General features: G+C 41.8%; 1 protein-coding gene across 1 annotated transcript; it reads left to right on the top strand.

Annotated features, from left to right (window-relative positions):
- The first annotated feature begins 76,639 nt into the window (after positions 1–76,639).
- Positions 76,640–137,498, top strand: LOC109879123 (TOX high mobility group box family member 3). Its single transcript, XM_031831223.1, has 7 exons — positions 76,640–77,190; positions 113,883–113,936; positions 125,324–125,566; positions 133,391–133,651; positions 133,901–134,131; positions 134,776–134,856; positions 135,300–137,498. Exons 1-7 carry the CDS (start codon positions 77,089–77,091, stop codon positions 136,161–136,163), a joined length of 1,836 nt encoding a protein of 611 aa, XP_031687083.1. The 5' UTR covers positions 76,640–77,088; the 3' UTR covers positions 136,164–137,498.
- The last annotated feature ends 6,681 nt before the right edge of the window (positions 137,499–144,179 follow it).

Here is a 144,179-nt window from a genome sequence, read left to right as displayed (position 1 = left end):
GAGGAATCTGAGGCATGTAGAGTTCCACTGTAAACTAAATCAATGATAACTATCCTAAACAACAGTATACAAGGCATATTGACATTTGAGAGAGACATAAAGCAATCACATGTGTTGATTGGGAGAGCTAGCTAAGATAGCAACGGGTAAGACAACAACAGCTAATCAGCTAAGACAACAACAACAGGTAAAATGGCGATGAATGCGCAGAGGGTCAGTTAACTACACACAGGGCCTGAGTTCGGGGCTTGGGCCGACAGATAAACAAAAAAAATAAACAAAATGGAGTACCATGATAAATTAACAGTCCAGCAGGCATCAGCTATGTAGCCAAGTGATCATAGGGTCAGTGAACAGCAATAGATGGAGCAGGGAAGCCGAGGCATAGTCGTTACAACGCTGGCACGCGGGAGACATGGCGTTTAAAGTTAGCAGGCTGGGGTAAGTCTGCTCCGACGTCCGGCAAAGGCCGATTGAGGGCACAACAGATGGAATTATGTCTGTGGACCAGTCGTGGTGGTACGGCGGGGCAGCGGGGCGCCGTGTCGACGAAGGGACCGGGCCAGATGGCGATAGAGGTATTGTAGTTGTAGTAATTTAGTTTACTATCCGGGAGATGCGCCTGGCTCAGGGCTAGCATTGGGGCTGGGTCACTTGGTGCAGCTAGTGAGCTGTGATGAACGGGAGTAATGGTCCAGGGTTTACGGCAGGAATCCGGTGTTGTAGTGGAGAAAAATAGTTGGCTGGCAGGTATTATCCAGGCTAAAAAACGTCTGGTGCCTGTGCAGAGGGTAAAGGCCGCTAACAGTGACTAAATAGCTAATAACTAATTAGCTGGTTAGCTTTGATGGCTGGCTTCTGATGAAAGTTTTGGCTATAAAGTCTAAAAAAAATTATACATTGCTTTGATTGACAGAATGATGGAGGAATCAGGGATTAAGGTCTCTGGTGGCTCGGTGTACACCAACAACGCACAAACACTAACCTGAATTAAAATGCAAGACATGACATTTTTAAGCGACTGCCTTCCCATTGCTAATTGAAATTACCTCTTCTTATTCTTAAACAAAGCTTCTTATGGTGAATGTTTGTGGCCAGTGGAGCATAAAGAAAAATTATTTTGTTGGATGAATACATATTTAACCATTGAGATATGAACATCATATCAAGTCACTGTGAATTCCCTTGTCCCTACATTGCTTTTAAATGCACAGCCATTAAGTTTCTATGCCCAACTCACTTCAAGTTGTTTTGCAGAATAAGTGTCACTAACAGAACCATTAAAAAAACAGTAAGGCACTTTGATTGCTTCCATTGACATATGCACTGAGTATACAAAACATTATGAATACCTGCTCTTTCCATGACATAGATTGCCCAGGTGATCCCTTATTGATGTCACTTCCATCATTCCACTTCAATCAGTGCAGATCAAGGGGAGGAGACAGGTTAAAGAAGGATTTTTAAGCCTTGAGACAATTGAGACATGGATTGTGTATGTGTGGCATTCAGAAGAAGATTCCAGTGCTTTTGAACAGGGTATGGTAGTAGGTACAAGGCACACCGGTTTGAGCATGTCAAGAACCGCAACACTGCTGGGTTTTTCATGCTCAACAGTTTCCCTTGTGTATCAAGAATGGTTCACCTCCCAACAGACATCCAGCCAACTTGACACAACTATGGGAAGCATTGGAGTCAACATGGGCCAGCATCTCTGTGGAATGCTTTCGACACCTTGTAGAGTCCATGCCCCGAAGAATTGTGGCTTTTCTGAGGGTATAAGGGGGATGGGAAAATGAAAAGAAATGTAAAAAGAAATGTGAAGAAAATGTGAAAATGAGCCGCAGAAATGGAGTGCAACTAGCAATTTACAGGATAGATTGAAGAAACCATAAATTGTGTCTTTCATGAAGGTAATTTGGCAGGTAAATCACAGGTGAACATGTCCTTTGGGGTCTCCGTCCATTTTGTAGCCCTTGCTCTAAACCAGGGATGGGCAACTGATGGGGGTGGGGGCAACAACAAATCTGAACTCATCATGAGGGACAGCAGTGGCTCGTAGGTCCAAGCCTTTTGGGGGCCCTAAGCCAAATGTGGTTGCGGGCAAAACATTTTATTTGCCCCCTCTTAACAGCGGTGAGACAGTTTTTTCATTTTAGAGTTAATTTCCAGCAATTATACACATTTTGCCATGGGGCAGAGAGAAGATTTAGAAATGTTCTAACTCATTTCATTCAATTGTAGTAATTTTGGGATTGGGCAAAGAAAAATGTGCAGTTTTTAATCTGATATTTGAGTGTGTGACTAATAAAATCCTTAGGGCCCCCTCAGTCGGTAATTTGACCATGATTGCTACAAGTTTAGATAGCTGGCCGCTAGACTAATTTAGCAATCTAAAAACTGTTAGCTGACATGGGATAACTGAGTGACTGTCAGTGACTGACATAACAAGAGAAGAACTGCTGATACACAACCAAATTTCTAAATGGCTCCCTGTGTATTCTACCATTCTAATTCTCAACAGTAAGTTGAGACTCCGACTGAGTGGGGGGGATTGATCCAAGGGTCTACAAAAGGGGAGCCGCAGGCAGGCCGCCAGTTGCCCATCCCCACTCTAAAGTAAATAATCTTGTAGTCTACAGAGAAAAACAAGGCTAAGGACAGTGGCAAATTGATTCCATTACATAGTTGTAAAACAAAAGTCTTATTGGTGCAATTAGATCTAATTGGGATACAACTACTCATGAAGTGGATTTCCGATGGTAGACTAACATAACATAACAGTCAGCAGACGACGCCAGCATGTTTCTGCATCTTGAAACATAACCACATACTTATACTCTGATACCACTGGCTTAGCATGAAACAAACTCTATGTTCTGGGAAGCTGAAACTGCTGGACATTTTACAATTTCCTCATTCAAAATGTTTTTGTTGTTGTTGAACAAACCACATAGGCAACCATAACTTTTCTGCTTTACAGTACAGTATTTAGCTCATAAAACTAATTTGAAAAGGTTCCTTTGTCACTGTTCATATAACAATTGGCATGGTTATGTCAAAATGTTCTCCTCTTTGTTGGACAAATTGAGTGCTTAGGCAGTGTTTCAGGGCATAATGGCGGTAGGTGCTCATTTTGAAAAATACTACACTGCGTGGCTGAGTCTAATGCACTGGGGTGATTGCACTGAAAACCTCTCTTCTTCTCCTCAGTCTCCTAACTACTGGCACCAATTAAGATAGATGTACTGTATATGAAGTGTTCACTCACTGTCTGTTGCTAGGCAAATTAAATCCCACCTGAAGTTACATACAGAACTCAGCCACACCTTGTTTACTACTTCAGGCCTACCTCTTTATTTGCCTAGTTAACCATTGTGCTCGAACAATCAGGAATAACTTATTTGCACACTGTAGAATACAGGAGGGCTGTAATTGTGAATTTGGCTTGTTTTTCTCTGTAGTCCTATGCTGTTATGGTTTCCTACATGTTGATTCCTTGTTGGTATAAATATACATGTAGACAGATCTCATAGCAAAACATGAGAGTATCACATTAAACAATTCCCCTCAATGTCCAACATTTTCAATTTCAACTTCAATAACTCACCAACTGGGAATGATAGATACATTCTCCGCTTAAAAGCATTTCCAGGTTGTTTTCCGATTTTAAGTTAAGTCTGTTTGGCTTATGGAATACTCCTTAGGCTACATGGGATAGATGTATTAGTAACAAACTTCCTTCACCATTACCTTTCTCATAATGTTATTCCACATTTCATGAGATTGTTGACTTGACTGAGACCCAGTGGAAATGTGGAAGCCTCTAGGGTGAGATCGACTTGCATAAGCACTTTTCCATTAGTACAGCATCGAAGGGCAAGTGGAATTTGTGCAGGTCCACTCCTATATACAGTGCCTTGCGAAAGTATTCGGCCCCTTGGACTTTGCGACCTTTTGCCACATTTCAGGCTTCAAACATAAAGATATAAAACTGTATTTTTTTGTGAAGAATCAACAACAAGTGGGACACAATCATGAAGTGGAACGACATTTATTGGATATTTCAATTTCTTTTAACAAATCAAAAACTGAAAAATTGGGCGTGCAAAATTATTCAGCCACCTTAAGTTAATACTTTGTAGCGCCACCTTTTGCTGCGATTACAGCTGTAAGTCGCTTGGGGTATGTCTCTATCAGTTTTGCACATCGAGAGACTGAAATTTTTTCCCATTCCTCCTTGCAAAACAGCTCGAGCTCAGTGAGGTTGGATGGAGAGCATTTGTGAACAGCAGTTTTCAGTTCTTTCCACAGATTCTCGATTGGATTCAGGTCTGGACTTTGACTTGGCCATTCTAACACCTGGATATGTTTATTTTTGAACCATTCCATTGTAGATTTTGCTTTATGTTTTGGATCATTGTCTTGTTGGAAGACAAATCTCTGTCCCAGTCTCAGGTCTTTTGCAGACTCCATCAGGTTTTCTTCCAGAATGGTCCTGTATTTGGCTCCATCCATCTTCCCATCAATTTTAACCATCTTCCCTGTCCCTGGTGAAGAAAAGCAGGCCCAAACCATGATGCTGCCACCACCATGTTTGACAGTGGGGATGGTGTGTTCAGGGTGATGAGCTGTGTTGCTTTTACACCAAACATAACGTTTTGCATTGTTGCCAAAAAGTTACATTTTGGTTTCATCTGACCAGAGCACCTTCTTCCACATGTTTGGTGTGTCTCCCAGGTGGCTTGTGGCAAACTTTAAACCACACGTTTTATGGATATCTTTAAGAAATGGCTTTCTTCTTGCCACTCTTCCATAAAGGCCAGATTTGTGCAATATACGACTGATTGTTGTCCTATGGACAGAGTCTCCCACCTCAGCTGTAGATCTCTGCAGTTCATCCAGAGTGATCATGGGCCTCTTGGCTGCATCTCTGATCAGTCTTCTCCTTGTATGAGCTGAAAGTTTAGAGGACGGCCAGGTCTTGGTAGATTTGCAGTGGTCTGATACTCCTTCCATTTCAATATTATCGCTTGCACAGTGCTCCTTGGGATGTTTAAAGCTTGGGAAATCTTTTTGTATCCAAATCCGGCTTTAAACTTCTTCACAACAGTATCTCGGACCTGCCTGGTGTGTTCCTTGTTCTTCATGATGCTCTCTGCGCTTTTAACGGACCTCTGAGACTATCACAGTGCAGGTGCATTTATACGGAGACTTGATTACACACAGGTGGATTGTATTTATCATCATTAGTCATTTAGGTCAACATTGGATCATTCAGAGATCCTCACTGAACTTCTGGAGAGAGTTTGCTGCACTGAAAGTAAAGGGGCTGAATAATTTTGCACGCCCAATTTTTCAGTTTTTGATATGTTAAAAAAGTTTGAAATATCCAATAAATGTCGTTCCACTTCATGATTGTGTCTCACTTGTTGTTGATTCTTCACAAAAAAATATAGTTTTATATCTTTATGTTTGAAGCCTGAAATGTGGCAAAAGGTCGCAAAATTCAAGGGGGCCGAATACTTTCGCAAGGCACTGTACATTTATGAGAGTAAAAAGGATCTGTAATTTTCCAGTGGTAAAGTACTAAACCAACCAGGTACTGTATAATGTACAACATGTTAGTTGGGAGATTGATAATTACATGAAAGTTATTTGTGTGTTGGCTGTCTGTGGAATGAACAGATGAAGATGTTTTTCTCCCTCCCTTCCATTCCCTAATGCTTAATTGAACAGAATAGGTTTGCACGCAATTAATTATGATGTGCAGAGATGATGTATGAGCCTGACAGGGCACTGTGGGTCATGATAAGAGAGATATATTTACAGGCGCTGTATAAGCTAGGCTTCCTTTCAGCCCTGCTAATTTAATAACATTTTTAGATTCAAATTATGGAAGAAAATAGGGAGGAAATTATGTCAGACGGTAGCACACACACACACACACACACACACACACACACATACACACACACACATACACACGCAGGGAGGGAGGGAATCGATGTTGTTCTTGTAGAGAAATTGAAAACTTAAAATGGTAGAAATGAATCATGCTAATGGAAAGACTGACACCTTGGTTCAATATTATGATTTGAAAACCAAGAAAGATTGATTACGTAACCTGCTCTTTATTTACTCTCCCTGGTAGAAAACAGAAAATAACTTTACCCTGCAGTGCTCTTGTGGAAGAACAGACAGTAAAAAATATAGAGGAAAGAAACATTTGGCACAGTGTTGATGAACAGATAAAGAGACACACGCACACACACACACGCACGCACACACACGCACGCACGCACGCACGCATGCACGCTCAAACACACACACACACACACACACACACACACACACACACACACACACACACACACACACACGCGCGCGCACACACACACACACACACACACACATACTTCCTCCTTCTAGAACATTCCCACTGGGCACAGACGTCAATTCAACGTCTATTCCACGTTGGTTCAACGTAATTTCACTAAAATCATGTTGAAACAACGTTGATTCAACCAGTGTGTGCCCACGGGTTGTCATGACTAACACAAGCTTTGTTCAATAGCAGCAGAACAGGTGTGATGTACAGTATTTGCGCAGATCAACTCCAGTGCCTCTCCTCAATGTCAGGATATGATGTATCATTTCTATGAAGAGTGTCTGATTGATGTCTGTGTGGTGCACAGACAGACTATTCACTATGATCACTGAGCACCTGGACATTTGAATTGCTGCAGATGTTGTGGAGGTACTGACTGTTGAAACAAGCCTGGAAAGATTAAACATTAAGACATTATTATTCTGCTCTTGGCTTTTGCATGTGTAGGAGTATGTTCAATGGGCGGTGGGGTGGAGGTGTGGGTTGGGGGTGGTCTGTAGGCGCCATAAATCACATATTTAGGTCTGTATAAAATCTATAAAAATACAATGTATTACATATGGAGTGATGGTGTGTCTGTGATTTCATCATGACGTGGATGTCCATTTAAGGCAGCCCCCAACACCTCTCTGATTCAGAGGGGTTGGGTTAAATGTGGAAAACACATTTCAGTTGAAGGCATTCAGTTGTACAACTGACTAGGTATCCCCCCATGGCCCTTTCCCCTTTCTACACACTCTAATATAATACTGTGTTTTAAACTACATCAAATATTTCTCGGTGTAACATCTGACAGAGGGTAGAGCTGTTTAGTAAAAGCTGTGAGGATTTGAGAAAGTGTTGATTACCCTTCTATTCTGATATTTCTTCTAACACTTTTTACATTCAGTCTCAGGCGTCACTCAAACCCACCCTCTCACGCTCCCTACCCCCTCTCTCTCTTTCACTTATCACTCTCTGTTAAAAGCACCTTACTTCTTGGCGTGCTCCTTCCATTTAACACAGTAGCAACCCTCAGGAGCTCTGCCAGTTTCTCTCATTGTTACATAAATGAAACAAATCCCCTCTGTGTAAGAAGAAGTGATGTGAACATGGAAAGGATGATATTACTTCTCCACCAGTAGCCCGTCCAAGTAGCCCGTCCAAGTAAAATAACTGGGAGCTTATTGTGAACATACAGAATGCAGACTTTTTTCCAAGAGGAGGTGAGGAGAAAGGAGGAAATTAAATCTAGATGTCGCTGGAGTCCAATAACAACTTCTTCAAAAAATTTCTCACAATGGAAACTAAACAGTGAGAGGATTATATAATTCTAACGTAACAGTAAACACCATTTTATGAGAACAGTTAACTGAAGTTTTCTGTGGGTATTTTCTACAATCCAAACACTAGCCATGAGTAAACAGATGGTTGAAATTGAAACTGCTTGGCTGCCTGACATACCACTATTCAACTACACTCCGATGATTGAGGTCACCTCTAATATACTGAATAAGAGTGTGTACATATTTCAAGGGTATTACCTCGCACACTAATATATAATTTGATTTAAATCAGATTAACACTGAACTGTAGGGTAAGCATGCATGATAATAATTTGTTCTGTGTTTGTACAAGACCAAGAAGAGAAGTTGTGTGTTTGACTCCATCTGTTCTCAATGCATAAACCATTAGTGTTGCTTTCAACTGTAACGTTTGCTATGAGGTAAGCATTGTGGAAAGTAAAAGCTGAGACGAAGCTCTTGGTCCATGTCTATACGTTAGCTAGTTTTAACATCACCCCATCAGCTACATCCTTCCTGCTTTACAATTACCACAGACGGTCCATGAAGTCAGTAGTCAAATATGCAGAAGTGTTTTCTATCACATACGTATTTCTCTGTATCATGCCTAATTTATATCAAGTGCAGGGTGAAGTGAAGTGTACAGAGAGCTGGCAGTAAAAATAGTACACAACCATCTGTGTCATAAGCCATTTTCAAATAATTATTTGTCAGCGATGTTTATCAGCTGACAGATTTTTTATTTTTTACCTTTATTTAACTAGGCAAGTCAGTTAAAAGTCTTATTTACAATGACAGCCTACCGAGGAACAGTGAGCAAACTGCCTTGTTCAGTGGAAGAACGACAGGATTCGATCCAGCTCGGATTCGATTCAGGATTCAATCCAGCAACCTTTCGGTTACTGGCCCAAAGCTCTAACCACTAGGCTACCTGCCGCCCTAAAGGAAGGTCAATAAATGTTTAAAATACCCAGTTTTACCCGGAACAGACACAGCCCTGTTGCCATAAACGTGTGTATAGGTGGCAGGGAAGTCAGGAGTAGGAGAATCGATCTTGGTAAAACGGAGTAGTTTAATCATTTAAACATAGCTCCAAAACCATAGCAATAATCAAAACAAAATGGGTACGAGGACACGACTCGCACCAATACAAACACGAATAAATGAAAAACAATCTCTGACAAGGACATGAGGGGAAACAGAGGGTTAACTACACAACAGGTAATGAATGGGATTGGAACCAGGTGTGTAGTAAGACAAGACAAAACCAATGGAAAATGAAAAATGGATCAATGATGGCTGGAGACCGGTGACGTCGACCACCGAGCACCACCCGAACAAAGAGAGGCATCGACAGAAGTCGTGACAGTACCCCCCCTCGACACCCGACTCGGGGACGACCTGGAGGACGAGGCGCAGGGCGATCCGGATGGTGACAGTGGAATTCTCGCTGCAGGGAAGGATCTAACACGTCCTCCACCGGAACCCAGCATCTCTCCTCCGGACCGTACCCCTCCCAGTCCACGAAGTACTGAAGGCCCCTCGCCTGACGTCTCGAATCCAGGATGGATCGGACAGAGTACGCCGGGGCCCCCTCGATGTCCAGAGGGGGTGGAGGAACCTCCCGCACCTCAGCCTCCTGGAGCAGGCCAGCCACCACCAGCCTGAGGAGAGACACATGGAATGAGGGGTTAATGCGGTAATTGGGGGGAAGCTGTAACCTATAACATACCTCGTTCACTCTCCTCAGGACTTTAAACGGCCCCACAAACCGCGGACCCAGCTTCCGGCAGGGCAGGTTTCGGGTTGAGAGCCAGACCCTGTCCCCTGGTGCGAACACCGGGGCCTCACTGCGGTGACGGTCTGCGTCAACTTTCTGGTGCAGTACGGCGCGCTGAAGGTGGACGTGAGCGGCCTTCCCGGTTTCTTACGCGCGCCGGAACCAATTGTCCACCGCAGGAGCCTCGGTCTGACTGATGCCAAGGAGCCAGAATCGGCTGATACCCTAATACACATTGAAAGGGAGAAAGGTTAGTCGAGGAGTGGCGGAGCGAGTTCTGGGCCCTCTCTGGCCAGTGCACGAACGCCGCCCACTCCCCCGCCTGGTCCTGGCAGTAAGACCTCAGAAACCTACCCACATCCTGGTTAACTCTCCACCTGCCCATTACTCTCGGGGCGAAAACCTGAGGTAAGGCTGACCGAGACCCCCAGACGTTCCATGAACGCCTTCCAGACCCTTGACGTGAACTGGGGACCCCATCAGACACTATATCCTCAGGCACCCCATAGTGCCGGAAGACGTGTGTATCAGAGACTCCACAGTTTGTATGGTCGTAGGGAGACCGGGCAAAGGGAGGAAACAATCCACAATGACCAGGATCGTGGTGTTATCCTGTGAAGGTGGAAGATCGTTTAGGAAATCCACCAACAGGTGTGACCACTGCCGTTGTGGAACGGGTAAGGGTTGTAACTTACCTCTGCGCAGGTGTCTAGGAGCCTTGCACTGGGCGCACACTGAGCAGGAGGAAAAATAAACCCTCACGTCCTTAGCTAAAGTGGGCCACCAGTACCTCCCATCAAGACAGCGCACCGTCCTACCGATCCCAGGAAGACCAGAGGAGGGTGACGTGTGAGCCTAATAGATCAGTCGGTCCCGGACAGAAGACGGAACGTACAGACATCCAGCTGGACACTGAGGGGAAGCGGGCTCTGCACGTGACGCCCGCTCAATGTCCGCGTCCAGCTCGCCCACTACCGGCACCACCAAACAAGAGGCTGGGAGTATGGGAGTGAGATCCATGGGCCGCTCCTCTGTGTCATACAGCCGGGACAGTGCTTATGCCTTCAAATTCTGGGAGCCTGGTCTGTAAGAGAGGCTAAACACAAAACAGGTGAAAAACATGGCCCACCTTGCTTGGCGAGGATTCAGTCTCCTCGCCTCCCGGATGTACTCCAGATTGCAATGGTCAGTCCAGATGAGAAAAGGGTGTTTAACCCCCTCAAGCCAATGTCTCCACGCCTTCAAAGCCTTGACAACAGCCAACAGCTCTCGGTCCCTCACATCATAGTTCCTCTCCGCCGGGCGGAGCTTCAGTGGCATACCCGAGCGCTGAGAGACAGGTCATATCCCAGCCTCGGATGTGTCCACCTCCACTATGAACCGGATGAGCCAACACAGGAATCGAAGTAAACAGAGCCTTCAGGTGCCTAAAAGCCCTGTTCGCCTCAGCTGACCTCTGCAAGCACACTAGGCCCCCCTTTAGCAGTGAGGTAATGGGAGCAGCAACCTGACCAATACCCCCGGATAAACCTCCGGTAGAAGTTGGCAAACCCTAAGAATCGCTGCACCTCCTTCACAGTGGTGGGAGTCGGCCAATTACGCACAGCTGCAATGCGGTCACTCTCCATCTCCACTCCTGACGTGGAAATACGATGCCCTAGGAAGGAGATGGACTGTTGGAAGAACAGGCATTTCTCAGCCTTGACGTACATGTCATGCTCCAACAGGCGACCAAGCACTTTGTGCACCATGGACACATGTTCTGCGCGTGTAGCGGAGTATATCAGAATGTCATCGATATACACCACTACATCCTGCCCGTGCAGGTCTCTGAAAATCTTGTCTACAAAGGATTGGAAGACTGATGGAGCATTCATCAACCCATACGGCATGACAAGGTACTCATAGTGCCCTGAGGTGGTACTAAATGCCGTCTTCCACTCATCTCTCTTCCGGATACGCACCAGGTTGTACGCACTCCTGAGAGTGAAGTGAAGAAGCGAGCCCCATGCATTGACTTAATCTCCGTAGCAATAAGAGGTAGCGGGTAACTGTAACTGATAATCAATGCACAGTCGCAAACCTCCATCCTTCATAAAAAAGAAACTCGAGACGGGTGAAGTTGAGGACCGAATGTACCTCTGACGCAGGGATTCGGAGACATACTGTATGTCTCCATAGCCACTGTCTCCGCTTGCGACAGGGGATACACGTGACTCCTGGGATATGCAGCATCTACCAGGAGATTTATCTCACAATCCCCCCGTCGATGGGGTGGTAATTGAGTCGCCTTGTTTTTACAGAAAGCGAGAGCCAAATCGGCATATTCTGGGGGAATGCGCACGGTGGAGACCTGGTCTGGACTTTTCACCGTAGTAGCACCAACGGAAACCCCTAAACACCTACCTGAGCACTCTCGCGACCACCCGTGAGAGCCCTCTGTGGCCAAGAAACAGTGTGGGTTATGACAAGGCTGCCCCCTCAATCATCTCTCAACCCATCCATCCACACTGAAACTTCATAACAAAGTACAGGCATATAAAAGGAAACCAAAACACAACCGTCCGTCAAGCAATTGATGTGCTCCTTGGCCGCTATAGGTCAGACTTTCAATTTCCCTCTGACCATTGGATTAATTGTGAATCAAGCCAAATGATAAACTTTTTTATACCAAACCCATTAAAACAAGGTTCTGAGGTATATTAATTAACATGCAGGATATCCTGAATGGAGGAGGCTTAATGAGATTCACTTGTATTATTAGCCAAATACATATCATCAGTTGGTTTATATGTATTGATGATTAAAAATGTTATTCTAATGAAATGGGCCCAGCTCATTATTAATGAAACACAAATGAAATACTTCTACACTGTTATGTTTTGAATGAATCTGTATTATTTAAAAGCGGTACGATGCTGTTAATATTCTTTCCATACAATTTAGTTATCCAATTTTTTTTGCTCATTCCAATTATCTTAGATTTTTCTTTAATCTAAAAAGTATGGATGACTATTTAATTTTAATGACACATAGCCTGACTGTCATTATATGTCTTCTGATCAACAAGATCAAAAATAGGGGATGTCTGGGAATGATTATTCTCAGTCATAAGAAACACGGAAAGATCAAAGGAAGACACTTTGACAGTATTGTCACAATGCTTGATTTAACAACATTATCTACATTGTGTGGAATAATGCACTAAATAACATGGGGCTAAGACCCATGGGGCCAACTCAGACTTAGGAAATGTATGCCTTTCCCACACATGACTTTCCCACACAATTCTCATTGGTTGGTATTCAGACTTCCAATGCAGGTGATTAATGCACTCTAGAGGTGTGGCTACCTTGAGCTAACTGAATAAATGTAATTCAAATGCTAAAAACCCTCTTACTTGTTAGCCTACCAATTTTCTGGTGCAGTTTTCAATCAATATGGTTTTCAGTACATCTATCTTAAGCCATCCCTTTACCTCTTCGAGATTGAGCTAATGTGCGCTAATGTGATTAGCATGACATTGTAAGCAACAGCAAACTTTTCAGGACATAGACATGTCTTATATGGGCAGAAAGCTTAAATTCTTGTTAATCTAACTACACTTTCCAATTTACAGTAGCTATTACAGTGAAAAAAAATGCCATGCTATTGTTTGAGGAGAGTGCACAACAACAAAACTTTTACCACGGAAACTGGTTTGATACATTCACCTCTGAAGGTAAATAATGTACTTACATTCAGTAATCTTGCTCTGATTTGTCCTCCTGAGGGTCCCAGAGATAAAAAGTAGCATAGTTTTGTTTGATAAAATACATTTTTATATTAATATTTAGGAACTGGGATCTACAGTTTCAACCCCTGCTGTCTCTGGCTCTACACCCACCCCACCCGACCATCTAGATGTGTGAAAGTTAATGTATAAGCTATTGATCCATCATGTATGACATTCCTGTGAGTGTGTAAACTAAGTGTGCGTTCTCTAATTCTCTCCTTCTCTCTTTCTTTCTCTCTCTCGGAGGACCTGAGCCCTAGGACCATGCCCCAGGATTACCTGACATGATGACTCCTTGCTGTCCCCAGTCCACCTGGCCGTGCTGCTGCTCCAGTTTCAACTGTTCTGCCTTATTATTATACGACCATGCTGGTCATTTATGAACATTTGAACATCTTGGCCATGTTCTGTTATAATCTCCACCCGGCACAGCCAGAAGAGGACTGGCCACCCCACATAGCCTGGTTCCTCTCTAGGTTTCTTCCTAGGTTTTGGCCTTTCTAGGGAGTTTTTCCTGGCCACCGTGCTTCTACACCTGCATTGCATGCTGTTTGGGGTTTTAGGCTGGGTTTCTGTACAGCACTTTGAGATATCAGCTGATGTACGAAGGGCTATATAAATAAATTTGATTAGATTTTTGATTTGATTAGGGTAGCTGAAGTATTTGACCATTTTTAGAGCCTCTCTCTGACACCGGCTGGTATAAAGGTCCTGGAAGGCAGGAAGCTTGGCCCCAGTGATATACTGGGCAGTACGCACTACCCTCTGTAGTGCGTTGCGGTCGGAGGCCGAGCAGTTTTCCATACCAGGCAGTGATGCAACCAGTGGTGCTCTCGATGGTGCAGCTATATACCTTTTTGAGGATCTGAGGACCCATGCCAAATCTTTTCAGTCTCCTGAGGGGTGTCGTGGTAATTTCCTGTATTACTAAACGTTGAGAGAGCAAACCACACACAAGTCAGAGTATATTGTAAAGTCCGTATTTAATTATATGAGCTTCACCATAGCCCTGTGACTCTCAGATCAATTCAGTGTCTATAAATGAATTCTCTGAGTGTGCTTACAAAACAGTTCTTAGTATCATTCATAGCCAAGACACACCCATCTCAACTCACATGACAAATAACAGATCTTAGGAACATTACAAAGGAAGACTTTACTTGAGAGAGAGGAGTATCCCATAGCCAGACAGCATTAGCTATAAATTAGCGTTCAGTTTGCTCTCTTAGAGAAGGTTCTAATCTCGTTCTTGGTTCCACTTAGGACCAAAACATTACCTCATCCAATGGCATATATCAATTGGCAAATCTAGATACTCCCATCTCAAATACACCCCCTCCTGGACAAGATCAGAAAAGACAGTGAGCCTTTTAGGTCATATACTAAATCAAGATAAGGGCAACCTAGTTACAGACATATTCCCATAAGAAGACAAGCCTGACCTCTCCCCTCTCTGGGCCCCTAGTGACTAAGCCCTAGCAGAGAAGTGATAACTGCAAACTGCCAACAGTATCATCCAAAAGAAGACATCCTAATGACAAATATCTCACATAAGCATTATTACATAAATAAAACATCTTATTTATGAATGTTACCTAACTAATTCTGATTCAGCCACGACAGGGGGAATAGGTTTGTCGTGCCCTCTTCATGACTGTCTTGGTGTGCTTAGACCATGTTAGTTTGTTGGTGATGTGGACACCAAGGAAATTGAAGCTCTCAACCTGCTCTACTACAGCCCCGTCGATGAGAATGGGGGCGTGATCGGTCCTCCTTTTCCTGTAGTCCACAATCATCTCCTTTGTCTTGGTCACATTGAGGGAGAGGTGGTGGTCCTGGTACCACACGGCCAGGTCTCTGACCTCCTCCCTTTAGGTTGTCTCATCATTGTTGTTGATCTGGCCTACCACTGTTGTGTCATTGGCAAACTTAATGATGGTGTTGGAGTCGTGCCTGGCCATGTAGTCATGAGTGAACAGGGAATACAGGAGGGGACTGAGCACGCACCTCTGAGGGGCCCCCGGTTGTGGATCAGCGTGGCGGTTGTGTTGTTACCTACCCTTACCTCCTGGTGGTGGCCCGTCAGGAAGTTCAGGATCCATTGCAGAGGGAGGTGTTTAGTCCCAGGGTCCTTAGCTTAGTGATGAGCTTTGAGGGCAATATGGTGTTGAACGCTGAGCTGTAGTCAATGAATAGCATTCTCACATAGGTGTTGCTTTTTTCCGGGTGGGAAAGGGCATTGTGGAGTGCAATAGAGATTGCTTCATCTTTAGATCTATTCGGTGCGGTATGCAAATTGGAGAGGGTCTATGGTTTCTGGGATAATGGTGTTAATGTGAGCCATGACCAGCCTTTCAAAGCATTTCATGGCTACAGACATGAGTGCTACGAGTCGGTAGTCATTTAGGCAGATTACCTTAGTGTTCTTGGGCACAGGGACTATGGTGGTCTGCTTGAAACATGTCGGTATTACAGACTCAGACAAGGATGAAAATGTCAATGAAGACACTTGTCAGTGCATGCTCGGACTACACGTCCTGGTAATTCGTCTGGCCGTGCAGACTTGTGAATGTTGACCTGTTTAAAGGTCCAGAACAGCTGATGCTCTCATGCATGTTTCAGTGTTAGTTGCTTTAAAGCGAGCATAGAAGTAATTTAGCTCATATGGTAGGCTCGTTTCACTGGGCAGCTTGTGGCTGTGCTTCCCTTTGTAGTCTGTAATAGTTTGCAAGCCCTGCCATATCCGACGAGTGTTGGAGAAGGTGTAGTATGATTCGATCTTAGTCCTGTATTGACACTTTGTTTGATGGTTCGTCAGAGGGCATACCAGGATTTCTTATAAGCTTCAGGGTTAGAGTCCCGCTCCCTGAAAGCGGCAGCTCTACCCGGCACTGGTGGTACCGGGCTGGAGACACGCACCTCAGGGCGAGTGCAAGGAGCAGGGAGTACTGGACCCTGGAGGCGCACTGGTGGCCTGGTGTGGTGCCGGCACTGGTGGTACCGGGCTGGAGACACGCACCTCAGGGCACGTGCGGGGAGGAGGAACAGGGCATACAGGGCTCTGGAGTCGCACAGGAAGCCTGGTGTGTGGTGTTGGCACTGGTGGTACTGGGCTGGGGACAGGAACCTCAGGGCGAGTGCAGGGTGCAGGCACAGGACGTACTGGGCTGTGGAGGCGTACTGGAGGTCTGGAGTGTAGAGTTGACACAACCCGTCCTGGCTGGATGGTTATACTTGCTCTGCAAATGCAGGGCGCTGGCACAGGACGCACAGGGCTGTGCAGACTCACAGTACGCAGAGCCGGCGCAGGATATCCTGTTCCATGGAGGTATACTGGGGACCAGGAGTGCTGAGCCGGCACCCTCCTTCCTGGCTGGATGCTCATTCTAGCCCGGCCAATGCGATGACCTGGAATATAGCGCACCGGGCTAGAAATGCGCACTGGAGACACCTTGTGCATCTCTGCATAACACTGTGCCTGACCAGTTACACGCTCCCCACGGTAAGCACGGGGAGTTGGCTCAGGTCTCCTACCTGACTTAGCCAATCTCCTTGTGTGCCCCCCAAAATGTTTTTCTTGGGGCTACCTCTCGGGCTTCCGTGCTAGCCGTGTACCCTTATATCATCGCCGTTCCTCCATTCTCCTGTATCCCTCCTCGCACTGTTCCATCGAATCCCAGGTGGGCACTGGCACTCTCTCTGGATCGATCCACCACCTCTCTATCTCCTCCCAGGTTGTTACCCACTCATCCTTCTCCCGGGTCCATTCTTCCCCAAAGCGCTGTTCCTCCTTATCACGCTGCTTGTTCCTTTTATGGTGGGTTATTCTGTCATGTTCGTTGTATGGAGGAGACCAAGGCGCAGCGTGAGATGAAAACATCTTCTTTAATAAGACGAAGAACACTTAAACAAACTTACAAAATAACAAAACGAACGTGAAGCTATATATGATAAGTGGAGACACAGGCAACTAACACATAGACAATAACCCACGAAATACCCAAAGAAGATGGCTGCCTAAATATGGTTCCCATTCAGAGACAACGATAAACAGCTGCCTCTAATTGAGAACCAATCTAGGCAACCATAGGCATACATAAACACCTAGATGGTAAACAACCACATAAACATACAAAACCCCTAGACAGTACAAAAACACATACATCACCCATGTCACACCCTGACCTAACCAAAATAATAAAGAAAACAAAGAATACTAAGGTCAGGGCGTGACAGTAGTGTTCCATTTATTAAAGAGGCCAGTGATTTCATGTCTATGTATTTAGGCAGCAGCCTCTAATGTGCTAGTGATGGCTATTTAACAGTCTGATGGCCTTAAGAAAGAATCTGATTTTCAGTATCTTTGTCCCAGCTTTGATTCACCTTTATTTACCTCACCTTCTGGATGATAGTGGCATGAACAGGCAATGGTGTGTGGTTGTTGTGTGGTTGTTGTCCTTGAGGATCTTTTTGGCCTCCCTGTGACATCGGGTGCTGTAAGTGTCCTGGAGGGCAGGTAGTTTGCCCCCGATGATGTGTTTGGCAGACCGCAACACCCTCTGGAGAGCCCTGCGGTTGGGGGGGCAATTGCCGTACCAGTCGGTGATACAGCCCGACAGGATGCTCTCATTTTTGCATCTGTTAAAGTTTGTGAGGGTCTTAGGTGCCTAGCCACATTTTTATCAGCCTCCTGAGGTTGAAGAGGCTCTGTTGCGCCTTCACCACACTGTCTGTGTCGGTGGACCATTTCAATTTGTCAGTGATATGTATGCCAAGGAACTTTCTACCTTCTCCACTGCGGTCCTGTTGATGTGGATATGGGGGTGCTCCCTCTGCTGTTTCCTGAAGTCCCGATCATCTCCTTTGTTTTGTTGAGGTTGTGTGAGAGGTTATTTTCTTGGCACCACACTCCCAGAGCCCTCACCTCATCTCTGTAGGCTGTCTCATCATGGTTGGTAATCAAGCCTACTACTGTTGTGTCATCTGAAAACTTGATGATTGAGTCCAGGACCCAGTTGCACAGGGCGTGGTTCATACCCAGGGCCTCGAGCTTAATTATGAAATTGGAGGGTACTATGGTGTTAAATGCTGAGCGATAGCCAATGAACATCATTCTTACGTAGGTATTCCTCTTGTCCAGATGGGATAGGGCAGTGTGCAGTGCGATGGTGATTGCATCGTCTGTGGATCTATTGGGGCAGTAAGCAAATTGAAGTGGGTCTAGGGTGACAGGTAAGGTAGAGGTTTATGATCCTGGACTAGTCTTTCAATGCACTTCATGGTGACAGAAGTGAGTGCTACAGGGAAATAGTAATTTAGTTCAGTTACCTTTGCTTTCTTGGGTACAGGAACAATGGTTGCCATCTTGAAGCTTGTGGGGACAGCAGACTGGGATAGGGTGAGATTGAATATGTCCGAATATGTGTGAGTATTGGAGTGTGCCCCTGGCTATTCGTACATTTTAAAAACAAGAAAATTATGCCTTCTGGCTTGCTTGATATAGGAAATGTTAAATTATTTATACTTTTACATTTGATAATTAAGTATATTTTAGCAATTACATTTATTTGATACTTAAGTATATTTCAAACCAAATAGTCTTAGACTTTTACTCAAGTTGTATTTTACTGGGTGACTTTCACTTATACTTGAATCATTAAGGTATCTTTAGTTTTTCTCAAGTACGATATTGGGTACTTTTTCCACAACTCATGCTGAATCCGATTGTAGGCAATATTTGCCTGTTTGTTTGTTTACCTTTCAAGTGGTAAAGTCACTACTGGTCATATCAACAGCGATGGTAGGCTATAGCGATATACACTGAGTGTACAAAACATTATGAACACAGATGAAGGGTAGTGGACAGGTTAAAGAAACTTTTTTAAGCTTTGAGACAATTGAGACATGGGTTATGTATGTGTGTCATTCAGAGGGTGAATGGGCAAGACACAATATTTAAGTGCCTTTGAATGGAGTATGCTAGTAGGTGTCAGGAGCAATGCTTTGTGTCAAGAACTGCAACGCTGCTGGGTTTTTCATGCTCAACAGTTTCCTGTGTGTATAAAGAATGGTCCACCACCCAAAGGACATCCAGCCTACTTTACACAACTGTGGGAAGCATTGGTAGTCAACCTGAGCCAGCATCCCTGTGGAACGCTTTCGTCAACTTGTAGAGTGCCCCCACGAATTTAGGCTGTTCATTATATTGGATCATTTTCCAGCTCCTGTGAAAAGTTTGGATGTGCGTAACACCCTTCATAGTCTACGTTGTCTTAGCTGTAATATTATGGTGCATGTAACTGTATTAAGACATAGCCTAAGTTGTCGTTTTGTTTTATTAGAATCTGATTCGAATTCACTGTGTTTTTAGGTCTTATCAATAATGAATTTAATCCTGATGAGTGACAATGTTTGGCATGTCCATGGCTCAGACATCATGCATTTTACAGTAGGCCTAGCCCTAGGCCTATATCAGTGTAAATGCTACGTTAACAATATATTTCCATATATTGAAGTCATGCAGTTACTGTTCAAAAACAAATCAAATACAATTGCACTTGTCACAAACACATATTTAGCAGATGTTATTGATAGTGGAGCAAAATTGTCACGTTCTGACCTTTATTTCCTTTGTTTTGTATTTATTTAGTATGGTCAGGGCGTGAGTTGGGTGGGCAGTCTATGTTTGTTTTTCTATAATTTGGGTATTTCTATGTTTCGGCCTAGTATGGTTCTCAATCAGAGGCAGGTGTCATTAGTTGTCTCTGATTGAGAATCATACTTAGGTAGCCTGGGTTTCACTGTATATTTGTGGGTGATTGTTCCTGTCTTTGTATTTGCACCAGATGGGACTGTTTTAGGTTTGCTCACATTTGTTGTTTTTGTTAGTTATCTCATGTGTAGTTTCTTTATCAATTAAAGAATATGAATAACCACCACGCTGCGCTTTGGTCCGCCTCTCCTTCAGACGAAGAGAACCATTACAGAATCACCCACCCTTAGACAACCTGGTGGTACCGGGCTCCCCCAGGAACACCATATCGATACCGAACTTAGCGTGGACACCCGTTCAGCTCACTTGATCCACCAACCTCAGCCTCCCAGTGACTTGGATTACAGGCACATGCCACCGCACCCGGCTGTCTCTCCGGCCCATCCTTACAGGGGCTCCCTCCTCTCCAGCGCTGCCGGAGCCTCCCGCCTGTCCGGCACCGCTGCCGGAGCCTCCCGCCTGTCCGGAGCCTCCCGCCTGTCCGGCGCTGCTGCCGGAGCCTCCCGCCTGTCCGGCGCCGCTGCCGGAGCTTCCCGCCTGTCCGGAGCCTCCCGCATGTCCGGCGCCGCTGCCGGAGCCTCCCGCCTGTCCGGAGCCTCCCGCCTGTCCGGTGCCGCTGCCGGAGCCTCCCGCCTGTCCGGCGCCTCTGCCGGAGCCTCCCGCCTGTCCGCCGCCGCTGCTGGAGCCTCCCGCCTGTCCGGCGCCGCTGCCGGAGTCTCCCGCCTGTCCGGCGCTGCTGCCGGAGTCTGAGGCGCCAGAGCCCCTCAGCCCAGAGGCGCCAGAGCTTCCGCCCCTCTGTCCAGAGCTTCCGCCCCTCTGTCCAGAGCTTCCGCCCCTCTGTCCAGAGCTTCCGCCCCTCTGTCCCGAGCTGCCCCTCTGTCCAGTGGGGTCATTGAGAGGGGTGGCCATGGTTAGAAAGCCACGGAGGCGGACAATGAGGCGGACTAAGACAATGGTTAAGTGGGGTCCGCGTCCCGCGCCAGAGCCGCCACCGCGGACAGACGCCCACCCAGACCCTCCCCTATAGGTCAAGGTTTTGCGGCCGGAGTCCGCTCCTTTGGGGGGGGGTACTGTCACGTTCTGACCTTTATTTCCTTTGTTTTGTATTTATTTAGTATGGTCAGGGCGTGAGTTGGGTGGGCAGTCTATGTTTGTTTTTCTATCATTTGGGTATTTCTATGTTTCGGCCTAGTATGGTTCTCAATCAGAGGCAGGTGTCATTAGTTGTCTCTGATTGAGAATCATACTTAGGTAGCCTGGGTTTCACTGTGTGTTTGTGGGTGATTGTTCCTGTCTTTGTGTTTGCACCAGATGGGACTGTTTTAGGTTTGCTCACATTTGTTGTTTTTGTTAGTTATCTCATGTGTAGTTTCTTTATCAATTAAAGAATATGAATAACCACCACGCTGCGCTTTGGTCCGCCTCTCCTTCAGATGAAGAGAACCATTACAAAAATGTCCCTAGCTCCAACAGTGCAGTAGAATCTAACAAATCACAACAATACACACATATCTAAAGTAATAGAACGGAATTAAGAAATATATAAATATTAGGACTAGGAATGTCGGAGTAGAATACAATATATATGTACATTTGAAATAAGTAAAACGGAATGTAAAGATGATTAAAGTGACCAGTGATTCCATGTCTATGCACATAGGGCAGCTGCCTCAAAGATGTATCTGTACTGACCTCACCTTCTGGATGATAGCAGGGTGAACAGGTTGTGGCTCGGATGGTTGATGTCCTTGATGATCTTTTTGGCCTTCCTGTGACCTCTGTGGTGCGGTCTGCATTGGGCAGACCACACCACCCTCTGGATGCTCTCAGTGGTGCATCTGTAAAGATTTGGGAGGGTCTTAGGGGCCAAGTCGTATTTCTTCAGCCTCCTGAGGTTGAAGAGGCGCTGTTGTGCCTTCTTAACCACACTGTGTGGGTGGACCATATCAGATTGTCAGTGATGTGTACACTGAGGAACTTGAATATTTTTACCTTCTCCACTGCGGTCCCAATGATGTGGATGAGGGTGTGCACCCTCTGCTGTCTCCTGAAGTCAAAGATCAGATTCTTCATTTTGTTGACGTTGAGAGAGGTTATTTTCTTGGCACCAATCCGCCAGGGCCCTCACCTCCTCCCTGTAGGCCGTCTCGTCATTGTTGGTAATCAAGCCTACTACTGTTGTGTCGTCTGCGAACTTGATGATTGAGTTGGAGGCATGCTTGGCCACTCAGTCATGGGTGAACAGGGAGTACAGGAGGGGACTGAGCACGCACCCCCGAGGGGCCCCCGTGTTGTGGATCAGCGTGGTGGTTGTGTTGTTACCTACCCTTACCACCTGGGGGTGGCCCGTCAGGAAGTCCAGGACCCAGTTGCACAGGGCATGGTTCAGATCCAGGGCCTCAAGCTTAATGATGAGCTTTGAGGGTACTATGGTCTTGAAGGCTGAACTGTAGTCAATAAACATCATTCTTACATTGGTATTCCTTTTGTCCAGATGGGATAGGGCAGTGTGCAGTGCGATGGCGATTGCATCATCTGTGGATCTATTGGGGCGGTATGCCATTTGAAGTGGGTCAAGGGTGAAGGTGACATGATGCTTAACTAGCCTTTCAAAGCACTTCATGATAGCAGAAGTGAGGGCTACAGGCATTAGTCATTTAGTTTAGTTACCTCTTGAAGCATGTGGGGACAGCAGACTGGGATAGGGAGAGTTTGAATATGTCCATAAGCACTTCAGCCAGCTCTGCGCATGCTCTGAGGACACGGTGAGGGATGCTGTCTGGGCCGGCAGCCTTGCAAGGGTTAGTACGCTTAAATGTCTTACTCACGTTGGCCACGCAAAACGAGAGCCCACAGTCCATGGGAGCGGGCCGTGTCGGTGGCACTGTGTTACCCTCAAATCAGGTGAAGAAGGTGTTTAGCTTGTCCGGGAGGAAGACGTCAGTGTCTGCGATGTGGCTGGTTTTCCCATTGTAATCCGTGATTGTCTGGAGTCCCTCCACATACGTCTCGTGTCTGAGCAGTTGAGTCCACTTTGTCGCTGTGCTGATGTTTTGCCTGTTTGATTGCCTTACGGAGAGCAGAACTGGACTGTTTGTATTCAACCATTTTCCCAGTCACCTTGCCATAGTTAAATGTGATGGTTCGTGCTTTCAGGTTTGAGCGGATGCTGCCATCTAACCACAGTTTTTGGTTTGGGCAGGTTTTAATAGTCACAGTAGGAACAACATCCCCTTTACACTTCCTGATGAACTCAGTCATCCTATATGTCAATGTTATTCTCTTATTCAACATATTTAATAAATATGGGATAGGCCTACAATTAGGCTAATCCCATTTCTGCATTTTGCATACCGCCCAAACAGCTCCACAGATGATGCAATCTCTACTGCACTCCACACTGCCCTTTCCCACCTGGACAAAAGGAACACCTATGTGAGAATGATGTTCATTGACTACAGCTCAGCGTTCAACACCATAGTACCCTCAAAGCTCATCACTAAGCTAAGAAACCTGGGACTAAACACCTCCCTCTGGAACTGGATAGCAGAATTCAATCTGCTTCCTGACGGGCCGCCCCCAGGTGGTGAGGGTTGGTAGGAAAACATCTGCCATGCTGATCCTCAACACCGGAGTTCCCAATGGGTGCGTGCTCAGTTCCCTCCTGTACTCCCTGTTCACCCCCGACTGCATGGCTAGGCACTACTCCAACACCGTCATTAAGTTTGCAGATGACACACAGTGGTAGGCCTGATCACCGACAACGACCAGACAGCCTATAGGGAGGAGGTCAGAGACCTGGCTGGGTGGTGCCAGAATAACAACCTATCCCTCAACATAACCAAGACTAAGGAGATGTGGACTACAGGAAAAGGAGCACCGAGCACGCCCACATTCTCACCGACAGGGCTGTAGTGGAGCAGGCTGAGAGCTTCAAATTCCTTGGTGTCCACATCAACAACAAACTAGAATGGTCCAAACACACCAAGACATTCATGAAGAGGGCACGACAAAGCCTATTCCCCCTCAGGAAACTAAAAATATTTGGCATGGGTCCTGAGATCCTCAAAAGGTTCTACAGCTGCAACATCGAGAGCATCCTGGTACAGAGAGAGAGAGGATAAGGGTTTTCATTTACGTGTTTTAAAAGGGCAATGTAGAAATATGAGTTTTTTTCTGGAGAGTTTAATTTCTGCTGGGACCTAGAGCACACACTGTGACACAATGCATTATGGGGGATAGTGTGTGTGTGTGTCTTAGGCCATGGGGGGTAGTGGGTGGCTGAGCGGTTTAGGATCAGACTGTTGAAGTGGGGGGATGGAGGAGTGTGTGTGTCAGGGGAGTTGAGATACATGCTCAGTGATTTATTCATTAAGATCACTAACCAGCAGCAGAGCTCTTGTTTGTTGGTTGACCCTTAGTGGTAAGTGTGTGAGACATATATATCTCATTTTACATTTGAGTCATTTAACAGACACTCTTATCCAGAGCAACTTATAGGAGTAATTAGGTTAAGTGCCTGACACATCAACAGATTCTTCACCTAGTAGGCTCAGAGGTTCAAACCAGCAAGCTTTTGGTTACTGGCCCATTGCTCTTAACTGCTAGGCTACCTGCCGCCCATCTCCTCTGATCAATCGATAAATGTCCTTCTTCCATTTTCTTTCACTGAGATTGCTTTTGGTCGAGCCAGATTGATTTCAATTAGTTTCAACAACAAGAAGACAATATATTTCATCTGATGAGCTACTATGCAAATCCTATTATCCTCCTCCTCTACTCCAACTCTGCTACTCCGGAAAGATTACTTTAAAAACTCTGGAACATTTTTGCTGCAGAAAAATGGCTATGCCCAAGAGGTGTGTGTTGCTGAAATAAGATGATGATGTAAAAGGCCAGCTGCTAATCTTTATTCCCTAAGTAAAGCCTTCATTCATTATGTAACAGATTGAATTTGTATTCAGGCCACAGACTCTGCCAGGGTGCAGAAACAGCCAGAGATCCACTTATAAATACATCAATTTATTTTTATTTCTACAGCTAGTTCTCTCTCTCTCTCTCTCTCTCTCTCTCTCTCTCATTTCACCCAGTAGATATGGGAGTTGATCAAAATCGGGATTGTTATCAAATTCTTTGTGGATCTGTGTAATCTGAGGGAAATATGTGTCTCTAATATGTTCATACATTGGGCAGGAGGTTAGGAAGTGCAGCTCAGTTTCCACCTCATTTTGTGGGCAGTGTGCACATTGCCTGTCTTCTCTTGAGAGCCAGGTCTGCCTAAGGCGGGCTTTCTCAATAGCAAGGCTATGCTCACTGAGTCTGTACATATTCAAAGCTTTCCTTAAGTTTGTGTCAGTCACAGTGGTTAGGTATTCTGCCACTGTGTACTCTCTGTTTAGGGCCAAATAGCATTCTCGTTTGCTCTGTTTTTTTGTTAATTCTTTCCAATGTGTCAAGTAATTATCTTTTTGTTTTCTCATGATTTGGTTGGGTCTAATTGTGTTGCTGTCCTGAGGCTCTGTGGGGTGTGTTTGTGTTTGTGAACAGAGCCCCAGGACCAGCTTGCTTAGGGGACTCTTCTCCAGGTTCATCTCTCTATAGGTGATGGATTTGGTATGGAAGGTGTGGGAATCGCTTCCTTTTAGGTGGTTGTAGAGTTTAAAGGCTCTTTTCTGGATTTTGATAATTAGCAGGTATTGGCCTAATTCTGCTCTGCATGCATTATTCGGTGTTCTACGTTGTACATGGAGGATATTTTTGCTAAATTCTGCATGCAGAGTCTCAATTTGGTGTTTGTCCCATTTTGTGAATTCTTGATTGGTGAGCGGACCCCAGACCTCACAACCATAAAGGGCAATGGGTTCTATAACTGATTCAAGCATTTTTAGCCAGATCCTAATTCGTATGTCGAATTTTATGTTCCTTTTAATGCCCTTCTTGCCTCAGATCGTTCACAGATTTGTTGAAGTTACAGTGGGGCAAAAAAGTATTTAGTCAGCCACCAATTGTGCAAGGTCTCCCACTTAAAAATATGAGAGAGGCCTGTAATTTTCATCGTAGGTACATTTCAACTATGACAGACAAAATGAGAAAAAAAATCCAGAAAATCACATTGTAGGATTCTTTATGAATTTATTTGCAAATGATGGTGTGATTGATGTGTAGAAGGTAAATGTGCAAGTAGAGATACTGGGGTGCAAAGGAGCAAGATAAATAAATAAATACAGTATGGGGATGAGGTAGTTGGATGGGCTATTTACAGATGGGCTATGAACAGGTGCAGTGATCTGTGAGCTGCTCTGACAGCTGGTGCTTAAAGCTAGTGAGGGAGCTATGAGTCTCTAGCTTCAGTGATTTTTGTAGTTTGTTCCAGTCAATGGCAGCAGAGAACTGGAAGGAAAGGCAGACAAAGTAAGAATTGGCTTTGGGGGTGTCCAGTGAGATATACCTGCTGGAGCGCGTGCTTTGGGTGAGTGCTGCTATGGTGACCAGTGAGCTGAGATAAGGCGGGGCTTTACCTAGCAGAGACTTGTAGATGACCTGGAGCCAGTGGGTTTGGCGATGAGTATGAAGCGAGGGCCAGCCAACTAGAGCGTACAGGTTGCAGTGGTGGGTAGTATATGGGGCTTTGGTGACAAAACAGATGGCACAGTGATATACTGCATCCAATTTGTTGAGTAGAGTGTTGGAGGCTATATTGTAAATGACATCGCCGAAGTCGAGGATCAGTAGGATGGTCAGTTTTACGAGGGTATGTTTGACGGCATGAGTGAAGGATGCTTTGTTGCGAAATAGCCGATTCTAGATTTCATTTTGGATTGGAGATGCTTAACGTGAGTCTGGAAGGAGACTTTACAGTCTAGCCAGACACCTAGGTATTTGTAGTTGTCCACATATTCTAAGTCAGAACCATCCAGAGTAGTGATGTTGGACGGACGGGCAGATGCGAGCAGTTGTCGGTTGAAGAGCATGCATTTAGTTCTACTTGCATTTAAGAGCAGTTGGAGGCCACGGACGGAGAGTTGTTTGGCATTGAAGCTCATCTGGAGGTTAGTTAACACAGTGTCCAAAGAAGGGCCAGAGGTATACAGAATGGTGTCCTCTGCGTAGAGGTGGATCAGAGAATCACCAACAGCAAGAGCAACATCATTGATGTATACAGAGAAGAGAGTCGGCCCAAGAATTGAACACTTTGGCACCACCATAGAGACTGCCAGAGGTCCGGACAACAGGCCCTCTGATTTGACACAAAGAACTCTATCAGAGAAGTAGTTGGTGATCCAGGCAAGGCAGTCATTTGAGAAACCCAGGCTGTTGAGTCTGCAGATAAGAATGTGGTGATTGACAGAGTCGAAAGCCTTGTCCAGGTCAATGAATACAGCTGCACAGTAATGTCTCTTAGCGGTTGTGATATCGTTTAGGACCTTGAGCGTGGCTGAGGTGCACCCATGACCAGCTCTGAAACCAGATTGCATAGCGGAGAAGTCTATATGGGATTCTAAATGGTCGGTAATCTGTTTGTTAACTTCACTTTCGAAGACCTTAGAAAGGCAGGGTAGGATAGATATACGTAGGTCTGTAGCAGTTTGGGTCTAGAGTGTCTCCCCCTTTGAAGAGGGGGATGATTGTGGCAGCTTTCCAATCTTTGGGAATCTCAGATGATACGAAAGAGAGGTTGAACAGGCTAGTAATAGGGGTTGCAACAATTTCGGCAGATAATTTTAGAAAGAGAGGGTCCAGATTGTCTAGCCCGGATGATTTGTAGTGGTCCAGATTTTGCAGCTCTTTCAGAACATCATCTATCTGGATTTGGGTGAAGGAGAATTGGGGGAGGCTTGGGTGAGTTGCTGTAAGGGGTGCAGGGCAGTTGACCGGGGTAGGGGTAGCCAGGTGGAAATCGTGGCTAGCCGTAGAAAAATGCTTATTGAAATTCTCAATTATAGTGGATTTATCAGTGGTGACAGTGCTTCCTAGCCTCAGTGCAGTGGGAAGCTGGGAGGAGGTGCTCTTATTCTCCATGGCCTTTACAGTGTCCCAGAACTTTTTTGAGTTTGTGCTACAGGATGCACATTTTTGTTTGAAAAAGCTAGCCTTAGCTTTCCTAACTGACAGTGTATATTGGTTCCAAGAGATGACCTATAGGTGTACCTACCATAGGAGTCCCCTTGAAGCCCCCCACTGACTATGTCCATACCCAGTGTGCGACAGAGCTGCAGGAGTTGTGACCCGTTTTTGTTGGTTATGTTGTCATAGGCACAACTAAGGGGGCATATGGGGGAGGGAATGCTTTCACCTTCAGGCAGGTGTTTGTCCCCCTGTGTGCTGAAGGTGTCAGGTTCTTGTCCGGTACTGGCATTTAGGTTGCCACAGACTAGAACATGTCCTCCAGGATGGAGAAGATGTCTTCCTTAAAGTATGGAGATTCTAGTGGGGGGACATAGGTAGCACACAGGAGGACATTTTTCTCTGTTAAGGTAATTTCCTTTTGAATTTCTAGCAAAATGTAAAATGTTCCTGTTTTGATTAATTTAGTTAGGTCTGCTCTATTCCAAATTAGCATACCCCCTGAGTCTCTTTCCTGTTTCACACCTGGTAGTTTGGTGGATGGGACAACCAGCTCTCTGTAACCTAGAGGACAACCAGTGGGTCCGTCTCCTCTATACCAGGTTTCTTGTAGGATGACAATGTCTGTATTTCTGATTTCTTTGATGAAGTCCAGGTTCCTGCTCTTTAGGCCAAAGGCAGATGACCTCAGGCCTTGGATATTCCAGGATGAGATAGTGAAGGCTTTGTGTTCCATAAAGTGTCCAATGTTGTTGGTCATGTGGTTTGGCCTCAGGCCAGTAAGTGTGAGCAGAGCCTTCGGAGCATCTGGTACATGCCATTGGCTTAGGCTAGTTTAAGAGTGAGGGTTGGCCCTGTTTGTCCGCTCACGGCCTGGGCGTACGTGTAACTTCCATGTTGAGACCCTAAGGGTGGGGTGCATGGCGTGGGCAGGAGGGGTATAGGTCTGATCTAAGGGGGCCTAAATGGGGTGTGGGCATGGTTGACTTGGGGGGGGGGGGGGGGTGTTGATTGGTTGGGGTGGGGGTGTGTTTGTGGCTGGTGGTGTTGTGGTCTGGATGTAGGTCCTCTCGGCGTGGGTCCTCTATGTGAGGGTCCAAGGGGGGGCTCCCGCAGGTCTGGGAGAGTGTCTCGCTGGTCTGGGCGGGGTGTCTATTGATCTGTTGCTCCTGTGTGAAGTGTTGGTGCTGCGTTTGAGAGCGATGTCCTTTAGAGTCCGGGCAAAGGTGGGCACTACTGCCTTATAAAGTTGGACCTGGTCATAAAGGCTGTTCAAGTCCAGGGTGGAGTGGTGGGCCAGGAAAACATTTGGTTTTGTGGAACAGTCACAGGAAATACTTGTGTTTACCCGCTGTATGGTAGCAGGGTGGAAGTCTTTCGTGGTAGCAGGATGGAGATAATCACTTGTACATTGGGGAAAGTAGAAGAAGCCTTTTCAATCACTCCCTTCAGTGCTGCGGCCACCCTTTCCTGCTGTGTTCTTGGGTCGTTTGTGCCTGTGCGTATTATTATGTGGCTAGGTGACCCTAGTTGGTCCTCAGACAGAAGTTCTAGGGTGTGCTGGGTGTTTGGACACCAGAGTGTAGATGCACTGTGTTTTGGAAAACATTTTTTCTTGTTTATATTTCCAATTTGAGTCCATAAGGAGTACAGTCTTTGTCTTATGTACGTCCTCAGTGGGTGTGTGTGTAGGCGGGGGGGGGGGGTGTCAGGAGGGCTATCAGGGTGGCTGACAGGGGGGGTGCTCAGAGGGGATGAGATCCCTTGGGCTTGGGGTTCTTCATTTGTCTGTTCTGCTGTGATGTTGATGCTATGGTCAGGGTCTGGTGTGGACTGTTCTGCTGTGGTGTTGAGACTTTTGTCAGGGGCTGAGGTGGGCTGTTCTGCTGGCTTCTCTGCGGAGGTGGCCACCTCTCTAGTGTGTTGTTCTCTGGCACACGCCACCCCCCTCACCCTCTCCTCCAGCAGTCTGATCCTCTCTTCTAGTGCTCTGTTCTTCTCCTGCTCTTGCTTTTTATATTGTTAAAGTTGTCTCACCACAGTCCAGAGTGCAGATATGTCTCTCTCCACCTCCAGCTCTCTGGGTCTGGTTAAGGGGCTGTTGTTGTGCTGGACTGTTGTCTGGGTCTGTGCTGACTGGAGTGTAATCACCTGCTGTTCCAGCTCCACCAGCCGTACCTCCAGCTGGGTAAATTGTTCCTTCATTTCAATGAGGGGGTAGTACTCTGTGCTGGGAGGTTGACTTTCCGCTTGGGGTTGCTTGTCTGTGGGGTTATATAATGAAGAGGTCAGGTCTGACCCGCTCAGGGTGAGGGTATTTTTCTCAAGGGAGAGCTTCTCCTGCTGGGCTAATTCTTTGATTAGGTGAACGTGCAGCTGAAACTGTTTGGGGTTGTCCTGTATCAATACTGTTCCAGACTTGTAGAGATTTATATTAGCTGACTCAGAGTCCTCGTTGTCTAGTATCCTGAGTTTCCACCCCTTGTTAACACCCCCCTCACTTAACTTCTTGCGTCGAGCAATCCCGTATCCGGGAGCGTAATCATAGCCTCAAGCTCATTACCATAACGCAACGTTAACTATTCATGAAAATCGCAAATGAAATGAAATAAATATATTCACTCACAAGCTTAGCCTTTTGTTAACAACACTGTCATCTCAGATTTTCAAAATATGCTTTTCAACCATAGCTACACAAGCATTTGTGTAAGAGTATTGATAGCTAGCATAGCATTAAGCCTAGCATTCAGCAGGCAACATTTTCACAAAAACAAGAAAAGCATTCAAATAAAATCATTTACCTTCGGATGTTTTCAATGAGGAGACTCTCAGTTAGATAGCAAATGTTCAGTTTTTCCCAAAATATTATTTGTGTAGGAGAAATCGCTCCGTTTTGTTCATCACGTTTGGCTAAGAAAAATACCCGAAAATTCTGTCATTACAATGCCAAACCTTTTTCCAAATTAACTCCATAATATCGACAGAAACATGGCACATGGATATGTTTTTCACATATCTATTCGATGATAAATCATTCGTGGTAGTTGGGTTTCTCCTCGGAAGCAAATGGAAAAATACACGCAGCTGGAGATTACGCAATAATTTCGACGGAGGACACCAAGCGAGCACCTGGTAAATGTAGTCTCTTATGGTCAATCTTCCAATGATATGCCTACAAATACGTCACAATGCTGCAGACACCTTGGGGAAACGACAGAATGTGTAAGCTCATTCCTGGCGCATTCACAGCCATATAAGGAGACATTGGAACACAGCGCCTTCAAAATCTGGGGCATTTCCTGTTTGAAATGTAATCTTGGTTTCGCCTGTAGCATCAGTTCTGTGGCACTCACAGATAATATCTTTGCTGTTTTGGAAACGTCAGAGTGTCAATTATATGCATAGTCGAGCATCTTTTCGTGACAAAATATCTTGTTTAAAACGGGAACATTTTTTCATCCCAAAATTAAAAGAGTGCCCCCTATATCGAAGAAGTTAACAGTGGGGTAGTGTGCTAATATAGCACTGTGCCATGCCAGGGGATGGTTTGTGTGGAAGATGAGGTTGCTGATGTTCCAATCTCTTGATTTTCCATAAGGAGCTTCATTTTGTGATCTTTTCTTGCATTATCACTTGTTAAATACACAGGGTACTGTATTTTAATTACCTCTGAACAGCGGGAGGCAGTTTCTAAGGTCTCTCCATTTGGTTGGAGTAGACTGTGCGACTCTCCTGCCATTGTTGGGCTAAAGGGCTTCGACGCCTTTCACTTGACACATCAGTGCTAATTGAAGTTGTATCAAGCTTGGCAGTCTTAATTTAGCATTCAGTCCTAATAAAATAATGTAATGTAATGTAATTCTTCTTGGCTTTTGGAAATGAAGTATAGCTTCAGACTAAACATTAATCACTCAGTTCCAGGTTGGATGGTGTTTTCAGGTTTCTGTTGTTGTCCAGAGCATTTGCTGTATAGCGTTGGAATAATAATCTTTCGTAGTTTTAAGCCTTCTAGGTGTTTCTGTAATTCCGTCCAAAATCAGGTTGTTGGTTTTGAGTTTTGATTTGGAGTGAAGGTTATGTTGTACAGGGTAGCATTCTGGGTAGCATCCTGGATATGTTCCTGACCAAAAAAAATCCAAGTTTATCTAACTCTAAATCTATCTTTTTTTTAAGAACATGCTGAAAAATGCAGGCGCTCATCTGATCATGACCTCTCTCTCTCTTTCTCTCTCTCACTCTTGCTCTCTCTCTCTTTCTTGCACTCTCTCACACTCACTCATTCTTCCTCACTCTCTCTTTCTCTCACTCTCTCTCTTTCTCTCTCACTCTCTCTCTCGCTCTCTCTCTCTCTCTAAACCTAATGGAAAGATTGTAATGGAAAACCCAGAGACAATCATTTGTTATTGCATGTCCCTTTACAAATAAATATGGAAATAAAAATGATCATCAAAAATGTATTAAATTATAATGAAATCCCATATTTGTTTTGATAATGAATGTGATCCTTTACGTGGTGCAGTGTGGAGGCCCTACTTTAATGTTGAAAGGAATTTCATTTTGAAGTCCAATCTGGGGTGTAATAGTCGGGGAATGAAGGCCCTTAAAATACTTCCGTTTTCTTTTAAAGTGCTTTTCCAGTCCTTTGGTATAGGATACCAACCTAAAACAATTGCTGCAGCTTTTTTGATGTTCTTCTTTTCTGACCAGTGCAAAACATGTAGTAAAAATATAGCTGGCATGGAACTGTATTTAACTATCAATTTGAGCTATATTACTTTCAAATACTAATCTTAGCCTAGTCATTTTAGAATCACACGTTTAGTAGCCTATGCTGTTGCATGCATTTTCTGTCCATGGGCATGGTTGTTCATGTAGTGGTTACACTGTTTGGCTGACCCTGTAAAACAACACACCTCACAAGTCCTCAACTGGCAGCTTCATTAAATAGTACCCGCAAAACACCAGACTCAACGTCAACAGTGAAGAGGCGTCTCCGGGATGCTGGCCTTCTTGGCAGAGTTCCTCTGTCCAGTGACTATGTTCTTTTGCCCATCTTAATCTTTTATTTTTATTGGCCAGTCTGAGACATGGATTTTTCTTACCAACTCTGCCTAGAAGGCCAGCATCCCAGAGTCACCTCTTCACTGTTGAGGTTGAGACTGGTGTTTTGCGGGTACTATTTAATGAAGCTGCCAGTTGATGACTTGTGAGGTGTCTGTTTCTCAAACTAGACACTCTAATGTACTTGTCCTCTTACTCAGTTGTGCACCGGGGCCTCACATTCATCTTTCTATTCTGGTTAAAGCCACTTTGTGCTGTTCTGTGAATGGAGTAGTACACAGCGTTGTACGAGATCTTCAGTTTCTTGGAAATTTCTCACATGGAAAAGTCTTAGTTTCTCAGAACAAGAATAGACTGACAAGTTTCAGAAGAAAGTTCTTTGTTTCTGGCCATTTTGAGCCGTTAATCGAACCCACGAATGCTGATGCACCAGATACTCAACTAGTCTAAAGAAGGCCAGTTTTATTGCTTCTTTAATTAGGACAACAGTTTTCAGCTGTGCTAACATAATTGTAAAACGGTTTCCTAATGATTAATTAGCCTTTTGAAATGATAAACTTGGATTAGCTAACACAGTGTGCCTTTGGAACACAGGAGTGAGGGTTGCTGATAATGGGCCTCTGTGCGCCTATGTAGATATTCCATAAAAAATCCAGCTACAATAGTAATATACAACATTAACAATGTCTACACTCTATTTCTGATCAATTTGATGTTATTTTAATGGACAAAAAATGTGCTTTTCTTTCAAAAACAAGGACATTTCTAAGTGACCCCAAACTTTTGAACGGTAGCGTATATGTAAATATTTAGCATTTATGTATGTGATAAATACATTTACCCAATGTATTTACATTAGTAGAGGCTGCTGAGGGGAGAACGGCTCATAATAATTTTATTTAAATATATTCCAATATATGATTTTTCCAAATGGGAGCTGCTGTTAGATTCAGCAGAAACAGCAGAAACAGACAAGCCTAATACTCCTTCCAGCTGATTGTGGTGTCATGAACCAGTGGATGTAGCTGCAGTTAACCATCTCTTCTCTTCACTGATATAAAGGAACAAATCACATCAGTGCCTGAAGAGAGAGAGGACTCCAGGCCTATTTCCAGCCTGGCCAGTTTGATAAAGGTGGTTGTCATCATCTAAACAGCCAAGCCCATTTGTAACCAGGTTACCAGCTATCTATCATCTGTAATTGAGAGCATGCAGCTTGAGTCGGAAGTGTATCAACAATATAAAATGTTAGCCTTCCATCAAGCAGGGTCTGACGGGAATTAATAGCTATCATCTCAGAGGAAAAGAGCCCTGAGACAGACCAGAATGGGCTTTTAGTGACAGTGAAAGATGTACCCCTCTGAGCTATTATTATTACTCTGTGTGTGTGTGTGTGTGTGTGTGTGTGTGTGTGTGTGTGTGTGTGTGTGTGTGTGTGTGTGTGTGTGTGTGTGTGTGTGTGTGTGTGTGTGTGTGTGTGTGTGTGTGTGTGTGTGTGTGTGTGTGTGTGTGTGTCTGTACAGTAAGTGCGTGTCTGTATGTATGCTTGTTTGTAAGTACATGTATTTGCACACAAAATAATGAAATCTACTCCTTGAACAGTAATAAACCCCAATCAGAAACACACACAGGGACACATGAATGCTCAGCAAGCTCAGCTCAGCTCAGTACACAACCTAGGATATCTTCTATTTCTTGTTTTTCTTTTTTCCACACCACAACATCTTCTCAAATTCAGCTTGACAATGCAGCTTGACACAACATCCCAGAGCTGACTTTGGAGAGCCATAGCTAGACGTGTACTTGGGATGTAGAGGGGATGCATTGCAGATACATGAATGACAGACACAGATCCAGGCTTGTCAAGCCCCAACCCCCTCTCTCTGTGATGTTGAAATGGCTGTTGTGGTTGCAGTGGAGGAGAGCAGAGGAGAGAACCTGACTCTGTCACACATCTGATCCTGACATAAGACCATCTGATTAAAACAGAACTGTCAATGTTCCCCTCTCTGCCTTACAGATCTTCTGCTGCTACTGCTAAACTGATTCAGTGATTACAGAGGGAAGATGGATACACTCTAGGTTATGGTTGGTTTATAACTTTATGACACAACATCGGAAGTCCCTGAGTTGGACTCCCTGAGTTGGTCATTTTTCTGGTGGTTGGTGACGGAAAATAACCATCCCACTATATAGCCGTCTTCACCCCCAAAAATGTTTCCTGTCAACCAAGCATATGTATAATCTCTAGGAACTCTGCTTATCAGACATAAAGTGAAATGTGTCCCTCGCTATCAAATAAACATCTGAATACAACTTTTGTTCAAACTGCACCATATTCCTGCTGTGTAGGAATTCTCGTGTGAAGCTTGTCGTCTAATGGCAGCCCGCTGTCTAACTTGGTAGGAACATTGGCGACCCGTCATTCAGGGCTGTTGGGGCTGAGCCCCACCTGTTTTGAGCCCCACTTGTTTAGTGCCTGTTTTGCATGTTATTTTGGCATTAAAATCTGTCACATATCAGTTTACAAACATTGTAAAATAATCTATATTATTGAGTTAATAAAGCTGCATACAAACATGGCCTCTTTTTTGTTTTCTTTTGTAAGACAGCTCCAAAATGCAGGGGTTTCAGTCTAGCTCAGTGCTTTTTGTGGTGGTGGTGGGGCAGCCAGCGGAAAATACGGACCGTAGGGGTTGGTAATGTTCTCTAGTTGCGTTGTGATTGGCTCAGTATTCTGTCAATAATGGGGACAATACGTCACCCCAAAATATGCAGAAGTAGCTTGAAAATTCAAGCCCCTTGGGTGCTGCCATAGAGTTACATTTGAAGTGCCCACCCAAGAAGGCTCAAGGTCATTGGCCACAGATAGAATTATGTCAAATCATGTTAAATCTACAGTAGCTTTGATTTGACATCATACTTTCAAAATCTTAGCTAGCAAGCTCATCAGCCATCATCATGAATCAAGTCGTCAATCTACTGGCAAATCCTTTTCAATCCTTGTCGTATGAAGAGAAATTATGAAGAGAAATTATAGATAAAATGTAGTGGTGCTCATTGGCCATTGGACATTACACAACAAGTTGGAAATTTCAAATTCAACAATGAGTGGTTTGGAAGGAATCAGTGGCTAACTGCAAGCATTGCAAAGCAATCAGTAGCCTGCTATTCAGTGGAGAGGCTGTGTGGTCCAAGTCTGGGTATAAAGGTCTCTTTTCCAAGCTTAAAAGGATAAACATTCAACATTGGCCATGCTGTCAATCTAGCATGACTTCTGCAGCTTTCAAAACAACTGGAAACTAGGAACTGGGAAATCTCAGACTTCGGTAAGTTAAAAAAATAACTGGGAACTCTGACTGGGAAAATATGTTTTGAACGGTCATCCAACTGGGAATTCCAAGTCGGGAACTCGGGCCTCTTTCTAGAGCTCTACCCTGAAGATCACTAATGTCATGATTCAACCATGTTTTTTCCCAGTTGTCTTGAAAGCACCATAAATCTAAAGAATGCCAGACTTTGATGACAAAATTAGCCCACGAAGGACCGCCGCGCCACCATCCTGTTCAAGTGAGCAGCACAACAAGATGAGTCCAAAAAAAGCATTGTTTGCTGCTGCATTAATGATGTAATATGCCAGGGAGATATGTGTACTGTGGCTAAGAAAGCAAAACTAAGTGTATGTTGTGTAGTAAGCCGTTAGTAGTCCATGTGCCTCACCCTAATAATTTGGTCCCTTTTCCCCTCATAATTTAGCCTACAGTTCTGACTTGGTGCTGCACATGTAACCTATACCCTATGTCATCGTCGAATATTGTAAGCTATTGTCTGCTTATATGCCCCATTTATTTATCCTACGGTTCTGACTTGATGTACTGGTAGAATACTGTAAGAACGGTCCATGTTCTGAATTCTGTCGCTGTACATTTCAAAAGAGCTGAACAAATAGTTATATTGACTATGTCCGTCCTAGCTCGCTCATTAGTATATTATTCTAAATGACTGAATGTGTCTTATCTGCTCGTCGTCCCCTTATGCCATAGTTTGTACCCCTCAATTGTCAGTAGAAACCACATTTGTTTAAGTAAGTCAGCCATATCAGCTATGTTTTTTTAAAGGCAGTAAATGAGGCTGAATGAACTGTTTCACTGCCAGACAAGGCTCCGCTGATAGCCAGGTGTAACAGTGGTAAGGTGTTTGGACTGCTGTTGGGACTCTGCTGTTGCGACAGCTTTATGTAGGCTCAGTTTGTGGGCACAGTTTGTCACCGTTATAGTCCAAATAATGTATTGTCTAGTGTTGTGTTGTGGCTTTGCTGGCATGTATCAAACATTTTTCGGCGGGGCTGCCCTACTTGCTAAAATATGCAGTTTGGACAAAAAAGTGGTGACCCGTCATCCACCGGCCCTGAATGACAGGTTGCCACTGTTCCTACCAAGTCAGACAGCGGGCTGTCGTTAGACCACGCACTTCACACGAGACTTCCCACACAGCAGGAATATAGTGCAGTTTGAACAAAAGTTGGATTCAGATGTTTATTTGACACTTTATGTCTGGTAAGTGGAGTTCCTAGAGATACAGTTGAAGTTATCATACACCTTAGCCAAATACATTTAAACTCAGTTTTTCACAATTCCTGACATTTAATCCTATAAAAAAAAATCCTGTCTTAGGTCAGTTAGGATCACCACTTCATTTTAAGAATGTGAAATGTCAGGATAATAGTAGAGAGATGATTTATTTCATCACATTCCCAGTGGGTCAGAAGTTTACATACACTCAATTAGAATTTGGTAGCATTGCCTTCAAATTGTTTAACTTGGGACAAACGTTTCAGTAGCAGTAGCCTTTCAGTAACAGTAGCCTTCCACCAGCTTCCCACAATAAGTTGAATGAATTTTGGCCCATTCCTCCTGACAGCGCTGGTGTAACTGATTCAGGTTTGTAGGCCTCCTTGCTCGTACACGCTTTTTCAGTTCTGACCACAAATTTTCTATAGGATTGAGGTCAGGACTTGATGGCCAATCCAATACTTTGACTATATTGTCCTTAAGCTATTTTGCCACAACTTTGGAAGTGTGTTTGGGGTCATTGTCCATTTGGAAGACCCATTTGCAACCAAGCTATAACTTCCTAACTGATGTCTTGAGATGTTGCTTCAATATATCCAAAATGTTCCTACCTCATGGTGCCATCTATTTTGTGAAGTGCACCAGTCCCTCCTGCAGAAAAGCACCCACACAACATGATATAGACTCAGTGAGCATAGCCTTGCTATTGAGAAAGGAAGCCGTAGGCAGACCTGGCTCTCAAGAGAAGACAGGCTATGTGCACACTGCCCACAAAATGAGGGGGAACCTGAGCTGTACTTCCTAACCTCCTGCCCAATGTATGAACCTATTAGAGACACATATTTCCCTCGGATTACACAGATCCACAAAGAATTTGAAAACAAATCCAATTTTGATCAACTCCCATATCTACTGGGTGAAATACCACAGTGTGCCATCACAGCAGCAAGATGTGTGACCTGTGGCTCAAGGGTGGCAGGTAGCCTAGTGATTAGAGTTTTGGTCCAGTAACCGAAAGGTTGCAAGTTTGAATCCCTGAGCTGACAAGGTTCAAATCTGTCCTTCTGCCCCTGAACAAGGCAGTTAACCAACTGTTCCCCAGTAGGCCGTTATTGTAAATAAGAATTTGTTCTTAACTGATTTTTAAAAAAAGGTTAAATTAAACTGACTTAAAAAAAGGTTAAATTAAACTGACTTTAAAAAAAGGTTAAATTCAAAAAAGAAAAAGAAAAGGGCAACCAGTGAAGAAAAAACACCATTGTAAATACAACCCATGTTAATTTTTTTCCCTTTTGTACTTTAACTATTTGCACATAATTACAACACTGTGTATAGACATAATATGACATTTGAAATGTCTTTAATCTTTTGGAAATTCTGCTAGTGTAATGTTTACTGTTAATTTATGTTTATTTCACTTTTGTGTGCCTGAGGCGTCAGGCAGTTTGATAAAATGAGAATTTCAGTCGTGTCTTGTTTGTCTGGGAGCTGAGCAGCAACTCTTCCAGAGCTCTGCCTGTGTGTGCTCTAATTACAGTCGAGATTAGAGCGGAGCAGGCACATTAAACTGCTACCAGCCACTGTTTGTAATTGCTACAAGCAAATGTTTGTAATTATTAACAGATTGCTTTACTGTTGATAATTAAGACCACAACAGAACTTACTTAATGACTGTCTGGAGATGGCACTCTCAAATTGACGAAGTAAGCCACAGAATAGGTTTTCTCTTTATATATTCTCCATTTCTATTTCATGTTTTTTCTTGTTCTCGCTATTCTCTCTCTTCTTTCTACCCAGTTTTCTTGTTCCTGATTTCCCTTGCTTCCTCGTTGAAGATCAAGCGCTCTTCCTCCAATCAAAAACAAAGGAAGCAAAGACTGATGGACATAGTACTTCAGTGTTGATAGGAAGACTAGTGACTGAATAATCTAAATGAATAACAATATGTACAAACAATGCATTGTTTGCTACGACAGCTTTTAATTTAGCTTCTTCAGTCAGTAGTCTTCCTATCAACACTTGAGTACTTTGTCCACTATGTCCACTATGTCCCCCTTAGCAATGTTTGGCCATTGTCCATGAGGAAAACGATACATTGAGTCCTTGGTATTATTAGCTGCAGAGTCATGTTGGTAATCCAGCCACCTGTTGTTGGGTATTTAGAATGAGTCCTATGATATACAGTTAGAGTATATAAAGTACACTCTGGTACAGTAGTCTATAAGCAGGAGGTGGGATCTGTTGGACCATTCCCTTCAGGCTAGAGCATCAGTCTCAGACGCCAGACAGGGATTTATTGTAAATAAATAAACACGTCTCCATCACAGTCAGTTGAGAATGGCTGTATCACCATCATGGCCTGAGGTGGGTCTGGATGGAAACAACTCACTATGGGCTAGGGCGAAGAAAACACTAAGAACAAAACCTAATTTTGGTATTAAAGTCAGTATATTGTGTGAGAATACCACATTTCTTGAGAGTTAGAGTTAGAGTTTTATTTGAGATTCTACACTTTCACCACTCAATCTCCTCAAATAAAATCCCTTCCACAAAATCCATCAATAGCCAAATAAACTGGATCAATATACATTTCCAAACGGTATCGCTGACAGTGACAGCATGACAGTGAACATTGCGGTGCACAGTGGAAAGGCGGTGTGTGATATTATGTCTGAACTGGGAAGGAGCCATGGTCTCACACTGTTCAAGCCTATCCTCTGATCACATTCCATTACCTCTCGTATTCATTATCCTTGTTGTCATCACAGTGTCTGTTGGATTTTATGTTCTAATAAGGCAGTCTTGATGTGATAACAGATGGTGTTTCATTTCACCAGGCCCCCACAGCACAAACGCCATGAGTTGTGTGTGTTTGATTTGATTAGAGATTTGATTTAACACATACATGCTACATTACTGCAACAGCACCCCCATTTCTCATCTGTAGGAGAAAATGAAACTGTGATGAAATGTAATATAGTCCACCTCAGGCGAAACTGGAGGGACTGGGAATTGCAGCACAATAAATTGAATGGATATTACTGCACTCAGCCAGCCCTCTGTGTGTGTGTGTGTGTGTGTGTTACATATGCTACACAAACATGAGCGCATGAGTGTGTGGACGTGCACACAAACACACACTCGGTACTCTGGTGAACACACAGAGAGATATTCATGCATGCACACATGCACACCATTGTTTGTCTGTCAGGGACAAATGTACATGTGGTTGAAGAACCTTCCCATGTTTCCATGAAATTCACTTATATTCACCATCAGATCCATTTGACATCCTCCTAATGGATTTCAATAACCAGCTCTGAACTTCAAAGCTAATGAAGTAGATGCTCTCTCTGCCAATGAACACATTCTAAATGCATGACCATTTTAGAACAGAGGATAACATATATTGTTCACTATCAAGGCCATGTAAAATAAATGTATTTTCTCCAGTAAAGGTTGACAGAGAGATAATGTAGAAGGAGGACATTGTGGAGAAGAACAGACAGTATTATACCATAACGGCAGTTCTAACTAGCTTTAGGAGGGAGCAGGTTTTGACAGAATGTAATAAGCATGGCAACAGTGATGCCTGGACGGGGATGGGGAAGGACAGCTTCTTTCCGTCAGAGTGAGAGAAAGGAAGAAGACAGGGATAAGGTCTTTCCTACAGATCTGACAGATCTGAAGGTTGGTTAGGTTACTGTAGTAGCTGGAAAAGAAAGATATTTCGGTCCTGATTAAACTTTGGAAACAAATTATGAATTCGATTTTTTTTATTTTTATATAAAAAATGTTGTCTTCTTTAACTACTGTGGTTACAAAACTATCCTTTGAAGATATGATGTAAGAGATTAATAATTGTATGAAAACAACCAATGGGTGAAATGTGTTTGGTCCTTCAGGGATATTTCCCCCTGTTGAGAGTCAAAGGTCATGGCAGTAGCTCTTGTAATTGCTTATGTTCTCATCTCATGAATATGAATATATCAAAAGATAGAGTCTGTTATGTGTGTTCTGAATATGAACATCTCAGAAGATAGAGTTCCCTCTCTGTTGAGTTGTCTGAACAGATGTCAGAACGCCTATGCTGCATCAGTCTATTGCTCTTTTGTGCTCTCAAATATTCATAGCACCACAATGCCAGGTCGCAATTGTAAATGAGAACTTGTTCTCAACTTACCTACCTGGTTAAATAAAGGTGAAAAAAAAATGCTTGCACAATCCCTGCTGCTTTCTACAGAGAAAACATGTCCCTTACCATCCAGCTAATTGTTAACTTCCACCAAGCCCCAAATTTTTTAAACCAAGAAATGCTTCTGGCCATGCTTCTACCTTACAGTTTAGGAAAGAAAGGCAGAGCAGGAATCTAATGATTCAGAATGTAACAATAAAGGGATAAGATATCAACTAGCTACAGTTGGTTGGTTGGTTGTTTTATATATTGGTCAGTGGACTGGTCAGAGTGAATCACCCTTCATTTTCTGACCCATGTTTTCCAGGGTGGCAGGGTAGCCTAGTGGTTAGAGCATTGGACTAGTAACCGGAAGGTTGTGAGTTCAAACCCCCGAGCTGACAAGGTACAAATCTGTCGTTCTGCCCCTGAACAGGCAGTTAACCCACTGTTCCCAGGCCGTCTTTGAAAATAAGAATGTGTTCTTAACTGACTTGCCTGGTTAAAACATTTAATTTTTTAAATTCAGTTAAGTCCAGTGATGATCTAACCACTGCTATTTTGTGCCTGGGAGCTACAGAGTTCTTGTCATCCCTTCACCTTTGCCCTTGTCAAGATGCTTGTGCACAATCCACCATGGGAAGTGGAATTACCAGGCGCACCAAACACCTGGTGATTAGACAGACACAGGCCTTAATGTATTTGCCAAATTGAGTTTGCCTCAAGTGCTTCTATTGTGTAAGATTGGAGGAAGATGGTAGAAGGAGAAAAAGACACTGAGACCCAACTGATGTAAATGGATACATCTCAATTACTGTGTTCTTCATGAAAGTGGAAGTGAGTCGTAGAGGGATTATTAAAGTGGATAGGAGGATCAATGTCTGTCTGTCCTCTGTTGGACGCACTCAGAACAGAACAGAAAACCCAAACGCACCATGAGCATTGTACAGTAGCTGTGTATGCTGCTATCATTATAAGCCTCTATGAGCTAAAGCTGAGCGCAATTAATGACATTAGTAATTATTACAAACACAGCTGCAGCTCTCTTAATGGACAAATATCATAAAGATTTTGCAATTTACTGTCTTTCTGCACCGCACAAAAGCATCAGCACTGCCTTGTTTAGCTGCCGCTCGTCGCCATGACAACACCGTTTGACAGAACCTTGTCAAACAAGTGTTCAATACCTCTCTGTTGAAGAGTCTCAAGCTTTGATCAATTCAACACAAGGTCAATAGATGTTCAAATGAGAACAAGAGACAATGTTGAGACTATAAAAATCTCAGACAAATCTATGGCCATAAACAAGTGTCTGACCAGAGGTTGTAGCTACTCTTTCCTCTTCCTCCACCTCTTTCCCTTGCGTTAGGTCTTCATTAGATCTCTGATAATGAGCTTGCTGGAGATGCTTTTAACTGTGCTCATTTGCATTTAACAAGAGATCAAGTCTAAACAGCTGAAACCCGTGTGTCTAATATCCTTGATGCAGAGCCACAATTGGATCTTCCAATGTATACTTTGTCACATGAAGAACATCTAAACATATCCCTATGATGACTATAGGCATTTCATCCTAGAACCCATATGTTATTAAATATCATAATCAGTGAAATCATTTGTTTTATGAATAATCTGTTTTATGAATGTGCATTAGAGGAGAATTCAATTAACCTGCTGCCCAATCAATCACCTTTCCAGCAGTTAACTTTAAAGGAATTTTCAATCACAGGCTAATGCAGTTCGGTGGCTTGATGAGACAATGTCTGAGAGACAGTGTAGATCAATACGGCACAACCAGATCTAACCCCAGTATGATGTGTCAGTGAGGTAACCATCCCCCAGACACACAGACACACTCATGCATGCACACGCACACACACACAAACTAACAAGCGTACAATGCTGCACGCAGCTTGATTCTGTGAGTGTCCTTATGTTTCTAATTTACACCATATTTTCACATCAACAATTGGTTGAGAGTGATTTAGATTCTCTCAACCAATGAATCCCATCTGTGTGGTTATAGAACCACGTGTGAGTCCTAAATGTCACCCTATTCTTTACATAGTGTACTACCTTTGACCAGAGTCTTATGGGACCTGATCAAAAGTAGTGCACTATATAGGGAATATGGTGCCATTTGTGACTCAACCATGCTCTTCTCTGCTCTGCTCCAGACCTGCCAATTCCACTGACAGCTACAGTTCTAATTAGCCCAAAAGTCTTCTCTTCATTACTAGTTAACCTATCACAGAGCATGGAGAGGGGATGATGACGCCATCGCCATCAAATTAGTTTTATATAAACAAATGTGTTGTTTCAATGTCATCCTATACAAATTAAATCTCATTAGCTCACACTTGTTCTTGTTCCCCCATCTGTATTCAGTGGACACAACTCCCGTGTAGAGTTAGCTAGGAAACTATGATGAAGTGACAGGCAATTTTCCATCTAGGATATAAAATTAATATCCCCAAGGTCGTATTAGTGTGGAGCTGTGTGTCATAGCCTCCAGCGCTGGGCTACTGGGTTATGAGACTACATGGCTGGGCCAGGAAAGGACAGGAGAAGATCTGGGTTCAAACACTATTTTAAATATTTCAAATATTATAAGCCTAATGCTCTTTCTTGCCTGTAGTGCCAGGTGGGTCGGGTAAACTCAATCAAGCACAGCTAAAGTATTTGAAATGAATTTAAATAGTATTTGAACCCAGGTCTGGACAGAGGGTGAGGAGGGGAGTTTGAGGGTGTTGTCACCATAAATATGCCTAAGTAGGGCCTGGGAAAAGAAAAACCTAAATCTGAGGAGAGGGTGGACACACCTCTGAAAACTTTTCTCTGTGTTTATAGTAAGTAAAATGGAAAATATGAAAACATCTGTCACTACTCTTCTCAATAAAAAAACGTGTTTTATCAAGGCTCTAAATGTTCCGTCTAAACACTCAGGTGGTTTTGTATTTGATAAACTCTCAATGTAGTCAGTTAGCATTGTTATGTGCTTCCATATTCTTTCATTTCACCCTGCAGCATGCAGACAATAGAGACAAATTGATGGGTTTTGATAGCTGTGTGTAGCTCAAGAGGTCAGCCAAACACTGATATAGCTGCAGAAATATCAAAAGCGTTTTCAGTTTGAATACAAAACTAACAAAAAGCCAATCAGCCTTTCATAGAGGGCTCTGTGATTGTGGGGTAGAGTTGGACACCTGAAATACATTTGGATGGAGAGGCTGGCCAAATGGTTGATTTTTGAACAGTCACATGGACAGGGAAAAGTAGCTACTGACATCCAGGTGTCATCCATATCACTATTGAATGGAGGATTGATGATAGAAAACATCTCTTAACTGATTGAAACTGGACTTAGTTTGGAGCAGAGCCACTAAATACAATGTTTTGTGGAACAAATACCAAGAAGTCTTTGAAACTACAGTAGAAACAATACATTACTGCCTGTTACAGGAGCATCTGGATGGATCATACTGAGTACGTGTGACCAACCACAAAAAAATTTGCTTGTCTCTAGTGAGCATGCTCACAAAACTGGTTCCAGAACTCACAGAGGTTTGACGTGACGGGCGCATTACAATAATAAAAAAAAGTCTAATCTACAAACAAAGCCCTTTCATATGTTTTCCATAGAATTTTGGTGAATATTCTGTCAGTGTGCTTTTGAAGGTCGCGCTGACGGTGCAGTTCAGAGAAAACGGTCATTTACACCACAGAGTCTTTGTTGTTGTCTTCATTGTGTGTTGCTGACCCCAGGCTTCTCTAAAGAAAAACATCCCACACCTCCGATTACTGGCTCATTAGGTCTGATACTAGCTGTGAGCAGGGGAGGTGCAGGGGTGGGCGGGGAGGCTGTCGTATGTCTCTTTAGCCTTCACTCCCACGCCACACTTTAACCATTGAGACATTGTTTAGCAGTCTAAACCTGGGCACTGTTTAACCCCTCGTTTCTCACACTCTCACACTTCATATCAGGTCAGAGGGCAGCTTCAGGAGTTTGTTTAGACGTTATCCCTCTAGCTTTATATACTGTATGATAATTTGACTTACTCTTTACGTCTTTTAACTATATTTACCATAATAACGCTAAGTAAAATAAGCTGCTGACTATCAAGATTATGATTGTTTCTGTTGTTGTTTAAGATAGCTTTGGGGGTGAAACAGCATTATGATTCAGGACATTGCAGAATACATAACTTACAATAGGAAGACTATAGAAACCTTTTGGGGTTGTGAAACTGCGTTGTATTTTATATTGTATCTATATTCACTGAATGTACTTCAAGGCTATTGCATTTTAAGAGGTGATAGTGAATACTGGTAGATGTTCCTATGCAGCTACTGTATAGAGAGAAGAACATAATTCACTGTGCTTGTTAAACAACAATAGTATGCACGGTATTAATTACTACATGTTGTATAACAGATGTTGAATATAAAAGAGCATTTTGATAGTTTCTCTCCCCCAGGCATTCAGCTGAGATGGAAATAAAACAAGAGAACAGTGGAAATGCAGCAGGCACATCAATGACCTTCCATTTCCATGGCTACGTGCCTTTGGTATATTATTATACAACTACTGTGCCGCTCTGTTTAATTTTGAATACACTCAAAATAAAGTTCTCATTCATTCAGCTCTACAGCTCCTGTGCTGAGTTCATCATTTCACTGTTGTTGTTTGAATAACTCTAAGGGTGAGCCACAGTGGAGGAGAGTAAAAGACTACTCTCTCTATTTCTATTGCTCTCTCTCTCTTTCTAATTCTCTTTCTCTCTCCCCTTCTCTCTCTTTCTCTTTCTCTCTCCCAGTTTCTCTCTCTCTCTCTCGCACGCCACTTTCCCTCTCTCTCACACTCTCTCTTTCTTTCTCACTCCTTCCATTTGATCCATCAGAATTCTTATTTGGAAGACATTATACGTTACTACAGTGCAATTCTCTGCAATGTTAGACAGACTGCATGAAAGTTGTTCCTGTATCTGCTGAAATAGACTGTACTGGCATCTGGAGTTGGGAACATTCTGGGTGAGCTGTAATAGATTTGCGATGGGTTTTTGTATCAGGAAGGGAAGGACAACATGGGAATAACAGCAAGCATTATAACGATTTGTAGATTAGATTGTGTAACAATAACAAACAGGAATCTTATAAAAGCATGGAGTTGTATTAATGTAGTATATGCACGATTACAAATCACTGTTCTATCCTACAGTCTTTTATTTTAGACTCAGATAGATAATCAGTGTATTGTTGGATGTGCATGCTCATTTAATTAAGAGCTGCTGGAGGGTTAATCAAATGGAAATAAAAAAACACAGATTTCAACACTGTTCGATATCATATATTATGCACACTGATGTCTATTGATCTGGTTGTTGTCAGATGATTGGGTGGGGGTAGTATGGCTGTGCTCCTCAGTGAAGGTCTGGTCTGAGGGATTGTTGTTTGATTGTTGTTTGAGTATGATCCTCTGATGATTGGGTGGGGGTAGTATGGCTGTGCTCCTCAGTGAAGGTCTGGTCTGAGGGATTGTTGTTTGAGTATGATCCTCTGTTGTCATCAGCTTCAATTCCACACATGCACATGCACACACACACGCACGTGCACACTCACACACAGACATTGAGAGATTGCTGTTTGAGTATGATCCTCGGTCGTCTTCAGCTTCAGCTTTACTCAGTAGAACAATCTGTACTTCACAGGCACAGGGAGAATTATTTTTTTCAGACAGTTTCTAATGAATAATGTTGTTTTTTGCATAGCACTGAAATGTTGTCAGACCTATACCCTGTATGCTGTATATTAGTTTTTTGAGCATTGTCCCTCACTATCATAGCTATCAACTACCTTGAACAAAAACACTGTAAACGTCAATCAGTTGACCATGCTACAATAGCAGTACAATAATTTCTGCACAAGCTTAACTATGAGTTCTTTAATATTACAATATTGACATCAATGCATGGAGGAAATACTGGAGCATTGCCAGTCATCCAGCGGTAACACTAGACCATGTTAGCAGACATTACAGAAGTCAAATGGCCTTTTCGTCCATTGTGATTGTTAACTGATCTTGACAGCCAGTCGTGAGCACTGCCTTCACCGTACCGCCCACTAAATCTATCAAATAAAGCAGAAATATTTGAGGTGTTGATCTGAACGAGCAGGCCCCCTGAATTTAATCTAATCCTCGCTTTCTATTTAAAAAGAAGCAAAATAGCCCTGCCTCTGCGCTCTCTCTCTCGCTCTCTAACTCTCTACTTCTCTTTTTCCATGGTGGTTATTTGTTGTGTGATTATCGGTAAAGAAAAACTAGCCCAATGTGAATTGAAGAGAGAAATAACACTGTGGTGAATGACCTGGATGTCGGTCAGAGGGGTGTGGGGGGGTGGGGGGTCTGAATGTGTCTCAGTCCAAACCGTGCTGCAACAGAGGGGGACTCGTCAAGGCAGCAGCAGGCCCTCGGACAATGGAGCCCATCGCACGCTGATGCAGTTTGACATGTGAATGACATGCTGAATGGTTGCCATGGGAACAAATGTGTTTGGATTTATGCATTAATATTCTGTGGTGAATTTTTTCTCCCATTTTTTTTCGTTCTTTATGGCTGGGGAGAATTGACTAATAATGTGGTGATTCTAAGCATTGTCCCTGAACAGAGAGCTGCATAGCAGGGAGGCTCTTCCTTTCTCTCTACTAGATCTACTAGACATTATATTATAGCCCCAGCTTAATGCTAATGCGTCAGAGAGTATTAGAGCACAGTCAGTCAGCGCCATGGTCCATAGATTAAATGCAGAGCATGTGAACAGAGAAACAGTGCATTAGGTTCTGCAGGAGGGGGCCTTCCACTGCTAATGATTCAATGACACAGTCTAGTCCACAACTTTGTCAGGCCTCATACCCCCATAGACCACCACATACTGGTATTAAGTGTTCAGCCACCACTGAGGAGACAGGCAAATATGTGTGTTTTGTTTGCATTCACAAGCATTACTGTGTATGAGTGTAGCATAGCATATACCAGTGGTTCCCAACCTTTTTATTTTTTTATTGAACCTTTATTTAACTAGGCAAGTCAGTTAAATTCTTAGTAGAAAGAGGAGGAAGGGAAGTGCTACTAAGGTACACAATAGTAAACTTTGGTAGATAGAAGGTGCTCTTTGGTAAAAGGGGTAAATTGGTCATCAAAAAGAAAGGAGGACCAAGGCACTCTTCATATAATTAATTAAAATGCCTTTATTAGTATGGCATGTTCAATAGAAACAAAGTTTTTTTTAAACCGACGCGTTTCGGCTGCATGGCCTTCGTCAGGGAGTACAAAAAAAGAGGAATACAAGGTCCTCTTTTAAACAGCTTATCAATTAGCCCTAATTGGAAGAGGGAGTGGTTACACAATTGATTGGACACACCTAGTAAGCAATACTATACACATTAAAATACTGTAGCTATGTTATCATAAAAATACAACTCCAAACTAGAAGTATCAGAACACTAAAAGGTAGTTCTAACCTTAAATATGACTGGGGGAAGTGTCAAGAATAAGAAAGCTCAATATACCATAGTACACTAGAACACAGCAAAACATGAACAACAACAGTCTAACCATAGCTGAGGGCAATAGAGCAAAATGTCCACTAGATGACAGCAAATGGACCCATCACGACCTTTTCTAATAGAGGCCGGAATATGATCAATACCCATAGCTTGTAGGGAGGCAGGGTTGCCATGGTGTAGGGACTTGTAGTGCCTTGCCATGGGGTAGTCTTCATTGCCTACCTGTATGGCGTACTTGTGTTCCGCTAAGCGGTCTTAAAGGCGTCTCTTTCTCCTTCCAATGTAGAACACCTTGCACTGTGGACATTCCAATCTATAGATGACATGAGTGGTTTTGCAGTTAATGAAATGCTTGACATAATACTCCATTTTGGAAGTTGTGTCAACAAAATACTTCTTCTGTACAATATTACTGCAATGGTTGCAATGGTTACATTTAAAAGAGCCCCTGGGTTTGTGGTCAAGCCAAGTTGTTTGTGAGTCACCCGGAAGATAACTGTGGACTAATTTGTCATTTAGGGTAGGACATCTCTTAAAGCTTATGACTGGTGGGTCAGGAAAGACTTGGCGTAGTAGCGTATCACTTTGGATGACTCCCCAATTGTTTATAATGATTATTTTAATGCTCTCTGATTCAGTGCTGTATCTTTTAACAAAATACACTCTCTCCGATGTATCACGAGGCTCTCCCCTTCGCAACAAGTTCTCTCTGTCAAGTAATCCAGCCCTTATACCGGCATCTTTCAGGACCTGAACGCTGTAGCCCTGATTCAAGAAGCGATTCTCCAATTCAACAGATTTGACACTGTAGTCTGTTTCCTGATCGCAAATTCTGCGGACTCTTTGGAATTGGCCATATGGAATGTTTTCTTTTAGCCTTTTGGGGTGAAAGCTGTCTGCCCTCAGAATGGTATTCCCATCTGTAGGCTTCCTAAAGATTGATGTGTGCAAACAACCTTTGTCATTTTTACTAATGTCGAGGTCCAAAAGATGAATGTTATCCTTGCTGTACTCCATAGTTAGTTTGATGTTAGGGTTAATGTTGTTAAGGTATTGGTGGAAGGAAATAAGTTCATCTTCTGAACCGGACCAAAACAGGCAAACATCATCAATATAGTGTCCCCACCATATAATCCGGTCAAAGAAATGGTTATTAGAAGGATCCAAAATGAAGTCATTTTCCCATTTACCCAAGTACAAACCAGCGTAGGAAGGGCTGTAGCTCCCATGGCACACCCTTTGACCTGTTTAATACGGTCCCGAAAGATAAAGATGTTATGATTAAGAGTCCATTCAGTCAGTGAGACAATGAATTCTGTAGGAGGCATCTCAGTTTCAGGTCGGGTACTCAAGAAATGGTGCATAGCTGCCAAACCTTGTTCATGCTCAATGGTGGTGTATAGAGATTCCACATCCATGGTGACTAAAGAAGCTGTACCTATATTGTTCAATTCCTTAATTTTGTTCAACACATCTGTGGTATCTTGAAGATAGGCTGGGAGTGACGTCAGAAAAGGCTTAATAAAGTAATCAATGTACTTAGAGATGGGTTCTGTCAGACTTTCATTACCACTAGGGTTGAAGGTAAGAGATTGGTAGAATTCATCATTGTCTAATTGACGGTAGGCTTCTGTTACATATTTGTCTTTACTCCACATTACTGTAGCACCACCTTTGTCTGCTTTTTAACCACAATCTGTTCATTTATGGACAAGTACGCCATCCTAGTAGGTAATCAAGACTACACCATGGCAAGGCTCTACAAGTCCTTACACCATGGCAACCCTGCCTCCCTATTCTTGACACTTCTCCCAGTCATATTTAAGGTTAGAACTACCTTTTAGTGTTCTGATACTTCTAATTTGGAGTTGTATTTTTATGATAACATAGCTACAGTATTTTAATGTGTATAGTATTGCTTACTAGGTGTGTCCAATCAATTGTGTAACCACTCCCTCTTCCAATTAGGGCTAATTGATAAGCTGTTTAAAAGAGGACCTTGTATTCCTCTTTTTTTGTACTCCCTGACGAAGGCCATGCAGCCGAAACGCGTCGGTTTAAAAAAAACTTTGTTTCTATTGAACATGCCATACTAATAAAGGCATTTTAATCAATTATATGAAGAGTGCCTTGGTCCTCCTTTCTTTTTGATGATCAGTTAAATTCTTATTTACAATGATGGCCTGATTCTGATTTTAATAGTTAGCATTTCGATGGCAAAAACGAATATATATGGTGACAGCAGACACCCTTGTTTAACTCCTCTTACAATTCAAAACTCTCTGAGAAGTAGCCGCTATTTACTATTTTACACCTGGGGTTGCTATACATTACTTTTACCTATTTTACAAGAGAATCACCAAAATTTAAAAAATCCACTAGAAATACCAGGCATGGCTTCTTAGATCTTTCATGTTGTTATATTATTTTAGTAGTTGTCGTACATTATCTCCAATGTAAAAAACCTGTCAAATCAATATCTGGTAAAAACCTTTTTAATTCTGAGTGCTATGCATTTCGCTAGTATTTTTGCATTACAACATTGAGGGCCTCCAGTTTTTTAGATAGACTGGATATTTATATTTGCCATCTGGGTCTTGTTTTAATAATAGTGAAATCAGACCATCTTACTGAGTACCTTACAGACTACCATTTCTATAGAAGTAGTTAAAACAAGCGAAAATTGGAGCTTTGAGTATAGCTTGATATACCTCTATTCAGTGTCTTTATCATTGGGTCAGTACCACTTTTGTTTGTTTTCAGACAATAATTTCCTCCTCCAGGTTAGATGGACGTCATATTGTATTTGTGTCTCCCCTTTTTGTAGGCAGATTATGTGGATCAGACAAAATAGTTTTTATTGGTCTATTTGTCAGTGTCAGCAGAGTCGGCTACCCTGTACTTTTTGTAGTAGGCCTATTTTTAAAAAAAGTGTGTGCATGTACTTAGGTGTCCCTTACCGGTAAGAAATGTAATCTACTTTCACCCCTGGTTAAGCTGTAATCATGATAAGCTCCAGTATAACCTGTTATCAGAGGATAGATAGGGATATATAGGATAGATAGTTTGTCTTTTTAGCCTTTGAATCCTGATAATTTCTTGTTTCTGGTTGAAAGTACAGTACATACAGTATAGTTACCACATTGAGAGCTGATCTTCACACCATTTTGAATGTATTAAAATAGAGTTATTTGGTATTCAGAGAGGCAGTGGTAGGCTACGCTGACTGTGAGTGTGCGTTACTATTAACCCGTCCTCGGGGCAGATTAGATGCTGGGTCGTCCTCCACCAAACCCTGCTGATGAGACGGGAGAATCAGCACTATTTGCACTGTCACACTCACTGATACATAATGAAATTGTGTGTGAGTGTGTGGCAAAATACCCCTGTAATGGATGTGATGGTGACATCTTAGACATTTATCATCATTTATCAGTCTTTGATAATAGAAGGTGATCTTACAACCCATGATTAAACCACCCAGAAGATCATTATGTCATGTAAGGTATAGAGACATCGTGTGTGTGGACAGGACTGATAAATGAAATGTCAATCTTGTGGAGAGCACACCCTTACACGGAACCCAAACCGGTTGTGCGCGTGCGCCATTGTGCGCTATCGTGCATACATTTATTTTGTCCCCCTACACCAAAAGCGATCACGACACGCAGGTTAAAATAGAAAAACAAACTCTGAACCAATCACATTAATTTGGGGACAGGTCAAAAAGCATTAAACATGTATGGCAATTTAGCTAGTTAGCGTGCACTTGCTAGCTAATTTTTCCTATTTAGCTAGCTTGCTGTTGCTAGCTAATTTGTCCTGGGATATAAACATTGAGTTGTTATTTTACCTGAAATGCACAAGCTCCTCTACTCCGCCAATTAATGCACACATAAAACATCCAACCGAATCGTTTCTAGTCATCTCTCCTCCTTCCAGCTTTTTCATCTTTGAACTTATATGGTGATTGGCATCTAAACTTTCATAGTATTACCACGACTACAGGCAAAACAGTTCGTCTTTCAATCACCCACGTGGGTATAACCAATGAGGAGATGGCATGTGGGTACCTGCTTCTATAAACCAATGAGGAGATGGGAGAAGCAGGACTTTCAGCCCGATCTGCGTCAGAAATAGAAAGGAGTTCTATTTTAGCCCTTGGCATCGCAGACGCTCGTTGGTGTGCACGAGCAGTGTGGGTGCAATAATTGAATAACATGGATTTCTAAATATATTTTGCGATACTGGTAAAGGATACATGACAATATATCCCATATCTCTCCAGTGAGGGGAATGCCCTGGGAATATTTTATTTCACTGACCGAAGATCTACATTTAAATTAAACCAGAGAAGCAAAAAATCTCTACCAGTATGATGACAGATATAAGATACTGTATACACATAGCTCACTGTACACATGACCAGCACAATAACCATCAGTGGAGATTTATAGGCTACTGTGTATTTTCAAATTGTACATGGTAATACAATTTTAGATACAGTAGGTCCAGAATTTTCCCTTTACTTTATTGGCTAATTAACCTTAGAGACAGGGCAGCTCTGTTTGAAAAATGAATCAATGGATCGTTACAACGCGTGGCGATGAAATCCGAGCAAATTACATTTTCATAGGTCAATTAGGTCCTTTGGTTCTTGTTGTACAAATGTAGCTTCTTTACTGGAAACCTGGCTGCCACTCTTAGAGTAATATCAATATCAGTGGTCATAGATCATTTATAACATGTTGGGTTTACACATATAGACTCACAAACAGAGAGAAAGAGAGAGAGAGATAGAGAGAGAGAGAGAGAGAGAGAGATGGGGGAAGAGGAGAGAGTGAGAGAGAGATGGGGGAAGGGGAGAGAGTGAGAGAGACATGGGGGAAGGGGAGAGAGAGAGAGAGAGAGAGAGAGAGAGAGAGAGAGAGAGAGAGAGATGGGGGAAGGGGAGGGAAGGGGAGGGAATACACCATTGAATGTCCCAAGCCATTAGAACAAGGGATATTTCTGGTTGACTGAGCAATTCATTCTCGACATGTCACATTGAATTTCTTCCATTATAAAACACTGCTGCCTTCTCTACTCTAAAGGCAGATTGCCTGCTCCTGTTTCACCCAGTAAAATATTGCCTCTCCCTCAAACAATCTTTTTTATCCTAGTTATGAGAGAATTCAGAACATTCATAATGTTCATAATGTAGACTGATTATTAGAAAAAGTCTCACATTATTTTATTAGATGGATAAATATGTTATTATGTCATCCTTATGAAATACATGTATCCTTATACCATGTATACCATCCAAAATTATAAATTATAAGCCTTACATTTCTTCACATTTTAAAAGAAATAAGCAATCCAAATCCATTGACAGTAAAGCCAGTTTGTGTACTGTCATTTTATGACATGGTTTCTGGTGTTGTACATCACACACCTTTCCATTTTCTCTGTTATTGATGTGGTATTGGACATCAAAAAGAGAATCCATCTGTAACTGTCACCATGTATGGGGCTTTAGTGCTAAAGTCTGTTTTTCACTGAACCTGCCCCATGACACATGGAGTAAAGAGTAGGATTGAGTCTCTTCTATCTGTCGACCAGCGGTATCATATCCTCTCATCCTCAGCAACATCTTGTGGTTAGCTGTTAGCTCCACCACTTCACAGCATCTCTCTTTTAGGAGCCAGGCTTTATTCTGTGACTCTGTGACAGTTCTGACAGCCCTGCAATACAGATTGATGTTGCCCAGATAGAACCGGGAAGGAAAGAATGCCAATTATGTCTGCCTCAGAGAAACACATGTCTGTGTGTGACGATACAAAGGCCTCCTCACTACATTGTTATCATTCTCAATAACCCAAACAGTGTTTGGGAGTAAATTGACTGTCTGCAGACATCTATCCCTCTATCGTCTTCTCCTCCTTTCTATGTCTTCCACCTCTATTCTAGAATGAATCTTTCTTTCTGTTGCTTTGGGTAACATGGAGTGTTTCTCTCTACAAGAAATGTAATCACAGATTTTTTTAAATCATAGTTGTTGGACACGAGTTTGAATACTATTGATACACACGCAAGACATAGTTGTACAAGAATTGGGTTTATATACAGTAAACAAACATGTATGCTTAAATCTGACCACAAAATGCTTGAATGGTCGTCTTTATCTACAATAAGCCAATACATAAACTAAGACAAACAAGAGAAGTTGTTAGTTCTGGATAAGTACAAGCCCTTTACCTGTGGGCAGCTGACAGCATACTGTAGGGGGATTTATCATACATTATGTTCTAAACAGAGAATGATCTAAAAGCTATTATTATTCCAAAACCCTCATTTCATCACTTAAGAGCACATTTTGGATAGTGTCCAAGTTGTAGTCTGAATATGCTCTCATCTCTGCTAGTCGTCATTAGAACAACAATGGTCACATGACATAGATCTCCATGATATGGACACTATTCAAATGACTAGTCAGAAGCCTATAGCTGATTAATGAAAATATAATAAACCCTAAACATCAAATCCTGTACTTGTCCAAATAACACACTAACACACAATGGGAGGGGTGACTGAATGTATCTGACTGAGCCTCTGATCTCTCTGTGCTAATGTAAATGACAGTTGAGAGAGACAGAGACAGTAGCAGTAGGATCCTGGCTAAGATCCAGATCCATCTATTACCTCTGTTTCTCCACTGTCTAAACATGGCTGTCCTCCCTCTCTTCTGACTGAGCCAGTTCTCACAGAGCTTAATATGACACTCCTTTGGTGTCATGGCAACCCTAACGCTAAATCAAATATCTGTATTGGGAATCAGATTAGATTGGTTGTCATAGAAAAACAATACCAATTTGTTCTGACTTGTTAGTTATATTACCATACAAGTTGCAACCTAATATGTTTGTGCCATCAACAGTGTAGCTACTATTTACCTCAGTAGGTTGCTTGTGTTTAGAAATTGAAATAGAATTACAAATGTAGGATCTTAATTTGATCACCCTGTTGCAGAACAACTTTCCTGCCATTTCAAACTTGATGATCCCTTACGAGGAATGTATCAACCCCTACAAAAATGTCCATTAATTATAATCCAAATAATAAATAACATTTCCTGTTGCTACAGGATTATTTTGCTGCTGTAGCAACCTGGCTCGAATTAGGATCCTACATCTGTACATAATTTGAATAGAATGACATTAGTCAAATAGAATGACATTAGTCAAATAGAATGACATGAGTCAAATAGAATGACATTAGTCAAATAGAATGACATGAGTCCAGAGGACAGGATTCTATTCCATCAGTAGGAATGACAGGAAGTTGAGTTAAATGATAGCATACCCGATTAGGATTGAAATGAACTACTTGCTACAAATCAAATACGTGTCACTCAAACAGGGACACATCTGGACTAATTTATGACCATAGAGATGAGGCTTACTTCTCTGGCAGACTCAATGTCAGAAAATGACACAGTTATATTCAACGGAATATGAAGTCACATTTAGTTTTACACTCTTGTTGACATTTCATTCGAAAGACTACGGGCCAAGAGGCCAACTCCATTCTCAGGCTACTGTTTAATGTGTTTGAATGGCTATCGTAAAGACAAGCCATGATATCATTGAGATAATGGCCAGAAAAGTGAATCCAGAATGTGTTTGTAGTTTAATGTATTATGTTGTAAAAAATGTAGTTCAAAGCCAATAGGAAAACAAATCATGATACAACCAAGTAGGAAATGCTATTCTATTGCTCTTCTATCTATTGAAACAGCCAAATTTAAGGGTCCCTTTCCAAGACCAGTGTCCATACCATATCACATATAATTTCCATGTGATCAGATTGTATTTCATCAATGCTTAGGGACCAACACTACAGTAATAGTCAAGGCCACGGTAGAAGCACAAAATAAATACACCATTCAACAGCTATCTCTACTGGACACCTATGGGTAAGATAAAGTCTTCATGTCTTGTTTTAAATGAGCTTCAGATTAAGCCAGCCTACAGCCGCTAGACTCCTGTGAACTTTTCTATCCAACGGGCTATATGTAATATTCAACGCTCAAGGCAGAACAGCTAACGGCAAACAGCCCTCAAGCTGTGCAATAGTGAGGAGTAAGCAGTGCTTAACTGCGGTGTTGCATAAATATTGATGAGATTCCTAGCTACAAACCTATGATATAAACATCAGAATAAGACCAGTGACAGCCATTAGAGAGTGGTCACACTGAATCTTATAGAATAACTTGTCTTTGATGCCAGTTGTCAGCATTATCACTGCCATTAGTGGACACATAAGAGCAGAAAATGATTTTCTAAATAGACTCGGACTCTGGAACTCTGTCCTTAGATTCATTATTTTGCAGCACCTTTCATGTGTGCTATGGAGATGAGAGGGTTTAGCAGCCTGTGACCCTGGCAACTCTACACTCTTATAAAAAAAGGGTTATTAGGCTGTCCCCATAGGGTAACCCTTTTTGATTCAAGGTAGAACTCTTTTGGGTTACATGTGCCCTGCACAATACAACACAAATATACACATTACACACCAAATATACATATACAGTACCGTTCAAAATCATACAAGGGGTTTTCTTTATTTTAACAATTTTCTACATTGTAGAATGACAGTGAAGATATCAACATTATGAAATAACACATATGGAATCATGTAGTAACCAAAAAAGTGTTAAACATAACAAAATATATTTTATATTTGAGATTATTGAAAGTAGCCACTGTTGGCATTCTCACAACCAGCTTCATGAGTTAGTCACCTGGAATGCATTTCAATTAACAGGTGTGCCTTGTTAAAAATGAACCTGTTGCGACTCTAGGGGCAGTATTTTCATTTTTGGAAAAAAAACTTTCCAGTTTTAAACGGGATATTTTGTCAGTACAAGATGCTAGAATATGCATATAATTGACAGCTTTGGATAGAAAACACGCTAACGTTTCCAAAACTGTAAAGATATTGTCTGCGAGTATAACAGAACTGATGTTGCAGGCGAAAGCCTGAGAAAAATCCAATCCGGAAGTGCCCCATATTTTGAAAGCGCTGCGTTCCAATAAGTCCCTATTGAGCTGTGAATGTGCTATCAACCAGCTTACGCTTTCTACGTATTCCCCAAGGTGTCTACAGCATTGTGACATAGTTTTATGCATTTATATTGAAGAATGTCACGCCTTGGTCTTAGTATTTTGTGTTTTCTTTAATTATTTGTTCAGGCCAGGGTGTGACATGGGCTTATTGTGTTGTCGTATTGGGGTTTTTGTAGGCATTGGGATTGTGGCTGATTACGGGTGTGTCTAGCATAGGCTTGGCTGCCTGAGGCGGTTCTCAATCAGAGTCAGGTGATTCTCGTTGTCTCTGATTGGGAACCATATATAGGTAGCCGGGGTTTCACTGTGTATTTTGTGGGTGATTGTTCCTGTCTTAGTGTTTGCACCAGATAGGGCTGTTTTGGATTTCACTTTTCATTATTTTTGTAGTTTCCGCTTGTATTGTTTTTTCCTTCATTAAAATTATATCATGAATCATCATCACGCTGCATTTTGGTCCGATCCTTGTTCTACCTCTTCAACAGAGGAGGAGATAGAAGAACGGCGTAACAAAGAATAGCCGTAGGTGGCTACATTGCGTAAGTGGTCACCTGATGGCTCCCAGGGTGACTCTCGCGTAAAATACAGAGGTAGCCATTACTTCAATCGGTCCTACTGAAAAACGAATTGTCCCGACGGATATATTATCGAATAGATATTTGAAAAACACCTTGAGGATTGATTATAAACAACATTTGCCATGTTTCTGTCGATATTATGGAGCTCATTTGGAATATTTTTCGCAGTTTTCTGACTGCAATTTCCGGGCGATTTCTCAGCCAAACGTGAAGAACAAACGGACTTATTTCGCCTACAAAAAATAATATTTTGGGAAAAAATGAACTTTGGCTATCTACCTGGGAGTCTCGTGAGTGAAAACATCCGAAGTTCATCAAAGGTAAATGATTTAATTTGATTGCTTTTCTGATTTTCGTGACAAGGTTGCCTGCTGCTAGCAAGGCATAATGCTATGCTAGTCTATGATAAACTTATACAAATGCTTGTCTAGCTTTGGCTGTAAAGCATATTTTGAAAATCTGAGATGACAGGGTGATTAACAAAAGTCTAAGCTGTGTTCCAATATATTTCACTTGTGATTTTCATGAATAGGAAGATTTTCTAGGAAGATTTATGTCCGTTGCGTTATGCTAATTAGTGTCAGGCGATGATTACGCTCCCAGACCCGGGATGGGGAGTCACATTTGTGGAATTTCTTTTCTTCTTAAAAATGTGCTTGAGCTTGAGTTGTGTTGTGACAACGTAGGGGTGGTATACAGAAGATATCCCTATTTGGGAAAAGACCAAGTCCATATTATGTCAAGAACAGCTCAAATAAGCAAAGAGAAACGACAGTCCATCCTTACTGAAAGACATGAAGGTCAGTCAATAAGGAAAATGTCAAGTGCAGTTACAAAAACCATCAAGTACTATGATTAAACTGGCTCTCATGAAGACCCAGAGTTACCTCTGCTGCACAGGATAAGTTCATTAGAGTTACCAGCCTTAGAAATTGCAGACCAAATAAATGTTTCCCAGAGGTCAAGTAACAGACACATCTTAACATCAACTGTTCAGATGAGACTGCGTGAATCAAGCCTTCATGGTCGATTGCTGCAAAGAAACCACTACTTAAGGACACCAATAAGAAGAAGAGACTTGCTTGGGCCAAGAAACACGAGCAATGGACATTAGATGGGTGGAAATCTGTCCTTTGGTCTGATGAGTCTAAATGAGTCAAAAAAAAAGGTTTGGTTCCAACTGCCAAGTAGGTGAATGGATGATCTCTGCATGTGTGGTTCCCCCTATGAAGCATGGAGGAGGAGGTGTGATGGTGTGGGGGTGCTTTGCTGCTGACACTGTTAGTCATTTATTTAGAATTCAAGACACACTTAACCATCATGGCTACCACAGCATTCTGTAGCAATACGCCATCCCATCTGGTTTGCATTTGTTTTTCAATAGGACAATGCCCCAACACACCTCCAGGCTGTGTAAGGGCTATTTGACCAAGAAGGAGCGTGATGGAGTGCTGCCTCAGATGACCTGGACTCCACAATCACCTGACCTCAACCCAATTGAGATGGTTTGGGATGAGTTGGACAGCAGAGTGAAGGAAAAGCAACCAACAAGTGCTCAGCATATGTGGGAACTCCTTCAAAACTGTTGGAAAAACATTCCAGGTGAAACTGGTTGAGAGATTGCCAAGAATGTGCAAAGCTGTCATCAAGGCAAAGGGCGGCTACTTTGAAGAATCTAAAATATATTTTGATTTGTTTAACACTTTTTTGGTTACTACATGATTACTACATGATTCTGGAGCAACGAACCGCCCTTGCTGTCTCTGCCTGGCCGGTTTCCCTCTTTCCACTGGGATTCTCTGCCTCTAACCCTATTACATGGGCTGAGTCACTGGCTTACTAGGGCTCTTTCATACTTGAGTGGGTTGAGTCCCTGATGTGATAATCCTGTCTGGGTTGGTGCCCCCTCTTGGGTTGTGCCGTGGCGGAGATCTTTGTGGGCTATACTCGGCCTTGTCTCAGGATGGTAAGTTGGTGGTTGAAGATATCCCTCTAGTGGTGTTCGGGCTGTACTTTGGCAAAGTGGGTGGGGTTATATCCTTCCTGTTTGGCCATGTCCGGGGGTGTCATCGGATGGGGCCACAGTGTCTCCTGACCCCTCCTGTCTCAGCCTCCAGTATTTATGCTGCAGTAGTTTATGTATCGGGGGCCTAGGGTCAGTTTGTTATATCTGAAGTACTTCTCCTGTCCTATCCGGTGTCCTGTGTGATTTTAAGTATGCTCTCTCTAATTCTCTCTTTCTCTCTTTCTTTCTCTCTCTTGGAGGACCTGAGCCCTAGGACCATGCCTCAGGATTACCTGACATGATGACTCCTTGCTGTCCCCAGTCCACCTGGCCATGCTGCTGCTCCAATTTCAACTGTTCTGCCTGTGATTATTATTATTTGACCATGCTGGTCATTTATGAACATTTGAACATCTTGGCCATATTCTGTTATAATCTCCACCCGGCACAGCCAGAAGAGGACTGGCCACCCCACATAGCCTGGTTCCTCTCTAGGTTTCTTCCTAGGTTTTGGCCTTTCTAGGAAATCTTTCCTAGCCACCGTGCTTCTACACCTGCATTGCTTGCTATTTGGGGTTTTAGGCTGGGTTTCTGTACAGCACTTTGAGATATCAGCTGATGTACGAAGGGCTATATAAATTGATTTGATTTGATTCCATTTGTGGTATTTCATAGTTTTGATGTCTTCACTGTTAGAAAATAGTAAAAATAAAGAAACTCTTGAATGAGTAGTTGTGTCCAAACGGTTGACTGGTACTGTATATACAGTGGGGCAAAAAAGTATTTAGTCAGCCACCAATTGTGCAAGTTCTCCCACTTAAAAAGATGAGAGAAGCCTGTCATTTTCACCATAGGTACACTTCAACTATGACAGACAAAATGAGAAGAAAAAAAATCCAGAAAATCACATTGTAGGATTTTTAATGAATTTATTTGCAAATTATGGTGGAAAATAAGTATTTGGTCACCTACAAACAAGCAAGATTTCTGGCTCTCACAGACCTGTAACTTCTTCTTTAAGAGGCTCCTCTGTCCTCCACTTGTTACCTGTATTAATGGCACCTGTTTGAACTTGTTATCAGTATAAAAGACACCTGTGACTGTTTGAGGTTGTGGACAGGTGTCTTTTATACTGATAACAAGTCCTAGATTTTCTGTATCGTAGATTTCTTTTCTCATTTTGTCTGTCATAGTTGAAGTGTACGTACCTATGATGAAAATTACAGGCCTCTCTCATCCTTTTAAGTGGGAGAACTTGCACAATTGGTGGCTGACTAAAAACTTTTTTGCCCCACTGTATAAATATATGTACACATTAAAATGCAAAAACACAGTAATGGGAAGTAAAACGTCACAAATCACAGAGAAAATCAGTTTTCCTCCACAAATAAGTCACCAATCAATACTCTAAACAGCCCGAACTGCGCCAGAACATTAAGAATAAATGTATTTTTGAATTTTGTTCCAGCAATACGGTGCATTAAAACTAAAAGCAGATTTACCTAGCTCGGTGGAGACCCTAAGAACATCAAGAGTTAAGCAATCCTGTGAACGGGTTAGGCAACTCAGGTGTCTATACTTCAACAGGAAAGTTATATAAGATGGACATTTATGAAGTAGGGCCTAGGGCTGTGGTGTTCATGAGCCGGTGATTGTCAAGCAAATAACTGCCGGTCTCACCGTAATTTACCATATTTAACATAAACACATATAACATCTTTGCCATTTCACGCATAGCCTACAAGCCACTGATACATATACATAGGAACATATCCATTCAAAAAAGTCTAATAAATTAATTTAATATAGTCTACACCATCACAATAAATCCATAATTTATTTTAGAAAGGTCTAAAGAAACATGATATGAAGAAAATGTAGTCTATTTCAGAAGAACAGAATAGAATACTTTGAGTTGTCCTTATGTCAGGCCCTGATCTGGCTATGCCATGTGGCTGTCGGCTTCACTAGTTCATTTAGCAGACAAGATTTGCTTAGAATTCCGTGGAACAATTTAATATTTTTTACAGTATGAAGAATATAATTGAACATAGCTGAATAAAAAAGAAAGTTTATTTTCTCCAAACTATTTGAGGGAGTGCACACAAGAAACTGGTCCTCCTACTCTATATGCTTAATTTAGAGTTATTTATGCAACTTTAGTTTTGATACAAACGTTTGGCTACATGTTTCAATTTTTAATAGATTCCAAGGCTGCATGATGAGGCTCTAATGATGATTCGAAAAAAGTTGTGTGAAAGACATGAGCTCTGCTTGTTTTTTTGCGCAGGCCGCACACACTTCATCAGTCCCTCATTCACAATTTGACAAGCACTTGATAATGCCTCGAATTTCACAGTGGCATCCCCATTGTGTGGCCGTAATGGCCCCCTAAAAAAATCCATGCCTGTTGTGGCCCGTGGCCATTTTGCCCTTGGGCTGAATGTAATAATGATTAAAATTCCCTTCTCCTGGCTGCGTGCTTCGAAGCACCTCCCACTCACAAGGCTCTCTCAGATATCTAAATTCTTATTAGCCAATGCCCGTCACGTGGGTCCTTCTCACAGTCTACAAGTGAAGACAGACACATCAGGGACACAACTGCGTATATTGAAGATGTTGGACAAACTGTCCACATTTACTTTTTGTCAGCCAAGATGAGTAGGCCTAATGAACAGAAAAAGCACTAGCCTATGTCAATCTACTACCCTATGGTAAAAAAGTTGACCTATTCTATTGGTTATTATTTTCGTCAAACTTGAAACTCACGCACTGCCAAAGTATGCCAGTTAGGCTCCGAACCAGTTGCAAAGTGAATTATTTGGCCACTTCTGTTGCAATACAAACCTTATCAAATAGGCTTATGGGCTAGGCTACATGAGATGTGTGATGTGTGACTATGATTTGAAAAAGTCAGGGGAAAAAGGCATGCGCTGTTTGCACACAAGCTGGGTAAACAGCGCATTATATCACCCATCAGACTATTCTTGATTTAATCTTGTCTTTACGTATACTAAATAATATATGTGTGAAATTTGTTTTGATTTAGAATGGACCATTATCATGCACCTGTCTCAAAACAGGGGCAGGGGGGAAAATACATATAATCTATGCACTTAAATAGCGAATGGAGGACGCTTTTCCCGTGTTTTGTTTTCAAACCAGCCAGGTAGGCCATACTCCTGCTGTAAAGAGAAGAAACGTGCTTAATATTAGGAAAGTTCAGAAATAAATATAGTAGGCCTAACCTAAAGAAAGCTGATGGGATCCTTCTCTTTTTAATAGATGCTATCTCACGCAATTGCATAGCCTATACCCTTAGGGATACGCGCGATGCCTTCGGGGGTACGCCAAATAAAGAAGTTTTAAAAATGTATTTAAACTTGTTGAGTATAGGGGCCAGTATTTTCACTTTGGATGAATTGCGTGCCCATAGTGAACTGCATCCTAGATTCCTAGATTGCTAATATATGCATATTATTATTACTATTGGATGGAAAACACTCTGAAGTTTCTAAAACTGTTTGAATTATGTCTGTGAGTATAACAGAACTCATAGGGCAGGCAATCTTCCAAACAAGAAGTTAAATTCTGAATGTGGGTCAAATTTGACGTCATCGCCCCTTCTTTTCCAAACAAGATATGGATCTGGTAGCACTTCCTACGCCTTCCACTAGATGTCCTCATTCAGTAGAACGTGGAATGGAGCTTTTGGTGTGAACTTTGACCGAATGGGAGGGGAAATAGTCACGGTCTTGGCAGAATGCAATTTCCCTGTGGCGCATTTCTCTGTGGGTGCCACCGTCGTTCCATTTGGCTGCAGATGAAAACGTATGATCCGGTTGGAACGTTATTGGATATATATGAAATAACACCCTGAAGATTGATTCTCTACTTACTTTGACCAGATTATTCGACCTGGAATATATCTTTTTGAAGTTTTCGTGCGGGTTGTCCTGGACCAGCGTCAGCTTTTGGGCACGTGAGCTGAAAGTGCTAGCAAATGCAGCTAATTGGACACTAGTATTGGACATTATGGAACAAAACAACGATTTATTGTGGAACTAGGACTCCTTGCACTGCATTCTGATGAAAGATCATCAAAGGTAAGGGAATATTTATGATGTAATTTCATATTTCTGTTGACTCCAACATGGCGGAGAAATACTTTTACGTCTGAGCGCTGTCTTAGATTATTGCATGGTAGGCTTTTTTCGTAATGTTTGAAAAAAATCTGACACAGCGGTTGCATTAAGAACTAGTGGATCTTTAATTATATGTAGAACATGTATCTTTAGTCAAAGTTTATGATGAGTTTTTCTGTTATCTGGCGTAGCTTTCTATAATTCCTCCAGATATTTTGGAGGCATTTCTGAACATGGCGTCAATGTAAACCGATATTTGTGGATATAAATATGCACATTATCGAACAAAACATAAATGTATTGTGTAACATGTCATATGAGTGTCATCTGATGAAGATTTTCAAAAGGTTAGTGATTCATTTTATCTCTAATCCTGCTTTTATGACTCTATCTTTGGCTGGAAAAAATGGCTGGGTTTTTCCTTTGATTTGGTGGTGGTCTAACATAAATATATGTTGTGTTTTCGCTGTATAACATTTAAAAAATCGGACATGATGGGTAGATGAACAAGATGTTTATCTTTCATTTGCTGTATTGGACTTGTTAATGTGTGAAAGTTAAATATTTCTAAATAATATTTTTGAATTCCCTGCGCCACCTTTTCAGCTGAATGGGGGGGTGGAGTTCCCCTCGGGGATCGCCTTGCCATAACAGGTTTTACATTTTTTATTTCTTCACATTTTCAAACAGTACATTTATATTTTCCAACGTGGCTATACATTTTGGACTATACACGAGTAGCCTCGTTTCACTGCCAAAAAATACAATTAAACCATATAGTGTTCAGCGAAATAACAACAATTAATTCATTAATAATTAACATCCAATCACATTAACCGTTACTCTCTCATCGGGAACCCTTCACTCTTGCGCAGACATTTAGAAACGAAACATGACAATTTCAAAAATAAGCTACGGGAGTATTTTGAGTGAGAATAAAGATGACCTTCGAGTAGTAAGACCTGTATAAAAGCAACAGATACCATTAATAACAAAGGGCTAGAATCGTCTTATATGTTGAGCTACCGAGTGGCTAGGACAGGCAAGCTCCATACTATTGTGGAGGACTTAATTATTCCTGCTGCCGCGGATATGGCTGGGACATTGCTGGGGGAAAAGGCAAAAAAAAAAAAAACTGATATATATCTTCAAACAACACTGTTTTACGACTCATCAGTGACATGGCTGGAGTTGTTTTGAAACAATTACTGCTTTGCATACAAGCCAGTGAATTATATGCATTACAGCTGGATGAGTCAACAGACATGGCAGGCCTGGCACAGGTCCTGGTATAGGCATGTCTGTTACGTTTATGGGGGGTCAATTAAGGAAGAGCCTCTTCTGAAAACCACTGGAAACCAGAACAATATGAGAGGATATTTTTAAAGTACTGGACAGCTTTGTGACATCAAATGGACTTTGGTGGTCAAAATGTGTTGGCATCTGTACTGATGGCGCACAATCCATGACAGGGAGACATAGTGGAATGGTAACGTGCATGCAAGCAGTTGCTCCCAACACCACTTGGGAACACTGCAGCATCCACGAGAGGCACTTGCTGCCAAGAGAACGCCTGACAGCTTGAAAGACATTTTGGACACTATAATGAAAATGGTTAACTTTGTTAAACCAAGGTCCCTGAACTCTCGTGTATTTTCTGCATTATGCAATGATATGGGCAGCGACTACGTAACGCTTTTACAGAAGTGCACTGGTTATCAAGGGGCAAAGTATTGACACGTTTTTTTTTAAATTGACGAGCTTAAAGTTTTCTTTACTGACCATAATTTTCACTTGTCTGACCGCTTGCGTGATGACGAGTTTCTCACACGACTGGCCTATCTAGGTGATGTTTTTTCTCGCCTGAATGATCTGAATCTAGGATTACAGGGACTATATTCAATATGCAGGACAAAAGTGAGGCTATGATTAAGAAGTTGGAGCTCTTTCCTATCTGCATTAACAAGGACAACACACAGGTCTTTCCATCATTGTATGATTTTTTGTGTACAAATGAACTCAAGCTTATGGACAATGTCAAATGTGATAAAGCGAAGCACCTTTGTGAATAATTACGCAGGTACTTTCCTGAAATGGACGACACAAACAACCGGATTCGTTACCCCTTTCATGCCCTTTCATGCCCTTCCTCCAGTCCACTTACCGATAGAGAGCCTCATCAAAATTGCAACAAGCGGTTCTGTGAAAATTTAATTTAATCAGAAGCCACTGTCAGATTTCTGGATAGGGCTGCGCTCAGAGTTTCTTGCCTTGGCAAATCGCACTGTTAAGACACTGATTCCCTTTGCAACCACGTACCTATGTGAGTGGATTCTCGGCCCTCACTAGCATGAAAACTAAATACAGGCACAGACTGTGTGTAGAAATTGATTTAAGACTGAGACTCTCTCCAATACAACCCAACATTTCAGAGTTATGTGCATGCTTTTCAAGCACAACTTTCTCATTAACCTGTGGTGAGTTATTCACAATTTCTGATGAACAAATAAGGTTTTATATGTAAGATGGCTAAATAAAGAGCTAAAATTATTATTTATTATTATTATATTATTATTTGTGCCCTGGTTTCACGCCCTGACCTTAGTAATCTTTGTTTTCTTTATTATTTTGGTTATGTCAGGGTGTGACGAGGGTGGTAAGTGTGTGTTTGTCTTGTCTAGGGTTTTGGTATGTCTAGGTAAATGTAGGTGTATGGTGGCCTGAATTGGTTCCCAATCAGAGGCAGCTGTTTATCGTTGTCTCTGATTGGGGATCCTATTTAGCTTGCCATTTTCCATTTTGTTTTTGTGGGTTATTGTCTATGTGTAGTTGCCTGTCAGCACTTGTGTCTTATAGCTTCACGTTCGTTTTGTTGTTTTGTATACTTTGTTCAGTGTTTCTCTTTCATTAAAGAAGAATGTATTCTTATCACGCTGTGCCTTGGTCTCCTCGTTATGACGAACGTGACACCTGGTCCTATAAGAGCTCTTTGTCACTTCCCACAAGCCGGGTTGTGACAAAAACTCACCCTTATTCTTATGTTTAATAAATGTATCGTATAGTGTGTGTGTGTGTGGCAGGCTTACAATGATGGCAAAAAACAACATTTGAGAGTGCTCTGATCCTGGTGCTAGAGGGGGTACACAGCTGGAGGTTGAATGTTTGAAGGGGTACAGCACTATAAAAAGTTGGGAACCACTGGATTAGAGGGACAATAGAGTGCTGAGTCCAGGCAGTTAGCGAGTTTGGTGGGCTACTAATGGCCATCAGCAGCATCAGAGCTTGGAGAAGCCTAGTTACCGCGACTAAACGGTCACGTGGAATTTGACTGCCTTCATGACTCGTGACCGCCGGTGTGGCGGTAATACGGTCACCGTAACAGCCCTAATAGGGCCTTGTCATTATTTTATCTCTGTTCTGGATGACTGTGTGATAACGCTCTCGTTAGCTGTTGTGAGAAAGACCTTTACCAGGACGTGTACTCGAAGCATGTGCGGACCAACTGGCAAGTGTCTTCACTGATATTTTCAACCTCTCCCTGACTGAGTCTGTAATACCTACATGTTTCAAGCAGACCACCATAGTCCCTGTGCACAAGGAAGCAAAGGTAACCTGCCTAAATTATTACCGCCCCGTAGCACTCATGTCAGTAGCCATGAAGTGCTTTGAAAGTCTGGTCATGGCTCACTTCAACAGCATCCTTCTGGATACCCTTGATCCACTCCAATTCGCATACCGCCCCAACAGATCCACATATGACGCAATCTCAAACACACTCCACACTGCCCTTTCTCACCTGGACAAAAGGAACACCTATGTGAGAATGGTGTTCATTGACTACAGCTCAGCGTTCAACACCATAGTGCCCACGAAGCTCATCACTAAGCTAAGGACCCTGGGACTAAACACCTCCCTCTGCATCTGGATCCTGGACTTCCTGACGGGCCGCCCCCAGGTGGTAAGGGTAGGCAACAACACATCTGCCATGCTGATCCTCAACACTGGGGCCCCTCAGAGGTGTGTACTTAGTCCTCTCCTGTACTCTCTGTTCATACATGACTGGGTGGCCAAACACGACTCCAACACCATCATTATGTTTACTGACGACACAACAGTGGTATACCTGATCACCAATAATTATGAGACAGCCTTTAGGGAGGAGGTCAGAGAACTGGCAGTGTGGTGCCAGGACAACAACCACTCCCTCAATGTGAGCAAGACAAAGGATCTGATTGTGGACTACAGGAAAAGGCGGGCCGAACAGGCCCCATTAACATCAACGGGGCTGTAGTGGAGCGGGTCCAGAGTTTCAAGTTCCTTGGTGTCCACATCACCAACGATCTATCATGTTCCAAACACACCAAGACAGTCGTGAAGAGGGCATGACAACCCCCCCACCCCCCCACCCCACTAAAAATATTTGGAATGGGTCCCCAGATCCTCAAAAGGTTCTACAGCTGCACCATCGAGAGCATCCTGACCGGTTGCATCACTGCCTGGTATGGCAACTGCTCAGCCTCTGACCGTAAGGCAATTACACAGGGTAGTGCGTACGGCCCAGTGCATCACTGGGGCCAAGCTTCCTGCAATCCAGGACCTATATAATATGCAGTGTCAGAGGAAAGCCCATGAAATTGTCAGAGACTCCAGTCACCTAAGTCATAGACTGTTTTCTCTGCAATTGCACGGCAAGTTGTACCGGAGCTCCAAGTCTAGGACCAAAAGGCTTCTTAAAAGCTTCTACCCCCAAGCCATAAGAATGCTGAACAATTAATCAAATGGTCACCGGACCCCCATTTGTTTTGTACACTGTTGCTACTCGCTGTTTATTATCTATGCATAGTCACTTCACCCCTAACGACATGTATACATGACCTCTAACCTGTACCCCCGCACACTGACTCAGTACTGGTACCCTCTGTATATAGCCTCGTTATTGTTATGTTACTGTGTTACTTTTTATTCTTTTTTAAATGCTTTTTATTATTTTTACTTTGGTAAATATGTTCTTAACTCTACTTGAACTGCACTGTTGGTTAAGAACTTGTAAGTAAGCATTTCATGGGAAGGTCTACACTTGCCGTATTCGACGCGTGTGACAAATAATGTTTGATTTGTACAAACTGAACAGGAACATGTTGCCATGAATGTCACTAGCAGAATTCATTGCTTACCATTATGGCAGAAAGAATGCATTGACATGACATACCCGAATTTCAGACAACAATAGGATCAATGTAGATGGGTATTTATGCAGGAGGGTGACAGCAAGCCTGTAAACATGCTAATTTGCTTAGTTAACGATGAGATGAAGAGAAAACATTCTCATTCAGAGCACTGATGGGGAACAGACTACACAAAGACGTGACAAAGCAAATTGTGGCAGAATAATTTATTTAATTTACCAAAATGGCAACCCCAAACTATCCATCAAAAGAGGATGTGGGTAGAAATCTCATTATGCTGTAGCATTTGGAAAATAAGCTCTTCGGGGGATAGCTATTTCTTATTTTACCTCAAGACAATCATAAGTTTCATGTATCTGTCAATATTGTGGGTAGATCAGATTGTATACAAAGAAGTGCAGGCATTACCTTTATACAAAAATACCATGTAAAAGTGTCAGATAATAAGATTCTTTAACTTTAGCATCACGCTGACATTAATATGAAGCCCTTGTGGAGGGTTCTCACAATTATATGTTTTACACACTGAAAGCCTTGTGAAATATGAAATGATTATAAAAACACTGAAGCATATAATGTAATTACTTCCCCGAGTTTTTACAGAATGTCAATCAGCATCATATCTCTGCATCATTTAATGGGATATTGAAATATCCTCTTCCAGCATGAGACACTGGAGGCTGCTCTACTAATTAGTATAAATGACGAGGACTAAGATTACTAATGCTGCTGAGGACAGGTTTTAATTGAGAATAATATAATGAAGTATCCTGTAGATTTGTCAGAGTTCTCTAGATTACTTTTCATTGGTCTACTTGGGGGTTATGAGAGGGGTAGCTAGTGTTATTTAGGTCCTGTATACAGTAATAACTGTATAATAACATAGTATTAACAGTAACAGTGGTTACTGTGTAACACGTTACTTATAAACAATATTTTTGTCTTTGTTTAATGTACTGTATGTGTTACTTGAATAGGGGATGGCTTACTTTGAATGATTAAACTGTCTCTGAATATAAATACAATGCTGGCCACTAAGGAGGGAACTCAAGTCATGCATATTAATTAGTGTGCTAGTATGCACTGTATTTTGGGATGGGGTGGGAATGAGTGGAATGGAGTTTCAGCACCTTAGTATAGAACATCATTCAATGAAAATTGAATAGGTTTCTGGTAGACATCATCATTGAAAAGCTACACATTCTGGAGACAGATTTATCTCCCATTTCATGTTCATATTTGAGCATTTAAAGAACAGTCAATGAAAATAACTGTTTCAGTAACAAATATTCCCTAGAAACTGTGCTTTGAGGCGTTAATGGTATTACAAATGTTCAAATGCAAATGTAGGTGCCGCGGATATGATTCAGCATTGAAAGAAATGTTACACAAACATGCCCTGTGACATCACCGCATAGGCCTATCACCTTAGAGGAAGAGGATGGTTCAGTTTGGCTTTAATCTTTAATCTTCTCATCATTACCGAGTAGTGTAATAAAGGCAATGGTCCCCAAGAGCATGGCATGAAACACAGCACAGCACATCTAAATCTATCTCCTGCAGGATGAACGATGCTGGATGCTAGATATGCTCAGACTAAATGACACCCTATTCCCTATATCGTGCACTATAGTAGTGCACTATATAGAGGATGAGGTGCCATATGGGATGTTGTGTACCAGTCAGAACCAAGTCCTCCAGGTTGCATTTAAAACAGACAATCAGCTCAGGAGACAATCAGGTCGGACTGGAAATATATACCAGCCATATGATAGGCAATGAGATCATGTCAGACTTCATCACGACCAATCTGATTTAAATAAAACACACATCCCTTTTTTTTAGGACACTGTAGTTTTCTTTACAACACCCAATTACAGGCAAAGGATATGATCTGATTGGTCAAATGACTGTAAATCATGGCACAGTATCTTCTTCTGTGGTGGAGGTATTCAAAAGGAGCTAGAAAGATGCTTAATGACTGTCCACAGCTCAGGAGGCTGTCTCTTTCTCTCTGTGGGGTTTGGGTCTGCATTATCCACTTCATGTGCACTCCTCAGTGGCTAGCTGCAGGCCACTATTTATCTCCTAGGAGTGTGTGTCAGGGAGGTGTATATGTGTGTGTGAACTGACTGAGGGATCACCAACAGTGCACTGTAATAGAAAACTGTCATTTATATGCTAATTTTGGGTATTATTAACAGTAAAATACAGTGAAACGTTTAACTACAGGATTCTGTAAATAATTCAATCCCACAGAATACAATACCATACTGTATTATTAGAGCAGCAAAAACCTTTTGACCACTAGTGGGTACATGATATTGTTGTTTCTGGGGCCTTAACATATTTTTAGGCTATATTTGTTGCACCCATGAGTGAGAGTGCTGTACCAATTTAACTGATATGTAGTAGCAGTGCCCCATCAATTTAAATTGTATAGGGGACAGAGTGGAGTGGCAGCAAGTCTTAAACCTCTCTCGCATTTTGACATGTCCTTGGTTTGTTTTGCACTGTTGTCGCTGCCAAGTGGAAGCTTTTGTTCAGGCCTCTAGAAGTGAAAGTAATATAAAACACCAAATATTCATTGACATGCTGTAATGCGTTAACACGATACCTAGCAGCCAACCTGCTTGCACCATTCCCATATAATTAAAGTAAAATACTGTGAAATACAAATCTCCTCTCAAAGAATTTCATTCATCCATTCATCTATTCATTAATTACAATTACAGTATTACTAGACACAACAAGTTGTGATACTACTGAAGTTACAGTAGACATACTGCCAAATTCTCTATAACGACGTTATGGTAGAGAAATTAACATTCAATTATCTGAAAACAGCTCTGGTGGACATTCCTGCATTCAGCATTCCAATTGCACGCTCCCTCAAAACTTGAGACATCTGTGGCATTTTTGTGACAAACCTGCACATTTTAGAGTGGCCTTTATTGTCCCCAGCACAAGGGGTACCTATGCGATGATCATGCTGTTTAATCAGCTTCTTGATATGCCACATCTGTCAGGTGGATGGATTAGCTTGGCAAATGAGAAATGATCACTAACAGGGATGTAAACAAATTTGTGCACACCATTTGAGAGAACTAAGCTTTTTGTGCTTACGGTACATTTCTGGGATTTTTTATTTCAGCTCAGGAAACATAGGACTAACACTTTACATGTGCATTTATATTTTTGGTCAGTATACAAAGAGAAATCAAATGGATGAATGCTATGGTGCACATGCACAAAACAACCATTGGCTGGATAGATAGATGTTAAATTAACCAATGGCCCGACAGAACAACCACAAAGCACAGGAAGCTTCCAGGCTTCCCATGTCAAGGTGAGGTTGTAGCCTTGGAAATAGTGTTACAGTAGGTTGTGGATTTAGTAGAATAGTATGGAGATAATACATTTGTACATTGTCCTTGGGTACATGGTGCCCTTCAGTAAGGATAAAAGCTTCCGCGATGAAAGCTACATTTTCTTTTGCTGTACATGTACAGTATTATGTTATATGTTTTGATAAAATAATCTAGTCTTGTCTTAGCAAATGTAGCTTGATAATACATGTTCTGCCCATCACATTTGGTCAGGTGTTAGGGTTGCATATCTTATGTCCAACACATGTCAGTAATTCACATAAATTCTCCACTTTCCTCGAATAGATTGACATTCTAACACGGATGCTGATGCAGCTGTATCCATCATGCACAATATGTGCTTAATGGGTGAATGAGATGGTCATCAGAACAGATCTGGGTATGACATGTACCTGAGCTGTTTTTAATATGAGATGGGAAAGAGATGGGAAATAATGAGCATTTTTATTTCACTAATGTAACACGGGATGAAAAACAAGCACGAGAATTCAGTTACAAATATCCAACAGTAGTTATTTGTTCAGGTTGCCGCACAATGGAATCTCATACTTAATATGAGGTGGACCATAAATAAAGATTATTAGGTTAATTAATTATTTTGCATTTATTACTCTTTTGTACCTCCACATAATTACTCAGCACTGATTTAATTGAATTTGAACGAGAGCTAGCGGAAGATAATTTGTTTTCAGGTTACCAAATGGTTCCAATGTTGTCTGAGAGAGCTGGAGAGGGAGAAAATGACAAATGGTTGCATCCCAATTGGCACACTATTCCCACCCCTGATCAAAAGTAGTGCACTATAACGGGAATAGGGTGCCATTTGGGACATATCCATGGTAGCAAGGCATAATTCATCAGGCTGGGACACTGACACCCAACCAACAATACGGAAATGAATTCAGCTCCGCAGCTGCATGGGAGAACAACATTAAACACAGAAATAAATAACAACACCAACCCAAAGACCTGCCGGAGCCAGAGCACAGCCGTGCTTTATTCAAAACCAAAACATATCTAATAACCATGAGCTATTGAATTAGAAATGTAGTGTGGCGGGCGGGCGGTGGCACTCTTATCTGATAAATTATGTGCGAGATTGTGTGGGTTTTATTTGTGTGCGTGTGTGTGAGTGAGTGATAGTGAAAGAGATGTGATTGAGTGTATATATGTGGGTGTATCTGTATGTGTACATGTATAATGTTTTTTGTTTTTTTACACGTTTGCAGTTTAATTATCCAGAAACATAACATAAAATCATCCACCTTGGGTCAACGTATCCATAAATGCAAAGTATATGGATTTTTAACATTTTGTTAACCATTTCAAAGCAAGTGTTGGATCGTTGGACAGCACTCAAAATATTGATTATCTTCTAGCATGGGCATACAATGATATACTGTATTTATTTGATTCAATAACACATGCTAAACACCTCCCACGTTCAGAATATCTTATACAATGAAAACATACACCAAACCTTCACCCACTTGGGACCACAAAGGAACCTTAGATCTGAGATGTTCAGTAACGCAAGCTCTCCATTTCTCTAACATGTATGACAGCACTCAATTTTTAGGTATATGTGTAGGTATGTGTTTACATACAAGAAGAAGAATACTTTGTCCTTAGATGTTTATGTGTGTGAGTGAGTGAGTGAGTGAGTGAGTGAGTGAGTGAGTGAGTGAGTGAGTGAGTGAGTGAGTGAGTGAGTGAGTGTGAGTGAGGGACAGAAAGGTAATAGAAAGCCCTTTGTCCGGGGTCTCTTTGTGGTTGCTAATAAGTGATGCCCCTCATTTTCATCTCTCCACTGGTCAGTATGTATGCAGCAGGCCTACTATCCTGAAGAGAAAGATGTGCAGGCAGGTGGTTGAAGTATCTAATAGGCCATGTCTCTACATGTGGCCGTATATGTTTGACTCGGCCTGACAAGAAATCAGGTTATCATTATATACATAAGAGGGCGAGCACACATAAAGTACATCTCCTCCAATCCCTGTAATGGGAGACTGACTGTTAGTTCAATCTTTTCAGATGAGAAAATAAACAAGTAGGGCTACACATCACTGAGACATGATGATTATTGTAAATAGACTGTTTGTATTCATTCTAGTGTCCCATGTGGTCATATTAGGGAGGGGACCAACAAGCTGCTTCAGGCTATAACTACTCCTAAAATTGGATTGGCTTTCAAAACTCATGTTTGTTTGTTTTGAAGAGATTTTCATTAGGAAAGATGTGTGATTTAGTAAAGCACATAGAAACAATTATAGTAATAAGGTTCATGACCATCTTATTACCAGTTTATTACAAACATAAACAAATTGTTTGTATCCCACTCAATTCGCAATTCAAGCAACTGCTGTAAAAACACGTGTATATTGCTGATTGAGTATTTTGATATAAAATCTGTCAATCAAAGTATCCCCAGAGACTGAAAGCAGTGTAAAATGTAACTATCTAGTGTTTTCATTGAGGCAAATGCTGGCTAAATGGGAGTGGCGTGCTGTGTTCGGGGAGTAGCCCGATTTGTTCACACATTGTTCATCAACAGAGCCAAAGACTGAACCAAGCATCTATCTAGTGTTGTAAAGCAAATCTACTAATTCCACATTATTGGTTGACCGCACAAATGTATCAGATTTTGTCCCAAACCCCACTCCCCACTGGTGGAACACTATAGCAGAATTCCAGGGAATACAATCTCCTCATTGCTTTGTGCACCTTCGCCAACTACTGTGCAAACTTGAGGAAAAACAACTTCTGAAAGAAACGAGAGGGTGGGGGGAAAACGAGCCGGACTTCTTATTATACACCTATTAAAACGTTAGCTCTGTTTTCAATTTTGTTTCGCAAGCTGAACAGGGGAAGAACGATTGTGCAGTCTGTCCCTGCCGGTCGCGTGGCTTCTTTGTGTACAGCAGCTGCCTCTAAATGCATGGGCAAACAACTCGGCTTGGCGCAGATATCATAAACCTTGAGGACGAGCTTGGACATAGCTCAACCGTTATTTGGGTTTCAAAACTATGAAAAGCTTCTTCAACAAGTAGAAGAGGAATAATAAAACGTCGTATTTTATCCCTTACCTCTTCTTATCCCGCTTTCTATTTATTTGATTTACGGTCCCGATAAAGCTTGCTCGCCTCGCCGCCTTTCTCTCACTCTGTGCGCGTGGATTGTAAAAAGGTAGAAACAAATTGAGCTCTGTTCACAGTACAGCTGCGCTGTTGCCTGGTACATCATGGATGTACGGTTTTATCCGACTGCCGGAGGAAATCCTATTCCAGGAGACCCACCAAACCTGGATTTTTCCCACTGTTTGGGCTACTACAACTATAATAAGGTGAGCATTTGGGATCTACATTGTTTTGCGTACTTCTATCTTGTTTCTGCACACTGTATTCAAACCCCATTCCCCCCGAGTCCAGACAGACTGATATAATGGCAAATGGTGTTGTACACGATTGGGAATGTTTTCTTTTAGAATTAATTAGGCTACTTCATCATCTAATCCTATTCTGCATTGGCATTACAAAGCTTTTATAAAATAGACAGAATAACACAATAAGACAAGAGGTCGTTTTACCAGTGCATTACACACTTTTATCAATTAGGCAAGTTTACCATCTTCATTTGGTGCTGGACTTCTGCGTGTCATAATGTTTACGCGTTGAAATGCTTTCTCATATAGTACATCTCTCAATTGGACGAAGTTTTGGTATCCTATCTCTTGCAGAGTAAGCTATTCATGCCAGGTGGCAGTGACACTGCTACTTTACGATGAGTGATCGACTTGATTACATGTGTGACAGAGCCTTTAAAAAGTGTCTTGATCCATAATAATTTAATCATTTAATGGGCAGTGTTTATAATTCCACCTGGAGCTTCTAGTCTACATCATCAATCAACATGCAGTTCATATGTTTTAGATTCCCTGAAGGCACATGATGAAGAGATGTCACTACCTATAGAGCTGGTCATATTTGAGGCCAATTCATGAATTGAATCCTTGAAGTGAGCAGGTTGTTTATTTTGATATCTGATGTCTGATTCAACTACTGTTGTTTCAGATCGTGATTCCTTCTTTTGCTCACAGATAATATATCAATTTTTACTGATGTGTGGCAGTGTTTTGAAAAAAAATGACATACTGTCCCTAGTAGGGTTATCCTATGTGAGATATCCTTACACAAACAGTCCCAGACTGACAGGTGGTTTGGTACACAACCAGCAGCAGATATTTGGTGTTTTTGTATCACAAGCACAAAGGAGTATTTGTTTTGAAAAGGATAATGGCTCTATTTGACAACATCTTCAGGATGTGGAAGCATGGTAAGCTGCCAAAAGAGAGAGACAGTCCATATCAAATGAGTTTCCAGACTTTTTCCCAGAACATCCTCTAAAACTGTTCTGAGAACCAGTAGAAAACATAATATAATCGTGTTCTGAGAACATTCTGAGACCAGAGCAGTGTTTGCGTCTGCTTAGCCAAATAGCCCAGGCTTGTTAAAGCTACCAAATGCAACCACATTTGTTTGACTGTCCTATAATAGATAAAGTGTGGTTCTGTGTTTGCTTGAAAACTCCCCGGGCCAAAGTTTGAGAAAGGAAATAGTATTTCTGTCAGGAATAGGCCAAAATGCAATTGTAGTCTGAGAGGGAGAGGAAATGAAGTACTCCCTCTGCAACATGTCTCATCACAAACCACATATCACATGCCAATTCAGAAGCCTCTGCATGCTGAGTGGAAGGGAGATTTGCATGTGTTTGCATAATGCAAGGCACATCATCCCGAAACTGATTCGACCAAACTCATTGAGAGGAAACATTAGTCATCCAGACGATGTGTCAGGTTTTCAAGTTGTAGAGACTCAAATTAAATTGGGTTGATAACATAGTTATTTATTATAGCTTTCATGTCAAGTTCCCACTCCAAGAAGCTGTGACAGTGCCTTGGTCAATGTCAATGGGTACTCAATGTGATGTATAAACAGTAACACCCTCTCAAAATATTGTCTGAGGAAATAATTCCGTTTGAATCACTTTCAAACATCACAGATTCTTTTAAATCTACAGAAACATCCAAATGAGTGGCACAAACTTAATGAGGTATTACAGTCATCATGATTCATGACTAATGAATCCAGCCGTGATTTGGCAATGAGATGAAGGGGATATGTTAATATCATGTACTTTACAAGGGAACATGAGCTGCTAGTAATCTAGTAGAATTGAACCTCGGACCCTTGATGATAAATGTCATTAAGAGCTGATTTAAAGCACACTTCATATAGAATACATATTATTCTATACCTTTTTAATATTTAATGGTGTGTATTGTGTTCAGGTGTATGACAGGGCAGTCTCAGCAGGGTGCCTTTGGTAAAGTGCTTTGATTTAAGCTGGGACACAAGGCAACTATGTTTAGGGGTATATACCCACAGGGACTCTTTTTAGCCACTGATTGGTTGGTAGTTGGTACTTCAGAAATTGTGTGCAGTCTTACATTACATTCAATTTATCTGGGATAATGACTTGGTTTTTACTGGCTCTTTGGTTTATACTGAGGCACATGTGGTCTTAGTCAGTGAAATTTACAAGAAGCCTGGCTTCACTTGTGAAACCTTATGAATACACGCCTAGATTATTTCTGGTCATCAGGGTGTATTTTCTCTCCCTTTCTGTCTCAAAAGTTGAATATTTTATATGTCCCCCTTGGTTTAAATATGGGACAGTTTGTGGTCTACATAACTGGGCAAACTCTTCAGATTGGACACTACTAAAGGCTATGAGCTTTTTTGGTATTTTCTCAACTGTACTGATTTACATTTAGCATGTCTCAAAGTCAGGTTTGATTTGACTGTTTGATTGACTGAAATGCCTTTGTTCATGAGCGTGCCCCCCGTCCCCTGTTACTGGCACATTTATAGTCCTGTGTTATACTCCCCTGAAGTTTAATAATGTTTTAGATGTAATATACATTTCATTAGCTGCACTGGTAGAGGTAATTGGTTGGTTGTTACCAGATGTAACTGAGGAATGTGTTGCACCTGCAGCACTGTCACGACTACAGAGTTTCAGTTTGTGAAACTATTACTAATACTGCCAGTAAGTGATTATAAATTGTGGATGGCTATGTTCAGATCCAAAGTTTATGTAATATGCATTAGCATTGTGTTAACTGTGATTGACTGAATTATTCCGCTGTTCCGTAGCCATACTTTTTTGTTGGTTTAAAAGGTGTCATTACGGAAGAGTGACTGATTGTCTTCCAAGAATCCTTTCAATGACAACCGCTGTAAACAGGAAGTGTGTTTCACTGAGCAGGGTTGATAGTAACAGCTGATTGGCTCTGATGACAAATAGCCTCTGTGACTGTACCAAATGGATATGTTTCCTCTTATCCAAGGAAACGCTTATCAATGGATTATATTTCAACTTTGAGTTGTATGAACCACTCGTCTGTCATATGTAATAGACTACATACACTGTAAGAACAACAAATGGGAAGTTATTCACAGCATAACACATGAGGATGGAAGGCTGCAGCTGCAGTCGGCATACTCTAGGACTTTACTGAGCCTTTAAATGAGTCATGTAGGTGAAACAAAAGCCTGATTGAGGATGGGTTGGATCCTATTGTCCCTTGCATATGTATAGGAAACAAAGCAGAAAGGACATAAATAGACTCAGAGATGCTACATTACAGTCCCTTCACACCAGAAAACCCTTGGGGCAATATCTCCCCATTGTCCCCTACAGCCAGATTGGCCTAGCCTCCTGTGGTCTTTGTTGTCCCGTCTGTGGAGTGGTACTGAAGGGGTTAAGACGCTTTTCAAACACACAGTGTGCCGTGTGCATCTTGTCAGTGTACACAGCTGGTGCCATTTCACCACACACACATTGTAAACATATCCAAACACTACTAGGACTCTAAATCGCTGGCACCCCGAGAAGCTGCTTACTTTGCCGTTTTCTAAAGTTGATGGATGTAACCGAAGTTATATGTTTAAATGTTTAAATGTTGAGGAAGTGAAAAGCTGATGTATTTCCTGGGCATTTTAATTGCAGCTTGTCAGAAGCCTAGTTCAACAGATTTATTAAAGAGCCAGTTTTCCATTTGAGATTGGGGAAATGTATTTTTAGCTCGCTCACTTGAAGTACAGTACTTGGAACCCCTGAGCTAATGGATGCTCTGTCCGAAAGTGAGTTACTCTGCAGATTCAGACAATTTCCCCAATTTCTATCTACATTATTTAAACTGATATGTGTATGTGATTAACTATGTAGTGTTTATGTTTTTGTCCTAGCTCTGAACTTCTATCAGCTCAGTAAAGCTTCCTGCATGGAAGACACTAATAGTTGTTGCTATGGAAGCTGTGTCTGGACTGTGAGTCATATACTGTATATTAGAGGTGGACTTGTGGTGGAACATTAGTAGATCATACTGTCTGCTTTCTATGACTGTTCCGTAGATGATCTAAGCTATTACACGGATCATTCCTTGCAATGCACACACACACACACACACACACACACACACACACACACACACACACACACACACACACACACACACACACACACACACAGGGAGTGCTCCTGTTTGTGTTTGTATGTCTCTGCGGTTGTCCACTTTTAATCCAAACCACCACCCAGTGCTCACGAATCCATTCCATCTCCTCTTCTCACATCACCATCATCAGCCAGCAGGCTGCATGTAGATAAGAGTTCACACAGTATTGCTACATTTGAATATCCACACTAGCATACTACTTAGAATGAAACAAAATAATGGGCATGCACGGCAAGCGGTACCGATGCACCAAGCCTGGAACGAACAGGACCCTGAACAGCTTCTACCCCCAAGCCATAAGACTGCTAAATAGTTAGTTAAATAGTTAACCAATAGCTACCCGGACTATTTGCATTGACCCTTCGTGCACGAACTCTTCTGACTCATCACATACTGTACACTGCTGCTACTGTTTATTTTCTAACCTGTTGCTTAGTCACTTTATAGCTACCGATATGTACATATCTACTTCAATTACCTCGTACCCCTGCACATCGACTCAGTACTGGTACTTCCTATATATAGCCATGTTATTACCTTGTACCCCTGCACAATGACTCAGTACTGGTACTTCCTGTATATAGCCAAGTTACTCATTGTTTATCTACTTTTCTATTATCATTGTTGAGAAGGCCCATAAGTAAGCATTTCACTTGTTGTTTACCAAGCATGTGACAAATAAAATATGATTTGATTTCGGAATGTCCACACTAGCCTACGACGTAGAACACATGCCCGATACATTGCTTCCTTTTAAGTAGTATGCTAGTTTGGACATGGGAACAGAGAGACTGTCTCAGAAGGTTCTGTTTTCTCTCTGGACAATCCAACAGCCGTGTCACTGTTACAGCTCCACAGCACTCAGATATAATAGACGGGTAGTAGCTCAGAGCTGAGGTGTCATGCTCGGTGTAGGGTTACGGTCATTTATCATGACACACCTGCAAGTGAATGAGAGAGAAAGGCCTCATTTAACCAGTATTGCTTAAACTGTCAAAGTTCTGAATCATTTAACAAAGGTACTGTACCCTGGAAACTTGACCTGTAGCACATCCTCTGTCTAAGGGTCCTAGATGGACTTTCTTTAGGCTTTAAAACCACAGCCAAGCATTTGCCTGGCTACTCATCCACATCGCTCTGGCCAACTGATGTGTCTTCTCCACGTTGAGTCTGGAATTGCCTCTATCTCCAACAATTTCGAGAATGTGAACACATTCTGTCTGTTCTGATTGGTCCCAGAAACCGATGGATTGGTCCAGAGCTGGCCTATATGATGACATCATTAACTTTGGTACTCTGATTGGTTATACTTGTTAGAGAATATGCAATCGCTAATTAAGTTGTTCTGTACAACTACCCTAATTTTGAAGTCACACAAACTACAGTTTTAGACTGAATGTATGGAGCGATTGATAGAGCAGAATAATTCAATTCAGGGTGAGTCGTTAGACAAGCCTAACATGTCTCTTTATATCACACCAGGGTCTACTAACTCACCATGAGATCTTCTTTTTCCACCACGATAAACCGTCTCATCCTCTTTGTCTCGCTACATCTCTGACAGCATCAACCTCACTGACTTATTAAAGATAGAATCTGTTCACCCGAGCGCCATTGTTATTGTTTTTGTTTTGTCGACTAAACGGAGGTGAGCAGCATCCAAATGGAAATGAGCAGCGTGGTGCAACAAATTTCAGTACATCAGTGGAGGCTGCTAAGGGGAGGACGGCTCATAATAATATCTGGAACGAGCAAATGGAATGGCATCAAACACATGGAAACTATGTGTTTGATGTATTTGATACCATTCCACTGATTCCGCTCCAGCCATTATCACGAGCCCATCCTCCCCAATTAAGGTGCCACCAAACTCCTGTCCAGTACATATTCTGCTGTTCTATCGAAGCGTGCAGTGATGTACGAGGCAAAACAACTGTGTTTGTTGTTTGCTGTAACTTCTGTGGTGTTACAATATCCCAAACGTACATGACAGCTTCACCATTAAGGATTCCATCTTTAAAGAGAGAGAATAAATGATTATGTGCCACAGAAACGGCTTTTACTGTGAATTAAGCAGTGGGACCAGTCAATCAGTTCTGGCTGGGTGATTCAATAAATTGTGTCCTATAAATTATTCGCATTGCAGTTAAGACACTTACATTTATTTTTAAAGCACTGTTGCAGTGAGACAGCCATCATATTTTTCACATATCTAATTTCGAATGCCTCGTAATGGGCTGACGGAGGACTGTATCAAAACATTTAACTGATCTCCCCTGGATTTAACCTTTAATCCAACACAGATTGAATTAGTAGATAGATTAGAAATGTGACGTTTTACACAATCAAATATGCATGACCCCCTTCACTCAACACGTGAATAGGAGGTCCTGTCAACAAAACGAGACTTAAAAGTTAAATTGTTAGAATTTTGCCTGTGCTATTTTTCAGACCATCCCTTATTGTTCAGAAAGGAAGTATTTTCCTTATCATCAAGGTATTGCTGACTGTTATTATGACGTTCATTTGCAGGGAAATGCGTTGTCGTGACTGTGAAATGTCACCTCATTAGTGAGCTATGTGCTGTAGGGACTGAGAGAGAGATATTACGTAGAAGGCTAAGGAGATTTATGTGCATCCAAAATGCCACCTAATTCCCTTTGCACTACTTTTGACCAGGGCCCTGGTAAAACAATATGCATTATATAGGGAATAGGGTGCAATATCAGACGCAGCCATACTGTGGTGATTAGTCCAGCTATCCTTTGTTCAGCTGCCCATAGCGCCACCACGACCATGTAACATTCCCATAATGCTCAGTGTGTGTCACCACCAGGTCGTCCTTTAGGGAGAAGACAATGGCAGCAGGTGGGCAAATATCCATTAGACCTACTGAACAAAGCACACAGAAAATGGAGTAATACAACAGCTATTTGAATGTTTAAATGGGAGACTGAAATGAACCACAGTAACAACGTACTGTTTTTCAATAGGTGATTTAATGTAACTTGGACCTATGCCTTGGTTACTGTAATACAGTAGTAAACAAATAATCTGTGTCACGTTTAGAACACACTGACTTTAACGGCTATGTTTATCTCCATTTCCAAACTGTTTTCTTACATTTTCCCAGCCAGTGCAGAGGTCCCCAAGCCAACAGCTGGAGTCAATGTTATGGAAATAGGGGAGCCATGTTGGCCTCAGAAGGTCATAGTCATTGATCGTAGATCGCCCCTCCCCCAACATTATATGTGTGGTAACAGGGTAAATGTTAAAATCTCACTCTGCTAATCCAATTTTACTGCAGCGTTAATAGTGTAGTATTTAAAGTCATCTTCACCTAATAAATAAACTTTAATAGTCTCCTCAAAAGCTATTATAAATTGGAAAAGCGCCATCACACTCTGGCAGATTTTAATTGGATCTTTTATAGACGTGCATTAGAATGATAAGAATATTCTATTGCAGAAAGTCCTTTGTTTTTCCTGGAAATGTAATTTGCCATAATTTATGTTAGAATTAAATGGTAGCAGAGATCTAGTATATAGGCACTGTGCTTGTCCTTGTCTGTCTCTCTTCTCTGTGTAGGCCTAGCTCTGAGAGTTTTGAAAGAGCTGTTCTTGGGAGAATGTTTCTGTTTCTTGTAGAGGTCGACCGATTATGATTTTTCAACGCCGATACTGATACCGATTATTGGAGGGCCAAAAAAGCCGATAGCGATTAATCGGATGATTTAAAATATTTTTTATTTGTAATAATGACAATAACACTGAATTAACACTTATTTTAACTTAATATAAAACATCAATAAAATCAATTTAGCCTCAAATAAATAATGAAACATGTTCAATTTGGTTTAAATAATGCAAAAACAAAGTGTTGGAGAAGAAAGTAAGTAAAAATATGTGCCATGTAAAAAAGCTAACGTTTAAGTTCCTTGCTCAGAACATGAGAACATATGAAAGTTGGTGGTTCCTTTTAACATGACACTTCAATATTCCAAGGTAAGAGGTTTTAGGTTGTAGTTAATATAGTATTTATAGGACTATTTCTCTCTATACCATTTGTATTTCATATACCTTTGACTATTGGATGTTCTTATAGGCACTATAGTATTGCCAGTGTAACAGTATAGCTTCCGTCCCCCTCCTCGCCTCTACCTGGGCTCGAACCAGGAACACATTGACAACAGTCACACTCGAAGAATCGTTACCCATCACTCCACAAAAGCCACGGCCCTTGCAGCGCAAGGGGAATAACAACTCCAAATCTAAAAGCGAGTGACGTTTGAAACAGTATTAGAGCACACCCAGCTAACTAGCTAGCCATTTCACATTGGTTACCAGCCATTAGCCTGATAGGCTTGAAGTCATAAACAGCGCTGTGCTTGCGAAGAGCTGCTGGCAAAACGCACGAAAGTGCAGTTTGAATGAATGATTACGGGCCTGCTGCTGCTCAGTCAGACTGCTCTATCAAATCAGACTTAATAACATAATACACAGAAATACGAGCCTTTGGTCATTAATATGATCGAATCCAGAAACTATCATTTTGAAAACAAAACGTTTATTATTTCAGTGAAATACGGAACCGTCGGTATTTTATCTAACGGGTGGCATCTCTAAGTCTAAATATTCTTGCTACATTGCACAACCTTCAATGTATGTCATAATTATGTAAAATTCTGGCAAATTAGTTCGCAATGAGCCAGGCAGCCCAAACTGTTGCATATACCCTGACTCTGCGTGCAATGAACGCAAGAGAAATGACACAATTTCACCTGGTTAATATTGCCTGATAAACTGGATTAGTAGTTATAACTAGTGATTATGATTGATTGTTTTTTATAAGATAAGTTTAATGCTAGCTAGCAATTTACCTTGGCTTCTACTGCATTCGCGTAACAGGCAGGCTACTCGTGGAGGGCAATGGTTAGAGCGTGGGACTAGTTAACTGTGCGGTTGCAAGATTGGAACCCCTGAGCTGACAAGGTGAAAATCTGTCGTTTTGCCCCTGAACAAGGCAGTTAACCCACAGTTCCTAGGCAGTCATTGAAAATGTAACGGCGTTCGTCTGTTGAAAGAGGAGCGGACCAAAATGCAGCGTGGTGGTTACTCATGTTCTTTAATGAAAAATAACAAACTAACAATACAAAACAACAAACGTAACGCAAAAACCTATACAGCCTATCTTGTGACAACTAACACAGAGACAGGAACAATCACCCACAAACACACAGTGAAACCCAGGCTACCTAAATATGGTTCCCAATCAGAGAGAACGAGAATCACCTGACTCTGATTGAGAACCGCCTCAGGCAGCCATAGACTATGCTAGACACCCCACAAAACCCCAAGACAAAAACGCACCACAAAAACCCATGTCACACCCTGGCCTGACCAAATAAATGAAGACAAACATAATATACTACGACCAAGGCGTGACAGAACCCCCCCCCCCTAAGGTGCGGACTCCCGGACGCACATCAAAACAATAGGGAGGGTCCGGGTGGGCGTCTGTCCATGGTGGCGGCTCCGGCGCGGGACGTGGACCCCACTCTATCAATGTCTTAGTTCCTCCCCCTTGCGTCCTAGGATAGTCTACCTTCGCTGCCGACCATGGCCTAGTAGTCCTCACCCAGAACCCCACTGGACTGAGGGGCAGCTCGGGACTGAGGGGCAGCTCGGGACTGAGGTAGCTCGGCACTGAGGAGAAGCTCGGCACTGAGGGGAAGCCCGGCACTGAGGGGAAGCCCGGCACTGAGGGGAAGCCCGGCACTGAGGGGAAGCCCGGCACTGAGGGGAAGCCCGGCACTGAGAGGAAGCTCAGGCAGGTAGTTGGATCCGGCAGATCCTGGCAAGCTGCGCCACTCAGCTCTCGCCGCCTCCAGTTCTTCTTTGGGGCGGCGATATTCTCCAGGCTGATCCCAGGGTCCTTCTCCGAACAATTCATCCTCCCATGTCCATTCCTCTCTTTGTTGCTGTCGCTGCCTGTCACCACGCTGCTTGGTCCTTGTGTGGTGGGTTATTCTGTAACGGCGTTCGTCTGTTGAAAGAGGAGCGGACCAAAATGCAGCGTGGTGGTTACTCATGTTCTTTAATGAAAAATAACAAACGAACAATACAAAATAACAAACGAACAATACAAAATAACAAACGAACAATACAAAATAACAAACGAACAATACAAAATAACAAACGAACAATACAAAATAACAAACGAACAATACAAAATAACAAACGAACAATACAAAATAACAAACGTAACGCGAAAACCTATACAGCCTATCTTGTGACAACTAACACAGAGACAGGAACAATCACCCACAGACACACAGTGAAACCCAGGCTACCTAAATATGGTTCCCAATCAGAGACAACGAGAATCACCTGACTCTGATTGAGAACCGCCTCAGGCAGCCATAGACTATGCTAGACACCCCACAAAACCCCAAGACAAAAACGCACCACAAAAACCCATGTCACACCCTGGCCTGACCAAATAAATGAAGACAAACATAATATACTACGACCAAGGCGTGACAGAATTAATTAACTGACTTGCCTAGTTAAATAAAAGCTATAAAAATATATATTTTTGTAGTTTTTTAATCGGAAATCGGTGCCCAAAAATACCGATTTCCGATTGTTATGAAAACTTGAAATCGGCCCTAATTAATCGTCCATTTCGATTAATCGGTCGACCTCTAGTTTCTTGTTGTTTATTTATGGGTTTAAATAGTTGATTGTGTCCATTGTTCTTTAACTGGATAGTAGTGCCTATTCATATATTGATCATTTATCCTCTCTGTCAGAAAGCATTAATCTCATATATGGATACTTAGTATTCATTTATTTGTGTACAAGTACACAATTCTAGTTACTACTCCTGCCTGTAGTACGTAGCTCCAAGGACACAATTCTAGTTACTACTCCTGCCTGTAGTACGTAGCTCCAAGGACACAATTTTCCAAAGCAATCAGTTCACAGTGATGCCTGGAATGTTTTTCTGAAAAAAAGTGCTTGACTGTACAACCCAAAACAATTCATCATTATGCCAACATATGAAATAAGACACATGGTGAGTGAGCCCCAATATCAAAACAGGGAAAGAGAAAAAGTGAGAGAGAGAAACAGATATTTTACTAAAACATCAAACTCTCTCTAACATATTCAATAACCATTAAGTTGTTGTCAGATTGTATCAGCCTATGGGTTGCACCATTACTCTCAATAAAATAACACGTCTGGTAACCACACAAATCCCTCTCACATATCCGCTCTGAACCCAACTTTTGATAAGTAACATACTCCCCCCCCCCCCGAGTAGCATTTCCCTATCTGTTCTCAATGTACCACACATTTACTGTAAATCACTATTTAGTTGGAGTGCAGATTTATATGAGTTCACTTTTATATATTGGACAAAAGATAAAGACATGTAGCGTTTTGTAGAAAGCACTATCCTATGGATAATTGAAACATATGGTTTCTCTCATGCTCTGGCTCGGCTCTAATATTTATTTCATACGCATATTAAAACTGGAAAGTGCTCTCTTTTCAGATGGTTTCCAAAAATTATACAGTGATTGCTTCATTGCTGATTTTTATTGGCCTCAGAAGTACTGTCTTAAGCAAAAAGCGTGCCTCCCCTTTCCCCTGCCTTAATTCAATGTTGCATTTAGGATGTACCAATAAAGGCCCAATAAGGGGACACTTTGCTGCTGGCCTCCATCTGGATCTCTGAAAGCAGTATTGATGTGGAGGGAGAAGACTCTGAAAAGTCATCCACTAGTTGGTTAAGTTCTCTTTTGTTTCTTGGCAATCATTCTTGTGGGGTTTAGAGGTCACTGGTTGCAACCTCTGATTGTTTGCAAACTGATGAGTTGATGAGAGGGTTCCACAATGTATTTGTACTTATGTACTTATGAAGACTCCCCTAGTACATTTGGGAAAGGAGCTGATATTTTAGGCTTTTTGTTTGAGCTCATCTCTTCAACATTGCAGTGGGACCCAGTGTACACATCCTCACAGGTGGCTATGGTGTGGGATGCCAGTGGTATGAACCAGGCCAAGGAGAAAGAGGCCTCGGCATTGAGGAGTCCTTTAGTTTCCTGCTGAGACTACATGCTATTGAAAAGTCTTTCATATTCCATTCCTTTCTAGGAAAGCGATCTAGTTTCTCTGACAATGGGCAATAACCCTGAACGTTCCTCTCTCCTCTTCGGAAGCTCTTACTCACGTGTGTCTTTCCAGACACATGCAGATCCTGGGAAAGGAGCTTGCTCTCTTATTATTCTCGCTCTTTTTCTCTCTTTCTATAATGGAGACACAGGTACGTTTTTCCTTCCTACCCGCTGATAAATGAGAAGTAGAAGCAGAATGATAACATTGTATCAGAGACATTACAGGCAGTTGATTAAAGCGTTAGTTGGGGAGTTAGCCAAGGTTAACAATCTATAATGAAACACTGTGAAAAGAATGATACGCTGCATGGTTTTATGAAGGCTTGTGGCTGCTCAGCAGAGCTGCGTTGACCTTCAGCAGTTACACAAGCTAATCCTGGTGAACCTTTTGCACCCCTGTAGTTTCCAGCAGACTCAATTAGCTTGTAATATGCATCTTCTAGGAGAGCAGCCTAGACCTTACAGAGTTTTGGTTTTGGGATTGGGATTGTTCTAGTGACATTGAGATTACTGGCAATTCTAAGAAAGCTCTGTTAGGTAGTATCATACGTTGTTTGTCTGATGTACAGTGGCTTGCGAAAGTATTCACCCCCCTTGGCATTTTTCCTATTTTGTTGTCTTACTAATTGGAATCAAAATATATTTTTTTTGGGGGGGGGGGGTTGTTTCATTTGATTTACACAACATGCCTACCACTTTGAAGATGCTAAATCTTTTTTATTGTGAAACAAATAAGAAATAAGACAAAAAAAAACAGAAAACTGGAGCGTGCATAACTGTCTCTATCATCTTGGCACATCTAGTCACTGGGGTTTTTGCCCATTCTTCAATGCAAACCTGCCTCAGATCCTTCAAGTTGGATGGGTTCCACTGGTGTACAGCAATCTTTAAGTCACACCACAGATTGTCAATTGGATTCAGGTCTGGGCTTTGACTAGGCCATTCCAAGACATTTAAATGTTTCCCCTTAAACCACTCGAGTGTTGCTTTAGCAGTATGCTTAGGGTCATTGTCCTGCTGGAAGGTGAACCTCCGTCCCAGTCTCAAATCTCTGGAAGACTGAAACAGATTTTCCTCAAGAATTTCCCTGTATTTAGTGCCACCCATCATTCCTTCAATTCTGACCAGTTTCCCAGTCCTTGCCGATGAAAAACAGCCCCACAGCATGATGCTGCCACCACCGTAGTTCACTAAGGGGAATGAGTTCTCGGGGTGATGAGAGGTGTTGGGTTTGCGTTTTCCTTGATGGCCAAAAAACTTTGCAGCTCCTTCAGAGTTATCTTTGATCTCTTTGTTGCCTCTCTGATTAATGCCCTCCTTGCCTGGTCCATGAGTTTTGGTGGGCGGCCCTCTCTTGGCAGGTTTGTTGTGGTGCCATATTCTTTCCATTTTTAAATAATGGATTTAATGGTGCTCCATGGAATGTTCAAAGTTTCTGATATTTTTGTATAACCCAGCTCTGATCTGTACTTCTCCACAACTTTGTCCCTGACCTGTTTGGAGAGTTACTTGGTCTTCATGGTGCCGCTTGCTTGGTGGTGCCCTTTGCTTAGTGGTGTTGCAGACTCTGGGGCCTTTCAGAACAGGTGTATATATATATATTGAGATCATGTGACGGATCATGTGACACTTAGATTGCACACAGGTGGCCTTTATTTAACTAATTATGTGACTTCTGAAGGTAATTGGTTGCACCAGATCTTATTTAGGGGCTTCATAACAAAGGGGGTGAATACATATGCACCCACCACTTTTCTGTTTTGTATTATAAAAAAAAAAATTCACCTCACAAATTTGGACTATTTTGTGTATATCCATTAAATGAAATCCAAATAAAAATACATTTAAATTACAGGTTGTAATGCAACATAATAGGAAAATCACCAAGGGGGATGAATACTTTTGCAAGGCACTGTGCACCAATACTTAGGGGTTTACCCTTGATACACCACACTTCCTTTTACATGGGTGTGGCTGGCTTGAATGACAACAGTCATTTAAAGGAATCAAGTATTTCTTTGTTGTCGTGGTTTGTTTTCAGTGAAGTCTATTAGAGTTCCATTGATTCTCCTGGAGAGAGCCAGAGATTGGTCACTGTCCAATGTCAGATCCTTTGTGTATGTTGAAAGCAGTCTGGTGTTACAAAGGTCTCAACTTATTATGCTGTCAAAACAGCAGCATATCTGTATGCTTTGGATAGTAGCTTGGATCATGTTCCTACTGCTTTATCCAGACCATTTGCTACTCAACAGTAGCAACTAGCGGCCTAGCACCATTAGCTTTGATCACTGACTAATAAAGCGTTCTACTATCTAGGGATCCTGTTGCCACAAAACATTGAGGATGTCAGTTGATGTCATATTTTGATTGGACTGTAAGGGTAAGACATTCGTTCCTATTGGCTAATGACAACATTAGCCTGTTGCTGACATCATAGATTACACCTACTTCTCCTCCACAAACTATCCTCCAGATGCTAATACTTAGCCTATATAGCGATTAACTATTGCTTCAAAAGATAATACATTTTCTCGGCCCAAATGTGTGAAATACCAGAAAAAAAGCATTGTTTACTGAGGCATGTTCCAAGCGAAGCTTCATTCATGTTTACCAACATCTGTGAGTGATGAGTATTGTAATAAACTGTGGATAAAATGGAATTAAGATGGTCGTTAATGAGGCGATATGCTGAAGTTATATGGAGGAGTGTGAGTTACATATCTTTCTGTAATTACCTCAGTGATTGTCTGATGCTTTGGCTCTTATCAGACATAAACTTGAAGCACATTCCTCTGTGTAATTGTGCTCGCCATTATTATTGCAATTACTGTAAGTTATTACTCATATTGTTCTCTGTTGGACTGGTAGTTTGCTAGTTGCCAAATATGGACTCTAGGGTTGGGCAGTATCCAGGTTTTCATACCTTCATACCATTTCTGTAACCTCCCACAAACATTTATTCATTTTTATTTTGACACACAAAACAATTTAGGCAACAGGGATCTTCATCCAGGGGGAATTGAATGTCTCTGCTGTAACAAAGAAGCTTGATCTTGACATCTAGTGGACTAACCAAATGCATAGCTGGAGCCCTGAGCTGGATCGAATTTATTTGACACATCTTAGAATTCTTATAGTTCTACTGAATTATAGTTGTAAGCAGAGGTGTAGCATGCACCCCTACAGCCACCACGAGGCAGGGGTGCCCCCACATTTCCACTTCACAATAACAGCACTTACAGTTGACCGGGGAAGCTCTAGCAGGGCAGAAATCTGACAACATTACTTTTTGGAAAGTTGGCATCCTATGATAGTGCCACGTTGAATGTCACTGAGCTCTTCAGTAATCCCATTCTACTGCCAATGGTTGTCAAAGGAGATTACATGGATGTGTGCTCGATTTTATACACCTGTCAGCAACGGGTGTGGCTGAAATAGCCGAATCCACTAATTTGAAGGGGTGTCCACATACTTCTGTATACATACAGTGCCTTCGGAAAGTATTCAGACGTTTTCCACATTTTGTTACATTACAGCCTTATTCTAAAATGTATTACATTTGAGAAAATCCTCAGCAATCTACACACAATACTCTATAATGACAAAGGGAAAACAGATTTTAATTTTTTTAATGCAGATTTATAAAATATATAAAACTTACACAGCATCCAGGGGCTGCAGGTAGCCTAGTGGTTAGAGCGTTTGGCCAGTAACTGAAAGGTTATTGGATCGAAACCCTAAACTGACAAGGTTGAAGTCTGTCATTCTTCCCCTGAACAAGGCAGTTGATCTGCTGTTCCCCAGTAGGCTGTCTTTGTAAATAAGACTTTGTTCTTAACTGAATTGCCTAGCTAAAGGTTAAACAACAAAAAATGCAGGATGTGTAATGTTTTCATAACGTTAACACATTTTCCACCAGTGTCCACCACATACCAGGCCTGTTTATTCAATTCTAGGATCTCTTTCATTTTCTGAACTAGCCTAATGTGCAGGGGGTTTCAGATCACGTTAGCGGATCAAAGCACAAATTCCCTTTCTATGTTTTCCTCCAGCATGTCTAACTACAAACAAGCCCTCATATTTTCCGGTTGCAGTTTTATTTTGTTTACTCAAAACAGATGAAGAGGTCCGTGACACTCCAACATGAGAGTGGGCTGTGCTAATATCTCTCCAGGCTAAACAGAGGCCTGATAGAGCCATGATATTGAGGCTAAATCACAAGTGTGTGCACTCACATTAGCAGGCTACAGTTGGACAGCCACAAGGTTGAGTACTAATTGGTGTTTTTAAAAGCCAATCAGTTCCGCACGATGGCTGCTTAGTGCCGTCCAAAAGTGTCATTTTATTTAATCTGGGTATCAAAGTTTATCCAGCAATGGAGTGTCATTGCAAATACAGGCAGATTGTTTTTGGTTTAATTGTGAGAAGGCGGAGACTGGGAAATGATAGGACAGAAAGAGAGAGCCTTATGTTCAGACTGGCTGTTGTAGTGTATTGTGGGTATTGACATTTTCAGAGAGAATATATTTTTCACAGGAGCTAATTAACAAATAAGTGTAAATGCTCCATCTGCATATTCATCACCAGGCAGGGTCATCTCTCTCACAACACAACAGGCAAGCCTTAAGCAGGAAAAACAAAGTAGTACATAAATCAGAGGTTTTCTCTGGCAAGGCGGAACCCCCCGGGACCTACCTTGGTGCTTCATTAGACTCCAGAAGGATCATGTTTTAAGTGGAGGTGAGCGAGTTCTGAATAACAATGACAAATCATGCATCAGAGCATTCGGTGTTTAGGGAACATAAAAATAACATATCCCTTTTCCTAAAAGTGAATAAAATATTTGAGGGAAAGGATATTCACAGCATTATATCATATAAGTACAGTAGTTAACGTAATGGCTACTATTGCTGATTCTGGCAGAGTTTTCCAAATTGCGGTTGAGCATATTCCTTTCATAATTACCCACATGGGATTACAATTAATATATGCTCTTTATTAGGCTTCAGTGTGATGGCTTCACATGTTTTACTAATTTAAATTGATGTCCTTGTTTGCATCTCGTCATATTTGACCACATAATTCTATACACTTAACTCACCCCACATACAGTACTTGTGAGGAAACACTCATGATAATATATGATCAGTATCATGTTTCTCTTTTAATTATAAAAACATGATGTTTCTCTGTAGAAAGTGATACTAACATAACTGAGAGAATATGCAGCACTCTATGTAAAGCTTGTAAGATAAAATACATCCAGAGTTTGTTATGCAGGCTGTCAAACCACTGTGTGCTGACATAGAGGCTTTTAGAGCCCAGTCAGGCAGGCCTCTGGCTATTGTTGTTCCTGATCTTTGAATTCCTGGATCTGACAACTCTACACTGACCAGCGTAACCAGCACTGATGTCTGATGGTCTGTGGGCGAGAGAGATCCAACAACAAATCTGAGGGTAACAAATCATCATGTAAAAATGATATGGATTAAGGATATAGATTCAGATGATGCTAGTGAGAAAGAGTCACTGAACTATAATATATCACAATTTGCGATGTGCCTGTTTAGAGAGGCCTTTACAAATGAGTAATACATGAAATAGAAAGCCTTGTGGAGCCGAGTTATAATAAGAAAGCCTTTTCCAGAGGATAAATCTGCTCAATTACAGACAGACAGGAGAGATATGCTGGAGTAACATTCCCATGGCTATTCAGTCACACTGAATATCCACACATGGCAGATTTGAATAAAGAGATCGGGATTATTATTACTTCCCAGTGTGATGGTAGCCTCTTTTTCCAATCCAGGCCTTTTTTGGGGGGCCTGCATGATAGCAGTAATGCTCCCGATTTAATAAAAACTTTGAAATACAAGGAGCTAACAGTCAATACTGTTGGAGAGCTGATTTGGTCGATCTCTTCAGTTTACATGAATGAAGAGATTAATTATCTCTGTGTCCATTGAATCTGCCCCCCTCTCTGCAGGTAAATTGGCTGTCACTCTCTCTCTCTCTCCAAAATAAAGTAGTGTTTTGTCTCCACCTGTCCAGCACAACTGTTTAAAAGCCTCTCACTCTCTGTGTCTTTAAAGAAGGACGTCTGTGAAGGATAGTGAGAAGGACAGTGTAGAGTAGATGAGATGTGGGCTGCTACAGTATGAAGGAGCTGCAGCTGCTCCCAGTAGACTCTATACTTACAGAGATGTGGAGAAACAGTTCAAACACAAGCTTAATGAAGACGAATGGAGAGGCATGTTGGTACACACATACACACACACAGTGGGGAAAGTGCTTGGGTTCTTTGTAGAACATATGGTGGAACCCGGCCTTTGCTGAACTGTCTCGTTTATTTTGGTGCAGAAACTCACAGCGTGGTTCCCATTTACCCCTAACATAGAGGTCAAGGCTCAAATACAGCATATGTCACTGTCTGACCCCTTTATCATCTTCCTGGACTGTTAGAAATTGGATAAAACTGCTCTGAGGGAGCTGTGGTCAAAGGAGGAAGTCAATGGCTTATTTTGCTATAGACACTTAGCAGACCTTCCTGCCTCAGAGGTGGAGTAGTGTACAATATCAAATGTGCAGTGTTATTTTGAAGCATGGAAAAACATACTTTTTCCCGTAGTTATTTAAAACAAACTGTACACTACTTAATCTCTGAAGTCAACTTAATTGATACCCAGCATTAAACTGTCCATTAAAGCACATCTACATTGCAATAAGTAGATCCTCATGTTCTAGAACACACTAACAAATCTAATTGAACCATGATCTTAATGTAATGTATTTCACTTCATCTAGTATACTCGGTTGAAAGGGGTTGGATAAAATAATGACATTGCCATGACTCTCCTACTCTCCATTCCAGACCCAGATGCTGGTTTATGGTTGTAATGTACTGTATGCACACATGACTGACTTTATGAGTTATACCATTGGCTCATACATTAGTCGTAAAGGCAAACGCTTAGCCTCATATTATCCCGAGGGAAATCCACACTTTTTAAGTGTCATGGCTGTATTTGATTGGTCACATGCTTTTTACGTGTCAGCCTCACCAAGGATATTTTTGAGAGAGAGAAAATCACACAGACCCACAAAGAATTTGAAAACAAATCAAACATTGATAAACTCCCATATCTGTGCAATCATGGCAGCAAGGTTTGTGGCCCGTTGCCATGAGAAAAGGGAAACCAGAGGAGCACAAACAACATTGCAAATACCACCAATATTTATCTGCTTATTTATCTTCCCGTACTATTCGTACTTCAACTATTTGCACATTACTAAAACACTGTAAATAGCTGATAATATAACACTTGAAAAGTATTTATCTTTTTGAAACCTTTTTGAGTGCAATATTTACTGTTAAATTCGAATAGTTTTTTGTTAATGTTTTGTGTCTTCTTACCTTTGTTTATTGTTTATTTCACTTGCTTTGACAATGTAAAAGTATGTTTCCCATGCCAAAAAAAGCCCCTTTGAATTGAATTGAGAGAGACGGAGAGACAGAGACAGAGAGAGAGGTATATTTTCTCCGTCACCTTTTTCAATGCTTTGCTAGCTAAGCTCAGCTTCTCTTTTTTCCTTCCCTGTAAAAAATAAATCCTCTAAAACATTAACTCTGTGGACTGTCATTTTCAGGTTCACTTTGATCTCGTTGTTCTTTCTAACATTGAGGAACGGAATCATTTTACATTGTGTTTAAACATATCTGTAGTGCGGATTTCTTCTTAAGCTCTCTAAATGTCACTGGTTGCTGTGATATGAAATAAATAGTGAAGATTAAGTCTTTGTAATTATTCAACAGTAGGTATCATAATCTTACACTTCCTTTGAAAAGTGAAATGTTAAAATGGCACTTCAGGTGTAAATAGAGTGAAAAGCATGAACAGAGCATTTAGTCTGGATGGCTCCTGTCACATAACGAAAATAATATCTGAAACTCAGACGCTTGTTTTTTTTATTTAGTTTTCGGAGGCCCTGTTGCCACGAAATGTCAGTCAAATTGCTGAATGGAGGGCAGTATGCTGGAAAAGACATACTTGAAATAGCTAATTGTCTGTAATATGCAGGTCTAAACAGCAGTTTTTTTGTCCACAGTTGTCCTTTGCAGCTGTCCTTTCACTTTGGAATTAAACAATTCATAACATGCTAGGCAGTGCACTAACATAGACTCTTGTGCCATAATGGGTGTGTATGTGATCTTACACACCATCCCCCAATGATTGTGTAGGAGAACGATACTGTAACAACTAACAACGACTGGCAAAAATGGCAGGTATATGTCGCTCAACAACCCAAAGGAAAACATCTTTATCGATAGCATTTCCATAATTTCTCCAGTCATTGCGTTAATCTGTGCCGACCTGTTGATTGCCAGTTTTCCAGACACATTTCTGTAGCCGAACACAAACAGTATTTGCAGCAGGACCTCTCTCTGTTCTGTCAGTAGTGCCAAGCAACACAGCCACAAATTGGAACGTGGTAAAGTTCTGGGAAGGCAGCCAAGATTGAAATTAGACAATAACCTTTGCTCCCCTATACTGGCTCTCTCCTCCAGCTGCAGGCAGATCCATTTGTTTAATACAGTCAGCCCTGTAGTGTATAATAGACTGATATATGAGTCACCGCTCAGCAGTTTGTGTTTCTCAGATTTATAGAGATTGAACAACTGGTCGGTTTATACTTACTGTAGTCTTATCGAGAAAAATACATGGAAAGGATGCATGCAGCACAGCACAGCACAGCACATCACAGCACATCACAGCACATCACATCACAGCACTGCACAGCACATCACATCACAGCACATCACAGCACATCACAGCACTGCACAGCACATCACAGCACTGCACAGCACATCACAGCACAGCACATCACAGCACTGCACAGCACATCACAGCACAGCACTGCACAGCACATCACAGCACATCACAGCACTGCACAGCACATCACAGCACATCACAGCACAGCACAGCACAGCACAGCACAGCACAGCACAGCAGAGTACTGCACAGCACAGCACAGCACAGGGTAGATAGATACAGTACACCCACGCCAGTTTACAGCTGTATCTTTACAATACATGCATGGAGAAAAACACAGGTATTTACCTAATCCATTACTAGCCTAAAGAGTTTTGTTTTGCAAGTAAGAAAAGAAGCATGAAAGCTTAACAGGTAATACTACAGATCCTACTGATTGTACACAATGAATTTGCTGGTGGAATAATTTGTTGGTACATCAGATCTATTTACATAAGCATTGCATGGTAGAAAACGTTCATACTGTCACTTTTAATCCAGGAAGCTTTTCTGCCTGCGTCAAATTATAACGGTAGCCTGGTTTATAAACGTTGTTTCAACCTCCTGAGTTAAAGGTCATTTTTATGCAATTACTCTCAAAGAATTAGAGGATTAACTTACAGTGAGTCCCTCAAACAGTGACTGGTACCTGCGTTTTGCAGTGTGTACAGAGGCAAAACCATTCTAATGAGTGTGTTTAACCAGTAATAGTGTCCAGGGAATAGAGAAATGTGTCTGTTCTGCCAACGCAATAGGAGAAGACTACATTCTCCGCAGCTCTCTATAGGGATGGATCCAGGTCACTGAGCCCATACCCACCTGTCATATCTAGTACAGCAACACCACCATCATCACTAATACCACTGAAACAAACCCATCTACTGTGATGAAAATCTTTCCTGTATGGCGATTAAACAATGCATTATCTCAGATAATGACACACCTAAAACCACAGTAGCCTTAGACCAGAGAGCTAAGAGTGCAGTAAAAGTAAGCCTGGTTTAAATGATAGCATCTTGGTGCTGGAGTTACTTCAAAACTGTCCCAAAGTAAACAGCATGTAGACATTCAAGGTTTAGAGTTGAATGCAAGACAACACCACCACCAAGCTGATACTCTCATGTCATTTCCTTAAGGGTCCAATGCAGCTGTTCTTATCTCAATATCAAATCATTTCTGGGCAACAATTAATTACCTTACTGGGATTGTTTTCAATTAAAATGGTCAAAAAGAAACAAAAATAGCTTCTTAGCAAAGAGCAATTTCTCAAGCAATAATTTTGCTAGGACTGTCTGGGAGTGGTCTGAGCGGGGAGGGGAAAACTGAAAACTAGCTGGTTTGGAACTCTCTTTCTTATTGGTCTATTAAGTAATGTACATCCTGGTGATGTCACTAGGCAGGCCAAAACTCCATCCAGCAAAATAAGCAGAAATTTCTTTTCAAAAACCTCTTACACTAAAAGGGCATTGTCATAATTTTCACAATTTTGCAGTATTATTCCAACCTCTTAGTGTGGAAATACTGTATATATATATATAAAACACAGGTAAATTAAATGTTTGACTGCACTGGGCTTGCGTGTCTGTGTCTGTGCTGCTAACAGCAGGCATTGTGGGAAAGCTTCCCCATGTTTCTGAGGCCTTATACTCTTCTCCTCAGCCCTAAGCCCCTTTGTGGCGGCGGGCCAATGGCATTGCACCCCTCTAGATCAAAAATGAAACCCCTCATTCAGCTACTGCTTTCTTTTCGGATTTGCTCTCGGGAGTTTGGACCAGACCAGACTCAGTGGTAAAGGGAGAAGAGGGGAGGGTGGTTCATGTACATAATATGTAGACTAGCTGGATTGGACCCAGGCTAAGGACACAAGTCCATGTAGGCAAAGTGCTAGAACAGATGCTTTTGGTCATTATTGGTATCAACTAGGGATGTGGCGGTCACGAAGGTTTGTCAGCCGGTGATTGTCAATCAACTGACTGTCGGTCTCACAGTAATTGACCGTTAATTAACATAAACACATTTAGCATCTCCTGGCTTCCACACATAGCCTACAAGCCACTGATGCTGACCTTAGGAACATATACACTTTAAAAAGCCTCATAAATCCATGTCATATATCCTACACCTTCACAATAAATCCATTATTTATTTTAGACAGGTCTAAAGAAGCATGATAAGAAAATGTAGTCTATTTCAGAAGAACAGAAACACATACTCTGAATTGTCCTAATGTTAGGCCCTGATCTGGATATGCCAAATAGCTGTAGTCTACACTAGTTCATTTAGCAACAAGATTTGCTTAGAATTCTGTGCCATTATTTTATAGTATGAAGAATACAATTGAACATAGCTGAATAAAATAGAAAGGATTCTCCAAACGATTTGAGGGAGTGCGCACATGTGACTATTTTGTGTTGAGTGGTTCGTAAAGAAATAGGTATTCCTATATGCTTCATTTAGAGTTATTAATGTAACTTTAGTTGTTCTACCAATGTTGGGCTATATGTTTAGATTTCTAATACATTATAAGGCTGCATGATGCGTTTTTAATGATAATTTGAAAAAGTTGCTTGAAAGGCGTGAGCTCTGCTTTGTTTTTATTGTGCAGGCTGTACACACTACATCAGTCTCACATTCACAATTTGACAAGCACTTGATAATGCCTAGAATTTCATGGCGGCATCCACTTTGTGTGGCCATAATGCACCCTAAAAAAAAGCCATGCCTTTTGAGGCCAGTGGCTGTTGTGCCCTTCTCGCTGAGTGCTTCACGCTCCATCGCTTGATTGGGTCTTTCTCACAGGCCACAAGTAAAGACAGACACATCGGGGACGCAACTTGCATATTGAAGATATTGGAAGAACTGTCCACATTTGCTTTTCGTCAGCCAACAAGATGAGTAGGCCTAACGAACAGTAAAAGCACCATCCTATGTCAATCTACTATCCCCCGTGGTACAAAGGTTGACCTATTCTAGTCTGTGCAATAAATAAATATTCAAAACATAGCAGTTGTGGGCTGCGATAGATCCCAAATGAATACAACCACTAGCACCAAAAAAACGTTTTTTACACAATGTGGCTGACACAACAGATCAGAACATTTACAGTAGCTTAAAAAGTTGATAAACTATTAGGCTATTTCTTCACATTATAGCAAGGCTATAAGCACGAATGTTCCATCAGTGGAAAACATCATTATCAACAGTGACTGCAAATGCAATTATGCATGAAATGCTTTTATTATAAAGGCACATTTTTATGGTGAAACTTATCTTCCCCAAAATTGATCTCACGCGCTACTTATGTATGCCAGTTAGGCTCTACATCCCCTGTAAAGCAGAATAATGTGCTTCATTTTAAGAAGTTATTTGGACACTTTAGTTGTGATACAAACCTTATTAAATCATATAGGCCTATGGGCTAGGCTGCATGAGGTGTGCGACTAGGATTCGAAATAGTCGCAAAAAAAGGCATTGTTTCTTATGCTGGGCATCATTCACAAGTGATAATATATCATTCACATGTGATAGGATAATATTGTCACCCATCAGACAATTCTTGATTTAATCTTGTCTTTACATATGTAACGATGTGCGCTGAGTCGGGAAGCAAGTTCAGGGAGTGAGTGTTTTAATTAAATAAACGCGACATAATACAAAACAAGAAGCACTAACAGCACACAGACATGAAACAGAAACAGAAACAATAACGCCTGGGGAAGGAACCAAAGGGAGTGACATATATAGGGAAGGAACCAGAGGGAGTGACATATATAGGGAAGGAACCAGAGGGAGTGACATATATAGGGAAGGAACCAGAGGGAGTGACATATATAGGGAAGGAACCAGAGGGAGTGACATATATAGGGAAGGAGCCAGAGGGAGTGACATATATAGGGAAGGAGCCAAAGGGAGTGACATATATAGGGATGGAACCAGAGGGAGTGACATATATAGGGAAGGAACCAAAGGGAGTGACATATATAGGGAAGGAACCAAAGGGAGTGACATATATAGGGAAGGAACCAAAGGGAGTGACATATATAGGGAAGGAACCAAAGGGAGTGACATATATAGGGAAGGAACCAAAGGGAGTGACATATATAGGGAAGGAACCAAAGGGAGTGACATATATAGGGAAGGAACCAAAGGGAGTGACATATATATGCAAGGAACCAAAGGGAGTGACATACTGTATATAGGGAAGGAACCAAAGGGAGTGACATGTATAGGGAAGGACCCAAAGGAAGTGACATATATAGGGAAGGAACCAAAGGGAGTGACATTTATAGGGAAGGAACAAAAGGGAGTGACATATATAGGGAAGGTAATCAGGGAAGTGATGGAGTCCAGGTGAGTCTGACGACACGCAGGTGAGCACACGTGAAAACATATACTAAATAATACATATGTGTGAAATTTGTTTTGATTTAAAATGGACCATAATCATGCACCTGTATCGAAACAGGGGCAGCGGGAAAAAAATGTAGAACTCTTTTCCAGTGGTTTATTTCCATGCCAGCCAGGTAGGCTATACTCCTGCTGTAAATATAAGCAATGTGCTTAATATTAGGAGTTGAAAAATAATATAGTAGGCGTAGCCTATAGAAAGCTGATGGGATCTTCCTCTTTTTAATAGAGTCCATCACTCTATTTTCTCACGCAATTGCAGAGCCTATAGAAATGTTGCAAAACGAGCTCATGAAGTGTTTGATTTGATTTTCGAACACATTTGCATTGATGTTAGAGTGATTAGAGGGACAATAAAGTGCTGAGTACCAGGCAGTTAGCAAGTTTGGTAGACTACTAATGACCAGCAGCAGCATCAGAGCTTGGAGAAGCCTAATTACCATGACTAAATGGTCACGTGGAATTTGACTGCCTTCATGACTTGTGACCGCCGGTGTGGCGGTAATACGGTCACCACAACAGTCCTAGTATCAACTACAGCGTTGAGGCTTTGGTGTGCATCTATTACAGATCCAGTGAATTTCTGACATACTTTGTGAATTTGTTTTGACTGTAATGGAAGTAGCTTTGTGTCATCATAATTCCGAACGTGGTTGATTGATACTGCCTATTTATCCACATATTCCATATTCCTGAAACAGATGAAGCATTGTTTGAGTTGTAGGGAACATTTTTGGACAACAGTGAATATGTGACACAGGATTAATAACAAGAAAAATGTTTCATACGGAACCAAACCACAACTCTCCTCGGCCCAGTGTTTGTTATGTTTGCTCTGCAGCGAACACAACAAAAGATGTCTACGTCACTAACCTCAGACTTTTACTTACAGTCTCTCTCTCAACACTACCAAAACAAGCTGGCCCAGAGAAGAAACTTGAAAGCAAAGCACACTATAAAATCATTCAATCTCATTTCCTTTATTTTCTTAATTGACCACTTCAGCTTGTTTCCAAGTGTAGCCCATGTTTCTTAAACCAGCAACAAGAAAGCAGTAATGTTCTTAGTTATGCCATGTACTGTAACATAGTACCTGGGAGGCTCTACTTAGGTTTAACTCCCGTCCCAAATAGACACATCTATATTAGGTGATCTCACATTTCAGAGAGAGCACCCTTGGGACTGTATCTTTCATATAAGTTGAAGTGAGCTTACACAAAATCTTTCTGAGGGGACCTGCACCTGCACCTGAGACCTGAAACTCAGTTTTATTAATACACTCAACTCCACCGAGGTTGCTTCCCAAATGGGACCCCATTCCCTACATAGTGCACTACTTTTGACCAGGGCCCATAGGGCTCTCATTGGGCTCTGGTCAAAAGTACTGCTATGTAGGTAATAGAGTAATATTTGTGACGCAAGACATCAAACACTGGTAGAGTATAAGTGAACAGTGAACAGGTGGTCTTTTATAGCCATGTTGATTTCCCAGCATGGGGTTAAACAATTCCATCAGGTCAGATTTATTAAAGCAAACAGGGCAGACTGACAACACAATGGGCATGTCCCAAATAGCAACCTATTTCCTAAATAGTGCACTACTTTTGACCAAAGACCTATGGAATAGTGTTCCATTTGGGATGCAACCAATGCAGGGCCAGAGAAGAAGAGAGTGGACAGGCTGTTAAAGAGAGAGACAATCAGACACAAACTGAATAAAACTGTCATCTGTTAGATCCAGACTTCTGATAACACCAAGCCTTTGTCTCTCAGAACTGTTGACAACACCAAGCCTTTCTCTCTCAGACCTGTTCTACTGCTCCATTCTAATCTAGTGAGGGGTGAGAGATAGGCTTGAATGGTATACCGTATATACTGTACCATATAACTGGGTATTTGGAAATAGCCATGGGATCGTTTTTCAATAGCGTTAATACCGTTGAAACTAGTTATTTGAAGTTTTTTTAATACATTTTACTGTTTGTAGCTACTTTTTAAGTAAACATTTACAGTCAATTTGTGCAATTCGTTTTACGACTAGGGGGCAGTATTTACATTTTTGGATAAAAAACTTTCCCGTTTTAAACAAGATATTTTGTCACGAAAAGATGCTCGACTATGCATATAATTGACAGCTTTGGATAGAAAACACTCTGACGTTTCCAAAACTGCAAAGATATTGTCTGTGAGTGCAACAGAACTAATGTTACAGGCGAAACCCAGATAAAAATCCAATCAGGAAGTGCCGCATTTTTTGAAACCGCCTCATGCCAATGACTCCTTATATGGCTGTGAATGAGCTACGAATGAGCTTACGTTTTCTACGTATTCCCCAAGGTGTCTACAGCATTGTGACGTCTTTTTACGCATTTCTGTTGAAGAATAGCCGTAAGGAACCACATTTAGCAAGTGGTCACATGATGTCTCCCGCAGAAAATCTTTCGTAAAATACTAAGGTAGCCATTTTTCCAATCGCTTCTTATGAGAAACCAATTGCCTCGACGGATATATTATCGAATAGATATGTTAAAAACACCTTGAGGATTGATTCTAAACAACGTTTGCCATGTTTCTGTCGATATTATGGAGCTAATTTGGAAAAAAGTTGTAGTTGTAGTTGTAGTGATAGCATTTTCCGGTCGATTTCTCAGCCAAGCATGATGAACAAACGGGAGCTATTTCCCCTACAAAAATAATATTTTTGGGAAAAAAGGAACATTTGCTATCTAACTGGGAGTCTCCTGAGTGAAAACATCCAAAGTTATTCAAAGGTAAATGATTTAATTTGATTGCTTTTCTTATTTTCGTGAAAATGTTGCCTGCTGCCAGCAGAGCCTAGCATAGCATTATGCCATGATAAACTTACACAAATGCTTGTCTAGCGTTGGCTGTAAAGCATATTTTGAAAATGACAGTGTGATTAACAAAAGGCTAAGCTGTGTCTCAATGATGTGATTTTCTTGAATAGGAACATTTTCTAGGGGTATTTATGTCCGCTGCGTTATGCTAATTCGTTTGAGGCTATGATTACGCTCCCGGATCCGGGATTGCTCACAAGAAGTTTTAAGAAAATCCCATTCTTTATTTCACCTGTCACATATTTTTCATTATAGTTCCCAGTCACGTGGTGATTGTTTACAAGCACACAATGACGAGAGACTGGAGTCTTGTGAGTCACTCACTGTTGTCCAGCATGCGCCAGGTGATCTAGTTACAGCATGGAATTCACAACTAAATCTTTGCCAGCAAGATATCTTATTACTATTAAGTTAGCTGTCTAAAATGTTCTAATTGCTCTGCAGTTGTGCTTTTGATTTGCTAATTTATTAGCTAGTTAACTATCTAGCTAAGTGGTTAGCTTATTCCAAAATCAAGCTAAGATTGGTAACACCAGAGAATCTATTGCTGGAGCCTTGTTGTCTATTATTTGTTTTGTGCGTGCAACAAACTGTGTAGCATTTTATAACTTTATGAGCTGGGATGTCTGTCCTGTAAATAATTTAGGCCAGAGACTGTATAAAATGTTCACAATAAGCTTGTTAGCATTTAGTTAGCATTCTCTATGGGATGTTACATGTACTTGTTAGCATTTCTAACCTTTGGATTACAGAGGCTCAGTGGGATTTTGTTCACTGCTGGTATTACTGAATATTTTGGGATGGCATATGATCGGTATGAAGGTAAGAAAATCTGGATACCTCCCAAGCCTAGTGCGAGAGAGAGAGAGAGTGGGAGAGAGAGCGGGAGAGAGAGAGAGTGTAAGGGACAGAGAGAGAGAGAGATAGAGAGTAGAGGTCGACCGATTAATCAGAATGGACGATTAATTAGGGCCGATTTCAAGTTTTCATAGCAACCGGAAATCTGTATTTTTGGACACCGATTTGGGCAAAACATTTTTTTTACAACTTTATTTAATCTTTATTTAACTAGGCAAGTCAGTTAAGAACACGTTCTTATTTTCAATGACGGCCTAGGAACGGTGGGTTAACTGCCTCGTTCAGTGGCAGAACGACAGATTTTTACCTTGTCAGCTCGGGGGATTCAATCTTGCAAACTTACAGTTAACTAGTCCAACGCTCTAACCACCTGCCTCTCATTGCACTCCACGAGGAGACAGCCAAGGTAAGTTGTTAGCTAGCATTATACTTGTCTTATAATCAATCAATCATAATCACTAGTTAACTACACATGGTTGATGATATTACTAGTTTATCTAGTGTGCCCTGCGTTAGATATAATCGATGCAGTGCGTATTGTTTCTCCAATGTGTACCTAACCATAAACATCAATGCCTCTCTTAAAATCAATACTCAGAAGTATATATTTTTTAAACCTGCATATTTAGCTAAAAGAAATCCAGGTTCGCAGGCAATATTAACCAGGTGAAATTGTGTCACTTCTCTTGCGTTCATTGCACGCAGAGTCAGTGTATATGCAACAGTTTGGGCCGCCTAATTTGCCAGAATTTTATGTAAATATGACATAACATTGAAGGTTGTGCAATGTAACAATGTAACAGGAATATTTAGACTTATGGATGCCACCCGTTAGATAAAATATGGAACGGTTCCGTATTTCACTGAAAGAATAAACGTCTTGTTTTCGAGATGATAGTTTCCAGATTCTACCATATTAATGACCTAAGACTCGTATTTCTGTGTGTTATCATGTTATAACTAAGTCTATGATTTGATAGAGCAGTCTGACTGAGCGATGGTAGGCACCAGCAGGCTCGTAAGCATTCATTCAAACAGCACCTTTGTGCGTTTGTCAGCAGCTGTTTATAACTTCAAGCCTATCAACTCCCGAGATTAGGCTGGTGTAACCGATGTGAAATAGCTAGCTAGTTAGCGGGGTGTGCGCCAATAGCGTTTCAAACGTCACTCGCTCAGAGACTTGGAGTAGTTGTTCCCCTTGCTCTGCAAGGGCTGCGGCTTTTGTGGAGTGATGGGTAATGCTGCTTTGAGGGTGGCTGTTGTCGTTGTGTTCCTGGTTCGAGCCCAGGTAGGAGCGAGGAGAGGGGCGGAAGCTATACTGTTACACTGGCAATACTAAAGTGCCTATAAGAACATCCAATAGTCAAAGGTTAATGAAATACAAATTTGCATTATTTAAACCAAATTAAACATGTTTCATTATTTATTTGAGGCTAAATTGATTTTATTGATGTATTATATTAAGTTAAAATAAGTGTTCATTCATTATTGTTGTAATTGTCATTATTACAAAAAAAAAAAAAATAAACGGCAGATTAATCGGTATCTGCCTTTTTTGGTCCTCCAATAATCAGTATCGGTATCGGCATTGAAAAATCATAATCGGTCAACCTCTAGTAGAGAGAATAAGAGAGAGAAGGAAAGATGGGAGACAGACAGAGAGAAATTCACTTTAGTATTAATTCTTGTGTAGTCCTGGACACAACAGTCAGTTAGTTCTGATGGGAGGGAACAGTCTGTGCTGTGCTGTGCTGTGGGAGTAATGATTTTAGCTTTAAACTGAATTACAGATCGATCCATCCTGCAGATCAGAACACAGCTTGTGAGCTGACTGTGTGGACACGCTGTGCACTAGAGTCGCTTCACAAATTGACTGCAGAACACATAGTGGAGAATATATATATATATATATCTATATGTGTCATCTTGGCACTGCATGTATGGGGGCTTGCTGGGGGTGAATAGCCCCTATAATCACAGGAGGGTCCAGCTGCAGACTGTTTATGCTGAATTGGGTGGTAAATGAGCATGTATTTGGTGAGGAGGACCCAGGGAATCAGAGATTGGTGTTTACCCAAGCTGCAACTGGCCTGGTGGAGGTTGGGCAGAAGGGAAAGTGTTCCGTTTGTATTGCTAGTCTTGGTCTCCTCCCCTTCTGCTAAATGAAAGGGCCAAAGCTACAGTGGCTGTCATCTTAATGGAAACATTAAAATAAAACAACAGAGCAAAGTACTTGTGTTTATACTCTGGACTGAACTGGAGGCATAGTGTAGTTGCAAGTTGACTGGTGTTTTATCCTTCTTACAGAGAGATGACTGGACTGGAAAACACATTAGCATAAGCATCATGTCCCGGAGAACAGAGGCTATGCTGTGATTACTGAGCTCATAGTTGAACTGTAAAATTGCTTGTCAGCAGCTGATATGTTTCTGGCAAATGTCTGTTCTAGATTGAATTAGTTTTTGGTGTTTCTGTGAGGAGGAGGGAGGAGGAACACAGTCAAGGTGCTTACCTGCTGTCAAGCAGGTACTGATACTGATGGCTTTAGATTGTATTGTGTAACCTAAGTAGCCTATTTTCTGCTCATTCTGTGTCTCGTCCATCACAGAGTAGACGTTGTTTTTTCTCTTCTCTGGATATTTGTGACATGGCCAATCAGTTATTGTGAGGTCATTTAATTTTGCTTCATTCATGAGTCAACTTTGGAATTGAATAGTCTAAAGTGCAGATGAAGAAGGAATATTCTAGACCCTTTGTATTCAATTTAGTATGTAATTTTACACTCCAAGACATAAGCGGAAATAATTACTTGATTTATTCTTATAAAATTATGTTTTCGATGACTTTGCTCTCTGTTCATGCTCTTGTGAATCTGGACTGTATGGTGACCAAACCAGCACAATAGTCCAAGCTGACATTTATGAGCATCATCATATGACAGTTGGCCAACAGAGGCTCTCAAGGCATAATTGTGGGTCTAACTTGTCCTTCCCATGTTTACTGATTTGATCCATTTGGTTCCTACCTCATACTGGGGGTTAGATGGGGTCATACTGGTGTAATATTGTGTTTGCCCTGGGGTTGAAATAATAGTGTTTGGTATAATAGCTGTCAACAGCTTATTTCCAATATGACATATGTTCATACAAATATTCTTGAACTATGGTTAGAAGATATTGAAATGACACTGGTATCAGTCATACAATGGCTTTGCCAGGGTTATCAAATGTACCTGCTTGTGGAGAATGCCAGTTTGTAAATATATATGCATACAGGAAAATGTGAAGTAAAATATCCTAATACAAGTTACTGGGTGTAAAGTCTTGCCAAATAAAAGCAAACCGATTAATTACTATGGTATTTACAGTACATGGAGAAAGCAAATGCATCTCAGCAAATTAAGATGTAAAGAGCCACCATCTCCCCTCCTCCTCTTCCAGCTCTCACAAAGCTCATCATAGCACTATAATGTGAGCGAAGCCTGCCAATGGAAAAAATATTGGGTATTCTTTCCCTCCTCAAAACACAGAGAGAAATATGAACTAATCTCTTCGTCTGATTCACTGTGAGGAAAGCTTAATGCTTTTCTGTCTCTCTCTGTGAGTGTTTTCCCAGACAGTACAGCATTTACAGCCTTTTCACGGCAGGATCAGGATCATGTAAGCTCTTTAATTCTCTGTTCTCTGAAACATTTATTGAAGAAAGAATTTGCTGCTGGTGCAGATAGAGAGGAAGTGGCTGGGAGTGAAAACACTAGGTAGATGGCCGGTCAGTCAGTGTGTTTGCTCTGCCGTTTCTGTCTCTCTCACACCGTCGAGGCTCGTGTTACACAGAGCTCCTTTGGCCATGGATCCACTCTGTTAATAAAAGCCTTCTATCCCAAGGCTATTTTAAAGCTCTACTCTACTGCTGCTTGTTCCCCTCTGCCAGATAGAGCCTTTAGGAGATATAGAGAGAGAATGACAGAGAAAGAGAGATTGGGAGAGGGAAAGAGAGACATCACTTGTTTTTCCAAACATGCTGAGCTTGGAGCTTGAATTTTAGGGCTGTCTAATGCTTAGTAACAGGTTTGCCTGGCCTGTTGCTGCTGTGCTCTTATGTTCCTACAGATTTTTCACCCCCAGTTCCCTGATTCATGTAAGAACACCCCATGATAACATTTCTGTAACATTTACTCTGTCATGTTCGGGTGATAATACCCCTTAGTTCAACCAGTGGCAGATTTCACTGCTGCCAAAAAGCTTCCTGTGTAACATAGCGTGGTTTGGTTTTGTCCTAACGAGGACTGTAAGCAGGCAGAGTTTGTTCATCCATCCTGCTCATCTCATCATTTTAATTACAGAGCGCTCATTGTCTGCTCTGACCCATTTTAGTGCAGGCTCTGCCGTCAGCTGCACAGTCCTTCCAATCACACTTAATTTCATCTGGCATTTGACTCAGAGCCGGCCGTGAAACATGAACATTAAACGCCGGCGTTCCACAAAGATTAATTGGGAGCAACAATATAATAATAACAAGATCCGATCGTGTTGCTACTTGCTGTCCACTGAGGATGTGGCCAAGCGACTGCCACGGTAGGGTAAAGCTCTTAATGGTCAAGATTGATAATGGAGGCTGGGGACCATTTCCAATGGTGTTGATGAGAGACTAGGATGTGTCCCAAATGGCACCCTGTTCCTTTTATAGTGCACTGCTCTTGACCAGGGCCCATAGGGTTTTGATCAACATTACATAGGGCATAGGGTGCCATTTGGGATACAGTATAGTTCTCAGAGGAGAGAACTGGGCCCTGGACCTGGAAGCACAATAAAACACACCTCATGGAAACAGGGCAGTCTTCCTAAAGAGTTTCACAATACTTTCCTTTTTGCAGTGTTTTCTCTGAAGCTAATTTACTGGACCTCAGGCCAGCATCAATTGTTGTTGTTTGTTTTCCTATTGTCTCACCTTAGCGCATGGTGTTTGTATTTTTTATTTTTGTATTTCACCTTTATTTAACCAGGTAGGCAAGTTGAGAACAATTTCTCATTTACAATTGTGACCTGGCCAAGATAAAGCAAAGCAGTTCGACACATACAACAACGCAGAGTTACACATGGAGTAAAACAATATAACCGTGTGTTAGTGCGGGTTTTCAGTGAATTTATGTAGATCACGAAGCTCAACTGCATTTTCTGCGGCACAGAAAAATATTCAGCCATAAAAGAGTGATCAAATTAAGATCCTACATCTGTATATTGCAGGTAGTAATTGCATTGGGAAACGGTTGGATGTTGATGACATTAATGATTAACTAAACACTGACAACCAACACACTCAAATCTGCCTGCATGCTCTGTGAAGACATAGCCTACCTCCGCATCAGTTCTTGCCATTAGAAAGCCCACAATAACAACAACAATAACAACAATTATGTATTCACCTCCTTAGATTCTTATGTTCCCTCTCCATTTTCCAGAATGTTCAGAGAGTTCTCTTGGTTCCAGAGCAATTGTTTGTTCACCCCCTAACATTTCACTCACCAGTAAAAACCAAGGGGGTTAGGAAGAGGTAGCACTGCACAAAACCCTCCTATCTCTCCCTACATCAACACAATGTTGCCTGTGTTTCAATAGAGAGAGATATCTCTGAGGCTTCAATTTGTAATCTAAAAGAAGAAGGGGACAGTGTAACACTTCACAGATAAGCCCAGGCTGCGTTGAGGTTAATTACTAGCAGAGTGCTGCTCAGAATGCCAGACGTGTGTGTGTGTGTGTGTGTGTGTGTGTGTGTGTGTGTGTGTGTGTGTGTGTGTGTGTGTGTGTGTGTGTGTGTGTGTGTGTGTGTGTGTGTGTGTGTGTGTGTGTGTGTGTGTGTGTGTGTGTGTGTGTGTGTGTGTGTGTGTGTGTTTGTGTGTGTGTGTGTGTGTGTGTGTGTGTGTGTGTGTGTTTGTGTGTGTGTGTCTGTTTGTGCTCCTCAGAATGCCCGATGTACCCGGGCCATGTCAGGTCTGAAAGTACAGAGGGGGGAAGTGTGTGTTTGAGTGCTCAGCTCAGATGCAGTTCAGTGGGACAGCTCCAGGTAAAGAGGTCTACAAACGGGTTGTGTTGAATGTATCAAACCACCTGCTTTGCCAACTGCTAGTGGGTCTTGTGGCTTCCCTTCTCATTGGTGCATTACGCTGTTAACATTGCTGCTGATTCTACACGCTCTCTCTCCAAGGCATAGGCTAATTAATGGATACCATTCACAGTTGATTAGCCACAGTTCTTTTGGTAATTACATTCGCATACTAACCACTCACAAGAAAACAAGGGGAGAAAAAAACAAAGGAGTGGAAAATAAATTAATGCACTTCTCATCTCGCTCTGATCTTAATTTGTTTCCACTATTGTTTGGCTTCCGCTAAAGATAAGAAACCATTTTTTCTCTCCCTCTATATTTGAGTTGTTCCACATTCATAATGTTTCACTAGAATGACTTTGAAATAAATACACAAAATGAGATTATTCCAGTGCTTTGTGCAAATGGAGAAAGTGTCTCACAGAGGGAGGACTCATGAAGACACAAACCTCTTCCCCTCTTCCTCCCTGCCCGGTGTAGGCAGGGTTTGTGGGGTTTGTGCTGCTGCTGTATCTTGGTCACAGAGAGGTGCATTGTGCTCTAGAGCCCAGCTGTTAGTGCATAATTCTTCATTCTGTCTCCCATTGTTCCTACCTGTCAGCATGCTTGTGTCTCAGAAGAAAAGAAGTGGCAGCCATTTTGCTAAGAGGGCTGTGTGTGTGGGTTTAGGGGGCTCGTCATGAACGCAAAACACAGCGCTGTTGCTATTTTTTAACTAAACTAAAGGACACATTTTATAATAGCTCATCTAGATACACTTATCCCCTCCATTCATGCTTGCCTTTCACCAATCCAAAAAACCACAACTGCTCCATGTCCTATTGGTACTCTCCCACCATCTTGTTTTTGTTCCTTGGCAGCATCCTCCTCCCTTGGGTTACTTGAAGTTAATAACCTGCCAGAACATCTTGATACTTTGCTTTGTGATGCAAACCCGTGCTTAATTACCATCCCATAAGGCATGAATAGCCGGCCCAGATTTTCATTACCTTGCAGTGAATTGGCTATAACCTCTCGAAAGACATCTTTCTACTACGTGACAATATAGCAATGTGGCAGAAATTACTCACCCAAGCAGAAACAACTAGGACTTAACTCAACACGTACATTTGAAAAATGTAAACGCAAGTGGCACTAATTGAATGGATCTGTGAAAGGAAATATCTCTGAGACACTGATTTGACATAATCTTGGTATGAGGCCAGAGGTATAATGATGATCTGTTCTCTTCTCTTGCAGTTTGCCAACAACAACAACTACATGAACATGGCAGATGTCGCTGGCGGTGGTGATGTAAGTATCCCTTCTCCACTTTCCTCAACTATCCCTTCACGTTCTGATCTCTTCTCCACGTTCTGATCTCTTCTCTACGTTCTGATCCACATTCTGATCCCTTCTCCACATTCTGATCCCTTCTCCACATTCTGATCCCTTCTCCACATTCTGATGCCTTCTCCACGTTCTGATCCCTTCTCCACGTTCTGATCCACGTTCTGATCCCTTCTCCACATTCAGATTCAAGTTCTGATCTCTTCTCCACATTCTGATCTCTTCTCCACGTTCTGATCCACATTCTGATTCCTTCTCCACGTTCTGATCCCTTCTCCACATTCTGATCCCTTCTCCACATTCTGATCCCTTCTCCACATTCTGATCCCTTCTCCACGCTTTGATTCCTTCTCCACGTTCTGATCCCTTCTCCACGTTCTGATCCCTTCTCCACGTTCTGATCCCTTCTCCACGTTCTGATCCATTCTCCACGCTCTGATCCCTTCTCCACGTTCTGATTCCTTCTCCATGTTCTGATCATGTCAAGGCCAATAATGGAGATGTAGGGAAGTCAATGAATCAGATGAAGATGTCAGAGATAACTACTATTTTTAGAGCAAATTTTACCATCGAGTAAGGCTTGTTGTATTGCTGTTAAATTGCTTCATTTTTTAAAAAATGTACTGGGGTGGCAGGATAGCCTAGTGGCTAGAGCATTGGACTAGTAACCAAAAGGTTGCAAGTTCAAATCCCTGAGCTGCCAATGGTACAAATCTGTCATTCTGGGGCAGAACTGTTCCTAGGCTGTCATTAAAAGTAAGAATTTGTTCTTAACTGACTTGCCTAGTAAAATAAAATTAATAAAAGGCTTTGTTAAATTGCTTCATACTGAAGCAAGACCCTGCGTAGATAATTAGTCAGATTAGTCAAGTTCAATATAAAGCCCTCTCTTCTGAAAGCCTTGTGATGTCTCTAGGTGAGTCAAGGTGAGGTGTCAGAAAGGGATGTAATCATCTGTTTTCCCTCGTGTTCCAAGACATGATCAAGGAGCCTGGGGAGAAACACGTACCATCACTCACAAAACCACTCTCTGTCTTGCCTGGCAGTTCCAATGCCTTGAATGTCATGTGGCATGACTTTAGAAGTATCTGAATGATCTGTGTATGTTATGGTAAGGACACATCGAGTAGGTTTGGGACTACTGCTGCTAAGCTGCCAAACTCACATTTCATGTCCCTCTGAGCGTTGGTGACTGAGGATTCAACCGTGTGCTAAATATACCAGTGTAGTCGACCTCCACCCTCTCTCCTGCCCTGTCATTAGGGATAAGTGCACCAAAAATACCCATCATCCATCCACAGTAGTTCAAAACAGGGAAATGTCATACTGTTTAGTGTACCATGGTGCTGTCTAAAGAGAGACTGATCTAGCCTGCTCTCTCAACCATGTACCAAGCAACCACAGTATTGCCATAGAGAAGAGCAAAACACATTCCTTTGTAATGTTACACATCACATCTCTCTCCATGGTTGACAAAGCTATAGTTTCTTAACTCAATACCTCAATGGTGATGCTACTCAGTCAAGCAGTTACAGTACAGCAGGGACTGCACAGACTGACCCAACTACAAAGCCTTAACCTTTTGCGTGTAGGGGGCAGTATTTTAATTTTTGGCAAAAAAACTTACCCATTTGAAACTGCCTATTTCTCAGCCCCAAAAACTAGAATATGCATATAATTGTCAGATTAGGATAGAAAACACTCTAAAGTTTCCAAAACTGTAAAAATATTGTCTGTGAGTATAACAACTGATATTGCAGGCGAAAACCTGAGGAAAATCCAATCAGGAAGTGCCTCTTATTTTGAAACCTCTCCGTTTCTATGCATGCCTATGCTACATTTAAAGGGATATCAACCAGATTCATTTTTCTATGGCTTCCCTAAGGTGTCAACAGTCTTTAGACATAGTTTCAGGCTTTTATTTTGAAAAATGAACGTGAAAGATCACATTGCGTAAATGGATAGGTGGGGGCTCTCATAGTGAGTTTGCGCTACAGAGTAAACCGGCCATTGTTTCTCCCGGTATTATTGAAAAACCTACACACCCATTTGATATATTATCGAATATATATTTTAAAAACAACCTGAGGATTGATTATAAAAAACGTTTGACATGTTTCTGTGGACATTATGGATATTATTTGGAATATACGTCTGCGTTGTCGTGACCGCTCTTTCCTGTGGATTTCTGAACATAATGCGACAAACAAACAGAGGTATTTTGGGTATAAAAATAGTCTTTATGGAACAAAAGGAACATTTGTTGTGTAACTGGGAGTCTCATCAGTGAAAACATCTGAAGATCATCAAAGGTAAAATATTAATTTGATTGCTTTTCTGATTTTTGTGACCTAGCTACTTAATGCTTGGTGTACATAATGTTTTGTTATGCTATTGATAAACTTACACAAACGCTTGGATTGCTTTCGCTGTAAAGCATAATTTCAAAATCTGAGACGACAGCTGGATTAACAAAAGGCTAAACTGTGTTTTGCAATATTGCACTTGTGATTTCATGAATATGAATATTTTTTTGTAATATTATTTGACTGTGGTGCTGTGTATAGCATTACAGCGGTTGCTGATGAAAATGATCCCGCTAACGGGATGGGTAGCATCAAGAAGTTTAGAGTCATATAGGGAGATGTTCCATTTGCCAACACATTTTCTCAAACTAGGTGCATCCATCCTCCATGTCCAGGGGCTGCGGAGGCCAAAAAAAAATCATTACTAGAACCAGCATCCTCATGCAACTCAATGTGCCGTGGTCAAAGGGGATTTTTTAAAACCCAATCTAGTAACTCTACTTCTATGGCTGAGGCCCTCTGTGGTGAGGCGAGTCGAGGCCACGCCATCACAAGCTGTTCAGAGAGCATTCAGCCCAAGCTGTGAAAGCCCAGTGTGGCTCGACTGGCTGGGTGGGGGCTGGTGGGCGGGTGGTAGGGCGACGGCAGGAGAGTTAATAGAATAGCCAAGCAGCTCATTTGCATTTTATCAAAAGGAACAACTGTTTCCAGTGTTACGGCGCAGATGGCATTGTACTTCAGCCCACTTTTTGTGTGTGTGTGTGTATGTGCATGCGTGCGTATGTGCATGTAAAGAGAGAATGATACAAAAAAATGTGTAACCACAGGCAGAGCACAGATTATTTATTTTTTCTAATGAAAAAAGGATTGGAGTGTGTGAAGTATTGTTTCTTGTAACCTGAACTGAGAAGAAATATAAGTGACTTTCCACTTTGAGTTGTGTAATTTCACACTAAAATGAGATTTCTCTCTACTGTAACGCTGTATTAATCAAGTTAATGTGACAGGCCTTGGCTCTGGGTGCACTGGAAGGGAAGGCTGTACCAGCACCAGCCAAAATGGATCTGGCTCTATGATGAATGAGTGACTTTGACAGCAGCTAAATATATACAACTGCATTCTGCATAGACAATTGAGGCTAACGGTAATTGTAAAACAAAAAGCTAACATCCAGTTCTCTTGCAACTCTTGTATAATACGGAACACTAGTTTATGAGTCATTTCTACACAAACACTACAGGCTATTACTCACTGGTATACTCAAACTCAGAGAACATCTTTAAATAAGCCAACATGCTTATTCAAATAGATAATAGTCATCTAAATGAGAAACTTAGTATTAGTGTATCAAAATAAACCAATGTGCTTATCCAATAGATAAAATAACATTGGATATGTAGATGGCTGGTGTATCAAATCAACCAACACGTCATATGTAACAGATAAAATAACATTGGATATTTACTGTAGATGGCTGGTGTGTTATTACCTTCTGCACTTACAGAATGAGATAAGATGACCTTGGTGTGCTCCTGTTAAAACACCCATCCTAACAGGGAGGCTTGACTGCTCTCCTTAGAGAGTATGATACTGTACAGCGGAATTCAATTCCACTCAGCGGTGGGTATCACTTCTCCCTTCCAATCAAATTAGACAGGAGTAATGATCTATGTAGAAATGGATTTGAGATGGTTACAAATTTGAAATGTTGATTGCGGGCCCACCGTGATGTTATCATTTGAGTAGCTTTATGCTCTGCTGCCTCGCTAGATATTGGAAACTGGAGTCTCAATCGTGGCTCTATTGATCCCGGGGCCTATTATATTCAGTAATTGCATGGCTCTGCCTTTAACAAGTCTTGGTTATTGCATCAGTGAATTGGATTACAGAAGTTTATTGAAAGGCTGGAGATATTGCCTCAAAAGCTTTTTCTTGCTGCTGTCTTCGATATTGGGAGTGAGAACACCATACATGTTCTAGATAGAAGGAATATGAGAGAGAGTGGAGTCCTCGATGGTTCACAGAAACACATCAGATCATTAGCATCTGAAACTCAACCATGAATCGTCTCATGCTTTTCCTGACCATTTCCATAATCCTTGCTTGTTAGCTCCAATAGTCAACACTTTAGCAGTGAGCCAATGTGTTTGTCATAAATCGAATGGCCTTTTCACCATGCACGTAATGCTGCCTGTGTATTAACAACACACTATATCATACAGCACTGAGGCTCTGTGGCTGCTTGGGAGAATCCCTATACATCTGCCCACAAATGCTGGATTGATCTGGTCTGGCCTCAGCTCCCTCTTACAAGCCCTGCTCTGCCCCCTATGCCATCGGACCCTCCGCCTGCCCATGGAACGACCCGTCACACATGCAGGCACACATAACACATAACACACACAACACACACACACACAGTGACCGACATGGACACACACACACACAAACATGCATCTGGTTTGCTTGGCACTTGGCTGTGCTGAGCTTTCATAACAATTTAAATGGATAACCAGGCTGCTGATGTGAAGGAAGTGGATTGTGCATCTCTTAATCTGAGATCAGAGCCCTTCTAAACTGCTCCTGGTGCAGAATTAGCCAGGTTTTATGTGAAGTGACACCAGGCAGTAATGCTGCAATGCTGTAACAGTGTGTTACTCTCTGGGCTCCACCAGCCATCCATCCAGCCAGGCAGGCAGGCAGGCAGGCAAGCACTCCTAGTCTGGCACCTCTCCCCTGAGGAAGACAGGCCTGCCCTGCACTGACAGCTGACACACTCCCGCCGTACCCCAGGCGAGCCTTAGCTAACTTCATGTATCAATTTTCAGCTCCCAACTCGTGCAGATGTTAATTTGGATCATCATTATGGACGGGAGATGAGGAACAAATCAAATCAAATTCAAATCAAATGTATTTATATAGCCCTTCGTACATCAGCTGATTTCTCAAAGTGCTGTACAGAAACCCAGCCTAAAACCCAAACAGAAAGCAATGCAGGTGTAGAAGCACGGTGGCTAGGAAAAACTCCCTAGAAAGGCCAAAACCTAGGAAGAAACCTAGAGAGGAACCAGGCTATGTGGGGTGGCCAGTCCTCTTCTGGCTGTGCCGGGTGGAGATTATAACAGAACATGGCCAAGATGTTCAAATGTTCATAAATGACCAGCATGGTCCAATAATAATAAGGCAGAACAGTTGAAACTGGAGCAGCAGCACGGCCAGGTGGACTGGGGACAGCAAGGAGTCATCATGTCAGGTAGTCCTGAGGCATGGTCCTAGGGCTCAGGTCCTCCGAGAGAGAGAAAGAAAGAGAGAATTAGAGAGAGCACACTTAAATTCACACAGGACACCGAATAGGACAGGAGAAGTACTCCAGATATAACAAACTGACCCTAGCCCCCCGACACATAAACTACTGCTGCATAAATACTGGAGGCTAAGACAGGAGGGGTCAGGAGACACTGTGGCCCCATCCGAGGACACCCCCGGACAGGGCCAAACAGGAAGGATATAACCCCACCCACTTTGCCAAAGCACAGCCCCCAAACCACTAGAGGGATATCTTCAACCACCAACTTACCATCCTGAGACAAGGCTGAGTATAGCCCACAAAGATCTCCGCCACGGCACAACCCAAGGAACACAAGCAGAGTCTTTGATAGCGATCTCACTTCCTCTCTCTCTCCCTCCCTTCATTACACTATTTATCAGAAACTAGGAAAATAACATTCCTCTATTCCTGCCCTCCAGGGCAGGTCAGTTTATCTTGAAGGTCACGGTCACATTTGCTCTGTTTTACTATAAAAATGGAGCTCACCTTTGCTCATCTTCGTCTAAGGGAAGGCTCTCTCAAACCTCATCCTGCTTGCCACTATAATTCAGGCCACAATGCATCAGCCTACGGTCCAACATCCCTATCCAGCTCTGTTCACTGTCCTGGTTTAGCTTCTTCCACACAGATCTTGGCAAGTTGAACCCATATGAAAAGGTCAGAGAGTAATACAAATGAATGTAATGGCAATGTCCTTTTTTCCTCCCCTAAAGTATCCTTCTGAGGTCTGTGAAACCAGCCAAACAAACAGAGGCCCTTTTTACTGCACATCATTCTTCTCTAATGACTGGTTCAGATTGATAATGAAGCCTGTGATGATGATGTTCTCTCCTGATCAATGCCATGTGGTCCTGGCTTTAGCTCTACACCATTGAATCATGACAGTTCCCTTTTTACACTATTTATGTTTTAAACACTTTGTGTTTTCATTGTTAGGCACGGAGACAAAACATGTTAGGCGGCAGGTACCCTAGTGGTTAGAGCATTGGCTGAGTAACCAAACAGTTGCAAGGTTGCAAGATCAAATCCCTGAGCTGACAAGGTAAAAATCTGCCGTTCCGCCCCTGAACAAGGCAGTTAGCCTAGGAACAGTGGGTTATCATTGAAAATAATATTTTTTTCTTACCTGACTTGCCTAGTTAAATACAAAATGTAAAAAGTTCCAGTGCTTTTTCGGTGGTGTTAACATTAAATAAGATGGCAGTAGTAGAGTAGAGCACAGTACATGGTTGTTAAAATCTTTCTGTAATTTATCCTGCTCTCCTCTACACTCTTAGAAAAAATATATACAGTTGAAGTTGGAAGTTTACATACACCTTAGCCAAATACATTTAATCTCAGTTTTTCACAATTCCTGACATTTAATCCTAGTAAAAATTCCCTGCCTTAGGTCAGTTAGGATCACCACTTTATTTTAAGAATTTAAAATGTCAGAATAATAGTAGAGAGAATGATTTATTTAAGCTTTTATTTCTTTCATTACATTCCCAGTGGGTCAGAAGTTTACATACACTCAATTAGTATTTGGTAGCATCGCCTTTAAATTGTTTAACTTTGGTCAAATGTTTCGGGTAGCCTTCCACATGTTTCCCACAATAAGTTGGGTGAATTTTGGCCGATTCCTCCTGACAGAGCTGGTGTACCTGAGTCAGGTTTGTAGGCCTCCTTGCTCGCACATGCTTTTGCAGTTCTGCCCACACATTTTCTATTGGAGGTCAGGACTTTGTGATGGCCACTCCAAACCTTGACTTTGTTGTCCTTAAGCCATTTTGCCACAACTTTGGAAGTATGCTTGGTGTCATTGTCCATTTGGAAGACCCATTTGCGACCAAGCTTTAACTTCCTGACTGATGTCTTGAGATGTTACTTCAACATATCCACATAATTCTCCTTCTCGTGATGCCATTTATTTTGTGAAGTACACCGTCCCTCCTGCAGCAAAGCAACCCCCCAACATGATGCTGCCACCCCCGTGCCTCACGGTTGGGATGGTGTTCTTCAGCTTGCAAGCCTCCCCCTTTTTCCTCCAAATATAACGATGGTCATTATGGCCTAACAGTTCTATTTTTGTTTCATCAGACCAGAGGACATTTCTCCAAAAAGTACGATCTTTGTTCCCATGTGCAGTTGCAAGCTGCAGTCTGGCTTTTTTATTGCGGTTTTGGAGCAGTGTCTTCTTCCTTGCTGAGCGTCCTTTCAGGTTATGTCAGTATAGGACTCGTTTTACTGTGGATGTAGATCATTTTGTACCTGTTTCCTCCAGCATCTTCACAAGGTCCTTTGCTGTTGTTCTAGGATAGATTTGCACTTTTCGCACCAAAGTACATTCATCTCTAGGAGATGTCTCCTTCCTGAGCAGTATGATGGCTGCATTGTCCCATGGTGTTTATACTTGCGTACTATTGTTTGTACAGATGAACGTGGTACCTTCAGGCTTTTGGAAATTGCTCCCAAGGATGAACCAGACTTGTGGAGGTCAACAATGATTTTTCTGAGGTCTTGCCTGATTTATTTTGATTTTCCCATGATGTCAAGCAAAGAGGCACTGAGTTTGAAGGTAGGCCTTGAAATACATCCACAGGTACACCTCCAATTGACTCAAGTGATGTCAATTAGCCTATCAGAAGCTTCTAAAGCCATGACATCACTTTCTGGAATTTTCCAAGCTGCTTAAAGGCACAGTCAACTTAGTGTATGTGAACTTCTGACCCACTGGAATTGTTATATAGTGAATTATAAGTGAAATAATCTGTCTGTAATCAATTGTTGGAAAAATTACTTGTGTCATGCAAAAAGTAGATGTCCTAAACGACTTACCAAAACTATAGTTTGTTAACAAGAAATTTGGGGAGTCGTTGAAAAACAAGTTTTAATGACTCCAACCTAAGTGTATGTAAACTTCCGACTTCAACTGTATCTAGAACCTTAAACAGTTCTTTGCCTGTCCCCATAGGAGAACCCATTTTGGTTCCAGGTAAAAGCCTCTTTTTCCGGCTGTTCATACACACATTATTTTTTATTGAGGCAAGCCAAATCTATCCCCCTTCGTCTGTAATTGGTCAACAGTAGGGATTGTTCAATAAAGTGTTTGTTGTCATTCAACGATAGCCCACTTGTTTTCATGCAAATCTTTTCACTTGAGAAATACTAAACCAAACATCCTAGTTAGGTGTAAAGTTGCGCGACTAAGATCTCCTTGGCAAAAACATCTAAATTAATGACAGATTTTTTGTTTGTTATCTTAGATTAATCTTAAATCAAATCAAAGTTTATTTGTCACTGTGCGTCGAATACAGTGAAATGCTTACTTACACGCTCTAACTAACAGTGCAAAAAGGTATTAGGTGAACAATAGGTAGGTAAAGAAATAAAAACAACAGTAAAAAAGACAGGCTATATACAGTAGCGAGGCTATAAAAGTAGCGAGGCTACATACAGACACCGGTTAGTCAGGCTGATTGAGGTAGTATGTACTCGTAGATTTGGTTAAAGTGACTATGCATATATGATGAAAATATAGAAGCAGTAGCGAGTGGTTGGCGAGTGGTCAGTGGGACACAATGCAGATAGCTTGGTTAGCCAATGTGCGGGAGCAGTGGTTGGTCGGCCCAATTGAGGTAGTATGTACATGAGTGTATAGTTACAGTGACTATGCATACGTATATGATAAACAGAGAGTAGCAGCAGCGTAAAAAGGAGATTAATTTTGAGTAATTCTATACTGGTTACGGCGTCTCAAGATGGACTAACTAGTACTATTGGCATTTCTTTTCACATTTTTAAAGCGAAGGTCTTTTCAAGCAAAGGTCGAAGGTATGCGAGCACACTAGTTTGGTTCACATGGTTGAGTCCTGCTAGGCGCCCTCCGAACCGAAGCATGAGGAAGCCTTAAGCCAGAGTCCAGAGCTGTGATGAACATGCAGTGACTCCTTCAGAAAGGAGGACTGATTGAACAGCTGTGAAACAAGCATCAGGAAGTTTAAAAGTGGTCTGAACAGGAACAGGAAAATACAACTCTATTAGCTGTCTCTGCCTCTGGAATTCATCAGTGCTTGTCAAGACATCTGCCCTGAGTAGGCAATGCATTTGTTTCAAGTGTCTGTGTGCCAAAGCAAGCAACAGAAACATTACTACTCTCTAATCAAGGACTAAGCTGGCATATTCGCTCTGCTGCCACTGCCTTGGGTTTTTTCATTGCCTGTAAGAGAGAGATCGAAAGAGAGAGAGAGAGGCTGATGGACTTCTATTCTGCCTCCCCTCTAAGCTTGTCCTGGTAAAGTGTATTAACACTGATATCAACACACTGACCTAAAGCTAACAGAAATACTTATTTCAACTCGACTTTAGACCTTTTGGTATTGAGGAAAGAGTATCTTGACTGCCATGCTAGTAGTGGCTGTATCCAATTGTGGCGCGTCCTATATGCATGTAACTCAGATGTGGTCATAGTGGGTCGCTATGTGAATACGTTGGCCTTTTACTGAGTGGCTTAAGGAATGTTCCAATGAAGACAAGACCAGCAGTAGGTGAACAGAGCAGTTGGTACCATCTCCAAGAATCCAAATAAGCTAGTTAAGTGTGACCAAAAGCTTGAATTCTGCAGGCAGAGGGATTAGACTGTTTGATGAGCAGATTTAAGGGTTCAACCAAGGGGAACAATGAGAAACCCTTCTGGCCAAGCCTAATATTTCTCAGAATATTTTCTTTAAATCCATGTCTCTGTGACGTGTATTTTCTCCGCACTTCAGACCCAAGATCTTCCATCCCTGAGATTAAAGGGCTTTTATCATGTATCCGGTCCTCTCTCATGATTTCTTCACTTTTTTGTAGTTGCTTTTTTTCCCCTCTTCCCTCCTTACTTTGCTCAGAGTGGACTTTAATGGGTTTTAAGAAATGTTACATCTCTGTATGGTTACAGACAAGTGTTAGTACCACTCCACCGAACTTCTCCTCCTTTAAACAATAAATGCCTGAAAGGAAGGCTTCATGCAGGTATGAGAGATAAGAATGATTCCAACTCGGATCGAAACGTTGTCTGTTCTGTGCGTCTGATTAAATCCCCATGGGAGCATAGGAGAGTTGCAGATATTCCTTTTTTCCTTTGATTATAATTCATGGACATTTTTGTAGGGGTTGACACATTTTTCATAAGGAAAAATCTACTCTGAAATTTTAAAGTGGAAATTAAAAACTTCGGAATCCTTTTTAAACCTCAAATAAAACTACACATGTAACATTTCCTGGAAATTTGCAAGAAAGTTCTCCTGCAACAGGGTGATCAAATTAAGATCCTACATCTGTAACATGATCATTGGGATCATACCAGAGTTGTGGACATGTATTCTTTCTTTGATACGTTCTTCTGGCCTGCACCTGATGAATTGGATGTGCATATTTGTTTTGTTTTCCAATAATTCACATGTCCTGTTGCTGCAATATTATTTTCCTGCTTTAGCAAACTGGCTAAAATGAAGATCCTACATCTGCAGATAGTTTTAGCTAAATGTCATTATAAAGTATCTAGGCCTGTAGCGTCAGTACACATACACTGATCATAAATTAATACATTGATGTGGGTGTGTGCTTTTCCTTCCTTTTTCTCACTCAGCCAACTTTCACTACTAGTTTCCTTTACAGTACACATGATCTGTATTGATTTCGCAAACATGAATCCAATGATATGACCGTGTACTTTCCTCTCCCTATCTGCTCTCTAGACATTCCACACCCCCAGCCTAGGAGATGAGGAGTTTGAGATCCCTCCCATCACCCCTCCTCCAGAGACAGAGTCTGGCCTGGGCATATCGGATGTGGACTCCCCCTTCCCAGGGCACCCGCTACAGCACAGGGGACCCTTCACCCCCCAGTTCCCCCCTCAGAGCCTGGAGCTGCCCTCCATCACCATCTCACGCAACCTCATGGACCAGGAGGGGCTCTCCAGCATCAATGGCCTGCCATTGGTGAGTACTAGACTGGACCAACACTTAGGGTAGAGGGATTTAATAGATACTATGGTCACATGCATAGGCATCAAGTACAGCGTGCTATTAGGACATGCACCTCTTCAATAAGTATAGGGCTAGGGTGGGTTTAAGGTGTCAATTTGACATATTTGTTCATGCACAGAGAAAATAGAGTACCAGGCACCAACACTTGGGTACAGGATCAAGGTGATGTCATATAAACATATAAATAAAAAAGGTCAGGAGAGCCCATGTGACCATTACAGTATGATCTGAGTACCTGGAGAATACCCTTACCCTTTATTAGGCCATAGAGTAACCTTCACTGCACTCAGTGCACACCTCTAGTTGTTACTGCATCTGGCACAGCATCTGGCCCGTTTATAAAGTTGGAGGATGGAATAGTATCACAATGCGAGCTAGACAATGGTCGCAGTATGTAAATACTGAATTCTGTTTGGGTTTATAAAGGAAAAACAAAGCCTACAAAAATAACCCTCTTTGTAATAGGAAAATATATGAATGGATCATGGGCATGATGGCACAATGTATTTTTGCCCCTCCAGGGAGTGATGAAAGTGAGTCCCCAAAAAGTGCAACGGTTTCATAGGCCCGTATACAGTATTATGTATGTTGGTTCCAGAAACCCTGTTCTGTAGATGCTGATGAATCATTCTGTTCTGTCCTGTCCCCTCTACTGTCACATGATGTGTTTCCATGCCTTTATCTACATGTTGTTATGTTCAGAGCCTGAATGCACTCAGTCAACTAACAGACAGAGCTTTGTTCCAGAGTTCAGAATCCCAGGTTTTGTATTTGGTTAAATAACACGATGCTACTAGAATTAACCTTCGGTGTGAGTACTTAGAAAGGGAGTCAATGAATGGATCTCCAGCTTAGCCTTCCTGTCCATTGATGTGGATGAGAGAATGTGGAATGGTTCCGGAACCCAGTAATCACTTTCTGTATGTTGATAGAGTTCTATGTTATAGATTTAAAACATTTTGATAGAAAAAGCTTTCTTAAATGCCATTGAGGATGAAATGCATTGAGGAGGAAACATGGAAATGTCGCTGACACTATCACAGTAATATGGGATCATTATAGGAAGAAAATATGGAAGCAAAAAGCATTATAAGCAGAAAGATGATATTGATGCTGTGTTTTTCAGGGGGTGAACTGCAAAACAATCATTACATTGAACAAAAATATCATGATAGTTTTAGCCATATTATCCATGTAAAAATGTATTTCAGACCCCCCACTTTTAAACCAGACACATATGGTGAATCACATACAGTGTATGATATTACAGAATATGTATTTACATTCTGATATGGGCAGGCGCTATAACATTTCATTGCCTTTTTTCCTCCCTTCCATGCTGCTGGCATGTAAAATAATTGCAGCTTTTAAAATATCTGTGCTGCATAAGCGAGCCCCGGAAGGCTTTTGCCTAAAGAATTTTCATTTCATGGTCAGTTAAGCTTTTTTACATCTGGAGAAGAAACGGAACCTTGACACAATTACAGTCCTGACTGTTCTCACGACTTGGTGGAGGATTAGATTTGATTCTCCAACATTATTCCTCTTTAACACCATTTGCATGGCTCATGTCTCTGATTGTAAGGAGACTCTATTAAAACTACAGGGAAAGAATGTGCGGTTTCTGCTCCTTTGCCTCGTGGCATTGTCACTGGGAGACTGTTGCACACTGCTCTGCTCCTTTATCACTCAGCAAACATTGTACCACAGACAGAAAGGCAGAAAGGCTTACCGACCGTGAACTCCATTATATTCTGGATATGGGATTGATCCCCAAAAGTCCTGAACACAGAAACAATGCAGGGAAATGACATTGATCTATGCCATTGTCTTTGGTTTGAGATTTGAAAAGGGTTGCGGGAAGTAACTATTTTAATGAACTATATAGTGTTTATAAAAGTGTTATTACATTTTAGGTTCATTTTGTCAGTGGAATGACATTGGGGGACAACATTATGTACACTACACTGTTGTGTATCTCTTATTTGAAACGTTTGCAAGGACATATAAATAAACCATGCAAATAAACCATAGTAAGTATGTTTCCAACCAGCCACAGTTTTCATATTCCCCAAATAGTTTTCTCTGTTCTCTTAGCTCTCTTATCTCCCTCACCAACTTCAAACATCTGCTATCTGAGCAGATAACCGATCGCTGCAGCTGTACATAGTCTATCGGTAAATAGCCCATCCATTTTTACCTACCTCATCCCCATACTGTTTTTATTTACTTTTCTGCTCTTTTGCACACCAATATCTCTACCTGAACATGACCATCTGATCATTTATCACTCCAGTGTTAATCTGCAAAATTGTAATTATTCGCCTACCTCCTCATGCCTTTTGCACACAATGTATATAGACTCTCTTTTTTTTCTACTGTGTTATTGACTTGTTAATTGTTTACTCCATGTGTAACTCTGTGTTGTCTGTTCACACTGCTATGCTTTATCTTGGCCAGGTCGCAGTTGCAAATGAGAACTTGTTCTCAACTAGCCTACCTGGTTAACTGTAATAGCCTCTCGCTACACCACCATGACAAAAAAAAAACAATGGGTGTACAATGTACCTGTACCATTTTCAAATCCCCCCTCCATTTAGTTGCTCTGCCAAGTGTTCCACTAATTCCTTTCCCCTAATGCTCCATGTATGTCTTGCAAATTGGCCACAGATGCTATGGTTCTACAAAGAGAAATACATGTCTGTGGGCTGCAGACAGTCAGAAACGGCTGGCAGAAAGCAAGTCATTATTTATTTAATCTGCTCTCCTAACAAGCTTCTGACTGTCATTTGTGTCTCGCAGCATGTGTCCTCCTGATTTGTGATTTGGTCTCTGTCAATAGTGCCAAATACGATTGGAGGTGGAAATGCCAGTATCTATTTATTTAGAGCTCCCTTCATTCTCGCTTTCTTTTTCTCTCTCGTTCTCTCTCTCTCTCTCTTTCGCTCTCTACGATGCACTGCACAGGCCCCTGGGTGCTATTTCTGAAAATATCTCTGTCTTCTCTACAGTATCCTTGCACAGAGTTAGACTTTTCCCATGTTTCCTCCCTTGTAAGAAAGTATGGGTGGATATGGCTGTCTATAAAAAGGTCCCTTCTACGTGTCACATCTTCATAATTGGGTTAGAAATAGCCCAAATATCCCATTTAAATAGAAATTAATATGGAGTCAAATGTATCTTTCTTAGTTTGTTGCCCAAAATTGATGCAAAGATGCATGTTTATTGTATTTACATGAATACATACTGACTATATGCCAAGTCTAGTCAGTAGGAATCTAATCTGCATCATTTGCGCTACGTTCACCCTAATGACTTAGTACACACAAACATTTAGCCAGATAGACTAGTACATTCATCGACAGTTGTTTTTCTCTATAGCCAACACCCAGTAATCCAATGCAATTTGGTCTGACCTGGGGATTTGTAGCTGACTGTATGTACAGTACGTTAATTACACCCTGATACTGTACAGATAGTCTATGAATCTAATCCCCTAGATTCTGACCCGTCACAAACCACTGTCTTGAATAAAATGGAAAATATGACCAGTGTTGCAGAAACTGTTTTTTTTTTACACTCTCTTATCTTCCTTCCAAGCTGAGTAGCACTGACATCAGTTGTACATCCATTTCAGAGAGTGGATTTTTTTGTCATTGTTTTCTTCGTCCTGTTTCTTTTCTCTTTTTACTTTCAGCCAGACAGATGTTGTGACGTATTTGGTCAGTCAGAAATGAAAGATATTCATGCAGGCATGCAATACTTGTAATGAAGTCTCAACCTGACCTTCTGTATGATTGATTCTGTAATTTAGTTTTCTTAGGCAGCCAGCACTTGAAATGAAATGATATCATGTTGAACAAGTTTTAAATACCCATATAGTGCACCGGGAGAAATGAGGGAAGGAAGGGTTTTTGGGGAGGGCATTTATGGAGGAGCGGGAGAAGGGGAAGGGGATGTGTAGCCCTTCAAAGTCAGGTAAAATGGAAGTGTGGAAGGGAAGATTTTGTTTTCGGGCTGGGGGGTTGGATGGAGAGGGGTTAGTCAGTGGATGGACTGTGACTGTGTATATGCACAGCAGTATACTGTGAGGTTTGTTAAAGCCAGAGACAGGGGAGAGAGGAGTCGAAAAACAATTTATCTTCATGCTATTATAGCCTTTACCAGCATTCTAAATTCCATTTTTCTCATTTGGCTTAAGCACCAAGGTTCTGCGGCCAGGGACCCGACAAGGGAGGAGTAAGAAAATAAGATGTTCCCGTTTAAAAGCACATGCAGTAAAGGACTATGTGCAGAGGACTGATAAACTATCTTTAATAGGACTGACCTTTCATGCTGGCGAAAGTTACTGGGGGACTCATCCTTATAATTACCATATAGATGATTTTACCCCTCTTCTGCAATGGAACATTTCCAAGAGCCTCTGTCAATGATTGAATGGAAATTTAACTTGTTAACATTCTTTTCAGCCTGTTAAATTCCCCACCTCCTCAAATTCTGATTCCAATATCTTCAAGAACAGACGCAAGGCTCTTTTCATTGACATCACTGCTATTGAGATTTTATCTCTGGTACTTCTGAATGAGTAATGTTGCATTTTCAGTCCAGCTGCTGTGTTTATTAGCCAGTGTGTTGTGGAAGGGTCTCGGCTATTGTTTTGTTTTTTATTGCATCTTATACATAGTTGTTGGGATGCTTTGGTGCAGAGGAGAGGATAGGATGTGTAGTCAAAGCCAACAACCTTCTATCAAACAAGCCAATATGCTTGTGACAGCTTGACAGGTACACGTGAGTTGCTGGCTCCTTGAGCTTGAGGTTTTTTAAAAGGCATAGATGTTGAGAGTCTCCATCTCAAGATTTCCTTCACAAAGCCATATTGATTGGAGAGTAGATTACATAGACTCTAGGTTTACTTGTGTTTGATACACATGGCCATGTATACAAACACACAAGCTGGATGGAGCCTGATAGGGATGTTTTTTTTTATTTGACCTTTATTTAGTTAGGCAAGTTAGTTAAGAACACATTCTTATTTACAATGACGGCCTAGGAACAGTGGGTTAACTGCCTTGTTCAGGGGCAGAATGACAGATTTTTACCTTGTCAGCTCGGGGATTCGATCTAGCAGGTTACAGGTCCAACGCTCTAACCACTAGGCTACCTACTGCCCCGCTTGTCACATCTGGCCACTGTGCATTCAAGATAAGGACTTATTTACAGATTTATGATGACTATCAAGCTATCTTCTTAGATGTCTGCTGTGACTGCAGACAATATCTGCGTCCCAAAGGCACCCTATTCCCAACATAGTGCACTATGGGCCCTGGTTAAAAGTAGTGCACTATATAAAGAATAGGGTGCCATTTGGGACGCATCCAATATTCTAATTAAAATGCAACTGAGAGGACAGAAGGACATAAATTAACAGACTTGTTGCAGATTCACACATTACATTCACAACCACTGTAGCCCTTTCTCAGGGACTAGTATTATCCAGGGGTGTTTTGAGAGTATGGTTAACATAGATGTGTTAACATTAGGCCTAAGCTAGGGTATGTTCGCCTACTCTATAATCACTCACTCCTCTTCAAACTTTGTTTGTACAGCTTTTTTGTTACATACAGCATATATGTTACACACATTTTACATACATGGTACTTTTTTTTACACTGTGGTGTAACAGCAAATATATATATTTTTCATATAGATTACATTAATCACTCACTCTTTTAGGTAAGTAGTAGTTGTGAGCTGAAGAAAAGAGCCGTAGATGTATTTATAGACACCAGTCCAGTTTATAATATTATACCACTATAGTCTGTATAGCAATCTGGGTTTGGTGATATTATTGTAACACTAGTGTAAACTATTTCACCACAAACCCATTTACAAAAAAGCCAGCTATCACTAAAGCCAGCAAACACAAGATACATTTTGAAAGGCAAACAATCTTTGAATAGGGCAGGGCCATAGCTGTTATGAAGAAAACTCAACATTTGACACAAATGGCATGATGTGTCATTGCTCTAAGTGATATTGCATCATTGTGATATTGTGTTGAAATGTTGTTACACAGATGGTCATGGCTAAAGAGCTCAGTGTGTTTCATCTGTGATGCTCTCAATGAGCAGAGTCACTCAGAGCACTAACTTACTGTAGCTCACTACTGGAGGTGACAATGAGACTTACACTTCAAGTGGAACATTTGAAAACTGAAGATATATAAATCAACATTACATCGTTATCCCATTGCTCGGGTTTATTTCACCATTTATTCAAAGAGTGAATTGAATGGTTGGCACGTTTTATTTCACTATTTATTCAAAGAGCGAATTGAATGGTTTGCATGTTTGCATCATTAAATTGTATTCTATTCCGTTTCTGGTGGAGTATTTCTATGTAAATATTGAATACATATCTGCCTTGTAGACTGATTTATGATAGGTAGTAGACATGGCATATGAGAAAGATGGGAGACAAATGGATTGTAAATTCAATATGTTTCTGTTCTGAGAAGGTGTTTGAATATTGTTTTGAAGACAGGGTTCGTACGGTTCTCTCAATAAAGCAAGGTGTGTGGGTATATGATGTGTTGATGTTGGGAGAGATGGAGTTTGTGCTGCTGCTGAATACCAGATGGATGTTACTCAGGGAGAACACACGAACACACACACACACACACACCACACAAACACACACACCTCCCAAACAAATCACATTTTTGTTGTGTTTGGTTATTTTTCACTATTCCCTGTCAGCTCCGCTGCATCCCTGATCATTCTCCCCTCTGAGAGAATGACAGGCCATGTAATTCCATCCTCAGTGGAATTCTCAATGCAAACATCTACCTCTCCCTTTACACAAAGAGATTTTGAAAACCATAATGTTTTATCTGCAAGATATATTAGAAAATATGAAGATGGTATTGATGGTATCATATACTCAGCATTGTATAAAGAGGAAGAAAAATGCCCATGACACGCCAATCGTATCCCTTCAGACAGTTGAATTATAGAGTTGATTATATATAAATATATTTTCACTCTTTGGCAGTTAAAGTATGATCTATGAAACCTGCCAGCAGATAGCATTTCATCTTTAAACATAATGGAGAAGGTATCATTTGGGCCCCCATCTGCCAGCTAGGGTAAATTTATTACCTTCAAAATGTCAGATTTCACAGAAATGTATAACATTTTATTTGTTGTATGGGCATTAAATCCTAAATGTTTTCGAGGTAGTCATTGTGCATACAAATCGTGACTTGCACAATCTTTATTTTTTTGTCCTGGCATTTGAGGTTATGTAGCCTAACCATCTCAAGGGTACTAACTCAGTCCATTATACACCAGGGTCTGAGCAGTCAAAGCTGTGCCACAGATTTCCATACAATAGAGTGTTGTGAACTGTATCAACTGAGCTGTGAAGCTATTTATTAATGGCAGATCAAACTGGCTACTCAGGTTTCAAGATAATTCATCATAGTTGATAATGGGAGAAGTTAAAGACCCAGGGCCATGTGTTATGTTATGTGATGCATTGTGGCCATGTGACAGTCTGGAAGAATGTGATGACCAGATTTTTGTTCTGTTATGCTCTGGTCCAATATATGTTTGTGCTATATAGCCAACTCCTATTTGGTTGTCATGCCAAACAAATAGCTATATAGCTTGTATAGCACAAACATATCTGGGACCAGGCTACAGATACAGTACAGTCTCTTACAAGATGCTGTCAGATTTACTGACTTTTCCCTCTCTTTCTCCTCTGATTCAGAACATGCAGGGCCACCTCCGCCAGTACCCCCCTAACCCCGCCATGGTCATGAGATCCATCATCAGCATGAACAACCCCCATGGTATGATGTCCCGTAACCAGCTGACCACCATCAACCAGTCCCAGCTCAGTGCCCAGCTAGGCTTGAACATGACAGGACCCAAAATCCCCCATACTTCGCCCTCACCACCAGCCAGCAAGTCGGCCACGCCCTCACCCTCCAGCTCTATCAACGAGGACGACCAAGACCAGGACAATAGGGTGAGTGAGGAAAACACTATGAAAGGGTCTTAAATAAAAACACATTTTAAAGAAGGCTGCACTAAGATTGTGCTCACTTTAGTGTGAAATAGACCTGATTGAATAGCACAGCGACTGCTTGATATTCATATGCATTTGTTGAAGGTGGTTGTGTTAGTAAAGTGTCACATGCACATTCCTCTGGCACTACCACAAGTCACCATTGAATTACATTCATCTGTCTAAACCAGATCACTCTTCTTGTAACAGGTAATGGCAGGAGAAAAGCGCCCAGCACCAGATGCTGGGAAGAAGCCCAAGACCCCCAAGAAGAAGAAGAAGAAGGACCCCAATGAGCCCCAGAAGCCAGTTTCAGCCTACGCCCTGTTCTTCAGAGACACACAGGCCGCCATTAAGGGTCAAAACCCCAACGCCACCTTCGGAGAGGTTTCCAAGATAGTGGCCTCCATGTGGGATGGCTTGGGAGAGGAACAGAAGCAGGTAATCCATCATTATCTGTCAGAACAGTCCTACACTATGACATTTACACCACTTTTTCTGCATTCACAAAGGCTGTGTTTACACAGGCAGACCAATTCTGATCTTTTTTTCGGATCAATTCTGATCTTCAGCTCTGAAAAAGATCTGATGTGAAAAGATCTGTGATTGATCAAAATACCAATTAGTGGAAGAAAAAACTAATCTGAATTGGGATGCCTGTGAAAACACAGCCCTAGCATCTCAGACTAGGAGTGTTGATATAGAATCAGTTTAGCCTTTTAGATCATAGATCATAGAGACTTACCAGATCCTGAATGAGCACTTCTACTCTGAGATGCTTTGTGAATACTGGCCCTTGACTTTTATATCTGATTGAGAAGCAAATGCATGATGATCAGTAATTAGCAGTAATTGCTCTAAGGGGATGCATGAAGCCAGATTGTATAATTTCTCCTGCCCGCTCTTTTCCCAATCAATATGTCGAGAGCTACAAAAATAAATCAATGACTATAGACATCAAAGTAGAAGGCTGTTTAGTCAGTTATATTGTGCTTCCTATGCCTGCATTTAGATGTTGTACCCCTTTACAGAGTGATCCTTTGTTTGTCACCTGTCGTTCACACCTGTCCGTCTTGTCATAACAGGGCTATAAAAGCAAAACAGAGGCTGCTAAAAAGGAATATTTAAAAGCCCTCGCTGCCTACCGCGCCAGCCTGGTTTCAAAGGTGAGACACTGCTTTCTTTCACTTTTCACCCAACAGAAGTGTGAACTGCTGGGAAGAAGCCTAAGACCCTTAGTTTTTATTTCTGACTTGTTATATTTTTGATTTGACTTGATTATAATTGATATTGATATTTGTACTGCATTGTTGAGGAGCGCTGCATTTCACTGTGCCGTTTATAACAGCAGTATCCTGCGCATGTGACAAAAGAAACATTGATTTGATTTGAATTTCATTGTGACAAGTAGTAAACTTAGATATTCAAATCTTCCTGCACGAGCTGCATCCAGATCCTGAATCTTTTCAAGATTGCAATCTTAGAAAGTAAGAGGATTTATAGCTTTACGTTGTTACCTCAGGCTATTGTCGAAATAAACATTTATTTTGTGAGTAAGTCTAGTGTCCATTCCTAGTCTGTATCTAACATGCTGTTGTTTCACTTCCAGGCTGCCCAGGAATCAGCAGAGGCTCAGACCATCCGTTCAGTCCAGCAGACCCTGGCCTCCACCAGCCTGTCCCCAGGTCTGATGCTGCCTTCCCCACTCTCCCAGCATCCGTCCATGTCCTCCATGTCCTCCATGGCCCAGGCTCTCCAGAACGGCATGCCACGGGCCATTGCCCCCAAGCCGCTGCAGATGAGGCTGGGGGGCAACCAGATCGTGACCTCGGTGACGGTGCAGCACCAGAACATGACCAACGGTGTGCCATCCCAGCTGCTGAACCAGATGGGTGGAGGTGGTGGAGGAGGAGCCATGGTGGCCGGGGCCCAGCCCACGGCCGTGTCCCAGATGAGCCCGCCCATGCAGGGTGGTGTGGGGGGGCACATGCAGCAGCTGCAGCAGCAGCAAACACAGCAGCAGCAGATGCAGCAACATCTGCAGCACCACCAGATGCAGCAGCAGCAGATGCACCACCAGCAGATCCAGCAGCAGATGCAGCATCAGCATTTCCAGCACCACCTCCAGCAGCAGCTGCAGCAACACAACATACAGCAACAGCAACAGCAACAACAACAACAACAACAACAACAACAGCAGCAGCAGCAGCAGAGGCATGATATGCAGCAACAGCAACTGCAACTCCACCAGATGCAGATGCAGCAGCTCCACCAGCAGCAGATGCAGCAGCATCTCCAACAACAGCAGCAACAGCACCAGTCCCAGTGTTCCCCACCACAACACTCACCCAGCACACCTCAATCAGTGGGGGGCTCCGCCTCCATGGGCAGTCCCCAACCCACCCCCCAGCAGCCACACCCCTCCCAGATCCAGGCCCACGCCCAGGTTCTGTCCCAGGTCTCCATCTACTGAGCCAAATGAATGGAAGATATCAATCTTATCTCAAAGAAGAGGAATAGAAATAAAAGCATAATTTTCACGTTGCTTTTCTAAGTTGCACTTAAGAAGTGTGTAAGAATTAGAATGTTTTACAAAGAACTTGTCCATTGTTATAGACGGATATGAATACCTACGTAGACATGTAAAGGGGCAGATAACTTAGCTGGATTTTGTCTATAAAATAGGCTGCGCTATGAGGATAAGTCGGTAGGCAAATGCCCATTGATTGTTTATTGTTTGTTTGTTTGTCTTTCTCTGCTCAATTGTCAATTCAAAACTGACTTTGGGCACATTTGTGAAAGGACTGGTGTACCTGACTCACACAGGGGAAGGAATGCCCTGTTTTTATTTAATGATAAAGCTTTATTTATGAGGTCAAAGTTGTCATTTCAGCCCAACTACTGGACACAATGAATGGATTTCAACAGGCTTTTTGTTTTGCAGCTCTAACCTCTCCCAGAGAAGAACACCTGAACTGAATGACTTACAGGTACCATACTGGAGACCAGTAACCCACACATTAAACTTGTTTCCACACTGGCCAGTATATTATGAGACTTTCTACCTTTTTCCCATGTTTCTCTTGCCCTACATTCCTGCAGATGTAACTGTGAAACAAATTGTCTAAAGGAAACTCTCCATTAAACCATCATGCATTTCAATGTGATATCTGAGTGCATTCATCCTATGGCATGAAGGCAAGAGACAATATCTGAAGGAAAAAGGGAAGTGAAAAATGTCTTTGGGATGGGGGATTGTGGGGGTTGCTGGATGGAGGAATGGAGGAATGGACAGACAGAGACATAAACTGCCATAAGATCATTTATGTCATCAAACTGTAAATGTAACCTGCTGTAAGTGTTTTGTAGAGTTGGGGACCTCCTCTTTCCACTAAAATACCCATTTGCTCAAAAAGTGTGTGTAAAACTGGCACTCCAAAAAATCCTCCTTTTATGTATTTGTTTTTACCTCAGATGTTTAACAATTAAATTATGTTTTTATTTGGTGTGATAAAGGGGATATTTTATGGTAAATGAAAAATTCCACGATCAAGGTTGATGGCTTCATGATTGATTGATGTATTTTTACACTACGTACTCCTTGATACTACAAAACGTATCAAAAGTAAGAAGAAGTAGCAGAGACACTTTGTTGCACTGTCAGAGCCAATTGAAAAGGCAATGAGGGTATTTTCTTGCCAGATGAAGTGATATATCCATGATGAAAAGAGAAGCGTTGTACATTTTTCATATCACCTGTTGTAAAGTTTTAATATGTGAGGCTGTAATTAAAACATTGGTAAAATGACCTGTATGATTACTATATCACGTAGTGCATTTCTGCTCTTTTATACTTTTTTTATGAGTTATAATAGCAACAATTCATTTGTTTGTATTTTGCTTACAGATAAAAATCCAACTGCTTTCTTAAAACTGTCCATAGAATAAATGCATTTTAGTATGAATATTCTACTTGTTTTTGAGCTCTTAATAGGACATTTAATTTAACATTTGAGTTTAAATGAAAACACAACCAGAGACATTCCATCTATTATACTATTAGCCATAATAGTATACTTAGCCATAATAGTATAATTAGCCATGATATTATACTCTATTATACTATAAGCCATGATATTAGCCATCATTTTGTATGAAGTCTCCTTATTGTTAGGTTTTGAAAAATGTGAAAAGAAAAACAATATTTATGTATAGAATTATTTCAAGATAATAAAAAAAAGAGATTTGTATGCTTTATATGGAATATATAAATGTAAATAAGACGTTTAATAATAATAATAACGATGCAGGGACATAAAATCTACTTCTCCTGTTGCCATTATTATAGTTTGTATATGTTTCTCTGTGATTTCAACATGGAGTACCAACCATTGTAACTGTGACAAACAAACAGTGTTGAGACTGGAAAGAGTCAGCATGTAACTCGTGCGTGTCTCAAAAACAGTCCTCATTCTCACTGACAAATGTTTTGGATTCTGACTCTTTCTTCACCAGGAACTAACCGTTTCGTACCACGACATATTAACTACTTCATTTCTAAGATAGCCTATCATTTTTAAAATGTTATCTTATTTAACTAGGCAAGTCAGTTAAGAACAAATTCTTATTTTCAATGACTGCCTAGGATCAGTGGGTTAATTTCCTGTTCAGGGGCTGCAGGGCTCCTTGTCAGCTCAGGGATTTGAACTTGCAACCTTCCGGTTACTAGTCCAATGCTCTAACCACTAGGATACCCTGCTGCCCCAATCATCAGGGGGCTCTGAGCTTACATGAACATGGTGAATGAGTGGGGGAGGGAAGACTGGCAAACAATAATTATCATATATCCACAATGAGCAGAAAAGCCATTAGACTACGTACGGGGGAGTGACGTTTATCATAAACCAATTGTGAAATAAATCTCATGCATATTTTATACCGCCGATTGATATAATTTTCAAAATGTGGCTTTGTATTCAATTAGTTAGTTTGAAAAGGCATTTGTAATTTGGGTTTTGAAGGCTGGCTGCTGATGCTGTAGTGTGTCGTGATTGGCTCTTCATCTCTGTGTGGAGCAACGATGCCCATTTCTCTGCCCGGCTTGATTAATTGCAGCATCTGTCCTGTCAGAAGGCAGTAGTGAAGAGGTCCCTAGAAAAACTGCAAATAAGCTCTGGCAACAGTCTAAAAGCGCTTATGATGAAATGAAAATGAAAAACAGCAAGTGCTGTTCATGATCTGAATCTCAATAGGAGAGGGTGGGTGGAGGGAGGTGGGGGAGAGGAGAGAGAGAGAATGTTGTAGAGTGTGGTGTTCATGGCGACCAAACACATGCTTAAAAACACAGTAATGAGGCGGAGGGAAATGGCAGATATTATTCTAAACAGATTCATGGTCGAGCTTCCATTAATAATGCATGGAGCACCTTGTTATTCCATAACCCTACAGCACTGCGGTCACTGTGTGGACAAATATCTCACAGAGGGATGGGAGTTTAGGGACTGTTCAATAAAAATATTACAGATTTATTTTCAAAACATTGTTAGTAGCCTACATCCTCAACATACATTTGAAATGATTACTGTTGAGTAAGTCTTCTTTGGGAGACTGACTGGATTAGATTGAAGACCTAGCTGAATATATTTCACTTGCTTTCAGTGGACTTCCATTGAGGTTTTCTGCAGGCATTTACACTACATCACAACCAGTGTATTTATCTACATTTGCAGAAGTAGGCTAGTGCAATATTTAATATAAATTATCCCTCCTCACAATTTGGCAGTTTTGATAACAAACATAATAATTCATATGTTAGGCTATATCAGGAATTGGCCACTTTTGAAGGCCCTCTGATAAATTTCTACAAAAAAAACAACTCGGTCGGGGTCTCAACTTACAAGTTAGAATAGTAGAATACTGTCACATTGGCATAAAGAGATTCGGGAGACAGACGCAGGAATGGGTAGTAGGGTTATTTATTGTACCCAAATTAAGGAGTGCCCTGTAAAGGCACAGGGACCAAACAAACACTATACAAAAACATAGGGTTGAAACCCAAACAAAAGAGCGAGGAGTACCTCAAATAAATAACACACTCGCACAATGATTAACACACGGGACGAGACCCATAATCATCTGCGCAAACCATAATGGCACGAAAGCCAAAACACACAGTACAGGTACTCACACGCACCAACGGACATAGTAACAATAATCGACAGGACAATGGTAAACCAAGGACACACTTATACAATTACTAATCACTGGGAATAGGGGCCAGGTGTGTGTAATGAAAGTTCCAGAGGGATTCGTGACAAATACACAAGGTGCAATTTAGAAATTTGTTTATGCATCACCAGTTTTTCTCTTGTTGTCAGTCACTGATAGTTACTCAATTAGCCCATGTCAGCTATTTTTTTTTCGATTGGTAAATTAGTCTAGCGACCAGCTATCTAAACTTATTCATCTTGGTTAAATTACCTGCCGGGGGGCCCCCATTGATTTTGTTAGTAGGTCTCACTCAGATATCATATCAAAAACTGCTAACATTTCTCTCCACCCTATGGAAAAATGTGTAGAATGTTTGAAAATTAGCTGTAAAACAACACATTTTCCTCTCCGAACCATTGAAAAAAATGAGTAGAATTGCATGAAATTAGTTATAAAATTGTAAATTCTCTCCACCCTATGGCAAAATGTGTAGAATTGCAGCAAACTTGCTTTAAAACTACTACTATTATCTCTACGCCCCATGTCAAAATGTGCAAAAATGTACTTTAAAACTTAACAAATGGCTCTGTTCTCTCAGGAGGGGCTGTTAAAAGGTTTTGCTCACAGCTGTGGCCCCTCATTATGCGTTCAGATTTTTTGTGGCCCCTACCACATTAAAGTTGCCCATCCCTGGGCTATATGATTCATGGATAACCTGAGCCAGTTGCCTTCATCCTTATTCGGGTCTTATGTCTCATATGCTTGGCTTTGTGTTAGAGGAAGCCTGAGGAGCCAGATGTGGAACCTGTATGATCCCTACATTTGAATGATTTATTTGGGTCCTGTGTTTTCCTGTTCAATGCACAGATACAATGTAGCCATAACAATAGCCCTGCTGCTACTGACTCCTAGTCCCCCAAACACCCAGACCCACGTAGGCTTGGACCATACCTCACACCCAAGCTACAGCCAATATCTGTGTCTGGACTTGGACTCTAACTCCGGTATGCAGAGTTGCTGAACTGACACTTTGCCCATCAAAACTATGTCTAATATAAAAAGCACGCAGTCTTTGGTTGTGTCTGAAATTGCATTCCCTTTATACAGATGTAGGATCTTAAATTGATCACGCTTTTGCAAGAGAACTTTCCTGCAATAGAGGAAATATAAAACTGTATTTAAGGTTTAAAAGGACTTCTGAAGTTTGTAAATCCACCTTGCTTTCATATTTGATTTTCCCTTACAAATAATGTATTAACCCCCCAAAAATGTCAGTTAATTATAATCCACATAATAATTCACAACGCGACAGGATTATTTTCCAGCTATAGCAAACTGGCTCAAATTAAGTTCCTACATCTGTAGCGCATTACTTTTGACCAGAGCCCTATGTGAACCCTGTTCAAAAATAGTACACTGTATAGTCCCAGTCGGTATTAAATAGAACGTTGCGGCCCAGCCCGCCTGTGAGTAAAACAACTCGTGGTTACTCAATTGGATAACAGCAAAAACGGACCTTTTTCAAATGCAATTTTCTTTTTGTCTGCTTGTTTTAGTCAATTAGAAAACGACATTTAAGAAAAATACATGTCTAAAGATTACTTTTCAGCATTGCCTGCTCCCGAGCGTTCTCACTCCTTAGAAAAACGTAATATTGTAGGGCTTCCCTAATGCCCCATTTCGTGACGGCGCTAATGTTAGCCACGCTAGCCAAGAACAACAACACAAACAAACGGACTATAAAGCTACAAGTAGTGAATGGAGTTACAAACAGACTATACTGAACAAATGTCTTACATGTGATTAAATGTTTTCCCTACTTGGACCCCGAGTCCCCACAAGTTCCCAGTCTTCCACATCGAAAACCTGAAACCACAGGGCTCTTCTCATGGGATTTCTTACCTGGTTACATTGACCAGCACAGCAGCTTTTCAGCATTTCTTGTTATTTCTATATAACAACAAATCTACACCGAAGTTGGCTCTTTTACAATGGGGCTCAAGTTCTCATCTACAACTGCGACCTGGCCAAGATAAAGCATAGCAGTGTGAACAGACGGCAACACAGAGTTACACATGGAGTAAACAATAAACAAGTCAATAACACAGTAGAAAAAAATGAAAAAAAAGAGAGTCTATATACATTGTGTGCAAAAGGCATGAGGAGGTAGGCGAATAATTACAATTTAGCAGAATAACACTGGAGTGATAAATGATCAGATGGTCATGTGAAGGTAGAGATACTGGTGTGCAAATGAGCAGAAAAGTAAATAAATAAAAACAGTATGGGGATGAGGTAGGTAAATTGGGTGGGCTATTTACCGATGGACTATGTACAGCTGCAGCGATCGGTTAGCTGCTCTAATAGCAGATGTTTAAAGTTGGTGAGGGAGATAAAAGTCTCCAACTTCAGGGATTTTTGCAATTCGTTCCAGTCACAGGCAGCAGAGAACTGGATGGAAAGGCGGCCCCCCCAAAAAAACGAGGCTACTGAGTCTACCAATAAGAATATGGTGATTGACCATATGAGTCGAAAGCCTTGGCCAGGTCGATGAAGACGGCTGCACAGTACTGTCTTTAATCGATGGCGGTTATGATTTTGTTTAGTACCTTGAGCGTGAATGAGGTGCACCCGTGACCGTCTCGGAAACCAGATTGCACAGCGGAGAAGGTACGGTGGGATTCGAGATGGTCAGTGATCTGTCTGTTGACTTGGCTTTCGAAGACCTTTGATAGGCAGGGCAGGATGGATATTGGACTGTAACAGTTTGGTTCCGGGGTGTCTCTCCATTTGAAGAGGATGACTGGCTGGTAATAGGGGTTGCGATAATGGCGGCGGATAGTTTCAGAAATAGAGGGTCCAGATTGTCAAGCCCAGCTGATTTGTATGGGGCCAGGTTTTGCAGCTCTTTCATAACATCTGCTATCTGGATTTGGGTAAAGGATAAGCTGGGGAGGCTTGGGCGAGTAGCTGCGGGGGGGGGGGGGGGCTGTTGGCCGTGGTTGGAGTAGCCAGGAGGAAGGCATGGCCAGCCGTTGAGAAATGCTTGTTGAAGTTTTCGATTTTCATGGATTTATCGGTGGTGACCGTGTTACCTAGCCTCAGTGCAGTGGGCAGCTGGGAGGAGGTGCTCTTGTTCTCCATGGACTTTACAGTGTCCCAGAACTTTTGGAGCTAGAGCTACAGGATGCAAATTTCTGCTTGAAAAAGCTGGCCATTGCTTTCCTGACTGACTGCGTGTATTGGTTCCTGACTTCCCTGAACAGTTGCATATCGCGGGGACTATTCGATGCTATTGCAGTCCGCCACAGGATGTTTTTGTGCTGGTCGAGGGCAGTCACGTCTGGAGTGAACCAAGGGCTATATCTGTTCTTAGTTCTGCATTTTTTGAATGGAGCATGCTTATCTAAGATGGTGAGGAAGTTACTTTTAAAGAATGACCAGGCATCCTCAACTGACGGGATGAGGTCAATATCCTTCCAGGATACCCGGGCCAGGTCAATTAGAAAGGCCTGCTTGCAGAAGTGTTTAGGGAGCGTTTGACAGTGATGAGGGGCGGTCGTTTGACCGTGGACCCGTAGCAGATACAGGCAATGAGGCAGTGATCGCTGAGATCCTGATTGAAGACAGCGGAGGTGTATTTGGAGGGCCAGTTGGTCAGGTTAACATCTATGAGGGTGCCCATGTTTACAGATTAAGGGTTGTACCTGGTGGGTTCCTTGATGATTTGTGTGAGATTGAGGGCATCTAGCTTAGATTGTAGGACTGCCGGGGTGTTAAGCATATCCCAGTTTAGGTCACCTAACAAAACAAACTCTGAAGCTAGATGGGGAGATCAATTCACAAATGGTGTCCTGGGCACAGCTGGGAGCTGATGGGGGTCGGTAGCAGGCGGCAACAGTGAGAGACTTATTTCTGGAGAGATTAATTTTTTAAGTCTCAGGAAAAAAATGTAAAGCCAGGATTCAGACACGGCAAGGACATCAGGGTTGGCAGAGTGTGCTAAAGCAGTGAGTAAAACAAACTTAGGGAGGAGGCTTCTGATGTTGACATGCATGAAACCAAGGCTTTTTCGATTCCAGAAGTCAACAAATGATGGTGCCTGGGGACATGCAGGGCCTGGGTTTACCTCCACATCACCCGCGGAACAGAGGAGTAGGATGAGGGTGCGGCTAAAGGCTATCAAAACTGGTCGCCTAGAGTGTTGGGGACAAAGAATAAAAGGAGCAGAATTCTGGGCGTGGTAGAATGTATTCAGGGCATAATGCGCAGACAGGGG

Source organism: Oncorhynchus kisutch, linkage group LG8, assembly GCF_002021735.2.
Source record: "Oncorhynchus kisutch isolate 150728-3 linkage group LG8, Okis_V2, whole genome shotgun sequence".
NCBI classification, from domain to species: domain Eukaryota; kingdom Metazoa; phylum Chordata; class Actinopteri; order Salmoniformes; family Salmonidae; genus Oncorhynchus; species Oncorhynchus kisutch.
The sequence above is the reverse complement of the archived record's forward strand: the minus strand, read 5'-3'. Positions and strand labels throughout refer to the sequence as shown.

Excerpts from the sequence above, each read along its gene's own strand:
- LOC109879123 (XM_031831223.1), top strand. The coding sequence starts at position 77,089 with ATGGATGTACGGTTTTATCCGACTGCCGGAGGAAATCCTATTCCAGGA. Across the intron at positions 113,937-125,323 it reads ATGTCGCTGGCGGTGGTGAT|ACATTCCACACCCCCAGCCT; the intron begins GTAAGTATCCCT and ends TCTGCTCTCTAG. Across the intron at positions 134,857-135,299 it reads GCGCCAGCCTGGTTTCAAAG|GCTGCCCAGGAATCAGCAGA; the intron begins GTGAGACACTGC and ends TTTCACTTCCAG.